Raw genomic sequence first — 142,704 nt, 5'->3', positions numbered from 1 at the left:
TCATAATATGTGTTATTGTTTATGTGTTAAATTTTAAATTTCATTGTGTTACATTTTATTTTCAATTCACAAAAGTGGATCATTAATTCAAATCAGTTAGTTGAAAGTTAAAACAGGACGCTGAATACTTTCAAACTCAGAAAAAAGTTGTAACTGAAACATTGCCCAGGAATACAGTGCAAATACATATACTGGGTGAATCTGACTGTGCAGGGGCTGGGTAATCCACAAGTGTAATGAATTATGATGAAGAGCTGAAAAAGAAAAGTGCTAATTATGGGACTTCCCTGGTGGTGCAGTGGTTAAGAATCCACCTGCCAATGCAGGGTATGCAGGTTTGATCCCTGGTCCGGAAAGATCCCACACGCGCAGAGCAATTAAACCCGTGCGCCGCAACTGCTGAGCCTGCGCTCTAGAGCCACTGAGCCACAACTACTGAGCCCTCGTGCCACAACTACTGAAGCCTGTGCACCTAGAGCTGGTGCTCCACAACAAGAGAAGCCACCACAATGAGAAGCCCATGCACCGAAATGAAGTATAGCCCCCATTTGCCGCAACTAAAGAAAGCCTGTGTGCAGCAACGAAGACCCAACGCAGCCAAAAAAAAAACCATTCTGTAATGACCTATACGGGAAAAGAATCTAAAAAAGAGTAGAGGGACTTCCTTGGTGGTCTAGTGGGTAAGACTCCATGCTCCCAGTGGAGGGGGCCCAGGTTCGATCCCTGGTAGGGGAACTAGATACTGCATGCATGCCACAACTAAGAGTCTGCATGCTGCAACCAAGATCCTGCATGCCACAACTAAGACTCAATGCAGCATAAATAAATAAATAAATATTTTAAAATGTATACATTAAAATTTTAATAAATAATAATAAATTAATAAATATTAATTAATAATATAAATAAATAAATAAGAGTAGATATATGTATAACTGATTCACCTTGCTGTACACCTGAAACTAACACAGCATTGTAAATCAACTATACGTCAACAAAAATTTTTTTTAAATAAATAAATAAACTGGTAGTCTACTTGCCCCTGGTTCCTAGTACACTACATATGTTTCATTATATAGATTATGAAACTTGGTCAAATAGTGTCATAAAGTCAATGAAGTTTTAGTGCCATTTTTTAAAAAGCACAGTGGCCAATCCGATAAATCAAAAATATTTTTTTCTAGAGGAAGAAAAACCCATAAAATAATGCTTCCTAATGTAACTTTGATAAGATTTCTTCCCAAAGATAAGAGAAGGGATCAAAAATATAAAGCTATCGGGCTTCCCTGGTGGCGCAGTGGTTGAGAGTCCACCTGCCGATGCAGGGGACATGGGTTCGCGCCCTTGTCCAGGAAGATCCCACATGCTGTGGAGCGGCTGGGCCCGTGAGCCATGGCCGCTGAGCCTGCGTGTCCGGAGCCTGTGCTCCTCAACGGGAGAGGCCACAATAGTGAGAGGCCCGCATACCACACACACACACACAAATATATATATATATATATATATATATAGCTATCCTTTAAAGTTACACTTTTTGTAGCCAAAACAGTGACAGGTCACATTCCGGCCAAAAAGCTTTTAAAGTCAGTCATAGTGTTAATGATTAATAGCTCAGTAAGAAAGCTAAATAAGATTTTGGAAAAAATCCCTTTATCAAAAGATACTGTTGAAAAAAAAGATACTGTTGGACATTGCATAATATCAGTGGCATATGAAGTAGACAAACACATGGTCTGGAGTTGTCTAGGGCTGCTGGAGAAGTCATCCAACCATGCTAGGTCCTGGAAACCTATCACACAACTTTCCCCTCATTTTCATTGATCTGATGATTAGTTATCTATTTCTGTATAAGAAATTACCCCAAAACATAGCGACTTAAAACAAGAAACATTATCTCACAGTTTTTGTGCGTCAGAAATTTGGAGCTCCCTGGTGGTTAAGGTTCAAGGTCTCTCATAAAGTTATAGTCAAGCTGTGCAGAGGGGCTGCAGTCTCATCTGAAGGCTTAACTGAGGGAGGATCTGCTTCCAAGCTCACTCATGTAGTTGTTGGTAGGTCTTGGTTATTCCTGGGCTGTTGGACTGAAGCCTCAGTTCCTACTTGGCTGTTGCTCACAGGTCTCCCTCAGTTTTATGTGGACCTCTCTTTTGGCAGCTTATAACATGGCAGCTAACTTCTATCAGAGTGAATGATCCAAGAGAGAAAAGAACAGGATCAAGCCTAGGATAACCAACTCATCCTGATTTTCCCATAACTGTCTGGGTTTTTGCACTGAAATTTCTGCATCCCAGAAAATCCCTCAGTTCCAGGTAAATCAGGATGGTTGGTTACCTTATCAAGACAAAAGTTGCAGTCTTTTTTTATAGGCTAATTTCTGAAATGACATATCATCATTTCTTTCATAGTCTATTCATGAGAAATGAGTCTGGTACAGACTCAGAAGGAGGAGATTAAGTTCCACCTTTTGAAGGGAGGAGTATCAAAGAATTTGTAGGCATATTTCTAAAACCACCACATTTGGAGTCCAGTTTCATGGGAAAAGAAAGTATTAAAGAGAGACTCAACTTACTACCTTACTTCCTATCCAACTTATCCACTTCCATAAACATTCCTTTTCCTCATTTCTTCCTCTTATCAGTGAAAGAGGAAGGCCTCTTTCTAAAGCTAATCCCTTGTCTAAAGCTAATCCTTCCACCTGCTCAAAGCTTCTCTCTTCCACCTCCTCAGGACCTTTTCCCCTTAATCATCCTTTCTCTCCCTTAATTTCTTTCCCTCAGTATGCTCTTCTCCCAGCATATTTGATCACATTCAAATTTTCTTTCAAAATGTTTATGCTGAGTGCTTTATTGAGGTACAATTTACATACAATAAAATGCATAAATAATATGCATACAGCTTGATTAATTTCAACAAATATACATATCCATTTAACCATCATTTACATCTTTCTTCAATTCACTGAAAGCTCATTCGTGGCCCCATCCTGCGGCTAAAAGTCATAAAATAACTGATTGAAACCTCGAGGTCCATTAGGTCCCCTTTTCCAACTTGCCTCCTATCTCTCTGGCTTGTCATTCTCAGCCTCCATCATGGACTCTTTCGCTCACTCCTTTTTTTTTGGCTGTACCATGCAGCGTGCGGGATCTTAGTTCCCTGACCAGGGATTGAATCCGTGCCCCCTGCATTGGGAGCGTGGAGTCTTAACCACTGGACCGCCAGGGAAGTCCCATAGCTCGCTCCTTAAATGGTGAAATCCCGCACCATCTTCTCACCCTACACTGCCTCTGAGAGATCTTATCTGTTCTCATGACTTCAACTATCTTCTCTATGCATTCAACTCTCCAATATCTACAGCTCTGATCTCCTCCTGGAGGTCAGGCCATTATATCAACTACCTCTAGACAGCTCCACTTGGATGTCCAGCAGACACCTCAAATTCACTATATCCAAATGTCTCCATCCTCACTATTCTCCATAAAACAGCTATTCTCCATAAAAATCTTTCAGTAGATCTTCCTGACTTGTGGGATAAGGTTCTTCCTTTTATGTTCCAAATCTCCACAGAGGCACCACCCAATCACAGAAACAAGAAATCGGACAGTGGTGGTCCAGTGGCCAAGACTCCGCGCTCCCAATGCAGGGGGCCCGTGTTCGATCCCTGGTCAGGGAACTAGATCTCACATGCCTCACCTAAGAGTTTGCATGCCGCAGCTAAAGATCCCACATGCCACAACTAAAAGATCCCGCATGCCAGTGAAGATCCCTCACCCGGTAACGAAGATCCTGGGTGCCTCAAGTAAGACGTGGCACAGCCAAATAAATAAATATTTTTTAAAAAATAAAAAAGATCACAGTTTTCGTTTAAAAAAAAAAAGAAATTGGATTGTGATTCTTGATTCTTCCCTCTCCCTCAACTCCCAAATCCAATTAGTTACCAACTCTTATTATTCTACTTTCTTAATATCTCTCTTATCCGACCACTTTCTCTATTCCCACTGTCACTAGTTTGGTTCATGCTACTGTCACTTATCCTGATTATTGTATTGAACTCCTAATCGGTCTCCCAGCTGCAGTCTTTCTCCATGTATTGCCTCACTCCAGTCTACTCTCTATACTGCAGCCAGAGTGATTTATCCAAACCATTAATTTGATGATGTTACCTCCTTACATAAAATCTTGCAGTCGATCCTCCTGACCTGTGGGATAAGGTCAAATTCCTTAGCATGCTCCAAAAGGCACTTTGTGATCTGGCCCCTGCCTACCTCTCTGACTGGTCTCATTCCTCTCGCATTTAAGAGCGTGTAGTTCCCTGAACACTGCATACTCTCACTTTTGTGTAAGTTGCTTCCTCTGCCTGAAAAGACCTCCATCTCACCCCAGTGCTTTTTATTCTTCCTTGTCTTTCAAATTCAGCTCATGCGTCACCTTCTCTGGGAAGCCTTCACTGCACTTCTCCTACCTGCATACTTACCATCATTTGTGTATTGTGTATCGTGTGTCTGTTGCTCTCACCAGACTCTGAGTTTCCTGGGGGCAAGAGCCTTATTACTTATCTTTTTACTCCCGAAAACTTACGTGAAACGAATACATAAAAAAAGTTGTCAAATGAATGAAGGGAGGTCTTAAAGCCGAGGAGGCCCAGACATTCCAGAGACAGATGGATCAAGAATAATTCTTCTTTTTTTTAACTGTTAATTTTATATTGGAGTATAGTTGATTAACAGTGTTGTGATAGTTTCAGGTGTACAGCAAAGTGATTCAGTCATACATATACATGTATCTATTCTTTTTCAAATTCTTTTCCCATTTAGGTTGCTACATAATATTGAGCAGAGTTCCCTGTGCTATATGCTAAGTCCTTGTTGGTTGTCCATTTTAAATATAACTGTGTGTACATGTCAATCCCAAACTTCCAGTCTAACCTTCCGCCCACCCCCAGACCCAAGAATGATTCTAAGGATAGGATTATCCTCACTCAGATCCACAGGGAGAGTGGCCCACAGTGTGTGCTCTAGGCTGAAAATGGATTTATCAAAGTAAAAAGCAGAAGATATAGCCGTAGTTCTTGAAGAGCTTTCAGTATCATTTGCAGCAGAAAGAAAAAAAAGGTATCTTTATGAAAGAAAACTAGTTAAGGTATAACTGCTAGTCTATACATGCTGTTGAAACTTAGAGAAGAAAAGAATCTTTCAGGCATGCCTTAGTCAAAGGAGATTCCTGAGGGAAGCTGGGCCACAACTGGGCCATCTTTGCACTGTAATAGAGGAAGCATAAGCACAGATTAGAAATGGGGTTAGGTATGGGGAGATGGCTAACAACCAGGCTTCGTTCCTTGGAGCTTACAGTTTTGAAGAAAAGATAGGCTGAGTAAGAAATAATTGGGCTGAAAAGAATTCGTTAGGAAGGAATAGGACCTGGAGAGAGTCATATAAACTGGGTGGATCTGGAAAGGCTTAAGGAGGTTTCCCTGCAGTGCTGGGGTGGAAATAGTATCTCTTATGAAAACAATTCAGATATTTAGGACAGGTGATCCCACACTAGATAAAGATGTAAAGACTAAGGAATTAACTTTTCCGAATGTGGGACTCTAACATGCTATTTTCTCTGCTCACTGGACTGCCAGTCTTTCCAAACACATAAGTCTTTTGGACCCCATCAATCACAATGGCATGCCTAGTATTTTCCTTTATATCAATATATAGGCCTGCCTGAAGGAAGCATCTTACAGAGTGTGTCAGGCCCAGTTGCCTTTGAATTACAGATCAACCACTCACTAGCTGTGTGATCTTGGGCCAGTCAGTTAATTCTTTTTATCCTCAGTTTTTTGATGTGTAAAATGGGAATAAAAATCATTTTCATCATTTGAAGGTTAAACAAGATAGTACATGTTAGTAAAGCTGTTAGCACAATGGATGACAAATGGTAAGTGGACAATGAATGATAATAATTATGAAAAATAGGAAGTGGGTTCAAACTGATGTCCAAATCCTCAGGCCTGTCATTATATAACTGAGCCCCAGTTAGTCACTTCTATACAAATCAAGGGTGTCTACAGCAGAAGCAAAGTTGATTCTATTTTTGAAAACCCTATTCAAAAAAACTATGATCTCACCAGTTTCTCCTTGACCTTCCCAATGAAGGAAGTGGTGGGTGGAAGGAGAAGGACTCTTTATGACCCTGACAGGAAAGGAAGTGGCCCAGGCATATCAGGGAAGGCCAGTGCACAGACCACACTGGAAGCCTAGCTCTTCCCCGGTGCCACCTCCCAAAAGGATCTATCTGGGTTTGCTGGGAGGACCCATCCACACAGCCTCCCCAAGGTCAGGTCAGGGGCTCAAGAGATGAGACTTTCTGCCCACCAACCCAGTGGCTATGGTCATCAGAGACCATGGTTTTAAAAGTTGCTGTAGTTTGGGACTTCCCTGGTGGCGCAGTGGTTAAGAATCCACCTGCCAATGCAGGGGACACAGGTTCGAGCCCTGGTCCGGGAAGATCCCACGGGCCACGGAGCAACTAAGCCCGTATGCCACAGCTACTGAGCCTGCGTGCCACAACTACTGAAGCCCGTGTGCCTAGAGCCTGTGCTCTGCAACAAGAGAAGCCACTGCAATGAGAAGCCTGCACACTGCAATGAAGAGTAGCCCCCGCTCGCTGTAACTAGAGAAAGCCCACGCGTAGCAACAAAGACCCAATGCAGCCATAAATAAATAAATAAAAGATGCAGTAGCTCTGTCTAACATGGGGCGTCAGGAAGAAATATCATTCCCCGAAATCAAAGGTGCCTTCTGTGCAGAGAGATTACTAGAGTCATTCAAGTTTCCCTGGAAGATTTTTGAAGCGCTCTCTTTAAATTCCTGGACAGCTGCAAGGGCAGCTGGGAGAAAGAAGCGCCGGCTTTCCGGGTTGGTATGTGTGTACAAGGGGCCGGGGGGTGGAGGGCACCAGTTTCCTGTTTGCCCATTCTACTTTGGCTAAAAAGAGAAAGGGGCCTTGCTGTTTGTTTTTTAGTTCTTAGAGAGGAAAGAGCCGTGTTGTGAATGTGGAGGTCCTGTGGGTGAAGGGCCAAGAGTGGGGGCAACTGTAGCCTCTCCCCCTAACTGGGGCTTATACCTCCTCTGTCAATGATGAGTTGCCTTTTGAGCTTTTGCATCTTACAGCTAATGACAGGGGTTGGCTCTTCTTGATAGCTTAGGGATCCTGTGAGAATCTGTTGGGGCAATAATGAATCACCACTCGAAATGTGGTTTGTGTAAATCTGGATTTGAATATAATGTTCTCTTAATGTAACTACATTCAAAGATATGATCACTAGCAATCATTTATACATGCACTGAAATAGTAAAAAACATTAACCTAAAGGCTATTCTGAGCCTGTCTTCAAGGTGCTCGTGCTGAAACTCTGCATGGTTTGGCCACTGCCTCTCTCATCAGTCTGATCTCTGATTCTTTGTCAATGCTTCGCCATACAATCCAGGCATATGCAAACACCTGCAGCCCCAGGATGTGACAGAGGGGTTAATGAAGAGTTCTGGAGCAAACTGCTTTACCCTCTACAAACTGTGTGACTCTAGACAAGTTATTTTACTTCTTTGTACCTCAATTTCTTTATCTGTAAGCAGGGATTGTGGTATCTAAAGCTTTTATGAAGATAAAGTGAGCTAAGAATGTAAACCACTAGAACGGTACCTGATACTTAGTAAATAATGGCTATTAAGTGTCATCTGCTGTGTGAAGCCTGCTCAGACCTCCCCTGGGCAGGATTAACACTGCTTCATTAGTTCCACTCCTGAATTTTATACGTACTTTTATTTGTCCTTTGGTACGTGGAACTTCAATCATGTTCAATTTTCTGAATCAGAAATACAGTATCAAGGCCTGACATAATCTGAAAAGAGAATAATCACTGTAGGAGAAATTCTTGCTTTTATAAAGAAGAGCTAGTTAACCCACTTGAGTCTGTAACTAGTAAAGTTGAACTGAACTGGTGAAGGAATACTTTTGGGGTGGAGTACTTCCTGTGCTGGGCCTGCCTATTCCAGATTTGTCAACATCCTGCCTTCCAGCTCCCACTGTTAAATAGGCTGACCAGAGAAAAATGCATGATACCAGCCTTACCTCTCACCCTGGGGGCCCCAATCGCACCAAGCTTTTTTCAGTTACACAAAAAGCTTCTGGGCCTTCCCTACCTCTGCTCTTTCTGCCTCGAGCATTTTTTAGCCCTCCCTTCTCCCTTTTCTTAGCCACTCTTTAGGCAATCTTCATTCCCTCCTCCACTCCAAAGGCCTTCTCTTATCTCTCCAAGATGGGTCAAATTATTCTCCTAAGTAGCCACTCAGCCCCTCCCTCATATCTCCCCTATCACAACACTTACTACATTTTATTTTACTTATTTGCCTGGATTTTCTGCTAAATTGTAGGTTTCACAAGCCAGGGAATATGCCTGTAAAACTAGCCCTAGGTGCAACTGACCCTTGGTTGGTGTTTAGTAACTGTTGTTAAGAGGAAAAAAATAAACGAACAAGTGAACAGAAGGAATGAACATTTGGTAGCAGGCACCTGCATCACATTCCCTGCCTTTTTAGCTTCCCAAGCGATTCTGTGCACCGTGGATCTAAAAACAAACAAACAAATAAAAAAAGCCATTTCTCAGGGATAGAAAGAAAATCAACTGGGAGTGCTGTACCTGAAACATTTAAAATTTCAAACTGGAAACTCTTAGAATATGAGAGTTTTCATCCACTTCTTCATAATTCAGTCCTACCCAATTCAACATGTTTTGAAAGAAAGAAAGAAAAAAAGAAAGAGGAGAAAAATATTTAGACAAAATAATTCAATTTTCTTTAAGCTTGGGCTGCTTGATACATGGTTCACTGAGCACTTGAAATGGGGCCAGTCTGAACTGAGATGTGTGCTGCAAGTATAAAATACATCCAAGATCTGGAAGATGTTGGATGAAAAAAGAAATGTAAACTATTGGCAATATTGGTTAGAAGTTGTAGTGATAATACTTTTGATATATTGAGTTAAATAAAATACATTAAACTTAATTTCACCTATTTCTTTTTACTCTTTTTAATATGGCTATTAGATAATTTAAAATTGCATTTGTGGGCATGTAGAGGTTAATTTGCAAGCTGGGTCAGGTGGCTACCTCTTTTCTGCTCAGATCTGCTTTTTCAGTCCTTTCCTGGTCTACTAAATACCCATGAACCCTGGCATTTTCTCCCCTGCCTTTGTTGTGACCTCTGGGGCTGGGACTTTGGTGTGGCAACAGGGTCTGCCCCCTGTGTCCTGACCTTAGGCCCTAGTTGCCCAGTTTGCTCACCAAAGCTCTGTTTCTATCCCTGGCCAGAGCCTGTGACCCGACCATAACACTACACAGTTCCCTTTGGACTATGGTTTGGTTTTGGTTTACTCTGTGTTCATTGCACGTGGGAGTTTAGCAAAAAGAAATGAGATCTGTTCTTCAGGCAGATATTTTGAAGTCACCTCTCAGAAAACATTCATAGATGAGAATATACCACAAAAGGTCTCAGGTTGATAATCGTAATAAACAATTTGTCAATATGTGCAAACTGTTTTCACCTCCATTCCCTTGAACTAGGAGATTGATGCTCCAATGAAGCAACCATTTGGGTAGAGGGTTGGGTGAATCAATTGACCACGCAATTGTCCTGAGTCTTCAGCTGTAACTTTTTAGACCATGCCCACAAATCCTCTTACTACAGAAAGGTCACCTCAGTTCTCTGGCTTGAATTTTCTCCTATGTAAAGCAAGGCTTTCTCAATAATGCCAACTTCAACAGTCCATACATTTACATATGTGAGTGGGAAGGAGAGTAATTCTAAATAAACACAAATCATTAGCACACACATCTCTCCCACCTCCTTCTTCCTTCCCTCAGTCCCTCCTCCTGAGTAGTGCCAGCTTTTCTGCTTATCTGTGGTATACGAGTAGACAAGCATTGGTGCTTTAGAGCCATAAGACCTGGGTTCACATCCTGACTCTGCCCCATACTAGCAGTGTGATTTGGGGCAAGTGACTTCACTTTCTAAGCCTCAGTTTCTTCCTCTATAAATTGGTGATAACGTCGTCTTATGGAAAACATCTGGCTCAGAGGAGCTGTTTATTACCATGTTATGCTTGTATCATACCCCTGCTGACTTTGGGGAGCCCTAGTACAATTGCTGCCTTTGCCTTATTAAAAAATAATAATTATTAGGGAATTCCCCCGCGGTCCAGTGGCTAGGACTCCACGCTTCCACTGCAGGGGGCTCAGGTTCAGTCCCTGGTTGGGGAACTAAGATTCCTGCAAGCTGGGCGGCGCAGTGAATAAATAAATAAATAAATACACACATACATAAATAAAATTATTATGTATACAAAGCTTTCCCGACCTTTAGAAAGAAAAATACACCTCACTGACTTAGTTACTTTCTTTGGTTAATGTCTTACTTTGCCCTTTCATTTCACAGTCAGTATTCTTGGAGTGCATGTACTTTACTGCCCTGCCGTTTTTTCTCTCCATTCTTCTCTGCCATGTGTCATCTGCTTTGACACTACAGTGACCCTCCAGACCCTACTTCAGTAATGACCAGTCAGCTGGCAAATCCAGTGGTCCCCTATCCGTCCCCATTCTCCCCAACTTCACCACCGTGACATTTGGCACTCACCACCCCTTCTTTAGATGCTTCCCTCCTCCTGGAGTTCCCAGGACTACCGGAAGTTACCCAACCAGGCAGATTAGTACCCTTACAAATTTACCAGCTCCTGGGAGTCTAGTCTGCTTCCTCTAGTTTCTGACCATCCCATTTTTAAATGGTATGGCACAATTTTTTCTTCTCTCTCCTCAGACCTACCACCAGCCGCCGCTCCTCGCCCCTCCCCCACTGGTGACATTCCTTCTCGCTTGCCTGTGGTTACTTCTGAGCCGGCACCTGCAGCCAGGCAACGCTCAGCGCCACTCCTCCAGCTCGCCAGCGGAAGTGGCTTCCTAGCTAAAGCCGGGCCTTTCACCTTTGCCAGAAAGCCCTCCCCTCCTGACATCTGGGTACCCTTAGCGGGAAGGAACAGATCATCAGTGATGTGTCTTTAGCCTCTCCCACTCTACTACATCCTCCCTGTGAGCATTTAGGATATCTTTTCATCTTAAAAAACAACACAGACAAACAAAAAACCTTCCTTGGCCTCACTTCCCCTTCTAGTCTTCTCTCTCCTCTATTTTAACAAAAGTTCTTGAAATCAAGCCCATGCCCTCTGCTTCCTCCTCTTGCCCTCCACTCTGGTTTCTGCCTTACAACTCTGCTGAGGGCTCCCTGCATGTTGTGAATTCTAAGTGCTTTATACAGATGTAAGATCCCCTTAATCACGAGGGTGGTGATAGTACTGTCTCTGTAAAACACCTGTGGGGTGTAGATGACTTCAGTAAATTAGCCAAGGTCCCAAACCTCTGGCAGGGGTTTGCAATCAGACCGTTGGGCTCAGAGTCTATGCTCTTGGCCACCATGCCATACCATACCCCACGCCTCAAACTGTTCTCAGCACTCAGCCCAGTGCCTTGCATGTAGCAGGTGATGGATAAACATGTCTGAATGAATGAACACATCCTGGCCCCATAGTTCAGGTTCTTATTCTCTCACTCTTAGACTAACAAACCCAAGAGCAAAGAGTTCTTAAAAAGTGCATGGGCTTGGGTTTATGCCTATTTTTCTGACAGAAACATAGTTCTCATGTTTTTCATGGGTGCCTATGTCCCCCCAGAAGTTAATAACTTCTTGATTCATTCATTTTTCTGTCTTCAGTTTCATTTTCCCCAACCTCCTCCGCTTTACATCCTGTACATTGCCATTAGATGACTGGATTGTCAATGTTTTGTTCTAATTCTGTTGCTGGTAAAAACATAAGAACAAATAACTTCCCTCCACCTGAAAAGTCTTGAATGCCTCCCTGGATGACTGCCTCCAAGATAAAAATCAAACACTTTGGCCTAACGGCCAAGACTTTTGGTAATCAAGCCCTAACACATTTTACCACTGCTATCTCCCACTTTTACTTGAATCCTCTGTTCCAAACTGAAGTCTTCTTGTAACTTCAAAATTTCTGTTCTAACCCAACTTTCAGCAATTCATTCAACAATAATGTATTGCGTTCCAGGTCTAAACCAGGCACTGTGCCTGGGCCTGAGGATACAAAGATGAATACAACACAGTCCTTACCCTTGGGAAATTACCAGTCTAATCTGGGAGAGAGATGTGACGACAAAATCCTCAAAATATGGGATGGCAAACAATTCATGGGAATTATTCCTACTTGGAGGTGGGCTGGAGCTGACAGCAAGGAAGACTTTCTAAGTTAAACATGTCTGTACTCTTTACATGTTTCTTTTACAACAAGCATGCATTAATTTTGTAACCAGGAAAAAGGTAATATTCAGTGAAGATTATGGTTAATTTGATTTTGAGCTTCTGAGTTTCAAAGGAGAATAACCATAACTGTAAAAGAATTCGTAAAATTAATGAGGAAAAGACAGTCAAGCAATGGAAAAATGGGCAAAAGCTTTGAAGAGACATTTCCCCAAAGATGAAACATTTGTGGTCAATAAATATATGAATACATGTTCAACCTCATTAATCATCAAGAAGTACAAATTGAGACCACAATGAGATTCTATTCGATATCTATTTGAGAGGTGAAAATTAAGAAATCTGACAAAACCAAGTGTTGAAGAGGATTTGGATCAATAAGATCTTGTATACAATGTTGTTGAAACCATAAATTGGTAAAAACCACTTTGGTAAGCAGTTTGGAATTATCTTGTAAAGCTGAAAGTTCACTTAGTCTTTGACCCAACAAGTCTACTCCTGTATAAATATGCAAGAGAAATTCTTGCACTTGTGCACCAGTGGGTTTTATACGAATATTCTTAATAGCACTTTTGCAATAGCAAAAACCTGCAACAATCCAAATGCTCATTATCAGGAAACTGGTTGTATTAGTTTGAAGTCCTCAAAAGCAGAGACTGGGATGAGGACTTGGGTGCAAGTTGTTCATTTGAGAAGTGACCTCAGGCAGCAGGGGTGAATAAGAGGGTGAGATTGAGGCAAAGTATCAGGAAACACCAACATAAGGAGTGTGATTCCATGGAGACCTCTGAGAAATATACAAAATGCCTCCCAGGGACTTCCCTGGCGGTCCAGTGGCCAAGACTCTGTGCTCCTAATGCAGGGGGCCTGGGTTCGATCCCTGGTCAGGGAACTAGATCCCACATGCCGCAACTAAGAATTCACATGCCACAACTAAAGATCCTGTGTGCCGCAACTGAAGACACTGCGTGTCACAACTAAAAGCCCTCATGCAACAACTAAGAGCCCACATGCTGCAACTAAGATCCCACACACAGCAACAAAGATCCCGCGTGCTGCAACTAAGACCCAGCACAGTCAAATAAATAAATAAATAAATATTTTTAAAAATCCCATATTAAAAAAAAAATGCCTCCCAGAATTGTCCATCTGAAGAAAGGGAGCTTGGGGTATCTATCCCTTGGCTCACACCCCCCATTGGTTGAGGGTTAATGCTCTTTACTTTCAGTCTGTGTTTGGGAGAGGGCTGAGAAGGCTCTTGTGGCTTTTGAGAAGGCCTTAAAGCAGAAATTGGAGAGGCCCACGGCCTAGCACTTGCGGTGGGCATTGTCAGTAAATGGGAGGCCCCACAAAACTGGCTACCACATATTTGACTAAAACCAATTGTGGGCCAAAGGGAAGAATACAGGGCACCAAGAGCCTTTGCTGCCAGCAACAAAGTAATATTAGCATATTTACACATTGAAATAGTCGACAGCAGCAACCGTAAATAAACTCAGCTCCAGGCAACAAACCTGAGATGGATTTTAGCAATAAAACATGAAAAGTGAAAAAGAAGTCCCAGGACACACCACTATGTATAAAATATCAATACATAAAGAACAAGGATTTACTGTATAGCACAAGGAACTATATTCAATATTTGTAATAACCTATAATGGAAAAGATTCTGAAGCTATACACCTGGAACTAACGCAATATTGTAAATCAACTGTAGTTAAATTAAAAAAAAAGTTCCCAGGTTATTATGTAGGGAATGATACTACTTTAATAAACAAAACAACTAAAATTAATAATACATGTTTTGGAAATATGTATGCATGTTCACACACACAAATATATACTTATGTATGTATGTAAATACATAGACATATACAAATTTTTAAAAAATTTATTTATCTTTGGCTGCATTGGATCTTTGTTGCTGTACACGGGCTTTCTCTAGTTGCGGTGAGCAGGGGCTACTCCTTGTTGTGGTGCGCAGGCTTCTCATTGTGGTGGCTTCTCTTGTTGCAGAGCACGGGCTTTAGGCACACGGGCTTCAGCAGTTGCAGCAAGTGGGCTCAGAAGTTGTGGCTCATGGGCTCTAGAGCGCAGGCTCAGTAGTTGTGGCGCATGGCCTTATTTGCTCCGCAGCATGTGGGATCTTCCCTGACCAGGGATTGATCCCACGTCCCCTGTATTGGCAGGTGGATTCTTAACCACTGTCCCACCAGGGAAGTCCCTCCACTCTTTTTTAGATTCTATTCCCATGTAGGTCATTATAGAGTTCCCTGTGCTATACAGTAGGTTCTTATTAGTCATATATTTTATATATAGTGTTGTATATATGTCAATCCCAATCTCCCATTTTATCCCTCCCGCCTCCCCAACTTTACCCCTTGGTAACCATAAGTTTGTTTTCTACATCTATGACTCTATTTCTCTTTTGTAAATAGGTTCATTTGTACCATTTTTTTAGAATCCACACACAAGCAATATCATATGATATTTGTCTTTCTCTGTCTGACTTACGTCACTCAGTATGACAATCTCTAGGTCCATCCACGTAGCTGCTAATGGCATTATTTCATTCTTTTTAATGACTGAGTAATATTCCATTGTTTATATGTACCACATCTTCCTTATCCATTCCTCTGTCGATGGACATTTAGGTTGCTTCCATGTCCTGGCTATTGTAAATAGCACTGCAATGAATATTAGGGTACATGTATATTTTTGAATTATGGTTTTCTCCAGATATATGCCCAGGAGTGGGATTGCTGGATCATACGGTAGCTCTATTTTTAGTTTTTTAAGGAACCTACATACTGTTCTCCATAGTGGCTGTACCAATTTACATTCCCACCAACAGTGTAGGAGGGTTCCCTAAAGAAGCAAGACTTTTTAACTTTAAGTTTTTATAAAGCTAGGACAATTTTTAAAAATATTTTTTTTGGAATTCCCTGGTCGTCCAGTGGTTAAGACTCCGCAGCTATCACTGCTGAGGGCATGGCTCCGATCCCCGGTTGGGGAACTAAGGTTCTGCAAGCCGCATGGTGCAGAAAAAAAAAACCATTATTTTTTTTAATAAAATGTTTTTTGTTTTTTTTATTTTTTAAAATTTTATTTTTTTAAATTTTTGGCTGCGTTGGGTCTTCGTTGCTGTCTGCGGGCTTTCTCTGGTTGTGGCGAGTGGAGGCTACTCTTCGTTGCGGTGCACAGGCTTCTCATTGCGGTGGCTTCTCTTGTTGCAGAGCACAGGCTCTAGGTGCGTGGGCTTCAGTAGTTGTGGCACGCGGGCTCAGTAGTTGTGGGCTTAGTTGCTCTGCGGTACGTGGGATCTTCCTGGACCGGGGCTCGAACCCTTGTCCCCTGCATTGGCAGGCGGACTCTCAACAACTGCGCCACCAGGGAAGCCCTCGGCCATATGTTTAGATGGTTCTCACATTGCTATATGATCACATACCTGCTAGATAATCTGCTTCCAGATCCACTCCTCTCCATCCTTCTCTAGAGGCTGACCTTGAAGGGCAGTGTCATCTGGAGTCACTTGCCCTTAGGCTTCCTCTTGGGTTCAGCCAGTGGGAGGTACCACAGGAAGAGAGAGAGAGAGAGAGAGAGAGAGAGAGAGAGAGAGAGCGAGAGAGAGAGAGAGAGAGAGAGAGAGAGAGAGAGAGAGAGAGAGAGAGAGAGAGAGAGAGAGAGAAGAGCGCTGTATTCCTCAAAGTTCCTACTGGCCCTCCCTCTCCTTCAGCTGTTGCTCTGAGCACTGGTTCCATCTCTTTGCCCCTTCAGGCCTATGGTTGATAATGGCTTCTCAGCATTAGCCCTGGGGTATTTCATTATCCCTTGTTGGTTTCCCTCAACCCTGCCAGCATCTTTATACACTGTCCCTTCATTAACTTTCTTCAGTTACACACATTGAGCAGGCCATCTGTTTTCTGCTGATCTTGGCTGACACAAAAGTAAAAATGGAGAATTTTATCTTTTTAAAAGAAATTGATATGATTCACAAAGTTCACCCTTTTATTTTTTTATATTTTTTTGGCCACACGGGGATCCGACCAGGGATTGAACTCAGGCCCTGGCAGTGAAAGCACAGAGTCCTAACCACCGGACCACCAGGGAATTCCCAAAAGTTCACCCTTTAAAAGTATATAGTTCAGTGGTTCTCAGTATAGTTGAGCAAATTATATCTTTTTTCATTTAATATGTAATCAAATGTTTTCTGTTACATACTCCGTGGTAAGTTATACAATGTTGCATGCCATAAGTTACTTATTCATATGTTTCAAACTTTCACTATCACAAATAAGGTTGTAGTAAATATTAGGCATGTGGCCATTCTCTTTTGGATAGAACTTTCTTTCTTTCTTTCTTTCTTTCTTTTTTCCTTTTTTTTTTTTTTGCAGTACACGGGCCTCTCACTGTTGTGGCCTCTCCCATTGCGGAGCACAGGCTCTGGACGCGCAGGCTCAGCAGCCATGGCTCATGGGCCCAGCCGCTCCGCGGCATGTGGGATCCTCCCAGGCCGGGGCACGAACCCGTGTCCCCTGCATCGGCAGGTGGACTCTCAACCACTGCGCCACCAGGGAAGCCCTCTTTCTTTCTTTCTTTCTTTCTTTCTCTCTTTCTTTCTCTCTTCTTCTTTTTTTTTTTTTGTGAAAACTTTTATATTTAGAATTAGCCAGCTGGACTCAGTTTAGGTGATCCCAATTTTGTTGGCAACATCCAAAGCATCATAGTCAGGAGCCAGGCGAACATATGCCTTCTTTTTTCCATCAGACCTGGTCAAGTTGTCCACCTTGGCCACGTCAATGTCATAGAGCTTCTTCATAGCCTGTTTAATTTGATGCTTATTGGCCTTGCCATCCACAAGGACCACAGGTGTGCTGCCTTCTGTCTTCTTCATGGCTGACTTGGCGGTGAGGGGGAACTTGATGATGGCATAGCGGTCAAGCTTGTTTATCCTAGGGGTGCTCTTTGCAGGATATTTGGGCTGCCTCCTGAGCCTCAGTGCTTTGGGCTGTGGCAAGGTGGGTGACAGGCGATTTTTTTTTTTTTTTTTCTGGCCGTGGACACATTTCAACTCTGCTTTCTTGGTCTTCAAAGCCTTTGCTTTGGCTTCGGCTTTGGGAGGGGCAGGGGCTTCCTTCTTTGCCTTTGGTGTCATCTTTGTGAAAAGGAGGGAGGACTTTTTCTTAAGGAAAAGTTTCTAGGAGTGGTACTGATGAGTCAAAAGAGAGTCACATCTCTGTTAAGGCTCTTTGCAAGTACTGTCAAATTGCTTTTTAAGAGAATTATACCAATTCCCATTGCCACAGCTTTCTCTGAATGGACCAATTGCATCATCTCATTAGCACTGGAAAGTACATAAGGTGTGTATATATATATATATATATATATGTATATGTATATATATGTATAAAATACATATATATGTATATATATATATACATATATACTGTTAATGTAGTAGGTGGTATTGTGGTATTACCATGGGGATTTCTGTGATAGCCATGCCAATCCTAAGATATTTAAAGCCATTTTTTAGCTAAGTGGGAATGGAGGGACAGTGATTTTGAAGGGATGGAGTAGAGAGAAGGTAAAGGGATGTGCTCCTTAACATTCCTCCTTCTCCATCCTGCCTCTTCATCCTGTTTACATACCAGTTTCTTCCTTTTCAGTGAGCTGTGCTTCTTCAGGGCCTAGAATAGTGCCTGGCACTATCCTGAATATCAGTAAACATTTATAAAGTGGATACATAATGGAAGAAGAATGTTAAGATATATGCACCCAGAGTTGGTTATACTAGTATATGAGCATTAACCGGTTTTGTTTTAATGAACTCTCTGGAATCAACACTTTCCATTCCCTCCAAATAAACATATTGACTAATGCCCAAGCCTGCTAAATGCTTTGGATTAGTGAGTCCATCTCTGGAATATCTACATACTTCTTCCTACCAGTTTTGTTAGATGCCTAATAAGAATCTGTTGTGTTTGATCCCAAAATTGCTTATGACAGCTGTTTGCCAGAGTATAATTAATTTAATTAAAATTACATAAACTGATGACACATAAGCATGAAAAAGAAAGAGTTGTTTCTATGAAATGTCAGTTGAATGTTTTGGAAATATTAGATAGAGACCAGTTGAAAATTACTGTCAAACCAGACATGAGTGAGAGAATTAAGAAGGAATTTTTTTTTTTTTTTAAGAGGGAGCCTCTAGTTATATTGCTTTGCAAGAAGCTCTAAGTCCTCAGTCAACTTTATTTTTTTAATTTTTTATTTTTGGCCATGCTGTGGGGCATGTGGGATCTTAGTTCCTGGACCAGGGATCAAACCTGTGGCCCCTGCAGTGGAAGCATGGAGTCTTAACCATTAGACCGCCAGGGAAGTCCCCCTCAGTCAACTTTAAAAAAACGAATTGGAAAGCATAGAAAATATATCATGGATATGAATTATGTAAGAAAGACAACTCAAGAATTCTAATCGCCACTGTTGCTCACATAAAAGTTTTGACCTCACATCAAAAGATTCGCAAGTGGGTATTCCTTATAGGTTTGAAATGAAAATGAAATATTAAGGTTTGTATTTGTCACTTTTTATAATTCACTGCTTTAATATACTTTTCCAATTAACTGACCAACTACTGGGCTAGGTCCAATTTGTTTGGGCAGGGATAAATCCTTATTCCCCATTCTTTTTCCCCCCCCCCCATAGGAAGTCAGGTAGGAGAACTTGTCCTGGTTCTTCCAGGTGACCTACCTAATTGGTGAATTTGGATCTGCTTGCCCTTATAGAGAGGGCAGTCTTCTCTAATCATACATGGTTAAAGTTGCTAGACCTCTACAAGTTGTAGGTTGGAGTTTTGGGGGAGAATATTTTAATTCAAAGAATAGTAAAAAGACTATTGGTCATCAACCAGAACATTCTTCAGCTCAGCTTTATTGGTAATAAAGTTGATATTTTCAGCTTTTCACTGGTTCCAAACTTCTAAGTAAGGATAAAATTTACTGTCCCTGTAGTACTCCAACAGCGTTGGATCAGATGGCTTCTATGTGTTGCCACTATCCAGACATATTATTTCCCTTTTATTTTAGTCCATGATTCTGTTCATTCAAATAAATAGTTGTCTCTGGTAGTCTGCAGGCAGTAGTCTAATCTTGTTTGAAGTTCAGTCTGTATCGCAAGCTAGACAAAGGAGAAAACATTTATGCCTCCTGAGAAATATTGAAATCAGGAAATATTTACTGAGAAGGGAAGAGAAACTCAAACATGGCTCCTGCCAATCCTTCTATTCTCTCCTCCACCACATCCTGAGAGAGTCTTGCCTGTCCTGAGGCTTTCTGGGACATGTAAACATGGCAAACTTAAGGTCACTGCCTGTATGGATATTTAAATGAGAACTGCAAACATAAGGAATAATAGTCTAGCCTTTTTTCAATGTCCTTTAAGGCATTTTGGAGCCCTATAATGGGTCATAAGATCAATGACCAGTATTTAAAAAGAAATAAAAATAATAAAGTTGAAAATATCAGAATGCATTGCATACAATGGTAACATTTCATGAAATGTTTTGTTTCAGAGGTGTGTGTGTCTGTGTGCACATGTGTATATATTCTGGGTTGAGATGTGGAATATATTTCTTATGGAAGTTCAGAGTCAGAAAGAGTGCAAAGAATATTATTCAGCCATAGAAAAGAAGGAAATCATGCCATTTTTGAAAATATGGATGGATCTTGAGGACATTATGCTAAGTGAAATAAATCAGAGAAAGACAAATACTGTGTGATTTCACTTATATATGGAATCTAAGAAAAAGCTGACCTCATAGAAAGTTGTAAAAAAACAAAAAAGTTTTTGCAAGCATTGGTTTAAAATGCACATTTCTTCTTCCTTTCATTTTCACTCTTTGCTAATTTGTTCTCTGAAACTTCTGCCTTGTGAATAAAAATTGTAGTAATGAATAACCAGAGAAGCAAGGGCCAGTTCTCACTCTGTGAAAAGGGAATGCAAAAACTGTTGCCCCTACCGCTTCACTCTGAGTCAATCAGATGCCCAGATATCATTAGGGTAGAAGGGTTAAGATCTAGAATCTCATTAAGGAAGAGGATACAGGAACATTTATTTTAAAATTTATCACCTGCACAGTTCAAGCTCCAGGGTTCTCCCAGCTGTCAAATTACAAAGGGTTCAACTTGGCATTCAGGACTATTGCCCTACTTGTCCAGACTGATTCACCTCAATTTCTTCCACATGAATCTGTGCTCCAACCAAACTGACCTCTTGGTGTTTGCTGAACTTCTCATTCTGTATCATTGTACTGTTCCTTCTGCATAGGGCAGCCTCCTCAACTAGCCCATCTCTGCTTGTCAAAGTCCCATCCATCCTTCAAATATCCATTTCCAATTTCCTTTCCTGACTCCTAATATCTTTCTTCTGAATTCCATAAATATCTTTTAAAAATACCTTTCATAAAAATACACTTTAAAATATCATTTTTCCTGATTTCAAGGTAAATATTAATGTACTACTGTAAAAATAAGAAAATAAGAAGTCACAGAAGAAAATAAAAATACCATTTAAAAATCTATGTGTGATATTATTTTATATTACGTAGCTCAAAAGTACTATTGCCTCCATTTTACCGAAGAGGAAAGGGATGATCAGAGAGATGAGGTGACCGGTCCAGGGCAGCACAGAGAGTTGGTAACAGAGGCTGGACTTGAAGCCAAGTCTCCTGATTCCCTCTGTGATGTTCTTCGATGGACACCATGCAGCCTCTGGGCACGGGAGGGGACTTTGGAAATAGCTAGGTCTGGGACTTCCCTGGTGGCACAGTGGTTAAGAATCCACCTGCCAATGCACAGGACACGGATTCAAGCCCTGGTCTGGGAAGATCCCACATGCCGCGGAGCAACTAAGCCCGTGTGCCACAACTACTGAGCCTGTGCTCTAGAGCCTGTGAACCACAACTACTGAGCCCGCGGGCCACAATTGCTGAAGCCCGCGCGCTCTAGGGCCTGTGCTCCGCAACAAAGAGAAGCCACTGCAAAGAGAAGCCCGTGCACCGCAATGAAGAGTAGCCCCTACTCTACACAACTAGAGAAAGCCTGCGCGCAGCAACAAAGACCCAACGCAGCCAAAAATAAATAAATAAATAAATAATTAAAAAAAAAAAAAAAAGAAATAGCTAGGTCTGCTGTCCAGAGCCCTGCTTTATTTTCCTGTTTATACCTGGTGATCCAGAACACTACTAAAAAAGTATATGCGTTAAAAAAAATTAAATTGCATTTATTTGTTCTTTATTGGTAAAGCACATAGTATAAAATTCAAAGGGCACAAAAGGGCATACGGTGATAAAAGGTCTCCCTCATGCTCCTGTCCCCCAGCCATCTAGTTTCCCTACCCAATCTCATTTGTGTCCATCAGATATGTGCTATGCTTGGATAAGCAAATATATATGTGTGTAAATATTAATTATATATATAATTTTTATAAAAAATGGAAGTATATTCTACCCTGCTCTCCACCTTGCATTTTAAAAAATTTGAAGGGAAGGGGCAATATTGGGGTAGGGGAGTAATAGGTACAAACTATTAGGTATAAAATAAGTGACAAGGATATATTGTACAGTATGGGGAATATAGCCAATATTTTATAATAATTATAAATGGAGTATAACCTTTAAAAATTGTGAATCACTATATTGTACACCTGTAACTTGTATAATATTGTACAGCAACTATATTTCAATTAAAAAAATAAGCAGATTCTGGGATTAAAGTTATTCAATATGGTGTTATCCAATAAACCCAATGCAAATAAATGTTAAAAAAAAGTCTTTGTGTGATACACGTTTATGTATATTTATATATTACAAGCTGGTATCATATCTTTTAAAAAAATATTTATTTATTATTTAGTTAGTTTTGGCTGCGGCATGTGGACTCCTAGTTGTGGCATGCATGTGGGATCTAGTTCCCTGACCAGGGATTGAACCCGTGCCCCCTGCATTGGGAACACAGAGTCTTACCCACTGGACCACCAGGGAAGTCTCGGTATCCCATCATCTTATGATGTGCTTTTTTTTTTTTTTTTTTTGCGGTACGCAGGCGTCTCACTGCTGTGGCCTCTCCCGTTGCGGAGCACAGGCTCTGGACACGCTCAGCAGCCATGGCTCACGGGCCCAGCCGCTCCGCGGCATGTGGGATCCTCCCGGACCGGGGCACGAACCCGTGTCCCCTGCATCGGCAGGCGGATTCTCAACCACTGCGCCACCAGGGAAGCCCCTATGATGTGCTTTTTAATTACAAGTATATACCATGTCATTAATCTTTTTCTTCAACATGATTTTTTAAATTTTTAAATTTTATATCGGAGTATAGTTGATTTACAATGTTGTGTTCAACATGATTTTTAATGGTTACAAATGAACTATAATTTAACAATTATATAACACTGGGCATTTTGCTTGTTTTCACAAGCATGGTACCGTATTTGGGGGGAATATACATGGAGAGTATCCAGGGAATAGTGACAAATTTCCTAAAAGAGCACAATGGAGTATAATTTTGGAAATAAGAAATTGGGGCCAGTGATAATTTGAAGAAATGTTAAGTTCTCCCGTGAATCTTTGGAAATGTTGGCAGGTATGCTGCGTTTCCTACTCTAAGTGGAATAGGGGTTTGAGCCAATTGCACTTAAATTGCAAAGGGCAGTGACCCCCCAGCAGAATTATGGTTGACTTTGGGGGTCATCCAGGCAGCTGACCCATGGAAACATGCAGGGCTGAGTATGCATGCCTCCCCACCTCAAAATATTTCTATCTTTGTGTATCCTTTAAATCTAGCAGGAAGAGGTGTGCCTCTTCTCTGATTTCTTCCTCCCCCTTCCTCAGCCCTATTTCCTTTTTCTTTTCTGAGATCACGCATCATTAATTATCCTATCCCTTATCTTTTATTCTCCCCTCTCAGCTCCTTTGAGAGCTCGTCCTCAAATAGGAAAAAATAAAAATAGGGCCTCCCTGGTGCGGCAGTGGTTGAGAGTCCACCTGCCGATTCAGGGGACATGGGTTCGTGCCCCGGTCCGGGAGGATCCCACATGCCGCGGAGCGGCCGGGCCCGTGAGCCATGGCCGCTGAGTCTGCGCATCCGGAGCCTGTGCTCCGCAACGGGAGAGGCCACAGCAGTGAGAGGCCCGCGTACCGCAATAAATAAATAAATAAATAAATAAATAAAAAAAAATAAAAATCACCTCTCTCTTTTACTACCCCTGGAGCTATAGGCTTACTCTTTTCCCCCTCTTCCTGCCAAACTTCTGGAATCATCACCCTTTACTGCCTTCATTGCTTCACTACCACACACCCCCTACCCAAGTGGTCAACTCAGCTTAGAGCCTGGCCCACAGCAGGCCCTGGCTGAAAATCAGTTGCACCCCTCGAGCAAATTGGCGTCTCTTTCCCGGTTCTTCAGAGGGCATTTCTCCGTGGTTAGCAGTGGGTGCTCACTGCCAGACACCAGGGCCTCATCTCCGTGCTCTCACACCCTCAACCTAGTTGCCACCTTAACACCACCAGTTTCCAGGTACTCTAGGTTCTTGGAAGGTCCTGCCCTGGCCATCTGCCCGTCTCTCCGAGTTCTCACCTCGCACAGTCATAGCTTCCCCTGTAACTCAGAGATGTTGCAGTCTACCCCTGGGAGGCACCCGTTGCCAGGCCTCCAACTCTGTTCGCCGCGGGTCTCACGGTCATCCCAGAGACAACATGCCAGAGCGCCCCGCACCTCCAGGCCTGCTTGCAAGTCCCTAGATCCAGCGATGACCGAACATTTAGGGCGCACCTACTAAGTGCCAGGCCCACGCCACCTCTGCTACCTTTCACTTAACAGCCTACTAGGCCCCACTAGGTGCCAGATCTGAGGGAAGAGGACGCCGTGCCGGCTCCAGAGGCGCTCGCTGTCCGCTGGGGCGACACAGCCGCGTAGGCAGATCGTGGCCCTCTAGTGGAGGACCTCGGCCCTGACCGAAGGCCCCTGCCCTGGAGGCCGGTCAGAGAACGAGAGGCCCAGGTTGCAGGGAGCGGCCGCCGGGCCGGAATCGCGCCGGGCGCTCGGCGGGGCAGACGGGTCAGGCGAGGGCGGGGGCAGGGTCTGGGTCTGCGAGGTCTAGGGTCCAGCTCTGCCCGGCACCGCCCCCGCCCCGCCCCGCCCGTCGCTGTCGCCACCGCCGGGTCGGTGCCGCGCAGCCCGCCTGGGGCGGGAGGCGGTAGACGGTAGGCGAGAGGCGAGAAGCCGGGCCCAGGCCGGGTCAGCCCCTCAGCCGCACCGCCCTGGGCGGGTGCCCAGGTCCGAGCCGCCTTCCGCCTGCCCCCTCCACAACCCCCGCCCGCGGCCCCAGCCAGGTCCCGCCGCCAGGCCGGCTCCCGCCCCCGCTCCGCCCCCGGAGCCGCAGCCCCGCCCGCCACCGCCGTCGCCATGTTGTGGCTCCCGCAGCCGGCGCTGGGGACGCGCGCGGCCGAGCCCGGGGCCTGCAGCCGCCGCCGCCGCCAGGTAAGCGCCCCCCGCGGGCCGGGCCGGGCGGGGCTTGTGGGCCGGGGCCGCCGCCGAGGCCGCTCCAGCCCGAGCTGGGGGCTGAGCGGAGCCAGGGCCGAGGCCGAGCCCGCGCCCGCACCGCGGCCCGGCCCTGCAGCCAGGCGGACCCTGCTCGCCGCCTGAGGCGGCAGCCACTTCCCCTGACCGCCGCCTGGCGGGCCCCGGCCGCCACCCCACCCCGCCCCCGGCGGACGGGCAGCCTGCCCCTTCCGCCACCCCGACCCGCCGCTACCCCGCCGGGCGGGCACGCTGCTGTCCTCCCGGCGCGGGACGGGCGGCCGCCCTCGGCGTCGGCCCGCGGCCCCCCGCCCAGGCACGGATAACGGTGCCACTTTCCCCCGCTGGGGCGCCCTGTCAGCTGGACTGTCCCGGTCGCCCGAAGAGCTGGTGTCGTCACGGGACAGACATTTGGGGGATCGACCTTTTTTGGCGCCCCTCAGTCCTTCCCCCCACCTCCGCCCAAGTTCTGACCCTGGGGGAGGTTTTTTCGGGAGCAGACGGGTATTCCTGCTCCAGAGTTGGGGGCCCAGGGGGTGACCAGGCCTGTTGATCAGGGTGGAGATTGTCTTTCTACAGGGGCTCTTCCTGCCAACCCGGAGGGGAAAGGCTCAATGTGACCCGAGGGAGGACGGGGAGCGTCTGCTGGACAGATGGCCTCCTGGCCTTGGATCAGCGCATGTGAGGGGGAGGGGTCCGTACGACCTTAGGTATGTCTGCTTCTGAGAACCCCAGGATTATTCGAGCTGCTCAGGGATTTTTAACTTTTTTTTTCTTTTTTGAGTAGGCTAGAGGTGGCATTAAAAATCCTAGATTGGAATAAATCCATGGGCCCACCCAGGGCAGCATGTCTGGCACCCAGGACTAGCCTAGAATAGGACTGGCAGTCAGAGAATGGGACTTGGGGTAAGGTGGTATTTGGCTTAGGGTTGGCCCACTTGCCTTCAGCTCTGTGTTCTGGAGGGCCTGTACAGTGCATTTGTTGGTGTGTACAGTGTGGCTGAGGATACAGGATGTGGACAGATAGATGCCTGGCAGGTGCTTGGTGGGATTTCAGGGGTCTGTTTCCTCAAACTCACAGGTACATTATACAGTGAAAGAGAAGAGGAAGCAAGGTGCTAACACATATTTTGACCATTTTCCAATTTTTCCACTGGTCATGGCTTTGATTCATTTAGTAAAATTTTACTGAGCACTTATTATGTGCTAGGTACTGGACTAGGTGTTGGGAGTACAGTGGGAAACCAGATAGACGTGTTTTAGCTTGAGCTCATAGACCAGTGAGAAGGCCCGATAATAAATAATCTTGAAATTTCATTCAACAACAGATATTTGTCAACCAATATGTGCCAGCCATTGTTAGATGTTGTGAAGAAAGCAAGCAAAAATAACTGCCCTTGTGGAGCTTTCATTCTAAGGGGCCAGACAATAAAATATATAATAAAAATATAGTCTGTTAATAAGTGCTAATGAGAAAAAGAAGATAGAGAAGGAGGATATGAGTTACTGGGTAGGGACTGAATTTATATTTGAGTGGTCTGAAAAGGCCTCCTGAGAAGGTGTCTTTTAAATAAAACTTTGAAGGAAGTGGTAAACTAATCATTTCAGACTGTGATGAATACAAGGAAAGAAAGGTGAAGAGAGTGGTAAGAGATATGGGCCTTGATTTGGGTTGGAGGCTCAGGGAAGGCTTCCCTTGAGGAAGTGACATTTAGGCTGAGACCTGAAGGAGGGTGAAGAGTTAACCATGTGTGGAGCAGCAGAGAGCTTGGCAAGTTGGAGGAAGTGAAAGAGGCCTGTATGGCTGGAGGGGGAAAAGGAGAGGGGAGATAAGTTTATAGAGAGGTGTGTCCGATCACTGGGGGCCTTGGGGACTGAATGCCTTCCCTCCTTAGTTTGGATTGTATCCCCGGTGTAATTAGGAACCTTTGAAAGGTTTTAAGTGAGTGAGATGATGATATTTACATTTTGAAAGGACTCTGGTATGGACAGAGATAAACAGGTAAGGCAAGGCTTTCTGTGTTGAGTGGCCACACTACTTGATCTGCTTCGAAAAGCCTCACGCAGTCTGGGGGAGGATCCTTTTCCTCAGAGAGACTATTTTGCCCAGCTTTTATGAAGGGAAAGGAAAATAAATGAACATTTATGGAGTGCCTGTTAGGTGGGAGAATCCATTTTAGAGAGTTTTGAAAACATTATCATATTTAACTTAATCCTCCCTGCACTCTAAGAGAAAGGGGTTGTCCTGCCCTCTTTACATATACAAGCTCGGAGGAGTTAGATGACTTATCCAAAGCCATATTTGTAACATAATCTGTATTAAAACCTAGATCTTCCTGATTCCAGAGCGCACTGGCTCTGGAGCCAGACTACCGAGTTTGTGTCTTGCTTTTGCCACTTACTAACTGAATGATTTTGAGTTATTTAAACCCTCTCGTGCCTCAGTTTCCTGTTTGGAAAAGCCTCAAGCTTTTCTCAGCTTAAATGCCGAAAAATGTATCTACTTCCTAGCGTTGTTGTGCTGATCAAATTAACTTAGTACAAATGTTAGCTGCTATTATTACTTAAAATTTTAAAACGCCCATGCTGCCTCCGTGCCCTATTGTCATTTTGGATGAGATTAAGTATATAGACAATTTAATTCTTGAATATTGTGAGACTCTTTTCCTCTAAATAACTTAATGCCAATGTTCCATGTGATCAGTCCTTCAAGGTTGATCTCTTATTTCAGTCTTGACACTGTGCTAGGGCTTATGGATACAATGTGAGTTCCTTGCCTCAAGAAGCTCAGGGTATCCAGGGGAGGTTAGATAATTAAAAGAATGAGCTACAATGTATTTAACAAATTCTCTAAAGCCTTTGTAGTTAGAGAACTACAGTTGGGGGCAGTAAGAACTAAATGCCTGGGGAAGTAGGGAAGGCTTTAGGGCCAGGTGACTTCTGAACTGGGCTTTAGAGGAAGAACAGAAGTTTTGCAGGCAAGCAAGACTGGGCAAAGGGCAGTCTATGAAGAGAGAGTCATGTGTGAAAGCATGGAGCCATGAGAGACTTGGCTTGTCCAGGGATGAGGCTGGGAAGCTGATTTGAGCTTGTGAAAGGCAGGCCAAGTTTGGATTTAATTCTGTAAGTCACAGGGACATATCAGAGACTGTTGGGTGCATCAAATACATATCACGTGATGGGTGTTGCTGTTAGAGAGTAGAGACAGATGTCATCCTGGGAGGTGACTTTAGTTTGGTGGGATCTCTGTGCTTCAGGATCTTGTGCTCAGTTTCATAAACCTGAAATTCAGTTTGTAGGGCACGCAGAGCTGATTGGATCCAGGGAGGCTGATTAACCAAACTTGGAAGAGACTGATGCATAAACTCAGGGTATTAACTAGCCTTGAGAAATGAAACTGCAGAATGACAGATGTTTCTCTCCTCTGGCCATGGCCCTCCCCACCCCCACTCCCTGACTTCTGGCCAGGGCTGGGACAGACTAACAAACTCTTGCTCCTCAATTCCCATTTGTTTTTCTCAGGCTCCATGAAAACTAACCCTTTTTGTTAACATAATCTTTCCTGAAGCTCTATACAGTATAGTTAACAATGATTATTTAATTGATAGAATGAATGATTCTGTACTGTTTGGGTGGGATCCTGTGTTTGTGAGACTTAAGGAAAAGGAGAAATAACTTTTTTAGAGATAAAGTACTGGAAAAGGGGATTACTGGAGAAGGTATGCAGATACCAAGTGGTGTGGGTAATTTTGTGGCCAAGGAGTGGTTGTGGACAGATGCACTGGAAATTGTTCGGAGAGTAGAGGTCTGTGAACTCTTGGAAGAGATGGGGCAGGGGTGGTTTCTTTTGGTTGCACTTGAAGGAGATATTGGTTTAGGATTTTCATCTTCCCTACACATTGGAGACAGAAAAGAAGGTAATAATTCTTGCCCTCTATTCAGCGTGGTCATGGTGAGCTTTCCTGTTGGATTGCAATCTTCATGAGGTTTGAGCTTCGTCTTAACACTTCCTTCTGCTTCCACAAAACTGAGAAGAGTTGTGGACCCTCTAGAGTTTTGAATCTGTTTTTCTACAGCAAAAAATAAAATCCAAATAGACCAACCTAGATTATGGGTTAATTATTTTTCTTTTAAAACTCTAAAGAGCATTCATGTAGAAAATTTAGGCAATTCAGATAGGTATACAAATGAAATAAAACTGATAAATCTTATACCCTAGAGCTACTGTTTTAATATTTAGTGTTTTTATTAGATGTTTATCTCCAGCGCTGTCTTTATATACGTTTGTTTTAACTTTTTCTTTTCCTACAAAAATAGGAGTATCCTGAATAGGAGAGAGTTCCTAGTGTTGATGCCTGTGAGGTGGAGCAGTTGCATGTACCCACAGTCTGTGTATGTTTCCATTTGTGGGCATCTGGTCCATTGTTCTCCCCCTTCATGCTTTAGGAGTGTAGGATGGGATATCCATTAGCTTATTAATTTGGGGAAATGTTTTTAGGGATAAAAGTGCTACTTCAACCAACCATTCATTTTTATTTGACAGTGGGAAGTGTTTATGTATGTGTTGAAATGGCACATTGGATCCTTTTTATGACTGAAAGAAAAGTTAATGAACGCCTTTTGAGTTTGGTGTCACCACAGAGTCATTCCTCAAATCCATCAGCAGAGAATAGGTGTCCTCTGTTTGCTGTGTGACTTTGGGTAAAGTCACATTTACCCACATACTCCATTTCAGATTCTAAAGGTATTGTATCAAGAGGTAATGGTGTCCCCCTTCCTCTCATTTACATGCTCCAGGAGATAAAAAGTATGATGATGTCTATTTATGTGATTGATTGTAGAAAGACTTATGCTATGTTGAGTGAAAAAAAGGGGTATGTCTGCTGAACAGATGAACTCCTGGCCTCAAGTCAGTATGTGTGTGGGGCAGCGAGTCTTTATGACTTCATTAATGTCCATTTGTGAGCTCCAGAAATATTGGAGACCCCTGAAATTTTTTCGAGTAGTTCAGGGGTGGCATTAAGGGTCTTCTGAAAACTAAATCCACAGACTTTTCCAGAAAAGCAAGAGCAACACCCTAGGTTTAACTCAGAATAGGTTCACTTCTTCTGCAGAGCAGAGTTTATGTCAGATCTTACCTCTGAGTGGTGGGATTAGAGTGGTTTTTACTTTTTTCTTTATATTTTTGCCTGTCACTTGAATTTTCTATAAGCTTATATGTCATCATTACAAAAACAATGGGTAAATCTGTGTTTAATTTTAGAGACAAACATTGAATGTCCTAAAGCAAAAACTCAAACTGCCCAGAAATATGTCCCTCTAGAAGAGGTATGATGTTGGAACTGGCTATCCCTCCTTGGTAGGCAAGGAGGCTTGCCTTTGGTAGATGTGCAGTAAAGACAGCTCTCCCCAGCAGGTGACTTAGGCTAGAAACTCTGATCGGGATAGTTCCTGAATTCAGGGAGCCACAGCTGCACCCATCTGGGAGGAGCTGATGAGCAGAATGAATTGGCTTCTAGCTTCATTTGTTGGGTGTTTTTTGGGGGCATGCTTCTAAAGAAGTCACTTCTTTTGGGCATGGCCCTGGGCTCTCTCCCATGGACCACAGCGCTCTTAGTCTCCTACACATTGACATGGGGGATGGTAAAGAGAGGGGTTCCTATGTATGAACCTCACATACATTCCTGGAATTTCCCTCCTACTGGAGGTTCAGCCCATCCTGGGAGTGAGGCAGGGAGCTACTTCATCCTTATGTCCATCCAGTCATTGGGCATAGGAACGTTTACCCACACTGCCCTTAGCAAGCTGGAGCTGAATGTGAGCCAATGGAGTGGGTTCTGGCTCCGCTTTTATTCCCCTGGTTTGCTGCAGTTCACAGCATTCTACTCCTGTCTGCCAACTCAGTTCTGAAGTTAAAGTTGTTCGTTAGCAAGCCAAGGGCAGAGTGAGACCTGAGAGAGAGGTCTTGAAGGTAGGTGATCTTCAAGGTGACCATTGTAACTGCAAGCCTCTCAAGGCTATTCCAGGGCCCGAAAACACCTCTGAGGCAGAGCTTTGGCATTTTTGGAGGAGAAGGGAGTCCAGGGGTGGGCAGCAAGCAGCTGTTCAGATTCTTCTGGGGCTTGGCCCAGCCGAGGCTCGGGTGTGTGTGGACAAGGGCTGCTCTCTCCCTTTGCCTTGTTAGACAGACTCTCCAGACCTGAACTGAACTGGCTGAGGTTGTAAAAACTGCTTCACTGTCTGAGACTTCATTAAGGCTATAAATCTTCAGGCCCTTAAAAATATTAGGTGTGTGATTAATACTACTGTTGTTCTTAGTTAGAATGCTTATGTGTATTTAAAATCCTTTGGAAAAAAAGTCCTTTGGAGCCTTTTTACAACTGGGCCATCAATGATCAATTATCTACAGTTGTTTATGAAAGGCCCACCCTGGGCCCAACACAGAGCTGGATGCTCTGTGGAGCATAAAAGAATCATGTGAGATGAACTTTGCCCTCAAGGAGTTCCCCCACTGAAAGCAATTGGAGAACAATTTGCTTCCAGACCAGAAGTGTCTTAAGGGGGCTTTTCTTTCTGATGGTGGTAGTTACTTTCACACAAGTCACCCCTCTGAGATGGCTGGGGTTACCTCTGGGGAACATTCTCTGGTACCCAAAATGGATTGAATGGCCATTTGGGAGGAGAGAGGTGGTGGCAATGACGTAATCTCATCTTTCATTACTTCACTTGTCTCCCTTTGACATTGCTTTTCTAAGCACCTGTACCCTTTAGGAGAAGGTAGCCACCTACCCACAAACTAGGCACCCCAGTGCCTATCGTTCCAACATTATAGCTGCATTCCTCTGAGTCTTAAGACGTTTGCATTTCCACTTAGTGTCCCCATTTAAAATATTTACACCTGGAACTTCCTTGGTGGCGCAGTGGTTAAGAATCCGCCTGCCAATGCAGGGGACACGGGTTCGAGCCCTGGCCCGGGAAGATCCCACATCCTGTGGAGCAACTAAGCCTGTGCACCACAACTACTGAGCCTGCGCTCTAGAGCCCACGAGCCACAAATACTGATCCCGAGTGCCACAAATACTGAAGGCCGTGTGCCTAGAGCCTGTGCTCTGCAACAAGAGAAGCCACCGCAATGAGAAGCCTGCGCAGCGCAACGAAGAGCAGGCCCCTGCTTGCCTCAACTAGAGAAAGCCCGCGCGCAGCAACGAAGACCCAGTGCAGCAATCAATCAATCAATTAATCAATAAAATTTATTTTCAAAAACTGTATAAAGAATTTAAAAAACTGTATAAAGAATAAAAAAAATATTTACACCCCTTGAGAGGTCAGTCTTTTAGCAGTTCATCACTAAACTGTAACTTTAATTACCAGGAATTAATTAAGTTAATGGAGAGAAAGAGTGGGACCCAGGCAGGCACTTGGGGCAAGAGTGTCCGAAGGGACAGTGAGGGGAGCAGAAGAAACTTTCATGAAAATTAGTTGCTGTAGGCCGGTACTGCTAACACTGGGGCCACCCCAGTGGTCCTGATGGCCAGGGTCTAGGGTACAGCATGGCCTAGCACTGGTACAGGGGGCTTTGAGTGGAGGTGGAATTTGGGCTCAGTCTTAAAGGATTAGGAAGATTGTTTTTCCTTCATTTAAAAAATATGGTATGGCTACAAGGGGGTAAGGGAGTGGGGGAGGAGGGATAAACTGGGAGACTGAGATTGACATATACACACTATTATATATAAAATAGATAACTAATAAGAACCTACTGTATAGCACAGAGAACTCTACTCAGTACTCTGTAATGGCCTATATGGGAAAAGAATGTAAAAAAGAATGGATATACGTATATGTATAACTCATTCACTTTGCTGTACACCTGAAACTAATGCACCATTGTAAATCAACTATATTCCAATAAAAATTAAAAAAAAATTGGGGCATTCCCTGGCAGTCCAGTGGTTAGGACTCGAAGCTTCCACTGCCGGGGCCCAGGTTCGATCCCTGGTCGGGGACCTAAGATCCCATAAGCTGTGTGCTGCAGCCTTAAAAAAAAAAAAAAAAAGAAAAATATATCTTCAGTTTAGAAAATTTTGGAACATTCAAGAAGAAAATAAGTCCCTCATAATTTTACTACCTGATGATAGACGGCAGAGAGGAGTAATCCTTTCACAGTGAAAGTCAGAGCATGTCGCTCCTTTACCCCAGGTCCTCCTATAGCCTTCAATCTAAGAGTGAAAGTCAGTCCTCACAGTGGCCCTCCATTATTTGCTTCCCACCCCCATCTCCTGTGACTGCCTCTGCTCTGGTTTGGGTTCCTTGAATGCATCAAGCATTTCCCTGCTTCAGGGCTTCTCTACTTGCTCTTCCCTCTGCCTAAAACCTCTTCTCCCCTGTATTCACGTGGCTTGCACTCTCACTTGCTTCAGAATTGAGAATGTAGTCGTTCCATTTTATGATTTCCTACTGAACTCCTATTGAGAAAGGCTATATGACTACCTGACATATCATGAATTTGCTTGTTTGTGTCCATTTGTCTCCTAGTGGAATGTCAGCCCTGCATGGGGAGGGACTTAGTCTGTTTGTTCACTGTGGTATCCATAGTGACTGGGATAAGGCCTGGCACCTAGGAGGTGCTCAACTAATATTATCAGTTGAATGAATGAGCATGCATGTATGTGTGTAGTGTGTGTTTGTGTTGTGGAAGTCGAGTGGGAAAGGACAGTGTGGCTAGAAGCTGTTGTGGGGGGATGGGTATGGATGGTGTGGAGAGTGAGGATGCTTTGGGCAGGAATGGAGGTTGGAGATGTGGTCCAGTCTGTTCCAGGCTCTAGGGTCTCATCTCTTACTGGTGCTGTTGAAGGTGAAGGCAGTGATTTGGTGCTTTGAGGTGGGTGAAGAAGCAGCTCCTGAAATTTAAAGTCTAGGCCTAGAGGACAGGTTCTCAAAAGTCTGGCCCGAGGGTTGGAGCTGATGTGATCGGCTACAGGAAATTATTGTAAGTTTTTGAGCAGAGTGAATGACCCGTGAAAATGGTGATGGGGAAGATTGGTCTTAGACGTGTAGGATGACTGTGGGAAGAGACCAGAGGTGGCGAGGAAAGCGGTAACAAGGACAAGCATGGAGACATGGAGCAGAACAGATGACATCTGTGAGACTTAGTAATGGCAGAATTCTCCCCAGCTGCTGTGTGGCCTTGATAAAAGCTTCTAGTGCTCCCGACTTGGTAGAGCTTAAAGTACTGTCCATGGTTTCAAATGAGTTTTGGAAGCAGGTGGGGAAAGCAGGCACAAGGGAAAGAGGACGGGTCCTCTCCAGGTTCATTAGGTTGATGGATCTGGTGGGAAGCGGGCCGTCATATCCTGCACTGGGCCTGCATCTCACCGACTGTAACCCTGGATGGGAGCCTGTCCTTTCTGGTCCGCTGGAAACTTTCCTGTCTGAGAGTAGCTGTAAGTGCTCTCAGGTTTTCTTCTGAACCTACACATATACCAGGACAGTATGTGAAATCTATTTGTTCGATTACCTTCTTTCAACTCCATTTTCTGCCTCCATAGTTTTATCTGTTCCTCGGAACAAATTGTCTTTGACTGACAAACCCATTTGGATTGGATTAATTGACGGGAAGTACTTATTTCTAAATGGTTTCTGTTTCATTAGGCCTCTAGCCTGTTTTTAAAAAGGCTTCTGCCAAGATGAGATCAGTGGAGAAGTGATTTCGGTATAATCAGCTTCTTTGATCTTTTGGTACAAGTTATGTTTTGAGATTGGTGTTCCTGATGTATTAATTCCTAGAATAAATATTTCAGTGCCTGCTCTGTGCCAGGCACTATAGGCACTGGGACTATAACCGGGAACAAAATAAACAAAAATCTTACTTTCATGGAGCTTGTAATCCAGTGTGTGAGGTCTTATAGATAATAAACAAGTAAAACATAAAGTATGAGAGATGGTGAAAAGTATTACAGAGAAAAACAGCAAAGCTGGGATGGAAGATAGAGAGGTTTGGTGGGGAGGCAGATTTTCTGCTTTAAGTAAGGAAGCCTCACTGATAATGGACGTTTGAACAGAGTTCTGAAGGAGTAAGAGAGGGAGCCATGCATTTATCTGAGGGAAGAGCAGTCAGGGTGGAGAGAAAAACTGGAGTGAGGAGGAGGAAGGTATAGGAGAGGAGGCCAAGGTGGTCCCACTGGGCTTGTAAATCCTAGTGGGGGCCTGAACCGAAGCTCTGAGTGAGATGGGAAGCCCCAGGTGGCTGTGTAGAACCACGATGGACTCCAGCTCTGTTTTTGAAAGGTTTGCCACAGCTGCTGGTGATTGAAGCAGTGGGGCTTCTGCAGGGGCTCTTAGCTTAGAGTGGGCACCAGAGTCTGAATCATCTGGGAACCTTTCCCAGGCCAGCTACTGGGGCCATCCAGGACTCCAGGGTCAGCCGGAGCACAGGTGTGACTTCTGAGACTCACTCAGTGCCACTGCTGTAATTCTCTAACCACTGGGTGACTGTCACAGCTTCAGATTCCTGAGACCCACTTTCTTTCTTCTTTTTTTAAAAATTTATTTATTTTTGCTGCGTTGGGTCTTCATTGCTGCGCATGAGCTTTCTCTAGTTGCGGCGAGTAGGGGCTACTCTTCGTTGCGGCACGTGTGCTTCTCATTGCCATGGCTTCTCGTTGCAGAGCACGGGCTCTAGGCACGCGGGCTTCAGTAGTTGTGGCACGAGGGCTCAGTAGTTGTGGCTTGCGGGCTTAGTTGCTCTGCGGCATGCGGGCTTTTCCCGGACCCAGGGCTCAAATCCGTGTCCCCTGCATTGGCAGGCGGATTCTTAACCACTGCGCCACCAGGGAAGTCCCGAGACCCACTTTATTTCTATTGAGTCAGTCTGCAGGTGGACTTAGAAGTCTGCATCATTAACAAGATTTGGGGGTGATTTTTGAGGCCAGTGGTCCCTGGACTATACTTTGGTCTAAAGACTGTGGTTCCCAGCCCCAGACAACATCAGTCCTCTAGGTTGTTTTCTAAAAAATGCTCAGCCCCACCCCTGAAGATTCTGATTTAATTGGCCTGAGGTGGAGTTAGGTATTAGCACTGCTCCCCATGTGTTTCTAATGTGCTTCCAGGGCTAGAATCACTAGTCTGCGGGTTAATAAGCCTTATACTGGGTGTTTGATGGAGAGATTTGAATGGGTAACTGTGAGTAGGAGACTTCAGGCCCTCTGGGAAGCTAAGGCAGGGCCAGTCATGTTGCCAGGAATAACAGGAATCTTTCACAGTAATAAAAACTCTCCAGTTTATGTACTTTATCTCATTTGATTACCTCACCTCTCTGGGCCTTCATTTCCTTGCTTGTAGAGTTAGCAGCTTAAATTTAATGGTTTCCTAGAATCTCTTGGGCTCTTAATCTTTCTGGTGTTGGAAGAACCTCTAATCCAGAACAGTGTTCTAGTACGTTGTTTCCTAATCTCAGTCTTACAACACCCTAAGGTGTGTCATAATTGTGGCAAGGGCTGTAGTGAATGTCTCAATACCAGTTGAAGGAAAATGTGTGCCATATGCAGTAGCACCTTGGGAAGATGAGGATGTTGGGAAACTGAAATGTGAAGTCAGACCTCCTGGTTCAGAATTCCTGAGTGGAAGGGCAGTCTGGTTGTTGGAGGCAAGCAGGAGCCTCAGTATTAGTCTTGGTTCTGGCGAGTTCCCTGTGAAGTGGCAATAGTGTTATATAAACTGTAAAGTTCCTATAAATCCACATGTGTGTATGTGGCCTGAGAGAAGCAGCCAGCCTGGGCCAGTGGAGCCTGATTCTCAGGTTTGCCAGCCCCTCTCTGCAGCCAAACTGTGTTATTGGGCACCAGAGATGGTCTGAATAACCCTAAAGAATCCAGTGTCTGCAGGAACTGAGGTTACCCTGGAATAAATAATCAGGCACACTCATTGGAGCACCTCAGAACTAACTTATTTTGGTCATCAGATCTAAGACACTCCCTACCCCATCCCCTGGTTTCTGACTTTATCCTCATCTGGACAGCACAGGGTCTGCTTGTTAGTTTATGTTTTGAAATGTGAAGATCCAAATAAGAAAAGGAAAAAAGTTTTCTGTATTTCCCTTCTATAGAATTGGAATAATGAGTTTCCTTCCATTCCCTTGTAAGTTTTTCCATTAATATTGTCTATATCTCTATTTAGAATCCAAATAAATGCTGGTCTGTCAAAGTTAAGACAAATGAAGTCAAGCGAGGGAACGCAGAATTACAGTGAGAGTGAGAGGAATTAGAAAAGAGCCTCTTTATTCTGTCATTTGTGGGTACATGCACCTGATGGACTGTTAACTAGTTTCTCCACACGGGCCTCTAAAATTGGAATCTTGGGAGGTTATGGCCAAGCATTAGTAGTTTCCAAAGTTCCCAAGGTGATTCTGATGTCCAGTTACAATTGAGGACCACTTAGATTAAAAAAAAAAAAAAAAGGGTCTGCCAGCTTTCCCCATGTCTTCTCTTATTCTCATCCCCTGCTTGGTGCTTGTCCCTTCCCTGCCTCTCCCCCACCTGTGACTTTCCCCCAGCCTACCTGCCCCTTGGTCCCCTTGCTCACTCCTTGATCCTCTGCTTCTTCAGCCCTCCTGAGCACTGGAGGATGAGCTGTGAGGAGGGGTAACCGACCTTCACTTGCCCTGTCTCTGTCCCCTGTGCATGCATCCAGTCAGCCTGACGTTTAGGGATTCAGTGGTCTGCAGGGGCACTCTGAAAAATTATGAGGTAAAGCTTGCTGGCCACTGAGGTTGGTGGCAGAATACTTAACAAACATGTGTATTTGCTATGTTTAAGGCAGTGTTGTAAGAGCTTTACAAATACTAACTCATTTAACCCCTATAACCCCCATTTTACTTATGGGGAAACTGAGACACAGAGGTGGAGGAACCTGGCCAAGGTCACATGGCTAGTAAGTAGTAGAACTGGGATTTGAACCCACGTAAAGTCTGGGCTCTGAACCAGCACACTATGCTAGGCGAAAGGGAGAAGATCTGGGACTGGGGATAGTACTATCTTTGACTACATTTGAGGCCCGCTTTGAATTAGGTTTGGAGAGTCTTCTCAGGGTCTGACCTACACTTTATTATTATTAACTTACTTTAATTACATTTGCCTTCAGACCTATTAAAAAACATTTTATTTTTCTTCTTTCCTTAGGTGGTGTTTGGAAACTAGACCATGTGCCTATAGGTAGAAGTTATTCCTTTCTCCACAGCTGTACACTCCCAGCAATATTCACCACACCCTTGTTTTGAGAACCTCACTGAGGTATGATGTCTAGGCTGACCTGAGCTGGCCTTGAAGAGCTGAGAGTTTGGACACAAGTGGTTTTTTTTTTTTTTCAATGTTCCTTGGTAGTTATCATTATTTTTAAAAATTGTGGTAAAACATACATAAGAAAATTGACCATTTTAACCATATTTTAAGGGTATCCAAGGATTTTTTATTAGTGTTTTTGTTATTATTTTTATTGAAGTATAGTTGATTTACACCATTTTAACTATTTTCAAATGTACTGTTCAGTGGCATTAAGGACATTCACATAACCATCACCACCGTCCATCTCTAGAACCTTTTCATCATCCCAAACTGAAACTCTTCACCCATTATATAACAACCCCTTTTCCTTTCTCCCCTTTATCCCCTGGTAACCACTGTTCTACTTTTTGTCTCTATGAAATTGACTGCTCTAGGTACCTCATTATCAGTGGAATCAGACGATATTTGTCCTTTTGTATATGGCTTATTTCATTTAGCATAATGCCTTTAAGGTTCATCTATGTTTTAGCATGTATCAGAACTTCATTCCTTTTTAAAGGCTGAATAATATTCCCTTTTATATTTATGTCACATTTTGTTTATCCATTCATCCATTGATGAATACTTGGGTTGTTTTCACCTTTTGGATATTGTGAATAATGTTGCTATGAACATAGATGTACAAATACCTCTTTGAGACCCCTTTGAATTCTTTTGGGTATATACCTAGAAGTGGAAGTGTTATATCCACTATGTGTAATTTTTCTTAGGAACTGCCATGCTGTTTTCCATAGTGGCTACAGTACATTCCCACCAGCGATTCACAAGGATTCCAGTTTCTCCACCACATTCTCACCAACACTTGCTATTTTCTGTTTTGTTTGATAATAGCCATCCTAATGGGTGTGATCTTGGTGGTTAGCTAGTTGCACCCATAGAGTCCACTATCCAAGAGTCTGGTTCCTAGTGTGCTGAAATGTGCATATGTAGAGAAAAATAACATGATAAACTCCCATGTACTCCTCATGCAGATCCAACAGTTATCATTTCATGGCCAATCTTGTCTCATTTATACATGCCCTCCCTGCTCTCTTCCTCCTGCCCTGTGTTATTTTGAGGCAGATCCCAGATATCACATCATTTTATCTGTGAACATTTCACAGATATCTTAAAAAGATATTCCATTTTTTCTGATGGTGGAAGGGCACATAGGGATGTCCTTTGAACACGTTATTTTCTGTCATTCCCTTGGATCACCAGGGACATATGCAGTGGGCACACATTGCAGATACCTGGATGTTGGGTCCGTTGCCATGCTGGGTTGTTGGTGAAAAGCTGCCGTGGCTGGCGCCCTGCTTTCCTGCAGGAGGCTGGCTGCACTTGGGTCTGAGCAGTCATGGTGAAAGAGCGCACCCAGATCTCTTTTGAGAGGGGAAGGAGAGAAGAGAGAGGAAGAAGGGGATAAAGAAGAACATCTGTGAGGGAGACAAGAGGGGGGAAGAGAGAAAGGGATGGAGGAATGGAGAGGGGCATGGAGGAAGGAGTAGGGGGAGAGAGAGGAACAGGAAGGAGAAGAGTGTGTGTGTGTGTGTGTGTGTGTGTGTGTGTGTGTGTGTGTGTGTGTGTGTGTGTGTGTGTGTGTGTGTGTGTGTGTGTGTGTGGAGGTGTGGAGGTGTGAGAAAAAGAAAAGGGGAGTGAGAGTAGAGTACCTGGGAGAGGCATCCTTTACCAGGCCCTTGACTCAGCAGCTCCTAAACTCCTTAGTGACCTAAGGGAACTGAAGAGACACCCCGATACTAATAGTACATTTGGCCCCCACCCCAACCTTTTAATTTCGGGATATTTGGGACTGTGGTTTGCCTGTGGTAGATGAGATTGGTGGCACACCCAGAGCCACCAAACACAGGGGTACCAGAGCTGGGGAAGGAGTGATCTGCGGAATGCCCACTTTTTCTTTTCTGGGGCCCTTTTATTTGGGGAGTGGAGGCTTGGTTCCCAGCAGGTCTGAGGCTACTGGCTTCCTACCTAAATTTGGGGATCCCTACTACCAAGAGATGATGCTTTTACAAAGTTCAGTGGGGGGAAACTCCTCAAGGATGGTGTGTGAACAAGAGGAGTCCTATCTCTCTTTTTTCTGTCTCTGGGTCTTTTTCCCTTTTAACAAAGTGCAGTGTCCCTTAGTGCTGAGCTCTGTTTCAAGTAATGAAAGGAAAAGGGGGTACTGGTTACAAAGTATCAGTTTTTATCTCAGTTCTTAGCTCTGCTTAAACTTTGTTGCCTATGCCTAGTTTCCACTTGTATCATCCCAGTCAGTTGTACAGTCTTTTATAATCCCAATTCCTTTCAGTTCTATCCTCTTTTCTTCCTTTTTATCTTTTCTAAAAATCTAACAGCTTTATTGAGATGTAATTCACGTGCCATATAGTTTACCCATTTAAAGTGCGTAATTCAATGGGTTTTGGTATATTCACAGAGTTGTATCCTCTTGTCTTAAGACTCAAGACCACCTTGTGTTCTCCTCTTCCCTGCGGTTCTCAGAGCTAGCCTTCCCCCTCCACTGGCGTCACACTGATCCAGTCCTCAAGACAGATGACCTTATTGTGGGGACAATGGCCAGTAGGCACTTAACACCAATAAAATATAATATTTAACTTAGTCCTGCAGGGGCCTAGGGTTCATAGACAAGTGTGACTTCAGATAGACCCTTTCCCACTGGCAAGGCCCCATCACCACTCAAGGTCTCTCTATTTATAAAAAGTTTTCAAAAGCTAAATACAAACACTGTAGCAAATTTGCCAGCTGCTTGACCGGTAATAAACTTGCTTAGGAATCTGTGACTATCCTTGAACAATCTTCGTTCTGGACAGATGAGCCTGTCACATCATTCCCCCTTTCTAATGGTGGATTACCGTCTAGTAAACATAGTGGAGCTTACACACAGAAAATAAATAAATGAGCAGTTATATAATGTGTCAGATGCTATAAGGGCTGTGAAGAAAAACAAAGCAGACTAAAGGGACAGAGATTGATGGTGAGGGTGGGGATTGGTATCTTATGCACAATGGTCATAGAAGGCTCCTGACAAAGTGGTGTTTGAATAAAGACCTGAAGGAAGTGAGGAGTGGGCCCACAGAGATCTGAGGGGAAGAACATTCCAAGCAGAGGGGATAGTAAGTGCAGAGGCTCTGAGCAGGAGTATGCCCTGCTTGGTTGAGGAGCAGTAAGGAGTCTGGAGCAGACTGGCAACAGAGAGGTATAGGAGACAGAGGGTGGTTAGATCGTCCTGGCCATGTAGGCTGGGGTGAAGACTGGATTTTACTCTGCGTGAGGTGGGACGGTGTTGAAGGGTTTTAAGGAGAGGAGGAACATGATCTGGTGGATGATTTAAAAGCAGCACTCTGGCTGCTGTGTTGCAAGTGAGTAGTAGAGGCAAAGAGGAGAGACAAGGAGACCAGTCATCAGGCTTTTGTGGGAATCCAGGAGAGAAAAGAAGATGGTTGGAGGTGGTGAGAAATGGTTGGATTTGGTTACATTTTGGAAGTAGAGTTGACGGGATTTGCTTATGGATTGGATTAAGGGTATGAGGGAAAGAGAGGACTCAAAGATGCCAAGGTTTGGCCCAAGCAACTGGAAGGACTGAGTTGTCATTTACTGAAATGAGAAAGAATGTAGGAGGAAATCCAAGAGTTAGATTTTGGACATATTAGATTTGAGATGCCTATCCAAGTAGAAATCCAAGTCTAGAATCGAGGGATACCAATTAATTAATGATTCAGTGAGTGCCTGTCGAGGGGCTTATGAAATAGCAGAAGAGAGAACATTTTACTGGTAAGCTACATTAAAGGTAGTTTGAAGGTACTACATTAAAGGTAGAAAATTATGAGGAGAAATAAGTAAAACAAAAGGGAGCACAAGGGAGGATGAGATGACTTCTGACAAGGGCAGTCAGAGAAAGTCCCTTTCCCTTCCTTGCTTGTAGGAAGCCTGTGTCCCCTTGATGAGCCTTTTTGGTGGCACTCACAGGTATGTGGTTGAGAGGTGTTTTCAGTGGGTTGTGGAGGGGAGGGCACTCAAAAACAGGGTCTGGGCCTTCCCTTTGTGTCCTCAGTGCCTGGCATAAGTCTTGGCATTTGGTAATTATTTGATGGATGAACTTCCCCTTTCTGAGCCTCAGTTCTTCATGTATAAAATGAAGAGGTTGGACTAGACCAGTGCCCTGGAATCAACTGGGAAGCTTTTTAAAAAAATGCAGGGATCCATCCCAGGCCTACTGAATCAGAATTTCCACAGTGGAGCCTGGGATTCTGTGTTTTAAAGTCACTCCCCATGTTATTCTTTTGCAGTCAGTCCAGCAGCAGTCTGCAGACGGGCATTTGGAAGCCACTGGACCAGGTCATTTCTGAGGTCCACTTCAGCTCTAACATCCTGTGAGTCTTGTTAGAATGCTTGCAATGCAATTCTGTTCTTGGGAAATGGAATTTTTGGTTGGGGTGGAAGGGCTTAGACAGGGAGAAGAGAAGCTGCCTCTGGGTGACAGACATCTTGGGCAGGGCAGGCAGGGACAGGTGTATCAGCCAGGGTTTGGAGAGGCTTCAAGGAAAGGTTCTGGGAGGGGTGGGAGCAGTGACAACCCCCATAACATTGGGAACTAGGTGTGTTAGGCCCTGGGCATAGAGGTAAAGGATATGACCCCGATTTTCGGGAGACTCACAGACTGATGAGAAAACTTAGGATCCCAGCCTACTGTGGGAAGTGCTGCCATAGAGGAAGGGAGGAAGGGAAGGGCAGAGGACTCAGAGAAGGCATCCAGGAGGAGGGGCCCTGGAACAGGAGCTTGGGGATGAGGAGTTCTCGGGCAGATTTATGTTTGGGGCCACTCAGGAGGAACAGCTCAAGCTCTGACACCAGTGACTGAAATGTACCCTGGGAAGTGGCTGGAGAGGTGGACACAGACCAGATGGGAATGGCTTCTGCACGCTGGAAGAAGAGTTTACTTACTGAAGGTGATGGGGATTTTGAACTGGGACGTCTCTGTGATCAGATAAGTGTTTTACAGCAACCATTCTGGCAAAATATGCATTGGCAGGACTAAGACCAGATAGAGGAAAAGACAAGTGAAACGCTTTGTTGTTTTGCCTGGGTCTGTTGGGGCACCTGTTTTCTTGAATACTGCTGAGAATCTCTTTGGGCTGTTCTTTGCTAATGATTAGAATGCCAGGTGCCTCATGAAATGAAGCATTGACCACTGATTGACTCAGAACGTCTGTGACTTGGGATCACTTAGACCTATAAGAAGGCCTCAGATGTGTATTCAGGAGGGCAGTAGTATGTATGTGGCAGAGAGTCTGCTTGTCTACTTTAGGACTTAAGTTTTATGTAGAAATCCAATAGTTCTAGATTAATTTGCCCAGCTGTTGTAGCCTAGCCTGTTCAAGGTCTCAGAGACCCTTCAGGTTAGTTTAACTTTACATATTAAACCAAGGCCTGCCTAAGATCCTTACATAGGTAATTGGTGACAGCATAGGGGTGAAAGCTAGTTCTCCGTGGTTCACAATTTCTTATTCTTTTAGCTCTACTATTCCCAGTCTGGGGCTTCATTCTGGGTCCAGGAACTCTTTTTTTCTGTTCCCTTTGATCCAGCTAAAGTTTCACTGAGCTCCCTTCTCCACCACCCATAGAAGCAGTGTCTCTTTCTGATCAGTGTTCCAGCCAGAGTCCAGATTGAAGTTCCTGCAAGTCATGGGAGTAGCAGCTTGCTCTTGTGCTTGCTTGCTCATTCTCTCTTTCCCCTTGCCCAGTTTCCATTCCTGGTACAGAAGTTCTCCCACCTGGGAACAAACTCAAGTACTTTCTTAGGGTCTGCTAAATAATCTCTCTCTCTCTCTCTCTCTCTCTCTCTCTCTCTGTGTCTCATACAGTTTGAGTTATTTTTTGCTTTATTATCCCCTGGGATGTTTCTTCTGAAATAGAAAGCTGGGGGAAATTTTATTTATCCATTTTTATTTATTTATTTATTTTTATAAATTTATTTTATTTTTGGCTGCATTGGGTCTTTGTTGCTGCATGTGGGCTTTTCTCTGGTTGTGGCGAGTGGGGGCTACTCTTCGTTGTGGTGCACGGGCTTCTCATGGCGGTGGCTTCTCTTGTTGTGGAGCACAGGCCCTACGTGTGTGGGCTTCAGTAATTGTGGTACGCGGGCTCAGTAGTTGTGGCTCGCGGGCTCTAGAGCGCAGGCTCAGTAGTTGTGGTGCGTGGGCTTAGTTGCGCCGCGGCATGTGGGATCTTCCTGGACCAGGGCTCGAACCTGCGTCCCCTGCATTGGCAGGCAGATTCTTAACCACTGCGCCACCAGGGAAGTCCCTATTTATCCATTTTTAAACTCTTAACTGTTATAACAATAATGGAACACAGTTTATGTCAATATCTACGCCATATTCAGTCATGTGGGGCAGTAGGGTAAAGAGTTCACCTACAGGTTGTAAAACATACATACTCATCCTTCCTTCTAGTCCTCATCCAACAAGGTGGCAAATAAAAGGAAACAATTTTGTTGTTTCACAGCCCAGTATTCCCTAAATCATGTGGTCTTTCATTTTCATCGTATAAATCTGTGATGTTATTTGTTTCCGTGTTTCATTAGACAGAATATACTGAATAGAGATCAGACTTTTCTTAAATTTGGAGTGTATCTGCCCCCTTGATGTTCTGTTATTGCTGAACTTAATATTATTAAGAAAAACAGGTGGGGCTTCCCTGGTGGCGCAGTGGTTGAGAGTCCGCCTGCCGATGCAGGGCACATGGGTTCGTGCCCCGGTCCAGGAAGATCCCACGTGCCATGGAGCGGCTGAGCCCGTGAGCCATGGCCACTGAGCCTGCGCATCCGGAGCCTGTGCTCCGCAACGGGAGAGGCCACAACAGTGAGAGGCCCGCGTACCGCAAAAAAAAAAAAAAAAAAAAAAAAAGAAAAAGAAAAACAGGTGACCAAGTTTAACGTTATTTGAAATTCAAAGGCTTCAGTGCTGAGGGAAAGAAAGCTCATGGATTTAGTGACAATTCCTTGTTTTTAGTTTCTCAGAGCCTTTAAAAAAAAATTATAGATTTGAATAAGTGTGGATGTTACTACATTTATATATTTTACCTTTAACAATATCAGTATATTTTCTGACTAATGGATTAAGTTGTTGTTGTTGGTTTTGGTCTATATCTTTTATTTACTTCAAACTTCAAAAATGCTGCCCTCTGCTCTCTAGTGTTTGAGGTTTGATGAACAAACCTATACTTCAATTATGTTCCCCCTTTCCCCTAAATCTTCATCTCTCTAGAATAAAATAGAGTTCTAATTTTTAGGCTCTTATTAGAAAGCTCTTCCATCTACTCAGTCTCATTTCTCAGGACCTTTTCCAACTCTCGTACATCTTTCTCTTTTTTTTTTTTTAAGAAGATGTTGGGGGTAGGAGTTTATTAATTAATTAATTTATTTTTGCTGTGTTGGGTCTTTGTTTCTGTGCGAGGGCTTACTCTAGTTGTGCCAAGCAGGGGCCACTCTTCATCACGGTGTAAGGGCCTCTCACTATTACGGCCTCTCTTGTTGCAGAGCACAGGCTCCAGACGCGCAGGCTCAGTAGTTGTGGCTCACGGGCCTAGTTGCTCCGCGGTATGTGTGATCCCCCCAGACCAGGGCTCGAACCCGTGTCCCCTGCATTAGCAGGCAGATTCTCAACCACTGCGCCACCAGGGAAGCCCTGGTACATCTTTCTTAAAGTGTGGGGAGCCAAAACTGCTCAGCACATCTCTCTGTGGACACTGAGTGATTGTGAATAAGGGCAGGATCACAAGTTTTATTTTGTTTCCAGTGTCCTTTCTGATAATGCCCAGTGTTTTCTGGGCCTTTTGCGATGAAACATGCAACGTGGTGTCTTAAGGGAACAGTCTAAGCTGATGCTTCTTTATTGAACAGTTTAGCTTAGAACCCATTATTCTAACCATAACCATAACCATATATATTCTAGTATAATTGGAATTGCTTTTCCCTAAACGTTCCTTCACATTTGCTTTCACTAATGCTACTTTGCCATAATTTCGCCTATTCATACAGCCTCCTTAGAACTTGTCTTTTAATTTCGCATTTTCATTTCTGGAACAGCTTTTAGGCCATTTGCAGTCTTGAAGGTTTCATTTTATTGCTTCAACAAATATTTATTGACTGCCTAATGGAGAATGAGTGGTGAATGAGACAGATAAGTCTCTTCCCTCATGAATCTTACAACCTAATGTTCTTCTGCTAGATTATTGGTTACCAAAGCATTGAGACCTCCTTTTCAAATTAATTTTTTCATGGACTCTCATTCAGTAATGGTGTTTTTAATGGCTGGTCATTGGGAACATATTTGTGGATATGAAGTTGGGTCCCCAATGGGTTGGGAACTATCATTCTAGGCAATTTATGAAAGCATTGCGCTCCAGTCCAGAACTGGTCAATGGGTTAAAAAACACCGTCGTTCATGGTTTCCCATAAATGACAATCACATAAAGACAAACATACATGCAACATGGAATTCAGTGTGTTGTTTTTTTGGTGGAATTTTGGCATTAGAAATTCTGCCTACTAGTTCTGCCATAACCATATTGTTTTTATCTCCTCAAAGAATTCGAATAGGTTAATTAGGCCTGATGAGGCCGTTTTAAAATTAAGGTGTTCTTCCCTCCCTCTCACCTAGTTGATATGTTTACTTAACTGTTTGGCAAAATTTCCTGGGCAGCTAGTAGACCCTGTAATAAATACTGGGTATTTATATTCACTTTAACATTTTTTTTAGTTTCCAGATCTTCCCTGAATAGAAACTTACCCTGAGAGGATACAGCGTCAGTCTGCCAGTTCACCCCCAAGGGGGTTGTATGTATCGTAGCATGGTTCCACCTTCTCACCTTTGAGTGAAATTTGCTCTTGGCCTAGGGCTCAGAGAACCGGGGAGCCTGCCTTGTCTGTTGACTAGGCCATTCTAGATCACTGGGTGAGCTCACCATGCGTGGCTCTAGCTTGTTCAGATGCTTCAGGGTAAACCCTGCTGAGTGCTCTGCAGGGTGAGCCATGGTTCCTAGGCTGGTATTTGTGGGCATGGGGCAGGGGCCATCACCTCTGGGTCCTGAGGACTGCCCCCAGGCAAGGTAGGCAGGCAGCCGTCTGTGGTTTGCTCTTTCCAACTTCGGCTGCTTGCAACAAGTTGCAGACACTGGTGTATGCTGAAGCTTTTTATTTTGACTACACCTTTAATTTTAATTAAGTTACTTCACCGATTTTTCTAGCTGGCAGTCCCTTGCTGAGTCATGCCAGATGTGCTTAAAGAGTTTTATAGTGATGATTTTTAGAGTCCTCTGTAAGAAGCTCCCCCAATTTTTTTTTAATATAAATTTATTTATTTTATTTTATTTATTTATCTTTGGCTGCGTTGGGTCTTCGTTGCTGCATGCAGGCTTTCTCTAGTTGCGTGGGTGGGGGCTACTCTTCATTGCAGTGCATGGGCTTCTCATTGCAGTGGCTTCTCTTGTTGTGGAGCTCAGGCTCTAGGCACGAGGGCTCTAGAGCACAGGCTGGTAGTTGTGGCGCATGGGGCTTAGGTGCTACGCGGCATGTGGGAATCTTCCCGGACCAGGGCTTGAACCCGTGTCCCCTGCATTGGCAGGTGGGTTCTTAACCACTGCACCATCAGGGAAGCCCCAAGTGCCTCAAATTTTTTTGGCCTGCCTAATTTCTTCTTTTCATAGGTTAAAAATATAATTTAATAAAATTACTTAAGCAATAAAATTTGAAATAAATCGTTTGAATAAATAATTTGAAAATGTAGATAAAAAGGAAAGAAAATAATTTCATTATCTGTTGAGATATTTTTGACATTTTAGAGTATTCCTCTAGGCTTTTTCATAAGAACTATGTATAGTAAAAAAATTTTTTTGTTTTAAATAAAGATTGTACTGTGTGTACACTTCAGTATCTTTTTTCTTCATTTTAGGAGCATTTCTCATAGTCTTAAATATTGATCTATAATGATGCCTAGTATTTAATTGTGTAAATAGACCATAATTTATTGAACCAACTTCCTATTGTTGGGACTTTAGGTTGTGTCTCATTTTTTGTTATAAAATAATTTTGTTATAAATAATTCTGTAATGATTATTTTTGTCACATGCATCTCTATTTCCTTAGGATAAATATCTGGAAGTGGAATTATTGAGCCTTATGTATGTATTGCTAAATTGCTCTTTAGACAGGTTGTATCAATTTCTATTACTTTCAAAATGCTTATTTTGCTACATCTCTGCCAACACTGGGGATTATTAGTTTTTGAAAACTTTGGTCAATTTAATAAGCCAAAAATGTTTCTCATTATTTCAATTTGTGTTTCTCTAATTTTTTGTGAGGTTGCAACTTTTGTTAGGTATGAATTGTCCGTTTGTGGTTGTTCTTTTTTTAAGTGCCTGCTCATCACTTTTGCTTATTTTTCTAATATGTTGATTATCTTTTACTAACTACTTTTTAAGGGCCTTTTACATATTAATAAAGATATTAATGATAGTAATTATTATATGTTGCAAATCTTCCTTTTGGTTGTTTGCTTTTTAACTATGTGTTGGCAGGTTTTTGATGAATAGAACTTTTTATTGGTAGTCTTTTTCTTTGCAGTTTCTCCTTTGCTTTTTTTTTCTACTTTGTTTTTTTTTGGCTGCGTTGGGTTTTCTTTGCTGCGTGCTGGCTTTCTCTAGTTGCAGTGAGCAGGGGCTACTCTTTGGTGCGTGGGCTTCTTATTGCGGTGGCTTCTATTATTGTTGAGCATGGGCTCTAGGTGCACGGGCTTCAGTAGTTGTGGCGCACGGGCTTAGTTGTGCCGCGGCATGTGGGATTTTCCCGGACCAGGGATCGAACCTGTGTCCCCTGCATTGGCAGGCGGATTCCTTTTTTTTTTTTTTTAACCTCTTTATTGGAGTATAATTACTTGACATTGTTGTGTTAGTTTCTGCTGTATAACAAAGTGAATCAGCTATACATATACATATATCCCCGTATCCCCTCCCTCTTGCATCTCCCTCCCACCCTCCCTATCCCACCCCTCTAGGTGGTCACGAAGCACCGAACTGGTCTCACTGTGCTATGTGGTTGCTTCCCGCTAGCTATCTATTTAACATTTGGTAGTGTATATATGTCAATGCCACTCTCTCACTTCGTTGGCAGGCAGATTCTTAATCACTGCACCATCAAGGAAGTCCCTCTCCTTTGCTTTTATAACAGGGTACATTTTGATTAATTTCTACTTTCTACTTATAAACAATGCGATATTTACTTTAGAGCAGAGTTTAAAGAAATACAGACACTTGGGCACACTGTGAGTCTTTTTTTAAAAAATATTTATTTATTTATTTATTTGGCTGCACCAGGTCTTAGTTGCAGCGTGCAGGATCTAGTTCCCTGATCAGGGATCGAACTCGGGCCCCCTGCATTGGGAGCACGGAGTCTTAACCACTGGACCACCAGGAAAGTCCCCCACTGTAAGTCTTTTAACAGTTATCGATTGCTGCTGATTTTGGTTGTCCTTACTAGGGCTAAATAGAAAACAGGATTTGATCTTTGGCTTTTAAAAAGTATCAGCCTTGGTATTTAAAATTCAAAGGTTATAAAAGTTTTTCCTGCTGCTGATGTTGAGCTGCCACACCATTTATTAGCTCTGATTTTCCTAGCAAAAGATACCTTTTGCTCTGACCTCTGACCATTCTTGGCCAATCCCTGAGATTTCTCTGTGTGGAGAACATCATTACTTTCATGTTGTATCTCTCTGCTTCAAGCCTCTGTGACTTGGAGTTAAACAGTAGTAGGCTTCTCGATAATCCTTGCACACACTGCCAACTACTACCCCTCCTCCCCCACAGGCTTTTCCCAGCACCTTAAGAAGACTAATCTATTCCACCCTTCTCCCTCAATCTTTTTTTCCTAGACTGAAGGGGGGTGGGGGGGAGTTGGAGATAAGCTTATAAAGCAAATACCACATAGGTGTTTCCTTATAGTTGGGATCAGCCTGCAAAGTAGTTCACTTGGTATTGGGATGCTGATTGCTTCCAATGATATCCAGTATATTCCCCTCGCTTATGGGCTCCAACAGTTTTATTCCACCAAACAATCATTTGTTGTCCAGAAACTTTACATCTCATTTCAGCGAGATATTCTGCCCACTCATATTTAGTTAACTGGTATTTCACTTTATTAGTATCTACCATAATTAGATATCTTCCCAATGGGACGGTCTGTTTCATTTTCCGTGAGAACTCTCTTAAGAAGGCAGATGTGTTTTGTTGGGGCTTGGTGGGGTGGGACAAGAAACCAAACCTGCAAGCCTGTTGATCCCATGGGATGGCAATAGATATATCTCTGCCAGCTGTTCCCCTGTGGTTCTAATTTTTGTTCTTTTCTTTATTTTCCCTTTTTAAAATTATAAAGGCAGTCTACCAGCACACACACACAAAAGTTGTGAAAAATTAACACACCAGTGATCCCACCACCCTGCATAAATTACTTTTCTCTTTTAATCTTGGCTCAAATGGATACTTAGTTTTACATTGTCATAGTTTGACAACATTTTTGTATGTGTTTTTTATTTTAATCTTAACACTGTAAGTAATTTTTCATGTTGCTACATAGACTTCATAATTGGGATTTTTAATAACTACATAATAGTCTATCAGTTACTTAACCATTCCCTGTCCTTGGACATTTAGATTCTTTGTGTGTATGTGGGTGTCTCCTTTTTGTGTTGTTTTAATAATGCTGTATACTTTTGCATATAGCTTTTGGGAATTTTTGTTCTTAGGATAAATTTCTGGCAGTGGGGTTCCTGGACCCAAGGATTTGCCCCTGACCTGGTTCTGTGCAGCTACTGTACTGCTTTCTAAAAGAGTTGTGTCAATCTGCATCCACAAAGGCTTTCAGTACAAACATGGTGTAGGAAATACTGAAGCAAATAAGGCTCTGGGATGCTGAAGCAGATGCAGGATTTATGGGCTGAACAAGGGAGATAGTGGGTTTTTTCTTCCTCTTTCCAGCAGGTTTGAGCCAGGCAGCTTCATGTCTTATCTAAGTGTGAGTATTTTAGTAACTTCCTAAGGGAAGGCCTCTTTCGTAGGGCCTTGGGTTTCCTCCTTTGCAGTAGTTTTTGTAGCTCTGCTTCTACAGATCATGAAGGAAACAGGTGGATTTTCTTTCCTTTGTGTATTAAGTTAAAATAAAATTTAGGGCTTCTCTAAAACTATTCTCTGGCCAGTTTGATAACTGTGTGTTTCTTTGAGAGTCACCCTGTCCCTCAGGTTTAGTGATCCATTCACCAACCAATAACAGATTTGGGGTGAAAATTAAGGAATCAAGCAGACACTGACTAGAGAAAAAAATACCTAGGGGATGACATAATCTGTTAGAGTTTGTTTAATCCTGGCAGTGGTAAATCATTTTGGATTTGCTTGGATTCATGCAGCAAAAAACCAAGTTATACAAAGTTAATGATTAATTACTAAGTAAATTAGCAGAAGTTATAGCCAAGTCTCATATGAATCAGAAGTTTTCTAAAGAACGGAGGTGCTGAGCCATGCTTTTTTTTTTTAAAAGGGCTGAGTGATTGGTTTTTTGCTAATGCTTATGATCATCGAGTGATGATATTCTCTGAGAAATTGAGGGAGTGTGGTGTGAGTGTACCCTCTTTTTGGCTCTGGAGTGTGGTGTGAGTGTACCCTCTTTTTGGCTCTGCAACCAACCAGGAATTTCAAGGTATTAATGTGTAGAGCCTACCAGGCAGACTTGTCACTACATACTAACTTTTCTTTCCACTCCTCCCCCAATGTCCCCAGCATTTTGGAAACCTGTTGGGGTAAAACTCAGGTGTGTGACTTCCCATAGCGTGGGGATTTGTGCATGTGCGTGCTGGCTGCATGTGTGTTAGCGAGATGGGTTTGTGATGAAGATGATGCTGGACAGAGCCCAGTGGGATCCTGGTGATCACTGATTCTGTTCTCTGTTTCTGTTACAGCCCTTGCCAGCATCCAGCCATGGGGGATATGAAAACTCCAGATTTTGATGACCTTCTGGCTGCCTTTGACATCCCAGACCCCACCAGCCTTGATGCCAAGGAGGCCATCCAGACCCCCAGTGAGGAGAATGAGAGTCCCCTCAAACCTCCAGGCATGTGTATGGATGAGAATGTGTCCTTGTCTCACTCAGGATCAGCCTCAGATGTGCCAGCCGTGAGTGTCATCGTCAAGAACACCAGCCGCCAGGAGTCATTTGAAGCGGAGAAAGACCACGTCGCTCCCAGCCTCCTACACAATGGATTCCGGGGCTCGGACCTGCCTCCGGATCCCCACAACCTAGGCCACAACTGTGGGAAGTTTGATTCCACTTTCATGAATGGAGATAGTACCAGGAGTTTCCCCGGCAAGCTGGAACCTTCCAAGTCAGAGCCCTTACCAACCTTTAACCAGTTCAGTCCAATCTCCAGCCCCGAACCCGAGGATGCCATCAAAGATAATGGGTTTGGGATAAAGCCCAAGCACGCTGACAGTTACTTCCCACCCCCTCCTGGGTGTGAGTCTGTGGGGGGCCCGGTCCTGGAGGCTCTGACTAAGTTTCCAGTCCCAGAGCTGCATATGTTTGATCACTTTTGTAAGAAAGAGCCCAAGCCAGAACCCCTGCCCCTGGGGAGTCAGCAGGAGCACGAGCAAGGTGGGCAGAAGGCAGTGGAACCTCACAAGGAGCTGGATACCAGTCGATTCTTTGGGGAAGCTTTGGAGTTCAACAGCCACCCCGGCCACAGTATCGGAGAGCCTAAGGGGCTTGCCTCGGAGCTAGGTACCTGCTCGTCAGTGCCCCCTAGGCAGCGTCTTAAGCCAGCTCATTCCAAGCTGTCCTCTTGTGTTGCAGCCTTGGTGGCCCTGCAGGCTAAACGAGTGGCCAGTGTCACCAAGGAGGATCAGCCTACCCACACAAAGGATCCCTCAGGGCCCACAAAAGAGGGCTCCAAAGGCAGCCCCAAAATGCCCAAGTCACCAAAGAGTCCCCGGAGCCCTCTGGAGGCCACTAGAAAAAGTATCAAGCCATCAGACAGCCCTCGGAGCATCTGCAGTGACAGCAGCAGCAAAGGCTCCCCTTCTGTGGCTGCCAGCTCCCCACCAGCAATTCCCAAAGTCAGAATCAAAACCATTAAGACATCATCAGGGGAAATCAAACGGACTGTCACAAGGATCCTACCAGACCCTGACGATCCCAGTAAGTCCCCTGCTGGGTCACCTCTAGGAAGCGCCATTGCTGAGGCCCCGAGCGAGGTGCAGGAGGATGAGGTCACTGCCCTGTCTGGGGCGGAGCACTTTCTTGAGGTGGGCACAAATTCAGGGAGCCCTCAGGGTGACAGGAAGGGGGATGAGAGCATGACAAAAGCCAGTGAATCTTCAACTTCCTGCTGCAGCTCTGGGTCCCGGGGCCCAAAGGGGGCTGCCTCGGGCTCACAGATGGGCAAGAAGCAGCAGCAGAGCACAGCACTGCAGGCATCCACCCTGGCCCCTGCCAACCTCCTGCCCAAAGCCGTGCACCTGGCCAACCTGAATCTGGTCCCCCACAGTGTGGCCGCGTCCGTGACGGCCAAGTCCTCAGCACAGAGGCGGAGCCAGCCACAGCTCACGCAGATGTCGGTGCCCCTGGTCCACCAGGTGAAAAAGGCCGCCCCACTGGTTGTGGAGGTCTTCAACAAGGTCCTCCACAGCTCCAACCCCGTGCCCCTCTACGCGCCAAATCTCAGCCCGCCTGCGGACAGCAGGATCCACGTGCCGGCCAGTGGGTACTGCTGCCTGGAGTGTGGGGATGCGTTTGCCTTAGAGAAGAGCCTGAGCCAGCACTACGGCCGGCGGAGCGTCCACATCGAGGTGCTGTGCACACTGTGCTCCCAGACGCTGCTCTTCTTCAACAAGTGCAGCCTGCTCCGGCATGCCCGTGACCACAAGAGCAAGGGTCTCGTCATGCAGTGCTCTCAGCTGCTTGTGAAGCCCATCTCTGCGGACCAAATGTTCGTGTCGGCCCCCGCGAACTCCACGGCACCAGCAACCCCGGCTCCCCCCTCCTCCCCCAAACACGGCCTCACTTCAAGCAGTGCCAGCCCCCCACTCCCAGCTTTGCCACTCTACCCAGACCCTGTGAGGCTCATCCGGCACAGTATCAAGTGTCTCGAATGTCACAAGCAGATGCGAGACTACATGGCTATGGCTGCACATTTCCAGAGGATGACGGAGGAAACCGAGGGGCTGGTAAGCAGACCCTCTCTGTGATAGTTGTCAGGCCCCTGGTTCGCACGGTTCCATGACTGGGCATGGAGAGAGAAGCTCATTGATGTGGGGCAGTGTGGCATCTTAAGAGTCCTAGAAGAGGAATCTGGCTTGCTGGTTAGCGACCCACCTGGATATTTAGTGCTTGGTGTTTATTGGGAAAAGCATCCTGCCCACAACTGAGGGGAGACCCTGAAGATTTAACGAGTGTATTTACGGACACTCCGCTCCCACTCCAGTGGGCTCTCAGGGTCCATTGTTGGGCCGGGGCTAGGGCTCTGCTGGATGGTCCCCTGGTCTCTGGCAGCTGTCAGCACAGTCCTTGCACGTGCCCAAAGAACTTGGGGGCAGAGGTAGGTGCATCACTGCCCTGCGCCTCAGTCTGTACTTCTAAGAACCTTGTCTTTACCAAGTTGTTGTGCCCCACGGTGGACATAGCTGTTTTTGCAGAATCCCTTTGGGGAAGCTGTCATAGGGCCAGTAGCAGGGTTGATGTGGAAGGAGAGTAGACTGACATGTGGGCCCTGAGTCAAAGGCTTTGGGGCCTCTTCCCTTCATCTCTGTTCTCACTACTAAGAAAGCAGCTGCCCTTATCTCTTGTTCCGATTCTTGGTTATGCTTGATGAGAACTTGATGAGTGTGTGAGTGTGTGTGTGTGTGTGTGTGTGTGTGTGAGACTTAAGGCATTCCATGCTGAAAACACCCTTTGGCACCTTGTGTGTCGGTTGTTGTCTGTATTAGCAAGGTACTCTGAAGAAGCAGGCCTCCAGAAGGCTCTTCTCTTCCCTCTTCAGGTGGCTCCCTTAACAACTTAGCCAAGCCCAGCCCCTCACCAAGCCTCCCTAAGCCAGGGCCACAGAGCCCTGGAAGGAAAGCAGACCAGCTCTTTTTACTTCAGTTCACAGTGACCCACGCACCTGTTGGTGTCTTGATGAGCTCTGCCCTTGTTTATTGAGTGTTCCCCGTGTGCACAGAGGCTCTGTGTCAAGAGCAGGGTTGCCCGTAGGAGGAAGTCACACCATTCTTCAGGAGCTCACGATGGCTCAGCAAGGGCAGGGCTCCCCACCCGAACTGCTAGAGTGTGCGGCAGGCTAAGGGCTGAAAACAGGCTTGTAACATAGTTGCATAGAGTTCCTCAGAGGGACTAATTCCTCGTGGTTCCAGGCATAGGGAGGGTGCCACGTGGACATGACATTTGAGCTGGACCTGCAGGGATGAGTTTGGAGGAGGGGGAGGGGCAAGGGGTGTTCCAGGTATAGGGCAAAGGTATGGGAAAGTGCAAAGTGGTTTGAGGAACAGGGAGTTGTTGGGAGGGAGACCAGCCTTGGGAGTGTTGGGCTAGAGACAGGAGGTAGAATTCAGTAGGCAGCCCCTGAAAGGGGCCAGCAAGCTGCTGTAAGTCCCTGTTGCCTCTCATCTTCACCTTCTCTGTTTCAGTTTGCATTTTCTTTCTAATGAGTCAGGTGGAGTGTGGGTCCCCCAGGCCCTTTCCTCTGGGGCTTCAGGTATTCCTGCTGTACCAGCATGATTAACTTGGACAGGATCACTTCTTCTGGGTCATCTGATCAGAACCTTTGCCAGTGAAGGTCTGATACCTGTGCCTGTGGTTTTTCCCCCACACTTTTCTTCACTCGCCTTTTAAAATCTGAGCAGGCTAAGGTCTGGGTGTAGGATCCCAGGCTGGCACCCTTCTCATCCTGCATCTTCTCTGTGTCATTCTCCTTCAGTGGGAGCTGGACAAGAGGGCCCCCCCAGAGGGAAAGGGAGGGGCTGCTGTGAGGCTTCTCTCAGTCCAGCTCTGTTCTCTCACAAAATCTCCTGCCAATAAATGTGGCCTCAGAGTCTCAGGGAAAGGGGAAGGCTTGAGTTCTGGGATCAAAATCTAACCTTGATGGCCGTTGGCTTTGGGTTTCCCAAGATGGTACCCAAGCTTTAGGCCATATGAGGGGCAGGCAGTGGACCAGTGGGTGGGGTTGGGCTCCACTCTGCTGGAGGGACTGTAGGACAGCATGTTTGGGCCTTTGACTTCTTCCTGGGAGTCTGAACCACTTATGCCTCCCTCTGCAGTGGCTGGAGGGGGTCCTTCCCCTTACATTCCAAGCCACCTTGTTGGGCAGATGTAAGCACAAAGAGATTACTTCTTCTTGTTCTTAAGCTTTTGTTTAACTATGTCATTATCACACCTAACAAAATTAATAACAGTTCTTTAACATTGTCTAATACAATTCATATTCAAATTTTCCATTCATGTCAAAATTGTATTTTTACAGTTGAGCTTGTTTTGAATCAGAATCCAGATGTGGACCAAGTGTTGTGTTTGTTTGTTATATCTTTGAAATTTCTCAATCTAGAGCAGTACCTTTTCCTACTCCACCCAACAAGGGCTCCCCGCCCCCCCTTATTTTTCACATCATTGTTTTGTTGAAGAAACTGGTTCGTGTGTCCTGAGAACTTTCCAGGACAATTCTGGGTTTCACTGATTGCTTCCTGAGAATTTTTCAGGATAATTTTGAGTTTGATTGCTTCCTCATACAGTTAATTTGTTCTATACCCCATATTTTATCTGTAGACTAGAAGTTAGCAATGAAGACTTGATTAGATTCATCTTGAGGAATGGGAAATCTGTGTTCTTCGTAATTCATTACTTCAGGGAGGCACAATGTGCTTGATTGTCTCCGTTTTAATGATGCTAAACTTGATCAGTGAGTTTAGGTTGGTGATGTTCAGATCCCTTCCTTATAAAGTTTCCTATCTTTTTACCTAATGATTTTAGCAGCCATTAATAATTGCTGCTTGAGACAGTAATTTTATTAGGAGTTGCAGGAGGTTGTTTTAAATTTTATTATTTCTTTCTCATTTATTAGCTGGAATTCTGTATAAAATCTTTTCCTCTTCCTTGAGGGCTATTAGGTTACGCTGAAATACAGTTTATGTTGGAAAAGTGGATAAATTTGTTTCCCTCAGTTAACAGTTTTCACAGTAGTGAATTGATGCCCCAACAATCTTAAATGGTGTTTTGAGAGTCCCTCCTCTATTATTTTTAAAAATTGTGGTAAAATACACGTAACATAAAGTTTACCATCTTAACCATTTTTTAAGTGTACAGTTTAGTAGCGTTAAGTACATTCACATTGTTGTGAAGTCAGTTTCCAGAACTCTTTTCATCTTGCAGAGCTGAAACTCTAAACCTATTAAATAACAACTCCCTATTCTCCCCTCCCCTTTCCCCCTGGCAACCACCATTTTACTTTCTGTTTCTATGAATTTGACTATTCTAGGTAGCTCACATAAATGGAATCATACAGTGTTTGTCTCTTTTTGACTGGCTCATTTCACTTAGTATAATATCTTCAAGGTTCATACATATTTTAGCATTTGACAGAATTTCCTTTCTTTTTAAGGCTGAATAATATTCTGTTGTTGTATATACCACATTTTGTTTATCCATTCATTCACTGATGGACACTTGAGTTGCCTCCAGTTGTATTATGAATAATGCTGCTATCAACATGGTGTACAGATAACCTTTTCAGGACCTTACTTGCAATTCTTTTTTTGTGTGATCAAGTATTTTATTTTATTTTATTATAGTTGCTGTACAATATTATGTTAGTTAGAGGTGTACAATACAGTGATTCACAATTTTTAAAGGTTATACTCCAAAATTTATAGTTATCGTAAATTACTGGCTATATTCCTTGTGTTGTACAATATCAGTTCTTTTGGGTATATATCCAGAAGTGGAATTGCTGGATCATATGGTAATTCTATTTTTAATTTTTCGGGGAGCCCCCATACTGTTTTGTACAGTGGCTGTACTATTTTACATTCCCACCAGTAGTGCACATGGGTTCCAATTTCTCCACATCCTCACCAGCATTTGTTATTTTCTGTTTTTTTCATAGTAGCCACCCTAATCGGTATGAGGTGACTTCCTCTATTATTTTTAGTGGTAGTGTTATAATGAACTTATTGGTTTCTATATATTCAGTATGTTTATATGTTCAGTCATTCTTTTTTTTTCTTTTCCATTATGGTTTTATTACAGGATATTGAATATAGTTCCATGTGCTACACAGTAGGACCTTGTTGTTTATCCATTTTATATGTGATAGTTTGCATCTGCTAATCCCAAACTCTCAATCCATCCCTCCTTAATCCCCTCAGCCCCTTGGCAACCACAAGTCTGTTCTCTATGTCTGTGAGTCTGTTTCTGTTTCATAATAAGTTCATTTGTGTCTTGTTTTGGATTCCACATATAAGTGATATCATATGGTAGTTGTCTTTCTGACTTAATTCACTTAGTATGATAATCTCCAGACCCATCCATGTTGCTGCAAATGGCATTATTTCATTCTTTTTTGTGGTTGAGTAGTATTCCATTGTGTGTGTGTGTGTGTGTGTGTGTGTGTGTGTGTACACGTGTGTGCATACATACATACCACGTCTTCTTTATCCATTCATCTGTCCAGAGACATTTAGGTTGCTTCCATGTCTTGGCCATTGTAAACAGTGCTGCTCTGAACATAGGGGTGCATGTATCTTTTCGAATTATAGTTTAGTCTGGGTATATGCCCAGGAGTGCGAATTGCTGGATGATATGGCAACTCTATTTTTAGTTTTTTGAAGAACCTCCATACTGTTTTTCATAGTGGCTGCACCAATTTACATTTCCACCAACAGTATAGGAGGGTTCCCTTTTCTTCACACCCTCTCTACCATTTGCTATTTGTAGACTTTTTAATGATGACCATTCTGACTTGTGTGAGGTGGTACCTCTTTGTAGTTTTGATTTGCATTTTTCTAATAATTAGCAATGTTGAGCATCTTTTCATGTGCCTACTGGTCGTCTGTATGTCTTCTTTGGAGAAATGTCTGTTTAGGTCTTCTGCCCGTTTTTTGATTGGGTTGTTTGTTTTTTTGTTATTGAGTTGTATGAGCTATTTGTATATTTTGGAAACTGAGCCCTTGTTGGTTGCATTGTTTGCAAATATTTTCTCCCAGTCTGTAGGTTGTCTTTTCGTCTTGTTTATGGTTTCCTTTGCTCTGCAAAAGCTGATAAGTTTGACTAGGTTCCATTTGTTTATTTTTGCTTTTATTTCTATTGCCTTGGGAGACTGACCTAAGAAAACATGGGTACAATTTATGTCAGAGAATGTTTTGCCTACATTCTCTTCTAGGAGTTTTAAGGTGTCATGACTTATATTTAAGTCTTGAAGCCATTTTGAGTTTATTTGTGTGTATGGTGTGAGGGTATGTTCTAATTTCATTGATTTACATGTGGCTCTCCAGCTTTCACAGCACCACTTGCTTGAAGGGACTGTCTTCGCTCCATTGTATAGTCTTGTCTCCTTTGTCAAAGATTAATTGACTGTAGGTTTGTGGGTTTATTTCTGGGCTCTCTATTCTGTTCCGTTGATTCATGTCTGTTTTTGTGTCAGTACCATGGTGTTTTGATTACCGTAGCTTTGTAATATGGTCTGAAGTCTGTGAGGGTTATGCCTTCTGCTTTGCTCTTTTTCCTCAGGATTGTTTTGGCAATTCTGAGGCCTTAATGGTTCATATAAATTTTAGAATTATTTGCTATTTCTGTGGAAAATGTCCTGGGTAATTTGATAGGGATTGCATTAAATCTGTAGATTGCTTTGGGTAGCGTGGCCATTTTAACAATATTAATTCCTCCAATCCAAGAGCATGGGATATCTTTCCATATCTTTGAAACATCTTCGGTTTCCTTTATCAGTGTTTTATAGTTCTCATCACATAAGTCTTTCACCTCCTTGGTCAGGTTTATTCTTAAGTTGTTTTGTTTTTGTTTTGTTTTTTTAATTAATTAATTAATTTATTTATTTGGCCGAACTGGGTCTTTGTTGCTGCACGTGGGCTTTCTCTAGTTGCAGCAAGTGGGGGCTACTCTTCGTTATGGTGCGTGGGCTTCTTGTGGAGCACGGGCTCTAGGCGTGCAGGCCTCAGTAGTTGTGCCTCGCAGGCTCTAGAGCACAGGCTCAGTAGTTGTGGCGCACGGGCTTAGCTGCTCCGTGGCATGTGGGATCTTCCCGGACCAGGGCTCGAACCCGTGTCCTCTGCATTGGCAGGTGGATTCTTAACCACTGCTCCACCAGGGAAGCCCCCTGTTTGTTTTTTTTTATGTGATTTTTTTTAACATCTTTATTGGAGTATAATTGCTTTACAATGGTGTGTTAGTTTCTGCTTTATAAAAAAGTGAATCAGTTATACATATACATATGTCTCCATATCTCTTCCCTCTTGCGTCTCCCTCCCTCACACCCTCCCTATCCCACGCCTCTAGGTGGTCACAAAGCACCGAGCTGATCTCCCTGTGCTATGCGGCTGCTCCCCACTAGCTATGTATTTTACATTTGGTAGTGTATATATGTCCATGCCACTCTCTCACTTTGTCCCAGCTTACCCTTCCCCCTCCCCGTATCCTCAAGTCCATTCTCTAGTAGGTCTGCATCTGTATTCCCGTCTTGCCCCTAGGTTCTTCTGACCATTTTCTTTTTCTTTTCTTTTTTTTAGATTCCATATATATGTGTTAGCATATGGTATTTGTTTTTCTCTTTCTGACTTACTTCACTCTGTATGACAGTCTCTAGGTCCATCCACCTCACTTAAATCTGTAGATTGCTTTAGCGTGGCCATTTGTGGCCTCACTGCAAATAACTCAGTTTCATTCCGTTTTATGGCTGAGTAATAGTCCATTGTATATATGTGCTACATCTTCTTTATCCATTCATCTGTCGATGGACACTTAGGGTGCTTCCATGTCCTGGCTATTGTAAATAGAGCTGCAATGAACATTGTGGTACATGACTCTTTTTGAAGTATGGTTTTCTCGGGGTATATGCCCAATAGTGGGATGGCTGGGTCGTATGGTAGTTCTATTTTTAGTTTTTTAAGGAACCTCCGTACTGTTCTCCATAGTGGCTGTATAAATTTACATCCCACCAACAGTGCAAGAGGGTTCCCTTTTCTCCACACCCTCTCCAGTATTTATTGTTTGTAGATTTTGATGATGGCCATTCTCACTGGTGAGATGATATCTCATTGTAGTTTTGGTTTGCATTTCTCTAATGATTAATGATGTTGAGCATTCTTTCATGTGTTTGTTGGCAATCTGTATATCTTCTTTGGAGAAATGTCTAATTAGGTCTCTGCCCATTTTTGGATTGGGTTGTTTGTTTTTTTGATATTGAGCTGCATGAGTTGCTTGTATGTTTTGGAGATTAATCCTTTGTCAGTTGCTTCATTTGCAAATATTTTCTCCCATTCTTAGGGTTGTCTTTTCGTCTTGTTTATGGTTTCCTTTGCTGTGCAAAAGCTTTTAAGTTTCATTAGGTCCCATTTGTTTATTTTTGTTTTTATTTCCAGTTCTCTAGGAGGTGGGTCAAAAAGGAACGTTCTGTGATTTATGTCACAGAGTGTTCTGCCTATGTTTTCCTCTAAGAGTTTGATAGTTTCTGGCCTTACATTTAGGTCTTTAATCTATTTTGAGTTTATTTTTGTGTATGGTGTTAGGGAGTGTTCTAATTTCATTCTTTTACATGTGGCTGTCCAGTTTTCCCAGCACCACTTATTGAAGAGGCTGTCTTTTCTCCACTGTATATTCTTGCCTCCTTTATCAGAGATAAGGTGACCATATGTGTGTGGGTTTATCTCTGGGCTTTCTATCCTCTTCCATTGATCTATATTTCTGTTTTTGTGCCAGTACCATACTGTCTTTTTTTTTTTTTTTTTTTTTTTTGCTGTACGCGGGCCTCTCACTGTTGTGGCCTCTCCCGTTGTGGAGCACAGGCTCCGGACGCACAAGCTCAGCGGCCATGGCTCACGGGCCCAGCTGCTCCGTGGCATGTGGGATCTTCCCAGACTGGGGCATGAACCCGTGTCCCCTGCATCGGCAGGTGGACTCTCAACCACCGCACCACCAGGGAAGCCCCATACTGTCTTGATTACTGTTGCTTTGTAGTATAGTCTGAAGTCAGGGAGCCTGATTCCTCCAGCTCCGTTTTTCTTTCTCGATTGCTTTGGCTATTCAGGGTCTTTTGTGTTTCCATACAAATTGTGAAACTGTTTGTTCTAGTTCTGTGAAAAATGCCAGTGGTAGTTTGATAGGGATTGCATTGAATCTGTAGATTGCTTTGGGTAGTAGAGTCATTTTCACAATGTTGATTCTTCCAATCCAAGAACATGGTATATCTCTCCATCTATCTGTATCATCTTTAATTTCTTTCATCAGTGTCTTATAATTTTCTGCATACAGGTCTTTTGTCTCCTTAGGTAGGTTTATTCCTAGATATTTTATTCTTTTTGTTGCAATGGTAAATGGGAGTGTTTTCTTGATTTCATTTTCAGATTTTTTTTCATTAGTGTATAGGAATGCCAGAGATTTCTGTGCATTAATTTTGTATCCTGCTACTTTACCAAATTCATTGATTAGCCTAGTAGTTTTCTGGTAGCATCTTTAGGATTCTCTATGTATAGTATCATGTCATCTGCAAACAGTGACAGCTTTACTTCTTCTTTCCAATTTGCATTCCTTTTATTTCTTTTCTTTATCTGATTGCTGTGGCTAAAACTTCCAAAACTATGTTGAATAATAGTGATGAGAGTGGGCAACCTTGTCTCGTTCCTGATCTTAGTGGAAATGGTTTCAGTTTTTCACCATTGAGGACGATGTTGGCTGTGGGTTTGTTATATATGGCCTTTATTATGTTGAGGAAAGTTCCCACTATGCCTGCTGTCTGGAGGGTTTTTATCATAAATGGATGTTGAATTCTGTCGAAAGCTTTCTCTGCATCTATTGAGATGATCATACGGTTTCCTCCTTCAATTTGTTAATGTGGTGTATCACGTTGATTGATTTGCGTATATTGAAGAATCCTTGCATTCCTGGGATAAACCCCACTTGATCGTAGTGTATGATCCTTTTAATGTGCTGTTGGATTCTGTTTGCGAGTATTTTGTTGAGGATTTTTGCATCTATATTCATCAGTGATACTGGCCTGTAGTTTTCTTTCTTTGTGACATCTTTGTCTGGATTTGGTCTCAGAGTGATGGTGATTTTGGAAGAGTTTGAGAAGGATAAATGTTAGCTCTTCTCTAAATGTTTGATAGAATTCACCTGTGAAGCCATCTGGTCCTGGGCTTTTATTTGTTGGAAGATTTTTAATCATGGTTTCAATTTCAGTGCTTGTGATTGGTCTGTTCATATTTTCTATTTCTTCCTGGTTCAGTCTCCGAAGGTTGTGCATTTCTAAGAATTTGTCCATTTCTTCCAGGTTGTCCATTTTATTGGCATAGAGTTGCTTGTAGTAATCTCTCATGATCCTTTGTATTTCTGCAGTGTCAGTTGTTACTTCTCCTTTTTCATTTCTAATTCTATTGATTTGAGTCTTCTCCCTTTTTTTCTTGGTAAGTCTGGCTGATGGTTTATCAATTTTGTTTATCTTCTCAAAGAACCAGCTTTTAGTTTTATTGATCTTTGCTGTTGTTTCCTTCATTTCTTTTTCATTTATTTCTGATCTGATCTTTGTGATTTCTTTCCTTCTGCTAACTTTGGGGTTTGTTTTTTTGTTCTTCTTTCTCTAATTGCTTTAGGTGTAAGGTTAGGTTGTTTATTTCAGATGTTTCTTCTTTGTTTTGTTTTGTTTTGTTTTGTTTCTTAAGGTAGGATTGTATTGCTGTAAACTTCCCTCTTAGAACTGCTTTTGCTGCATCTTTTTTTTTTTGATGTGATTGTGAAAGGGTTTTGCTTTTTTTTTTTTTTTTTTTTTACTTTCCCTTTCTGATATTTCATTGTTAGTGTAAAGAAGTGGAATAGATTTCTATATGTTAATCTTGTATCCTGCTACCGTGCTGAATTTGTTTATCAGTTCTAGTAGTTTTTTGTTTTTTGTTTTTTGTTTTTTTGCAGTACGCGGGCCTCTCACTGTTGTGGCCTCTCCCGTTGCGGAGCACAGGCTCCAGACGCACAGGCCCAGCGGCCATGGCTCATGGGCCCAGCCGCTCTGCAGCATGTGGGATATTCCCAGACTGGGGCACGAACCCATGTCCCCTGCATCAGCAGGTGGACTCTCAACCACTGCGCCACCAGGGAAGCCCAGCTCTAGTAGTTTTTGTGTGGAGTGTTTAGGGTTTTCTCTATATATTATCATGTCATCTGCATATAATGATAATTTTACCTTTTCTTTTTTTTTTGTGGTACGCGGGCCTCTCACCGCTGTGGCCTCTCCCGCTGCGGAGCACAGGCTCCGGACGCGCAGGCCCAGCGGCCATGGCCCACGGGCCCAGCCGCTCCGCGGCATGTGGGATCCTCCCAGACCAGGGCACGAACCCACGTCCCCTGCACCGGCAGGCGGACTCCCAACCTGTGCGCCACCAGGGAAGCCCAATTTTACCTTTTTTTAAAAAACTAAATTTATTTTATTTATTTATTTATTTTTGGCTGTGTTGGGTCTTTGTTGCTGCGCGTGGGCTTTCCTCTAGTTGGGGTGAGTGGGGGCTATTCTTCATTGCAGTGTGAGTGCTTCTCATTGTAGTGGCTTCTCTTGTTGAGGAGCGTGGGCTCTTGGCGTGCGGACTTCAGTAGTTGTGGCACACAGGCTCAGTAGTTGTGGCTCATGGGCTCTAGAGTGCAGGCTCAGTAGTTGTGTCGCACAGGCTTAGTTGCTCCATGGCATGTGGGATCTTCCCGGACCAGGGAATGTGTCCCCTGCATTGGCCCGTGGATTCCTAACCACTGTGCCACCAGGCAAGTCCCAATTTTACCTTTTTTGAAAACATTTTTATTTATTTTTAGTTTTTGGCTGTGCCCCATGGCTTGTGGGGTCTTAGTTCCCCAACCAGGGATCAAACCCATGGCCCCTGCAGTGGAAGCACGGAGTCTTAACCACTGGACCACTGGGGGAGTCCCTATCTATTTCTTCTTGATTCGGTTTTGGTGAGCTGTATGTTTTTAGAAACTTGTTCATTTCTTCTGTGTTGTCCAGTTTGTTGGCGTATAGTTGTTCATAGTATTCTTTTATGGTTTTTTGTATTTCTGCAGTATCAGTTGTTATTTCTCCTCTTTTACTTTTTACTTTGTTTATTTGGGTCCTCTCTCATTTCTTCTTGGCGACCTGGGCCAGAAATTTGTCAATTTTGTTTACCCTTTCAAAGAAACAGCTCTCGGTTTTATTGGGTTTTTCCTATAATTTTTTAAATCTCTATTTTATTTATTTCCTCTCTGAACTTTATTATTTCTTCTGTCTGCTGACTTCAGGTTTTTTTGTTCTTTTTTTTTTTTTTTTTTTTGCGGTACGCGGGCCTCTCACTGTTGTGGCCTCTCCTGTTGCGGAGCACAGGCTCCGGACGCGCAGGCTCAGCGGCCATGGCTCATGGGCCCAGCTGCTCTGCAGCATGTGGGATCTTCCTGGACCAGGGCACGAACCTGTGTCCGCTGCATTGGCAGGCAGACTCTCAACCACTGTGCCACCAGGGAAGCCCTTCTTCTTTTTTTAATTCTTTTAGGTGGTAGGTTAGGTTGTTTATTTGAGTTTATTCTTGCTTTTTGAGGAAGGCCTGTATCACTATGAACTTCCCTCTAAGAACTGCTTTTGCTGCATCCCATAGATTTTGTATGGTTGTGTTTTCATTGTCATTTGTCTCAGGGTATTTTTTTTTTTTTTTTTTTTTTTGTGGTACGTGGGCCTCTCACTGTTGTGGCCTCTCCCGTTGCGGAGCACAGGCTCCGGGTGCGCAGGCTCAGCGGCCATGGCTCACGGGCCTAGCTGCTCTGCGGCATGTGGGATCCTCCTGGACCGGGGCACGAACCCGCGTCCCCTGCATCGGCAGGTGGACTCTCAACCACTGCGCCACCAAGGAAGCCCTGTCTCAGGGTATTTTAAAATTTTCTCTTTGATTTCATCATTGACCCATTGGTTTTTTAGACCCATTGGTTGTTTAGTCTCCATGTAATCTTTTTTTCTCATTTCTCTTTCTGTGGTTGATTTCTTGTTTCATGCCCTTAAGGTCAGAAAAGACGCTTGAAATAATTTCTATCCTCTAAAATTTGTTGAGGCTTGTTTTGCATCCTAGTATGTGGTCAGTCCTAGAGAATGTTCCATGGGCACTTGAAAAGAATGTGTATTGTGTGTTTTTTGAATGTAATGTTCTGAAAATATCAATTGGTCTACCTGTTCTATTGTATGTCGTTTAGGATCTCTGTTGCTTTATTGTTTTTTTGTCTGGAAGATCTGTCCACTGATGTGAGTGGGATGTTAAAGTCTCCTACTATTATTGTATTCCCATCAGTTTCTCTCTTTATGTCTGTTAGTATTTGTTTTATACATTTGGGTGCTCCTGTATTGGCTGCATATATGTTAACAAGTGTAATATCCTCTTCTTGTATTGATCCTTTTATCATTATATAGTGTCCTTCTTTATCTCTCATTTTGGCCTTTGTTTTAAAGTCTGTTTTGTCTGATATATTACTACCCCTGCTTTCTTATTATTTCCTTTTAAATGAAATATCTTTTTCCATCCCCTTACTTTCAATCTTTGTATGTCCTTCACCCTAAAGTGGGTCTCTTGTAGGCAGCATATTATAGGCTCTTGTTTTTGTTTTGTTTTGTTTTTTAATCAACAGTCTGCCACTTTGTGTCTTTTGATTGGAGCATTTAGTCCATTGATATTTAAGGTAATTACTGACAGATATGTATTTATTTCCATTTTAAACCTGTTTTCCAGTTGATTTTGTATTTCTTCTTTGTTCCTTTCTTTTTCTTTTTCCTCTTGTGGTTTGATGGTTTTCTTTGTGTTATGCTTGTGTCCTCTTCTTTTTGTTTTTTTGTGAATCTGTTGTATGTTTTTGATTTGTGAGTCATTCTTTTTTTAAAAAATATCTTGAGTATTTATTTTATTTTTTTATAAATTTATTTATTTTTGGCTGCATTGTGTATTCATTGCTGCGTGCGGGCTTTCTCCAGTTGTGGCATGTGGGGGCTACTCTTCGTTGTGGTGCCCATGCTTCTTAGTATGGTGGCTTCTCTTGTTGTGGCGCGTGGGCTCTAGGTGCACAGGTTTCAGTAGTTGTAGTGTGTGGGCTCAGTAGTTGTGGCCTGTGGGCTCTAGAGCGCAGGCTTAGTAGTTGTGGCACACGGTCTTAGTTGCTCTGTGGCATGTGGGAACTTCCTGGACCAGGGATCAAACCCGTGTCCCCTGCATTGGCAGTCAGATTCTTCTTTTTTTTTCATTGTTGTACACAACATTTATTGTTTTTGCATTTGCTGCCAGGAATGTTTGCCACGAGTTCACAGCCAAGTTGTAGATAGTGATCTGTGACCCTCAAAGCATGATGGTGTCCACTCTTCCTGAGTCCATACCTGGACTCAGTCTCCACTTGGCTTGTTTGGGTTGGTTTAAGCTGTAAGCTGATTCAAACCTTTCTACACAAGCTGTGTATACATTCCAAACACAGACCATCTATCACCCTGGTCGTGAAGTCTGAGAGGAACAACATAAAGTGGTTTATAGCACTTATTGATTTTAACTTGGCTAATGTCCCAAACTAGTTAGGAGATAAGGCATTCCTCAGCAGGCAGGCAGATTCTTAACCACTGTGTGACGAGAGAAGTCCTGTGAGTCATTCTTTTTGATGCTCAATTGTCCCATCTTTGATCAGTGGGAGCCCCTTCAAGCTGGCTCCTATGTCCTTTTGATATGAACTCATTAAACCTTGAGAAGCTTTCTTACTTTGAGCCCCAACAAGATGTCCTGGGCACATTTCTTGTACTAAACCTAGAGTCAGTTGTTTTTCCAAGAAGCCGGGGTTTTTTTGTGTGCATGTGTGTGAGAAATGATATTTAGAGGCCACATTCTGGGCACCAGAGATGCTTATTCTGCTGGATATATTTGTTCCTAGGCCTTTTCAGTGGTCAGAGCTAAAAAGTATTTTTTGAAAAAGAGGAAAGGAAGATCATGAGTTTATGCAGGTATTAAAATGTAAGATTATCCTTTTTTTTTTTTTTTTTTTTGCGGTACATGGGCCTTTCACTGTTGTGGCCTCTCCCGTTGCCGAGCACAGGCTCCGGACGCGCAGGCCCAGTGGCCATGGCTCACGGGCCCAGCCGCTCCACGGCATGTGGGATCTTCCTGGACTGGGGCACGAACCCGTGTCCCCTGCATCGGCAGACGGACTCTCAACCACTGCGCCACCAGGGAAGCCCAAGATTATCCTTTTTATGTAACTGATTTTATACTGAAAATCTTGGTTCCTAAGATTTTCTTACTACACACATAAACACACACACACCCATACACACCAATTTTTAAATATCAAAATCAATATTGTTTCTAATGTTAGGACAACTGCATAAAGTTGAGGGTGTATTTGCAGTTCTTTTTGTCCTTAGAATATATCATATTAAGAATGTATAAGTCAAAATACTGTGTTTTAAAAGTCACTGGGGATAATTTTTTTCTCTACATGGTTATGTCACCTACTTGATACATAGTTAGGTTGTTTCTGTTTTTCAGTTTTTAGGGAATGCTTTTGTTTATTTAGTTTAATTTTGTATATGTATTTGAAATTATGTAAAACATTTATGTGATTCCAAAATTACATAACAAGGTATATGCAGAAAAGTCTTGCTTCCATTCCTGTCCGTTTCACCCTGTTCCCTCCTTCCCCATAGGTAACCATTTTTTATTGACTTTTGGTTTACTGCTCCATTGCTCCTTTTTTGCAAATATGAACAAATGTGTGTGTGTATGTGTGAGAGTGATTATTTCCTCCATTTTTACACAAAAAATAGCATACTTGTTTACTGTTTTGCACCTAGAGCAATAGTGAAAAAACAACAACAAAACCTTTTATTATGGAATGTCCCAAACATATATAAAAGTGGAAAGAATGGTATAATGAACCTTCTTTTAACAGTTACCAACTCAGTGGCCCATCTTGTTTCATCTATGTTCTTACTCACCTCTCCCCCAGTGGATTGCTTTTAAACAAATTCCAGCATTATAGTATCTATTTCAGTATATATATCTAAAAGATAAAGTTTTATCCTCAAAAAATACCAAAACATAGACATAATATCATCACATCTTAAAATTAATAATAATTCCTTATTATCAAATCTTAATATCAAATGGCAGATGTCTCAGTATTGTCATCATTAAGTTAGGGTTAAAATATCTGATTGTCTCATTTCATTTTACACTTGGCTTGCTTGAATCAGGATCCAAATAAGGGCTATACATTGCAGTTGTATACACTGAAAATGTCTTTTAAGTCTCTTTTAATCTGTAAATTCCTCTTCCCTTAATCTTTTTTTTCCATTGAAATTTTTTTTGTTGAAAACGCTGGATTGTTTGTCCTGTAGAGGCCCTATATTCTGGATATTGCTGCTTAAAGCAGAGATCTTTTCCTGACCTCCCTAACAACTTATCCCTCTAAGCACTCCTCTGACCCCAGGTCAATGGCCCCCTTAGTGAGTAGTACAGTTGTCCCTTTTTTCCTAAGAAGGGCCTCTTCAGATGCAGGCACCAGATTAGTCTCTTGCTTTCCCCCTCTGGGCTGTCTGGGCTGTCCCCATTAGAGAGCTTCAATGAGTCTGCCTGTAGGACTTGTTAGCCTCTGGTTCTCTCCTGGGACTGAGAACAAAGGAGCTGCTACCTATCCTATGCTTTCCTGTGGGTGTATGTGGTCAGTTGTGGCTCAGGGCACCCCTCAGAGTGGGCTGAGGTTATGGAAGCTCAGTTAGTCTGCACTGGGGCTTCTGAGCATTAACCAGGGTAGGCTCAGGTCTACTTTGGAAGTCCCTGAGTCAGCTCACTAAAGCTGTTGAGTAGGAACCTGCTGAGCTAGGGTAGAGGCCCTGGTGAGTCTGGCAGTGTAATGAGGTCTTAGAATTCAAGAAGTGCCTTGGGCCTCTGAAAAGGAAAACGTGGTCCTCTGCTATGCCAGAGGAGAGAAGTACTCACAGTCCTACATGTAGGACTAACCTTTGGGAAAATACGGTCAGGTCTGTTTTTGATTAATAAGGTGAGAGGCAAAGCTAGCTTGGGTGTCAGTGTCAACACTTCATGAGGCCTGTGGATTTCACTAGTGTCCTAGGAGAGCTGGAAGAGAGAATGGTTGGGGGAGGAGGTCATTCTGACCCATGTCCTAGGAAAGCCAGACAGCTCTGATTGGAGAGCTACAGGCCTGTGGCTCCTGCGTGAACTGCTTTCTTGCTGTTCTTTCCTAGACTTGCCAGGTGTGCCAGATGCTGCTGCCCAACCAGTGCAGTTTCTGTGCCCACCAGCGGATCCACGCCCACAAGTCCCCCTACTGTTGTCCGGAGTGTGGAGCCCTCTGTCGCTCTGCCTACTTCCAGACGCATGTAAAGGAGAATTGCCTGCACTATGCCCGCAAGGTGGGCTACAGGTGGGTGCTACCTGACTCACTGTCCTGGGCTTGCCCAGTGGCTGGTTATTTTTCTGGACCAGAACTCATTTAAGACTTGACCTTTGGGAGTTCCCTGGTGGTCTAGTGGTTAGGATTTGGTGCTTTCAGTGCTGTGGCCTGGGTTCAATCCCTGGTTGGGAAATTGAGATCCTGCAAGCCACGAGGCACGGCGGAAAAAAAATGAGTTTTGATCTTAAGAGGCCTGGGCTGCAGCCTAATAAGAGAAGAATGTTGATTGGTATGTGGACAGACATTTTTAATCTTGTAGGGAAACAGAATAGCAAGGGGAAGAAGAATAAGGAGTTAAAAAGTTAAACATTTTAAAAAAAAAAAAAAAAAGCTTTGGGACTTCCCTGGCTGTTCAGTGGTTAAGACTCTGCGTTTCCACTGTAGGGCACGTGGGTTCGATCCCTGGTTGGAGAACTAAGACCCCACATGCCATGCGCAGCACAGCCAAAAGATAAAAAATAAATAAATTAAAAAAAAAAAAGCTTTAAATGGGAAGATTTGGGGAAGATTAGAATATATATAAGCATTCACTTTGTCAGTTTGTTTTTTAAAAGTATATAAATTTGTTCACAAAGTTATCATGTTTGGCATATTAATTTTCAAGTACCATTTCAGTAATAAATTTACAACTGTCAGTACTTTGAAATGTTCTCAATTTTTGTTAACAAATGGCAAGATGCCAAACTCAAAGGACTGTCGTATCTTTGTGTTGATTAGTTTTTGTCACTTTGTGAGAAGCAAAGCCTAAGCGTGGAAAAAATCATCAGCTTCATGGTAAAACTGAGAAAACTCTATTTTAATTAAAATGAATCTTCTCCATTGTGTTGAACAAATATAAGCAAGAAGTCATTTTCAGGAAAAAGATCCAAATGAGGGAGAACACTCCCTCCAAAACTCATTGATCCATCATTTTACATTGACGCAATCAGGTCTCCTTTACTGGTTTACTGGTTGCTCGGGAGTTTCTACATCTTCTCATGCTTTACTTGATTATTTTTACTTCAGAAACATAATTTTGCCCAAATTTATTAAGGTTTTCTTCTCTTTGGTATTAAATTTTTTTTATTGATTTAGTTCATTTAATAAACATTTCTTGAGTACTTACTGTTGTCTTTAGCATTGTGCCAGACACTCAAGATACAAAGGTGATTAAGACCCAGCTCCTGCCCTCAAGGGGCTTCATTCAGTCTGATAGGTTACAGACATGCACACAAGTAATTACAATTCAAAGTGGTAAGTCCCATAGTTGAGGAGTGGTCAGGAAAGCTTCACAGAGGAGATACTAGGAGGTTTTAGGTAGAAGAAAGGCGGAGAGCATATCTGGCAAGAGCATAGGCAAGGGATACCAGCACACATAAAAGGGCTTACAGGAATGATGAGCATTTCAATAGATGTAGGTCAGGATGAACCGGAGGAACGGTGAGAAATGAGACTAGGGAGTTGGTAGAGGCCAGGCCATGCAAGACCTTGTATTCCTTGGCAGACGTTTGGACTTTATCCAGTGGACAGTGATGAGCTACAGAAAGATTTGCAGCAGGGGAGTGATCCAACTGGATCTGTGTTTTAGAAAGATCATTCTGGAAAGCTGACATGTATATTAGAGGGGAGAGATTAGAGACTGGTCGTGTGGCAATCCAGATGAGAGACCGAGGGATTCAGCTTAGGCATGGCTGTGGGGATGGAGAGAAGGTAAATTTGAGAGAGATTAGGAAGTAGAAACATTAGGGCTTGATGATAGTTTGTATACTGGGGTGAGGGATGGGGAGTGGTTAGTGATCTTCCAGGTTTCTCTTTTGGTATAAGCATTTCCAAATGTAGACTGATTTCTTTTACATGTTATGGAGAATGGAGAAGCTAAAGTGTATGGGAAGAAAATAATCCAGAGATGGGGTTATACAAAGCCCTTGCCTCCGTGTTGCAGAAGAGCATTGCTGGGCAGCATCCCAGGCTACATTTTAAAACCAAACACCTGAACCTGTGTTTTTTGCAGCATTCATAAAGTTTGAAAATACCTTTCTAACTTTGACTTAAGTGTATGCTGCTTGTTTCAAGATCAAATCGAATCCAATAGCAATGCAATCAACACTTTAATTTTTGTATTTGAATCTTGAATCCAAGAAATTTTCAATAACACAGATGGATTAATAGCATTTTTTGTCTTTTAATTAAATATTTTACTTTCTTCTGTAAGAGTAGAAAGAAACCTAATGTCTCAAAAGGAATTTAGTTTATCAAGCCTTTGTAAGAAATGTCAGACAAAAAAGTATTATGATTCAGCTAGAGGTATTACTGAAGATATTGACATTAAAATTTTCAATGATCTATGGTTGAACTCAGAAGATATACACACTAATACAGTATTCATTATACTTAAGATCTTCAACTATTAATGTGTTTTTCTGGTAACAGTTTTATTCAGAGGTAATTCACGTACCATCCTATTCACCCATTTAAAGTGTCCTATTTGGTGGTTTTTACTATATTCACAGAGTTGTACAATCAGTCACCACAGTCAATTTTAGAATATTTTCATCACCCAAAAAGAAACCCTATATTTGCAATCCTCCCATCCCCCCAACCCTAAGCAACTACTTTCTGTCTCATAGATGTGTCTCCTTCTGACGTTTCATATAAATGGAATCATATAATATGTGGTCTTAGCCTAATGTTTTCAAGATTCATCCATGTTGTAACATATATTAGTATTTCATTCCTTTTTTGTTTCTACCTGTTGGCTATTATGAATAATGCTGCTAATGAACATTCATGTACAAGTTATTATGTAACACATGTTTTCAGTTCTTTTGGATATATACTTAGCAGTAAAATAAGGAACTACCAGATTGTTTTCCAAAGTGGCTATACCACATTTATATTCCTATCAGCAGTGTATGAGAGTTTTGATTTCTTCACATATTTGTTATTGTCTGACATTTGCATATAGCCGTTGTTGTGGGTATAAAGTTGTATCTCATGATTTTGATTTGTATTTCTCTGATGGATAATTATGTTGAGCATATCTTCATAAATGTATTGGCCATTTGTATATTTTCTTTGGAGAAATATCTATTCAGATCCTTTGCCCATTTAAAAATTGTGTTATTTGTCTTTCTGTTGTTGAGTTGTAAGAGTTCTTTATATATTCTGGTTACAAGTCCCTTGTCAGATGTATGATTTGCTAATATTTTCTCCCATTCTCTGGGTATTAATTTTTTTTTTTTTTTTGGTACACGGGCCTCTCACTGTTGTGGCCTCTCCCGCCGCGGAGCACAGGCTCCAGACGCGCAGGCTCAGTGGCCATGGCTCACGGGCCCAGCCGCTCTGCGGCATGTGGGATCCTCCCGGACTGGGACATGAACCCGCATCCCCTGCATCGGCAGGCGGACTCCCAACCACTGCGCCACCAGGGAAGCCCTGGGTATTAATATTTTTTAGGAAATTCTCAGAAGGTACCTATGTTCCATTTCACTGAGCTCTACTACAGAGTTTTACAATATTATATTTTTAGAATTCTATAAATTATTCTGCTCTTTCTTGAAAATTTGTGACCAGTGTCGTAAGGGAGCAAGTTTAGACTGTTTAATAATGTTTTATTTTCTTATTATTTGTGGTTATTGGCAAAGCTAAATATTTTACTGCTCTTTATCTTTTCTGAAACTGTATATGTTTGACAGCATATGGTTCTATAATTGTCTGTTTTCTCTTTTTCTCTTAAACAGTTGGTAAAGAGCTGTGTCATAGGGTTGGATTTCTCTTCTGCAGATTTTTTCATCAGTTTGTAAACCCTGCTTGATTCAGTCCTTCACTGAGGCTACTTGGCACATGTTCTTTTACCCCTTTATATTCTTACTTTCCATGAGGTTTCTTCCAGGAATGTCTGCTGGGTAAATAGAATGGATTTTCAGTCGCATTTACATTGCTCCTGTAGGAGTTTGGTCAAACTGCACAAATAAAACCACTTAAGAGATTCCTTACACGTCAGGTGTATTTGCCACTTTGGATGAATTTGGAAATATGTGGATTTTTTTTCTCCTCATAATTACTTGTGGTATGGATGTACTTCTGTGTGCTAGGAGTTGGTCACTATTTTGTTTAGCAGGAGAGAAAAGAAAATATAATTTAAGTGTAAGTAGTTTGTATAGTTGCTCTAACACATGTACACATTTAGTAACGAATGCTCACAGACCTCAGTTGCGAACAGGCTTTGAGTTCTGTGCACTTCTCCTCATTGCTAATTAAGTTTGCAAAAGGTGATTCTGTCCCCCACTCCCACTCCCCAACACACACAAAAGGAAGAAAAACAAAAAGGACCAGTCAGGATTCTGTGATGAGTTATGTGCATTGCAAAAATGGGCTAATGTATTGAAATGCAGGCTAATATTGGGAATCAAAGAATTCTCAAGTGAAGGGATGTCCTTTCAGTAAAGCAACAGCCTCTCTACTAGCCTCTATTTAGCCTACTGGGATGTCAAGTTTATAGGAGCAAGCAGTATTGCAACAAACGGAAAATAATAGTTATCTCAAGAGGAATAGCTGGGAGCAGGGAAGGTGTTTTCTCATGTAGGGGAGACCTGTGTGTGTTTATAGGCATGAAGAAAGACTGAACACATGAGAGGGTCTAGGAACCTGAAGAGATGCAGGTTAGCCTGGAGGAAGGTCACATCATTTTCTGATACTGAAGGAAGGAAACACAGTATTTATAGAGAGATATTCTGAAGTTGAAAGAAGAGTACAACAGACCTCAATTTCAGAAAAACGGTTTAAGACAGTTGATACTTTACAAAAATAATATATGCCCTAAACAAAACTCAGAGAATTTGAGTTGGTAGGGAAAAAGAAAAATGTTATCCATAGTCCCACCAAGGAGACACTAGAACACTTATGAGCTGCACGGTCCAAAATGGTATCAGGGGGACTTGCCTGGTGGTGCAGTGGTTAAGAATCCGCCCCCCAATTCAGGGGACACGGGTTTGATCCTTGGTCTGGGAAGATCCCACATGCCACAGAGCAGCTAAGCCCATGTGCCACAACTACTGAGCCCATGCGCCACAACTACTGAGCCCACGCGCCTAGAGCCCGTGCTCTACAACAGGAGAAGCCACTGCAATGAGATGCCCACACACCGTGACGAAGAGTAGCCCCCACTCACCGCAACTAGAGAAAGCCCGTGCACAGCAACGAAGACCCAACGCAGCCAAAAATAAATAAACAAACAAAAAATACATTTATAAAAAAAAAAGAAAACCCAAAATAGTATCAGGCACATGTGACTACTGAGCACTTGAAGTGTAGCCAGTGCAACTGGCCATTTTATTTTATTAATTTAAATTTAAATAGTCACATGGACAGTGCAATATAGAACATGTCCATCATCACAGCAAGTTCCATCAGAGAGTGCTGCTCTAGAGCATTTCTTCTTGGGCTTTGAGGGCTGTTTATTTTAATGTGGTTGTTATGGGGAGTGTAGCATTCCGTAGTTGTACATTTTATTCAGTGAACATCCCTGCCTGTTCGGCTCCAGCTTGCGGAAGACACAGGCTTTCTGCAGTCTCCTTCTGAAATTCCTCTTGGACTCCTTCAGTTGTTATCACACTTAAATGGATACTGTTGATGTCATTTTTGAACCATTCTCTACCCTCTCCACTCCCACCAGATTCTCTTGGCTGTGTTCAAGTTTTTGGTTTGCAGAAGAATATTTTCTGGCCAGTGAGGGGAGGGGAGGCTGTCTTCCCCCTTTTCTACCAGGTTGGGTGTTGGGCTTGGGGCACCCTGGATGACTGCATTGTGCCAGGTGGCAGCAAGCAGGCTCTCGAGGTGTACATGTGGAGGATAGAAGACTGAGTGCATGAGGGAGGAGGAGAGGGAGGGTCCCTGAGATGGCCCTGTTCCTGTCTTCCATTCCTCCTTTTCCAACACTACTTCTCGGTCTGACATGCCTACTCCCCCCGCACCCCCCAACATCTGTTATCCAGGTGCATCCACTGTGGGGTAGTCCACTTGACCTTGGCCTTGCTGAAAAGCCACATCCAGGAGCGACACTGCCAGGTTTTCCACAAATGTGCATTCTGCCCCATGGCCTTCAAGACTGCCAGTAGCACCGCGGACCACAGCGCCACCCAGCATCCCACCCAGCCCCACAGACCCTCCCAGTGAGTGCAGCTCCAGGGCCAGCAGGCCTGTGGAGCAGAGCTGATAGATTGGGTGCTCTGTGGGGAGGTGTTGGGATGGACTGGGAAGCCTGGGCTAGTGGCAGAGATGCCTGGAGTCCTCTAAAGACACCTGAGTCTGCTGAGTATCAACGTTGGCTCAGAGTATTGCTTCCCCAAACCTGACTCTGGTTCAGAGAGATCAGAGATGGGGTGGAGGGGCCTTGTGGTTCTGCCAGCGCAGCCTTGGGTACCTCACACGCTGGGGCTTGTCTCGTCAGGCTCATTTATAAGTGCTCCTGTGAAATGGTCTTCAACAAGAAGAGGCACATTCAGCAGCATTTTTACCAGAATGCCAGTAAGGCGCAGGTGGGCGTCTTCAAGTGCCCTGAGTGCCCGCTCTTGTTCCTGCAGAAGCCAGAGTTGATGCAACATGTCAAGGTGGGACGCCTTGGGGAAGGAGGCTGGGGAGAAGGGCACATGCCTCAGACCGGGGGTCTGACTCTGTGCATCTTTCCCCTTGCCCAGTCAGTAATCGCTCTCCCCATCCCCAGAGCACCCACGGTGTTCCCCGAAACGTGGACGAGCTGTCAAGCCTCCAGTCTTCAGCAGACACATCTTCAAGCCGCCCTGGCTCTCGAGTTCCCACTGAACCCCCAGCCACTAATGTGGCTGCTCGGGGCAGCTCCCTGCCCTCTAGCCGCTGGGGCAGGCCAGAAGCCCATCGCAGGGGTGAGGCCAGGCCCCGGCTGAGGAACACTGGCTGGACCTGCCAGGAGTGCCAGGAGTGGGTTCCTGATCGGGAGAGCTATGTGTCCCACATGAAAAAGAGCCATGGTCGGGTAAGTGTAGCCACACGGGCACAGTGCAGCCCCAGATTCTCTGGACTTCTGTCCTGTGGGGTCATAGCCCCCTTGTATGGATGACTTCCTGGTGCTTTGGGCATGGTGGGTACTACAGATCTTGAGGTCTTGGGGCATCCTCGTTTCTGCCTTCATCATCTGAGAAGAAGGACGCACCCAGAACTGTCTTACGGTTCTGATGCTTTGCATCCTGTCATCTCCCATAGACGTTGAAGCGGTACCCATGTCGGCAGTGTGAACAGTCCTTCCATACCCCCAACAGCCTGCGCAAACACATCCGCAACAACCACGACACAGTAAAGAAAGTCTACACTTGTGGGTGAGTCCCTGGGGGCGGGAGCCAGGAGGCCTGAATTTATCAAGACTGTCCATAGTACCACTGGGGCTTTTCTCTGCTGTGAGATTAGGGCCCAAAGGCAAGAGATAAGCAGGTTTCTAACGGGAATATGCTGTGGCTAGGTCAGAAATGAGGGCATTCCGGAAATAAGCTGCTAGAGCCTGGTGGCTCTGGAGCCCTCCCCCTTCCCAACTCCCTAACCCCAGGCTGGCCTGCCAGTCAGCAGTGGAGGGCCCTGAGGTTTGAGAGGAGTGGTGGCAATGTGAGCATGTGCCCCGTTCGGCTGTGAGGCTGCAGCACCATCTGTCCGAGCTTTAGGACAGGACAGGCCACTCTTTCAGGCTGACCACTAGCCCAGCAGTTGGGTCTCTGGACCCTGATACCAGAGAGTGGAGAGTGCAGTCATAGCTCAGGGCCAGTACAGATACTCTGATATGCTGTTGTTGTCTGCCACCTTGGCTGGCTTGCTGGCTAGATTTCTCTGGGGAGTACCCAGCACCACCCAGCCAGCCTGAGGGCCACTCTGCCTGCTCCAAACTCTCTCCCCGCTGGAGCCAGAAGCAGTTTTGCCTCTGCCTGCCTGCCAGACCTGCCTGGCCCCCCTGGGCCCCGGAGCCTGTCATCTTACATGACCTCTTTCGGCTGTACTTTTGCAGGTATTGCACAGAGGACAGCCCCAGCTTTCCTCGGCCCTCCCTCCTGGAGAGCCACATCAGCCTTATGCATGGTATCAGAAACCCTGATTTGAGCCAGACGTCCAAAGTCAGACCTTCGGGCGGACATTCCCCTCAGGTGAGTGTGGGGCCCCTGCCGACTGGAGCAGCTTGCCCAGTGCGGCTGGAGCTGGAGGGGCACTAGGAAGGCTACAGGGAGCCCATTTGTCCTTGTGGCCATGGAGCAGCCAGCAGTGACAGCGTCCCTCAATGCCAGTCACTCTCTAGTCTTGTGTGACCTGCCTGGGGACTGCACACAAAGAAGGGACAGGAACAAAGACTCACGAGGCAGCCCGTTGACCGTTTTTTCTTTATGTTTCCCTGTCACTGCAACCCCCTTCCTTGGGTGTATGCTGCATTCTGTGGCCATCGGAGTACTTTCACACATACCCTCCTACTTCTGCCCCTCTGCAGTCCTAGGAGGCAGGGGTAGGCAGGACTCACTGTTAGGTGAGGGTGGCCATGCTTGGCTGAGTCACCTCCCCACCCCCACCCCCAGTTACAGAGGAGCCAGACCTAGACTCCTGCTCTCCTGGACCTTTGTCCTCTGGCCTCATCCCTATTTCATGACCTCGTCCATTTCTGGTCAACTTCTGGAGCAGCCTCCTCACAGTAGGGCCTTCCCACTCCACGGCGAGGGGCTGCTCCTCAGAGGGGCAGGCATGTCTGGGAAACTGCCTGGATTTTGAGGAGTTTCTTTAATGGCTATTCAGAGAAGGGCCCTGGTCTGCAAAGGCCCTTTCACACACAGCAGGAAGGGTGTCAGTTGACATTTTGGCAACATCTGTCTATGATTAAAATGCATACCCTCCCTTCTCTGCCAAATGCATACATCCTCTGATCTAGCAGTTCTGCTTCTAAGATTTATCTGTCAGATATCTTTGGCCTTGGGCATAAGGAAATGTGTCAATATATGTTTTTAAGTGAAAAAAGCAGGGTGAAGAGAAGTGTGCGTGTAATGCTATCATTTCATAAGAGGCAGTAGTTTTACTTCTGTGTACGGATAGAATATCTTTTGGAGGAGCCACACAGAACCCAGGTAATACGGTGTTCTCTGGAGAGCAGGGCTGGGGAGCCGGGTAGGAGGGACTTAATCTTTTCTGTACCCTTCCCACATCTTTGGAATGTTGTGCCACATGTATGTGTTACATTAAACAAACAAACATAAGAAACAAACCAAACCTAAACCAGAATTTAGGGCTGCGGTGAGCCTGGCCTGGGTGGTGATTCTGTGAGTCCTTGGGCTGCGTTTATCCTGTTTGGGGGGCTCGTGTCTTGGGCTCACATCGTTTCCCCTTTCAGGTGAACCATCTGAAAAGACCAGTCAGCAGAGCAGGGGATGCTCCAGACACCAGCAATGGCGCGACTGTCTCTTCCACCAAAAGGCACAAGTCCCTTTTCCAGTGTGCGAAATGTAGCTTTGCCACAGACTCAGGGCTCGAGTTTCAGAGCCACATACCTCAGCACCAGAAGGACAGCTCCACAGCCCAGTGTCTCCTCTGTGGCTTGTGCTACACCTCTGCCAGCTCCCTCAGCCGCCACCTCTTCATCGTCCACAAGGTGAGAGACCAGGAGGAGGAAGAGGCAGAGGCGGCAGAGCCAGAGGAGGGCTCTGGGGAGGAGGTGTCCGTGGAGACCAGGGAGAACGGACTGGAAGAGTGTGCCGAGGAGCCTCTGTTGGGTGACTCAGAGGCCAGGAGGTCACTGGGCCTGGCCCCTGATGAGGATGGTGCCCAAGATGCTCAGAGTCAACCACAGGCCTCTCAGGACCGGGACAGCCACACACCGTCCCCACAGGTGTGACTGGAAGCTTTGCAGTGCGCAGTCGGGTGGTGCCGTGGTGTCCTCCGCCTGCCACGCGGACAGTGGGAAAGAGAAGGCTCCACCCCGGTGTGAGTGTGGCTGGCTGGGCCCTGGAGCAGTGTCTGCCCTGAGCTGCTGGGGGCTGGGTGTCCCCCAGCCCCAGGAGATGGCAGGGTCGTCCAGGACCCTCACAGCTCTGAATTTGCTTCTGTTATTTATGGCTTTGTGCTGCTTCCTGGTACCCCAACTTTTGTCTGCGTCCTTCCAGCCCCAGGCTGCTTAAGTGGCCCAACCCCGATGCTGTCACCTCAGCTAGAAACCCCTCAGCAGCTGTGCTCTTCTGGGAGGCTCCCCGCTCGCTGCCTTCAGCCAGGGGCTCCTGACAGCAGCTCTCTTTCTTGCCACTGGAGCCTGAGAAGGGGGATGAGGGTGCTGGTGCAGTCCCTCTCAGAGAGCTCGCCCAGCCTGGCTTGCAGAGGGCCCTTGGTCACCATGCCGTTCCTTTCTGTCTTCTCTGATTCGTTCCCCAAAAAAGAGTCCTGGAGAATTAATTGTCACACTGGCCCATCCTGTCTGTGTGGGGGGAGAAACTTCTGCAGCACACCTCTGTCTGGAACCCGGGAGAGCAGGAAACGCAGCCAAGTCAGGCAGGCACCGAGAGGCAGACCCCCTTCAGAAGGAGCTGTGCGTCCTTGTTCTGCTGCTGTTCTGCCTTTCCTGACGAGCGGGGTTTGGGGCACAGAGACACTGGGATATTTGTACTCTTGCTCCTGTGCCATTAGAGAGGCTGCTGCCCCAGGCAGGCCAGCCCCTCCTCATCTCGGCTGCACCCGTGTTGCTCAGACTATATTTCAAATAAAAAAATCTTCTTACCATGCAGGTAGGCTCTTGTATTCCTCTTCCAGTGAGCCTGGCCCTACCCTACTCCACCTAAGACTTCCCTCATTGTCCCATCTCTGAGGGAGAACAGTGTTTCCTGCTGCCCAAGGACAGTCCTCTCTAGATTTTGGAGCTGTGGTGTGGAAACCAGGAGCTCAGTACTTCTGAAGGGGTGAGGGGAGGGTCTTATGCTGGTCAAGAGTCACCTCCAAGTTCTCCCCTGAGCTAGCAGCCTTGGTTTTTAGGGCTTATTGAAATTTTCCTGGGCACCTCCATCTTTCCTACAAACGGTTTTTCAAACTAAGAGAACCCTTTACTGGTGGGAGGAGGGAGAGGGATAGAAGGGAGGAATTCTGTACTTTTCTTGCACTGTTCAAGAGGCCTTGATATCACCCCTGCCACAGGGAACTCGGGCGTGGCAGAATTGGGATTAGACATGGGAGGCTGGGCTGTCTTTTCTCTGATGGCAGAGTTAGGACCTGACCTAGCACAAGGAGCCGGCTGTGCGGAGGTGTCCTCTGACCTCTGCTCCGAGTAGCTGCTGCAGCCCTGCATGGGTGGGATGTGGGGCTGGGCCCAGCAGGATCTAGTGCAGCAAAGGGAAGTGGGTGCTGACTGCATTCTTAGAGGCGATCCTTCAAGGAAGACATTGAATATCAATGATAAATTATTAAGTCAGGTAAATATGCCTGACCTTTTCACAATTGAAAAAAAAATTTCTTCCTCTATCAAATGCCAGATTTTTAGTGGAAATGCTAATGGCATTGGGAAAGGTTAGCGCTTGTTTCAGTTTCAGAGAAACAGTGCTTCTTAATGATTGCCATACCTGGCAAGGCCACCATGTCCCTGCTTCCCAAGCAGGCAGCGAGGGCAAACCGGGCCTGATTCCGGCTGCATGCAGAGCCAGAGCTGGCCCCAACTCAGCTGTCATCCCTTCCTAATTCCAGTTGCAGGGTGCCTACCCTGCACCCGGGGCCATTCACAGGAACAGATTATAGAGGAGGCTGATAGAAGCGTTTGAAATGGATGGCCGAACCACTTTCAGAGACAGTATAGCTGGAGCTGGGGGAGAGGAGGTGGTGAAATCACAGGTTTGACCTGTCCTGACCTCAGATCTATCTCCTTCCTGGGAATGGTATGGAGTGGAAAGAATGTCGAGCCACTCACCAAGAAACCTGGGTCACAGCCTGGGTTCTGCCCTCAACCAGCTCTTAACAAACCCTCTTAACTTCACCAGCCCCTCCCCTTCAAGATAGACCTAGTATTTCCCATCCAACTCGATTCACAGGCTTTTGTGAGGTGATAAGTATGGAAGCATTTTCTAGTTTATGAAACACTATCAATGTCAGGGATTATTGACTATGAAACACATTGACTATGAAACAGTGTCAGGGTGGAGTGTACCTTGCCGGCTATTCAGACTTGATGCTGATGGTCAGTTATGATCGGTCTGGGACATCTCTCCACTGTTTAGTAAGAGTGATGATTAACAGCACTTTAAGTCCTGCTTGTGGGCCCAGCATCTTTCTAAAAACACTTCGCAGTGATTCTCACTTTGTCCTCACAGTGATCTCACAGTTAGCCTCCACTGTACAGAGAAGAAAACCGAGGCTCAGAGAGGTTAAATAAGTTGCTGGGTGACCTTATAAGTCAAGCCCATCTGGTTCTAAAGTCCATGATGTCAGCTGCTGTGTTGCCTTAGTGACCCGGCTACTTTGGCTGGCTGCCAGCTTATCAACAGTTTGCAGCCATCCAGACAACTGCTTTCCTACCTCCCCTGCAGTTGGGGTGCCCCACTGAGCACCAGGTTCTCTTTGGAGTCAGTCTGTGCCTTTTCACCCCAAGGAGGGCCCTGTGCATCACATTTGCTTGTGGCGTTCCAAAGCACATGCAGTGTCTCTGTGACCTTTCATTCTCATTGGGATTTATCTTGCCATTTGAAGATCATTATTTTGGTGAGGCTATTACAGGAAAAGTGGCCCAACCCTCACAGGGAACATGGTTCCCTCAGGGTCCAATATCTTCTGATCTTTTTTTTTAAAGATGTTTTAAAATAGTTGTGCTATCATTTGTTATCAGAAAATGCTTGCTGTAACAAGCACTTATCTGCTGGAGTGAATGCTCTACTGATCAAGTTAAACAGATAAGATCCCCACCCTTGTAGAAACTACAATTTAATACACTCTAAGGCTTGACAAATGACTAGTATTTATTTTCCAACTCCTTTATCTCTGTAAAATGATATGCCGAATTACTATAAGCTAATTGGTGTAGAAAGAGCTCTTCCCTTAACTTATGTAAACAGTCTGGCTTTTGAAAACAGCTGTGGTTCAGCAAGTTCAACACACTTTGCCTTCCCCGAGACTGCAGAAAAACCCCTCTGCCTGCCCTGGTCATCACTGTGTATTCAGCTCTGGGCACACTTTCTTTTACTTGTTTTTAATTTTTTTTTCATTTTTGGAAAAAATTAATACACATACATGGTAAGACGTCCAAACAATGCAAAAAGAGAATACAATGAAAAGTAAGCTTCCCAATGGAGGTCAGCCTTCAGTTCCACATCCCCCTCTCCAGAATTAATCACTGTTTCTATATCTTATGTATCCTTCCTGAGCAATTCTATGCATTTACAAGTTTTTAAATATGTATATTTATATATCTATTTTTAATACAAATGGTAGCATTCTATACACAGTGTTCTGAAGCTTGCTTTTTTTTTTCACTTATATAATGGAGATTGTTCTAAATTCATCCAGTGGGTCAGTCTAATTCATTAAAAGCTCGTAGTACAGTTCCTTGTATACACTAGTGGTTCAAAGAATGTTTGAATGACTGAATTAATGCATGTATGCGTCTGAAAGAATCTGATTCAACCGGTAGCTACAAAGTTCTCTCAGGGTCTGATCTGAGACAGAATCTTCTGGATTCTGGAACATTTCTCCCTGTCTTTTCCAGGGGATTCAGGCTGTTGTCCAAAGCCTGACCTTTTCCACCAACAGTTGCCACAGCAGTCTTAGAAACTGGGAGCCTTCAGTCCTTCTGGAGGAAAGAGCAGACTAAGACTCAAGTCCCAGTATGGGTTTGTTTTTTTGTTTTAGGTCTCTATTTAAAATGCTTTTTTCTTGGGGAATTCCCTGGTCGTCCAGTGGTTAGGGCTCCATGCTTCCACTACAGGGGTCTGGGTTTGATCCCTGGTTGGGGAACTAAGATCCTGCAAGCCGCGCGGTACGGCTGAAAAAAAAAAAAAAAAAACACCGTTTTCTTATTGGAAAATGATATAGCATTATTAGAGAAATAAAAAACATGCATATTTATAATCCCATCTTTGCAGTTGTTTTCATTTTTGCATATCATTTTCCAGTCCTTGTTCTGTTCACAGCTGAGTTTATGGTATAATTATGATAATAACAGTGGTTAACATCAAACATTTCTATATGACAGACATTATTCTCACATTCCTTCTCCTGGTTAGTCTCATAACAATCCTATGAGATAAATATCAATACTACTATTATTCTTTTGGAGGTTCAGAGTGGTTGACCCTAAGGTCATGGAACTAGTAAGGGGCAGATCTGAGATTACTCAGGTGTGACTAGCACTGCACTGCCTCTGATTTTGTATCCTACTTTTTTCTACTTAACATTATGTCTGGACATTTTCCCTGTTTCTACATAGCCTTGAGAATAAACTCACTGGCAGTGTAATAGAATGAAGAAATCCAGGGACTAGAAATCAAGAGCCCTAGGTTCCAGTGTGGATTCTGTAACTAAGTCATTTGATCTCTCTTGGCCTCAGTTCTTGCATCTGTCAAATTGGGGGGGGGGGGGGGGCGGGAGTTTTAAATTCCTGGGGATCTAGAATTGAGCCTGGTTAGATTTTATCTTCTTGATCCTGTATATATTTATGTAAAAATAGAGGGGACTTTCCTAAAGGCAAGATCTCTTATTGAATTTCTTCCTTTGTTTAATTGTTTTATTTATGTATTGACTTTTGGCCTAGATATATACAAAAATGGAAGACCCCCCCCCACTGGCCCCCTCCCCCAAGGCAATATCACTTTTATTTGCGTTTATTTATATTTAAATTTGCATCAGATTTCTGCTTTTTCAATTAGAATTCTAATTCTTTTATGAGTAACTATTTCTTTTGGCTTTTGTCAAGCCTTTCCAAGTTTGAACTGTTTATTTTGTAATTCCAAAGCATCTTCAGATTCTTCTATTTCCCAGGTATCTATTCATTAGAGACCTAGGTCCAGATGAATTCTTGAACTAGTTCATTGTGTCATGTATTGGCCTTTTAACATGCTCTTATTTTTTATAATATTTACTATTATTTGCAAATTGAAATTGAGTTTTTAGTGCATGAATACTGAAAACTCAACAAATGTGTAAGTGATTGTATGGAAAATGTGTCAAAAGGATACGATAAAGCCATTTAAGTCAATTCTAAAATTGGAAAAGCCTCCACCGTAGTGAGTGCTCATGTGACAGTGGGTCAGTAGCACCATCTCATTTCATGGATGGGCATGGTATTATTTATAGATAGATAGATATAAATAGACTAAAGTCTACTAGATATTACTTGTAAAACTTAATCCCATAGTCTTTGCCTCTATTTTCTGTGAAAACGGAGAAAGTTGATTGTATCTTTGATGCTTGAAGTGAGTAATTTAGCTGCTCTTTGATATTTTAAACTAGGATCTCCACTGTTTCCAGGCCTCCCTTTTCAGTTATAGCCCAGGACACACTGTATACAATTCCTATCTTCCTCCGGGGGTTTTCTAGTCCTTAGACCAAGTTGCTTGTAATTTTGCCCTAAGACCCATTGTGCATATAGACAAGGTTGCATATTTTTGGTATCTGAGGAGGAAGGTGAGTTCTGCTTTCTAAGAAGCTCTTCGCCTGAGAAGGAGGTGTCGCATTTCTACCCTCGGCTGGATCTGAGGAGGGTTTTGAATATGATTTTTAAATGGGGAAAAGGAGAACATGAGGTGAGGGGAGTGGGGAGGTGATGGTAAGGAAAGGCACAGAAAGTTGTGAAGGAGCAGGCAGGAGAGTTAGAACAGGCAGAGAGTTTAGAACCTGGAAATAACACTTGCCTTTTAGGATGGGTGATGATGGTGGTGGTGGGGTTAGAAAGTAGGAGTAGCTGATTAGAAGGAAGTGTGGCAGGTGCTAGCAAAAATGGAGGCAGTGGCTTGGTTTGTTGTCAATGGCATCCCTTGGGTTGAGCAGTAATTGCAGCAACTATTGCCAGGAGGTATTGGCATGTTTTAAAGAATGAGAAGATATAGCTGTTGTGGAAAAGGAGGGCTGGCTGAGATACAGAAGGACCCTTAAAAAAAGACTTGAAAGGAAGGAAAAGGACCAGTTCACTCTGCAAGAAGACCCGGAGAGGACTGGGCTGGGATGGTGTCTTTCTAAGAATGTGGAGTTTGTGTCCTGGGCCTGACCACCTAACTGCTGCCCCCTGACCACAGAGTCACCCTCTCATGTAATGGTAACTTTATTCTGGAAGGGACCTACAATTTGAGGCAGAAATTCCTGGCCCCTCTAATCGGATGTTGAATCAGAATAGGTGGACTGGGGAGGGCACCTGGCTGGGGCAGCTCTACACTTGAGTCCCAAATTCCCTGTCCAATCAAACCAGAATCAAGAGTGGCTTCTTGTTGCCGGTAATCCTTTAATTGGTGTCCACTTACCCCAGCATGGCTGTGGCCACATCTCCAATCCCTGGAGTGCCGGAGTGGCCAGCTCATCCCAGAGCAGCAGGACCTAGAGTCTCCACCCTCCAGCATTAGGGACTCAGCTGCCTTGAGCTGGGAGCTGTGGGAGCTCTTGGAGGGAGGTCAGACAAGCAGTCTAGAGCACTGCAGATTGGCTGGCAGGAAGGGCAGCTTGCAGCAGAAGGGCAGAAGTTTCCTACGGGAGGGCAGGGCCAGCAGAAATCTAGGGCTTTGTTGAGCTCAGGGCTGAGACCTTTAAAACGAGTGGAATCAAGAGAAGGAAAAATAGAGCAAAGTGGGGGGATGGACCTGTGTTTGATTAACTTACTATGCTACTAATGACTTGCACTGAGATGGGCCATAGGTCTGGGGAGCTTTGATAACTGGTGTGGAAGCTGATGATGCTTCATAAGGAAGGTGTCACTGACCTCTGACCTCAATTCCTGTGCCAAAGCTTGTGGAAAAGGGTACTTCAGCCTGAGTCCACACAGGTGCCAGAAAAGCAAAATAAGATCTTGAAAGTCTACTGACCAGAGTGAGGTTGATGATAGTTGTACTTTCCCTTGAAGAGCTCACCTGTGAAGTGTGACATTCATGGCACAGTAGCTTAAGGTGGACATTGGCAAAGTGGACATGTTCAGAGGGGACCATCCAGCTTGGTGCGGGACCCTCAGTGCCATTTCACTCAAGGCGCTCTTGAAGGAACTTGAGGTTTCATCAAGAAAAGAGATGTTTCATGATCACTTTTTTTATACCTTTGCAGGGCTATTATATCAAAAAGGAGTCTAGATTTCCTCTGTGTGGCCTCAGAAGGCAGAACAGAATTAGACTCCATAAAAGGAAGATCCTCCTAAAAGTGAAATGGGCCACCTGGAGGAGTAGCATATTTCTAATCCCTGGAGATGTCCATACACAGGCTGGGGGGACCCCGAACAGAAGTGTCCTAGAGAGTGCTGAGGCTTCACAGTGGCAGGACAAGGCTAGAGGTAGAGGCCAAGTTCTCTTCCTGCCAACCCTGAGTGGTCCCTGCCCCCATTTCCTCCCCTCCTCACAGCTGGGGCCACATGTGCTTCCACTCAGACTTCTTCCTACCCCCGGCCAGGGACCTCTTCTGACCCCTAGGAGCTCCATGGTGACACTCAGGCACTGGCATCTGGCCACTCTTGTTGGGCAGGCCTGGCTCTGACGTCTGTTTCAGCTCTGGTCGTGGGGACGCTTCTGCTTTGTTCAGGAGGCCAAAGTTTGCACTTTATCACCCAATTCTGGTAACCCATTACTGCTTGAAAACGTGACTGGTTTCCTTTGATCTCTTTTGAGAAGTAAAGGTAGTAAAGGGAAGTGAAAGATAAGGTAAATATTTCAGGGAAAACAAACGTGATCATCCTCACAGGTTGTGAGGAAGGAGGCTGGGCAGGGGAGGACGGGAAGAGCTGATAGAGCAGAAGTTGGAGCACCTTGGAAGGAACAGTATACATTTTGAAGCAGAGGTTAGTGCAACTCAGGAATGATACAGCTGACCTGTCCTCCTTCAAAGTGGAAGTTCTCACCAATGGTCTCACTTGTCCCTCTATTTTGAAGGAATAGTTGACCACTGCAAGCGAGGAAGGCGAGGGGAGGTTGGAATCTTGTTTGGAACAGTTGCTATAGGGAAAGGAAAAGGTCAGACTGGGGAAACGTCAAAGGATTGCCAAGCTGCCTGAGCTCGGACTCTGGTTGGAAACCAGAAATGTTGGCCAGCCTCAGAGCAAGAAGCCCACAGCCAGACTCCAGGTTAAGAACCAGCAAGGCAAACTTAGTAGAAGGTCAAGGGGCAAGTGAAATGAGATCCCTGAGGAAAGTATAGTTGTAGTTGAAGTTACTGTCCACTCTGCACTGTGTCTGTGTGTAGATGGGGATGGGATGGGCATCATAAAGAAGTCAGGAGGGAACTCATGAGCGGAGAAGTTATGGGGGAGTTGGAGACTGGAGTTGCCCTAAAGCCGAAGGCAGGCTTGGTACATGGAAGGATAACAGGATGGCATTTGAGAGGTGGAGAAATTCCTCTGACGAGGTTCAAGTGGTGAACATTTGATTGGGTTGCTAAAGGGAGGGGGGTGAAGGCCTCTGAGAGGATGAAGTCCATGGACCTGCTGCCAGGTTGTTGGCTGAGTTATTAGAGAGGCAGGGGACCAGAGCCTGCAGCATGGTGGCACTCAGTGTGAGGTGGCCTGAATTCAATAAGTTCAGGTAGAAGATGATGAGAAATGTGGAATGGTGTCCTGATAGCTAATAAATATGAGGTAACGTATGCCCTTGGCCAGTGCTTCAAAGGAAGGTGGATTGTTCCCTTGGAATTTTGTTAGAAGAGAGAGAGCTGAGTAGGAAGGGCAGGGATGGGACTAATTCAAAATAAAAGTCATGTTCAAACTCATCCAGACCTTGTTGAGAGGAGCTAATGTAGTTGAGTCGGAATGTCCCGGGAGACCCTGTCGTAGTCTGAGAGTAGCTTCCCTTGTTACACTGAGCTAAGGATGTTAATTAACAGTAGCCCAAGATTTTCTTACCACGGGCACCCAGTTTACTCTGGGGCCCCAGGAAGTTCAAAACAATCGGGAGAGGGGATCCTGGCACCAGTAGCAAGTTCCTACAACGCTTCATCAGTACTCCTATTTAATAGCAAACACTGCCTGCCTTGTATTATGGTTATTTCCAAACACAGAACCACAGCACGCGCTCCTCTGTGCTCTCATGTGCAAACCTCTATTAGAGGATTGATGGCGATTCTGTTTTTATTTTCTGTCTTTCTTTCAGGCTTGAGAGGTTCTCAAGGGTAGAGACTGTAACATTCATTTCTGCACCCTCAGTACTGCCATAATGCCTGGCGTGTAGTAGTCAGCAGTGAGACTTAATAAATACTTGCTGAATCAACAGCTATGACCTTCAGGATCATAAAGGATCATGACCTCACTCCTGTTAACAAAGGAGAAAGATAAAGCTCAGGGATGGTGAGCCACTTGCCCAAGGTCACACAGCCACTCAGTGGAAGAGCAGGATTACAACCTGAGTCTCTGGATTTCTAGCCTAGTGCTTGTTAAAACAACACTTTACATATCCTCTCTCTCCTGCTAGGCAGTAAATCCAGGAAAGAGACTGTGCCTTTTCCATCTCTCCATCCTTGAATGCCTTGACACTCCTTACTCAGCTGTGCCCGTATCATCATGAAAGTCTGCTTGTTAAATTGGCATATAGCAAGAAGCTGGGAAGGACAGATTACACAATGGATGACAGGAGCAGAATTCAAAAAGAGTCAGATAAGAAGGAAAGGGAATGTGTGATGAAGAACATGAGATTTAACTTTAAAAAAAGGTGAAAGTTTGCACTTATGATAAAAAAAAAGACTATAAGCAGGAGTGGGAAAGACTTAGAGGAACAGTGGTTCATGTTGAAACTTTACAGGCTCGGGATCAGTGAAATAATTTGGCTGCCAAAAAAGTTGTTGCTGGGACTTCCCTGGTGGTGCAGTGGATTAGAATCCACCTGCCAATGCAGGGGACACGGGATAGATCCCTGGTCCGGGAAGATCCCACATGCTGCGGAGCAACTAAGCCTGTGCACCACAACTACTGAGCCTGAGCCCTAGAGCCCGTGAGCTGCAACTACTGAGCCTGCAAGCCGCAACTACTGAGCCCACGTGCCACAACTACTGAAGCTCGCGCACCTAGAGCCTGTGCTCCACAACAAGAGAAGCCACCGTAATGAGAAGGCGGTGCACTGCAACGAAGAGTAGCCCCCGCTCGCCGCAACTAGAGAAAGCCCGCAGGAAGCAAGGAAGACCCAAGGCAGCCAAAGGAGAAAAAGAAAAGTTGTTGCTAATTGTGTGGAGCCCAGACCCAGAGAGGTGCTAATTCAATCGTGGGCTGCTCTGGTTTAACCTCTGTGGGGGTATGTGTGTAACATTTTCAAAAGGAAATTGATAAATTGGAGAGTCATTGGCGTAACTAGCAGCACCATATCCACTGTCGTGAGAAATGGCCTGAAAGGGAATTCTAGGTTCTTCGTTGTACTAGGCAAGGCCTTCAGGATCTGGCCTCTGCCTAATCCACTTCTCTCTCTGTTTGCTCAAATCCTTTACACTTGAGTGACATGAATGCCAAGCTGCTTCACACCTCCATATCTTTGTGCATACTAGTTAGTCCCTCATCTGGAAAATTCTGTCCACCTGCCCCCACCCACAAGAGTCTATTTGTGAGTCTATTTGTGATAATTGCCTACGCAATTATCAAAACCCTTCTTCAGCTTTAGTTTCTTCCTTGTAAACTGTCCTAACCAAATCCCCAGACAGAACTAACCACTCTTTCTTCTATACTTTATGCTCCCCTATGCATGGCTTTATAATTGTACATTTCACCTTGCATTGTATTTTGCTTATACTCCTGTCTCCCCTATGAGACCATAAGATTCTTGAAGGCACAGATCCTGTGACCCTTGCCTCTAGCACATGTGCTCTAGCCCGATACATGGGTAATCACGTAAACAAATGAACCAAAACTCCAAGCAGGCTTTCAGATATGTGCAGGACTGTCCTGTAGACAACAGAAGAGATTTTAATATGCCCACCTCCAGAGAGCCAAGAACAAGGATGAATGGGGTCATGTGGTCAAATTTGGCAAATTCGGGCTCATTAGAAGACGAGGCTTTAGTATTGGTTAGGACTCTTAGATTCCACTAATAGAAGCCTAACTTGAATCAGCTTGAGCAAAGGGAGAACTTTAGGGGTATGGATTCCAGGAAATGGTTGAACTGCCAAACTGCAGGAAGGCCATGGACAAAGGTGGATCACAGGAACACTTGCAACAAGGCACCTGAAAGCCATCAGGACGCTGTACCCCTTGCCTTTGCTTCTCTCTGTGTCAGCTTCCTTCTTCCTCACTGCAGACTGGCCTCCTCCACATAGCAAGAAACATGGCTGCTAAAAGCTGGGACCTTGCAGCTCACAGCTTTCCACCACAGAGGGACAGGTTTTCTTTCCCAATTCCAGGTGAAAACATATTGGTGAAGAACCTTGATTGACACAGCTTGGGTCTGATGCCTGCTTCTGTAGTCAGGGAGATGGGTACCATGAATAGACTGGCTTGAGTCAGAAGGGAGGGTGTGGGGAGTGGGGGGAAGGGAACATGTAGGATCAAGGCAGTTGCCATTGGAACCACACAGTGAAAGTGAAGGAAGAGCCATGTCCAAAAGGAGTGGGGATGTGAATGTAGCTTCTAGAACAGAGGGGTTGTACTCCTTTGCTCCAACTTTCTTTCTTTCTTTCTGGCTGCATTGGGTCTTTGTTGCTGCGTGCGGGCTTTCTAGCTGCAGCGAGCAGGGGCTACTCTTTGTTGTAGTACACAGGCTTCTCATTGCGGTGGCTTCTCTTGTTGTGGAGCACGGGCTCTAGGTGTGTGAGCTTCAGTAGTTGTGGCACTCGGGATCAGTATTTGTGGCTCATAGGCTCTAGGGCGCAGGCTCTGTAGTTGTGGCGCATGGGCTTAATTGCTCTGCGGCATGTGGGATCTTCCCAGACCAGGGCTCGAACCCGTGTCCCCTGCATTGGCAGGCAGATTCTCAACCACTACGCCAACAGGGAAGCCCTCCAACTTTCTAATAATTATAACCATCCAGCTCCAGGTACTTTCTGGATGCTCTCAAGGATGTAGGAAACGAAAGAATGGGTAAACAGACTGTGGTCATTCCCAATATTTACAACCAGGTTTACACAGTGATTAGAATTTTGCTCTCAGAAATTGTTGAATGATTGTTTTTCTGGGCATTAGGACTCAGCCCATTTCCCCCTCGGGTGCTGGGAAATCGAGACTGAACAGGGTGGAGAAGGAGGTTCAATTATTCTAGAGGTGTTTACTGAACCCCTAATCTACTAGATAATGGAGAGGAACATTCTGAGGAGTACTGGCCTCCTCCTCCGGAACTGAGGTCACTTATGCAGGTATGTGGGTTTGGGTTTGTCTAAGTGCTGCATCAACAGCCACTGGCAAGGCCAGGGTCAGTCAGGGCTGCTACCAGCAAGAGGGGCGGGTCCCTGGCTCCCTGGTCTCCCACTGGATCCAGCACCCCAGGTTCCGAGCAGCTTTTCCGCCCCCTCGCGCCCCCCGCCCCCCGCTTCTTTGGCCTTCCAGGGCTTTGGGTCGCACACCCCACGCAGCTCCTTGGGTACTTCTGCACCTTCCCCTTGGCAAAGGCCGAAGAGCCCGAGCTTCCACACCTGCGAAACGGGGGCGCGAGCAGGAAAGGAAAGTTGGCAGGAAGCCTGGGTCCTAGGGACCTGGTGAAGGGCATATGCTTGGTCTCCTTTCAAGAACCGCACCCCCCTTTCCCCTCTAGCTCCGGGAGGCCTCCCCGGGCGGCTGGCCCCGACGCCAGGGCGGCTGCTGGTGCGGAGGGGGCGCTCCACACACGTCGGGCGGTGGGCTGAGGGAAGGAATCGACGGACCCTCGCGCACGGCCTGGCGGGGCTGGCGAGGCCCCTGCGGCCCGGCGCCCCCCGGCGCCTCGGAGGCCGCGCTGGCCGGGCCGGGGGAGGGACAGCAGCAGGTGACGACGGCCTGGCCCGCGGCTATAAATAGGGGCGCGCGTCTGCCGCGGGCGGGAGCGGCGGCCGGCGGCGCGGTCCTGGCGGGCGGGGGCCTGGAGAAAGGGCAGGGGCCGGCGGCGGGCGCGGGCCGGCAGCAGCATGGGGTCACGGAGGGCCCCCGGCCGCGGCTGGGGCTCGGGCGGACGGTCCGGGGCGGGGGGCGACGGCGAGGACGACGGGCCCATGTGGATCCCCAGCCCCGCCAGCCGCAGCTACCTGCTCAGCGTGCGGCCCGAGACGAGGTGAGTCGCGCCCTGGGGGCCTGGCCGGGCCGGGGCGGCGTGTGGGGAGGGCGGAGGCCTTCGGATGGGCCCTTGGAGCGCCCGCCCGAGGCCTGGGGACATGGTCAGGCCGGACCGGCCCTCACGGCCCCTCACGGGTCCCCTGACCTCTCATGGCCCGTGGGCCTCTAGCCTCCGGCAATGCGAGGCTCTGGGGACGAGGAAGGCCCTACTTTGGGGTGATTTCACAGGGGCCTGAACGCTCTCTTTATCTCCCCTACCTCACTCTTGCCCCTCGCTCAGCTACTCCCGGGCCTCGGATTCCACAGCTCGCGATAAGGAAAGCCAGAGAGGCTGACATTCTTGCCGGCTGGAAGGGAGGGGGAGAACATTCTCGGGGGTGGGCAGGGGAGAGGGAGACGTGGGGGGCGCTAGGGGCACTGCCCTGAAGGGGGCTGCTTCGCTCCGGATTCAGCGGAAAAAATAAACTCTTTAGAGAAGGGTCTTCCCCTGGGCCCAGGACTTTGGTCTTCCCCGGGATCTCGGTGGGAGCTGGTGAGGTGAAGGGATTGCTCGAGGTGCTGGTCAGCCCGGCCTGAAGATTCAGAGCTTGTGGCTCTGAGGAAGCCAGTTTCCCTGCCCAGTCTGGGGGACTGGGATGCCAAGGGAAGGGGCCGAAATGATGAGCCCTTTACTTCTCTTCCAAGAATTAAAGAGGTGTGGATGCTTTGTTTTGGGAGCTAGGCTACCCACCCGTGTAAAGACTTGCAGACAATAGAGGGGCATTTTGGCACTCAAAGGCACCCAGACACACAGGAACACGTTCATTACCATGGAGACGGACACTTCCTGTCCCCTCTGGACAGCTTCGTTTCCCTCCAACTCTGGAGTCTATTCCAAAGGGAATTGTGATGGTTGGCTATTGGGTTAGTGGTTGTGTCACAGCCCCAGAACTTGTCTTACCGTAGGTCACACAGAAAACAGCCAGTCCTCTGAGAAGCTGTCTGGAGACTTCTTGTCCTCCGTTCTTAAAACAGCACAAAAACAGGCATCAAGGACATTCAGGAAAAGTCCCAGGCACTTCCTCGTGGATTGGCTGAGTTCTGTTGACCTTGGAGTTGGAAAAGTTCAAATGTAACCGGAACCGGTTTCTGCATAAAACTCGTCAAATGGTGTCACATGTCTGGGACAGGGCTGAGGGCTGGTGTTAGTGATTGAGTCAGACTCGACAAGGTCCCTGGCTGCCAGAAAGAATGCCCCTTCCTCCTAGCCACTGGCTCTATGGAAAAACTGGAATGACATTTGTATATTTACTCCAGTCCATGGTGAAGCTGACTGCCTTCCAGGAGCCTCACACTTGTCTCATACTTGTCACAGTGATTTGTCTGGGCTTTGCCTCCTGTGTCTGGCCTTTGTCAATACCAGTGGAACAAGGAGAAGCGGGATGCAGGGCCCTTCTCAGAGACAGCATTGGGGTGGCTTGAAAACCAGGCAGAACTGGGAGGGCAGGGGATCTGGGCTGTTAGGAAAAAGGCTGGAGAGTGGACACATGTCCACTCTCCAGCTGCCGCCTGAGAAGTTGTATGGTAGATACAATTGCACATGTGATGAGTGCAAAGCAGCGTGTCAGCCTGAGAACTGCAAGTGGATTAGAAATGTCTGGCTTCAGTCCCTTTGGACCTAAGTGAGAATGTTCTTAAATGGAGACTCTTTTCATCAAGTGTTTGGAGGGGCAGGGCTGGGGCAGTGGGAGAGAGGGTTTTCTAGCCCAGGACTGTGGGCTGTGGTTTTGCCTCTGCCACCTGGCCACAGACCCCCGCCCCGTCCCCGGTCCTGAGAGACAAAGAAGGCTAGGTTTCTCTTACCTCTGGAAAAACCTCTGGCCAAAGAGGGGAGACTGTGAAAGTGAATGGGGCTGTGTTGGGTACTTGGGGCGGAGGCAGTTCACAGCTGTCTATCAAGGCCTGATTCCTGTGTTAGAGCAGGCAACCATATAGTCTTCTGTCTCTCAGAGCAACCTGACTGCCTGTGGGTGTGGGAAGAGGGCCCAAGAGATGGAGGAGAAAGAGGGTCCCTTGAGGACTTTGCCAGTTAGCCCTGGCTCCAGCCTAGATGAGCCCTGACTATCCAAGAATTCTGACCAAGAGGCAGGTTCCGTCCCACTCACTCTTGACTTCGGTGTTTTTGGGTCTACCTTGATACACAGCTATCACAGAGCTTGTGAGTCATCATTCTCATGGGACCTTGGGAGGGTAGGCTGCCCCTGGGAGCCGATGGACAGCTGGGCTGTGAGCCAGGCCACCAGAAGCCTTGGCCCAGGTCTAGAACCTGTCTTCCCGTGCATACCTTTCCTTCCTCCAACCCTGGAGGGATTTCCAGTCCGTAGTCAGCTCAAGGATATTTCCAGTATCCCTGGGGTCAGAGGTTCAACATGCAAGTAATCCCCCCAAACTGTAGGCCCTCCCTCCTAGGGCATCCAGCCTCTAGGACCTCACCCCTATAGGAAGGTGGGGCATGGGTAAGCTAGAGTAGGTTAAGGAACCACAGTCGGGTGGTTGCAGTTATCACTAACTTGCTTCCGAGGGACACTTAGAAGTTCCAGAAATCTCTGACCACTCATTTCTTGGACACTCTGGTCCAAGTGGGCTCGGAGGAGCAGCAGAGACCATGATATTTGCTATAGCTTTGTGACACCTCTTCTGTTCTGCTTGGGTCAGGCAGGTTGTCTAGGGCTTTCAGGGAAACTGAGGCAACAGGCCAGGACTTTCTGAGGGCCTTTTATGTCCCAGAATATATGAAAGCCAGGAAGAATGGGAGGCCCCAGCTTCCAGGGCCAGTCCTGGTCCCCCACGCTGCCGCCCCCTCTCCCCCCAGGCCTACTTTTCTCCTTTATGAAGAGACCTTTCCTTCCTGGGCCCTGAATGTCCATTCTATAAAATGAAGGTATCATTAAGAACTCTTTTAGCCTTTCTACCCCAACATTTGATGGCTCTAATTCTGACCCACTCACAGTCAGTAAATGGGGAGTTCCCTTCCTCCCCATTTGGGTGAGAGCCCTGAACCTACCTCTGGCCCAGTCAGCAGCGCACAGGCACCTTCTGAAGACAAGGTGCCTCCACAGCCCAGGACTCCTCCTGACATGGCTAATTATGTAAGGGTGAGGCCTAGAGAAAGCAGGATGATGGAGCCAGGGAGCAGAGCGTCACAACCAGCCCTAGAGAGAGCCAGGGAGGGGTCACTATCACAGTTCAGACCCTTGCCCACTTGCAGGTGGAACCTATCGTTTTCTGTCTGAATTAGAGAGCTGATTCTCTCCCTCTCCCTCCTAGGGAAGAAATCCAGACCCAACAAGGGAGAAATCTCTCCACTCTGAGGAGAAAGGCAAAGGAAGTTCATGGTCAGGAAAGGATGGAGTTGGCTAGTGCCTTGAAACCACGGGAGGTGTGCCCTCTTGGCCTCCAGAGGGTTTTTGAAGCTGTGAGCAAAGGCAGCTGCATTCTGGAGCAGCAGCTCCCTCTGGGGGGCAGGACCCTTCCAGACTGAAAGAAATACTTCCCTTCTCTCCCTCCCTCCTCCTCCCTCTTTCTCCCTCTTTCTTCCATAAAACAGAGGTTGAAGACCCACTGTATGCCTAGCACTGTGCCAAGAGCTACAGAAGCTACAAGAGCTAGGTTGAAGGCTGGGTAGGCAGGATTTAGATGAGCAGAAGGAAAGAGGGAGGGCTTTCTGAGCAGAGAGGACAAAAGTGAAGTCTCAGAGGCCAGGAATGGACCTGTCCATGCCAGTTAGGCGACAGGTCTGGTTACAGTGGAACCTGAGTATTGCGAAGTAGAGAACCGTGTGTGATGGGGTGCGAGTAGGTGAGGGAGGGCCTTAAGTGCCCAGTCAAGGAGTTGAGACTCAATATAATACACAGTGGGGGGACTGTAGCTTTTTTTTTTTCCAGAGAGGTGGTGTGATGAGGGGTGAAGGAGAAGGGGATTGTGTGCTCATCCAATATGGAGGCACGAGGGTCTAGATCAGAACACAGCAGCAGGAATAGAAAAGGAGAAAGAAGGGCCTAGAATTATGGACTAACTGGACTTGGGAGGGAGAAGGAGGAGTCCAAGATGGCGGATTTACAGCTTCAGGAGAGTGCTGGTAGTATCCACAAACCCAGGAGCCCTGGAGTGGAAGCCATGTTTTGGGGTAGAGGATGAGTTTGGTTTTTTTTGTTTATAAAGATACAGGCTGTCAGTGGTCAGAGATGCAGACAGAGTTCCATCGAGCAGACTGGACTGCTGATAACGAAGGGAGAGCTATTCTCATGGTGGGGACAGACTGAAGGGAGTGAGTGTGGTTGGGTGGCCCCTGAGATCTCCCAGAGAGCAGTGGGAGATCGTGGCCCTAGACTCCACTGGAGATATTTGTGTTAGGAAAACCGGAGGCAGAGGCAAAAGTGACTCATGTCAAGTGGGCTGGATCTCCACTAAGGGGCAGCTCTGTGTGAGTCCTCACCCCCCAGTGGCCTACACAGCCTCTAGCTGGTGTCCGCTTTCAGCTGCCCCCGGGGCAGGAGGGATGATCAGGGCCTCTAAGTGTAAAGGGCCTTGGGCTGGTCTGACCGAACTGGGTGCCTCCTGGCTCCTGTTGAATTAACTGCTTTGTTCTTCTCCTGTTCTTCACACTCCCAGCTGGTTTGCCTTGCGTGGTCTGTTTAACCGTACTTTAACATGTTAATGGGTGTTCTCCAAGCCACCTGTCTCCTTCCCAGCCTGTGAGGGGATTTCCAGGAACGGGGGCTCTTCTCCCCATAAAGGCCGAGGGTTGAAGCAGGAGCTGCCCCCAAGCTGGCGTGCTGTGGAGTGGGGAACCGTGCCAGGAAGCTACAAGTGATTCAAGGACCTGGGACACACCTTTCTCAAAGCTCAGCCCCTGGGAGCCTCCTTCCTGCCTAACCATTTCCCCGGACTCTGTTGCATTTAACGAGCTCTTGGTTTCAGATACATTGTGTCGGGTGGTGAGGCCACTTGCTAACTGGAGCTGGCCAACTAAGACAGCTGGTCCCTTTTAATAGAAAAGCCCCTGGGCCCCAGATGGTGGCCGATTAATACTTTGCCGACTGTTGTTGATTTCTCCTCCTCCTCTCCTTGCTTTTTTGGCCTAATGATTCCATTTGCTGTTTTTGCTTAGCTTATCAAGCAACTGGTTGTCTCACCCCAGCTCTGGAAGGTAAACGCACCATTGCATTACATTTCTCTGACTGCTTTTTTTCTTGGGTGTGGGCATTGAGGGGCCTCTGGGTGACTGCTTTTGCACTAACCAGGCTGCATGGGGTGAGGGGAAGGTGGAGGGTGGTTGGGGAGGGTGTGAGAGGGCACTCACGTGAGCATGGGTCTCACAGGGGCCAGAGTTGATGCCTGCATGCACCATCCGAAAGGGGTGCTGGGACCCAGAAATAGGCCAGGGTCCCTGAGATGCCTGCAGCTGTATCTCTGTGCCCCTGGGAGAGGCACCATGGGACCAGAACAGAGAACCACCAGTCATGTGCCCCATTTCTCCCCCATCCTAGGCTTTCATGGTTTTTGTAACCACATATCTAGGTTTGACACCTTATTGTTTATCTTCTAACCATGGATACTTCCTTGAAAAAAATTTTTTTTCTCAGTCCCATAAGTTCTCCTTCTGTCATCTCTTTCTCCCAATTTCCCTCTCCTTTGGCTCCTCTCCAGCTCTGCAGGCTGTGAACCCTGTAAGGTCAGGGAATACCATGTTAGTGTATTCCTGCATTAACTTGTTCTCTGAATCTGCTTCAGAGACAGATCGGGGCCTGAGCAGGCCCACGGGCCGGGTTTGCCCGTTGAATGACTGTCCTCTTGCCTCCTTAGCTGGGGACAGCTCTCCACCCCTGGCAGAACTGACAATTATGATCAAAATGGGAACGTTTCCTGGCTACTTCCAACCACTTAGGCCTCATCCCCGACTCTGGCAGATTTGGGGAGAGTTGGCTACAGTTTCTTTACACAGAGAAAGATTTCTGCGTAGCTAACTGGTTTCTGAATAGCTAATAATTAGTGCCTACCATGTACGTTTCCTGTGATAGGCAAGAATACTGAGAGACCTTTGTTCTGGGTGGCTCACTGTCTGAAGGGGTAGAAGAGAGGGTATCACAACGAATTCAAAGCAGAGTGTGGTAAGTGCTAAAAGAGAGAGGGTCTTGGAAGTCTACTTAAAGCAAGGTAAATAACCAAACCTAAGGGCAGGGTTAGGTTCCTTTGAACATGTTGAAAACCAGTGGTGATTCTGGTGTTCTATAGAGACACATGATTAGGCTGTGATATCCTTATGAAGTCACAGAATTGGAAGGACCTGGAGGTATCAGGGTGGGACCAGACCATTTTCAGATGCATGGACTTCCTGGCTTTCCAGGGGGCAGGAAGCAGCAGACTCAGAGTCCATCCCATGTCTGAGTGGTTTGGAAAATGGGAACAGAAAGTGGGTGACATTCAGTAGAATATGATAGTATATGCAGTGACTCTCCCTGTCCCCCCAAATGTACCCCAGATCCACTCTCCTAGAGGGCATTCTTCTAGCTATACTTTTCAGCAGTTAATATAGTTAACAATATAGTTAGGACCTAGTCTGGAAAGTTTGAGAAGATAAGCATTCTTTCTTATTCAAAAAAAGTAATGAAATAACATAACTACCTGTTGTTGAATATCTAGTGTGAGCACTGCAAATTTTCTTAAAGCATAACTTTCCTGTTTTCTCACTTACCCAGTAGCTTATTTTCTTAGATTTTCCCCAAGCAGCTTCATCCCTAAGAGCCTAAGCTGAATATGAGATCCAGGCTCATGTTCATGAGTAGGGTAGGATTCAGATTATGTAGGGAGGACATAATTAGGTATGTTTTGAATTAGTTGCAAAATCGTAGAAGTCTGATTACTTTTGGCATGGCACTTTTCCTTTAGAAACTGTTGGTTGGGATCTGGTATTCCTCAAAGTCAGAAACTGCTGCTAGCATGAGAGCAGCAAGAAACGTTTTCAGATGAAATTCCCGAGTGTCAGGGAGTTGATAGTCTAGATCCTGAAGGACCCTCTATTTTGAATGGATTAAAAGGGAAAGGAAAGGACAGTAAGTTGTAAGAAGACAGTTCTTACAACCATCTAATAAGTTACTTAGGTTCCAGGTGAGAGCGTGGCAGGGAGTGTTATGGTAGCCTTAACTGCAGTCCCAACTAAAGCGTTCAGGCATGTGAGAAGTTGGGATCCCCTTTCTGGGTAGTCTTTGTGGGGGAGGACTCCTGTCAACTGCTCAAAGGCCCAGGCATCTGCATTCCTGTACAGAAACCATGGCTGGACCCCCTCAGTCCAGAAGTCTTACTTGATCCCAGATACTCTTCCTGGGATGTGACCTTTCTCCTCAAACTCAAGTCCAGAATGATAACCACAGAAGTGATAAATTGAATGTGGAGCCCTCCCCACAAAGTAGGGTTTAGCTTCTATTTGCTTGTGTTCCCACAGACTCTTACCTGCCCCTGGTGGAGAGATTACAGGCAGACACACACTGCCCGCGGGCGACTACCCGTTCCTCTGAGGCTCAGAGAAAGGCAGCTCTGAGTGATTTGTCTTCCCCCACAGCAGTTTCTCCTGCTCCCCTTCACATCACCCCTTGCAGTCCTCCCTGCTGCTCACAAGAGGGCGTGTGAGTTGGGAGGGGGAGGAGGGCTGGGCACGGCTTGTGCCCCACACAACCTGGCTATGTGGTTACACGTCACGCCTAGGGATGCATTGTGTCTCTGCTGGCCCATGGAAGGGTTTGGCATGGTGGTTTGCTCGTGTGTGCAGGCAGGAGAGGACTGTAAGTGCTGAGCAGTGCTGGTGAGTCTGTGCTGGACTGAGTGAGCGCACAAATGCCCCTGAGCTCTGGTAGATGGGCTATCACGAGGGAACTGAAAGCCCTGGCTTTTGCAGTGGTGGATCTGTTTGTGATTTGGCGGTCTTGCTGGTTGGTCCTGGAGCTGCCAGCCGTGTATTCACTTGAGCATGTGGATCTAAGGGGGGAGCAAGGGAGCCATGACTGGCTTTCCACTGGAAGTCCATAGCCCTCTTTAGGGTGAGAATTCATTTGAGTCTTTCTTTTCTGATACTCCTAGGAGCTAGAGGCCTGAATAGACCCCTGGCATTGACCAGCTTATTCTTTGTCTACTATGGGTCTATGCTCACAAATGCAGGGGCTTTTCTTCTGAGCCTAAGCTTTAGGAGAGGCCCCTGAGCTCCTAGGACCTATGTATACATGGGGTTGGCTGGCTTTTCCCTCTGTGGCATGAATGGAGGCTCTGCTGTGCTGGGGTCTCCATCTCTGAGGCTGGGCCTATCCGTGTGTGTGTATCCCCCATGCACGAGCTTCCCTGAAAGGTGGAGTGTGAAGCAAGACTCCACAATAAGGATGGAATGGGGATGCCAGGACTGGTGGTCTGGCATGCTCAGGAGTCTGGTCCATGGTCAGATGCTGCCTACTGTAATGGGTCTGGGTCAGGATCCCATTCAGCCCCTTGGTAACTTCCCTGCTCCCAGCCTGGCCAAGAGGCCTAGGCTTTCTGGAGGAAAGACTTGCCCAGGTGCTGGAGCCATGGCCACGAGATGACGGATGGACATGGTAAGATTTAAGCTACCTTGGGCACCAGGGTGTGGCGTAATGCGGTGGAGGTGGGAGAAAGGCTGCTCTGAATAGTTCTTTGCCTTTCCTAGGAGCACCTTCTGCTCCGTCATTGCTCAGCTAACAGAGGAGACCCAGCCGCTATTTGAGACCACGCTCAAGTCCCGGGCTGTGTCCGAGGACAGCGACGTTAGATTCACCTGCATCGTCACAGGTAATGAGGCCGTCTGTATGATCCATGCCAGGGTGCTGCACAGGTCGGGGTCTAAGGGGGCTGTGGGGACAGGCACGGAGAGGGGTTGGCTGTGTGCACGAAACTGTGCAAGTTGACATTTGTCTTCTTAGCTTTCTCTCCAGTTTCATCTCCCTGTGTGGGCTGGGGTCCCTTTCTCCTCCCATTCTGGAGCCACATATACACCCTGCTCTTCTTCAAAACCTGTCTTCTGTAAAGGTTCCTCACCCTCAGGCATACATACACGACTGATGAATCTTATTCCAAGGAAAGAAGCTCTCCAGTCGAAAGAGGTTTTCAAGGCTACTCCTCAAATATCCCCATTTTACAGTTGAGTAGTTTGAAACTTGGGAGTCTCAAGCCTGAGAGACAATAATGTAGAGTGATTCTGACCGCAGACCCTGGAGACAGACTGCCTGGCTTGGAATGCTGGCTTGTCCCCTTTCCAATTATGTGATGCCGAACACCTCACCTGCAAAGTGGGGACGATAATAGTATGAATACATGCAAAGCATTTGGAATAATACCTGGCATACAGTAAGTACCGTGTAAGTGTTAGAAGTGAAGACTGTCATGTGTGCATTTCACTGAACTCCGTGGTGGAATTTGAAGCAACAGTTTGGCAGAATAGGAAGCAGAGACATACTCCTTGGAAGGGGGGAATAAAGGGGTGAGGGTACTGGGAAGCTGGCCCTGGGCATTGTATCCCTCCCCCAAACCTCCCAGCAGTGGCTCCATTGCACTAACCCGACCTGCTTCAGGGCCTGCAGGACTCACCAATGGGTGCCTATCTCTCCCAGCTCTGCAGCCACCAGGTCAAGATTCCCTCCAAGAGCCCATTTTTTTCAGTAAATCAAGGGCGTTGGTGGTTTCCAGCTACGACATGTCCTGATTCTGGGGAACCTGTCTGCCCCAACCAGCTAAACATCTTCTCTGAGACTGGGTTCCCCTGGGCAGTTTTCACCTTGCCCAGAACCCTCTGTGCTCAAAGCTGAGAACACTTCCGAGGGATGCAGAGATGCGCCTGCATCCCTTAACTTTGTATAGCATAACACCTTTTGCAACGTGTATCTGTTTCCATTGTTGTCAAATTCTTACAAAACCCTGTGAAGTCAGTGCTATTATTAGTCAGATTTTACAAAGGAGGAAACTAGAATAGGTTAGGTGACTTGCCAAAGCCCACAAACCTGGTGAAGAGGAGAAGCTGCTTTTGCTCTCTGAAGCATCTGATGCTGCTTGCTTATGCCTGCATCTGCTATGTTACTGTGCTTCTCTGCTTCCCCTCACTTATCTCCTTTATTTATTTATTTATTGGGTCTTCATTGCTGCACACGGGCTTTTTCTAGTTGTGGTGAGCCGGGGATACTCTTGGTTGTGGTGTGCGGGCTTCTCATTGCGGTGGCTTCTCTTGTTGTGGAGCATGGGCTCTGGGCACGCGGGCTTCAGTAGTTGTGGCACGCGGGCTCAGTAGTTGTGGCTCGTGGCCTGTAGAGCACAGGCTCAGTAGTTGCGGCGCATGGGTTTAGTTGCTCCGTGGCATGTGGGATCTTCCCAGACCAGGGCTCGAACCTGTGTCCCCTGCATTGGCAGGTGGATTCTTAACCACTGCGACACCAGGCAAGTCCCTCTAATAGCCTTTTAAAACAACTTTCCTCAAGATCAATGCCATCGGTACCCTGTCAGTTACTTTCCTTAGAGACATCCCTATTCTATGTGAACTGGTGGCCTTTTAGGCCTACTACACAGCTGTTAACCTGGGTCTTTCCTTTGCCTTTCTTCTGGGTTTGATTCAGTTTCCTGGATCTCATGTCTTCCTTTTTCTTGGCTTACTCTCTGGCTTTATTGAGCTGCATCCTCCAGTGGCTTCATCAGGTCCCAAAGATGGTACAAGAGCAGGAGGCATTATGATGACAAGCTCTCAACCTATCTCTCCTTTGAGTCATGCTGCTCCAGTATGACTTAGTTGTTCTCTGCGTCTGGTACACAGTCGTCATCCTAGGATCTCCCTTCATCATCATCCTGTGGATTTCCTTTACCCCTCCTGTAATGGATTTCTTGTTTATTTGTATTCCACATTTGTCTCTTTCTTGATTTACATCCTTGTTTTGGTAGCTTCCTAGGAGGAGTACATGGTAAGTAAATGTTAGACAACTTTTGTCTGAAAATGTCTTTTTTTCCTGCTTTACTCTTGATGGAGAGTTTGGCTAGGTATAGAATTCTAAGTTGAAAATAATTTTCCTTCAGAGTTTTGAAAACATTACTACACTGCCTGCTTCCAGTGTTTCTGTTCAGAGCAGGAAGACAGTTTGATTCCTGATTCTGTGCATGAGACCAGTTTTCTCTCTGGAAGCTTTTAAGGGTGTTTTGATATTTCATAATGATGTATCTTGTTACGGGTGTCTTCATCCAGGGGCATGCTTGGATGCTTTCAGTCTGGAAACTGATGGCCTTTAGTTCTGAGAAATCTGAGATGATTTTGATGTTGATTTCTTCCCCCTGTTTTATCTGTTCTTTCTTTCTGGAACTCCTGTTATGTGCATATCTGCTCCCCTGGACTCATTCTCTTATTTTCTTATCTTTTCTTCCCTTTCATCTTTTTGTCTTTTTGTTCTTTCTGAGATTTCCTCAGTGTTATATTTCAACTTTTCTATCGGGTTTTTTATTTATAAGAGCTATTTTTTAATCCTTTTCTAGAACATCCTGTTCTTTTCATGAATGTAGTATTTTCTTTTAACTCTCTGAGACTGGTAATGATAGTTTTCTAAACGTTTCCTGCATGGTTTGTGTTTCTTCCAGTTTGCTTTTTTTCTCTTTAATTGTTTTGGTCCTGAATCTCTTGCTTATAGGCTTTCCTCAGATATCTAGGAATCTTTGGTTGTCAGATAATGAGTAAGAGCAGGAGACTAAAAAGCGAATTGGAAGTTCTGAGCAAGTAGGAGGGGCCTGAAACCTTGGGTCTTCACTCTAGGGTGACCTGGCCACCACTAGAGTTGGGAACTGACAAAGTGCGTTTCTTTAGTTCCTTCCTCTTGGACTAGCCAGATTCCCTAGTGAGTATTCTTCTAGTGTCTTGCCTGAGTTTTCTGGAAGCTATGCAGATGAGAGGATTGGGTGGGCTCTCAGCATAAAGCATTTATTTATTTACTTTTTTAAAATAAATTTATTATTTATTTTTGGCTGCATTGGGTCTTTGTTGCTGTGCGCGGCTTTCTCTAGTTGCGTCGAGCGGGGGCTACTCTTCGTTGCGGAGCTCGGGCTCTAGGCGCGTGGGCTTCAGTACTTGTGGCTGTGTGCTCTAGAGTGCAGGCTCAGTAGTTGTGGCACACGGGGTTAGTTGCTCCCTGGCATGTGGGATCTTCCCGGACCAGGGCTCAAACCCACGTACCCTGCATTGGCAGGCGGATTCTTAACCACTGCACCACCAGGGAAGCCCAAACATTTATTTTATAGATTCGTTTTTCCATAGAATATTTATGCCCTCCACCGAGCTGGCTTACCCTCAGGGCAAAGTTTTACCTTTCCAGTTACTAAACTGCATCTTTGGACATAGGGGGAAGGAGCAGTTAGTTACACAGTGGTATGGAGTGGGTGAGGGGATCCAGAGATCTGACTGTTTTCCACACCTCTTTTTACCTTTCCTTCTTTCCCTTTACCCCCAGTTCCAGAGATATCTGGTTGCCAGTTCCTATGCCCTTTGAGGATTTTCTGGTGTTCAAAGGGTAGTTCTCAGTTTCTCATTGGGTTAAGCTGTCTTGGGTCTGCTAAGTCAGTTTCTACTTGTCCATCTGCTTTCCAGCTTTCAAAATGTTGTTGTTCCTGTTGCTCTCCTTCCCCTTATTCTCCCCTTTTTTAGTGGCTATACATATACTACATATACACACACAAACACACACACACACACATTTTTTTTTTTTAAATAAAAATATCTCATTAGTGTAGCTTAGTGGTTTTGGGTGAGAGAGTGAAAATAGATGGTATGCTCATGCTGCCTTTTTACCTAGAAGCCTGGCAAGTTCCTTATCATCTTTCAAGGCCCAGCTCAAACAGCTCATCCTCCAGGAGGTCATCTCCAGCATTTCCACAGAGAGCTCTTACTCTGTCTTTCACAGTACAGCTTCTTGGTCCATCTCTCTCCCCAGTGAGCCCGTGAGATCTGGGGGATAGAGCACACACCTGACACTTCGTGCCTCTGGAGCAGGCACGAAGAAGGCGCTCAGTACATATTTGCCAGTATGACCACAGTGACCCTGACTGTGTGGACAACAAAATCAGTGTCTTTTCCACTTTCCACATTGCCTGTTCATTGCAGCTGCAGCTTCAGTGCCTTGACAACAGCAGCTGCTGTGGGGGCCTCCCTCCTTTCCTTCTTCCATTCTGTCCTTTGTAGCCATGGACTCTGAGAGCAACATGCTGAAGCCGACATGAGTCTGACTTACAGAGTCTTGGAGTATTTTACTGGATGCCCCCAAGGTCATCATGGGAGTAAGCTTTTCCCTGTCTCAAGCCCAACTCAAAGGAACAAACTTTTATCCCCTCAATTGCCATAATACCCATGTCTCATGATGACCAGCCAGGCCCATGGTCTTCTGCTCAGGAGCACCTGCCATGATGAGATCTACGACTCTGCTGAGTAAGGCTGTAAGATTTCTAGGGCTCTAGCTATCTCTAACATCCACACCTTAGTCCACTGTCATACCTAGTTCCCTCCTGCTCCCTCCTCATCCCCATGTATATAAAAAAATCTCAGGTTACCTGAGTCTTTTGTAGCAGATTAAGGAAGAATTCTCTGTGATCACCATAGTACACTTGGTAAGTAAGCCTTTCCCAATTAACAAGGAGAAAAGGTAGACTGTAAGAGAGGGGCCAGGGGGAGGGGAAAGCATTATGCAGAAAGATCAGAGAACAAAGGAAACAGGGCTAGAAACTGGGTCTCCCCTCCGCCCCCATCTGGAATGGAGGATCGTGGATGGGTGTATGGCTCAGACTGGCCTTTGTATGAGACTGGTGTGGTGATCCTGGCTCGTCCCATGGAGATGGAGTGACCTCACTTCCTCCCACCCTGCTGGTAGCACTCCTTGAATGAGGTTGTGATGAGTCAGTCTAAGCAGGGCCCTGCCAGGAGTAGGTGATGCTTTCGTGGTGGGTCAGGATCTAGTCCAGGTGAGGAAGAGGAGTCTGTGCCAGTGCCCCTGCTGGCTGAGCTCTGAGGGAAGCCCTTCGGGACTTGGAGAAGTGGTATATGACCCTGGGGTTCTCCCCTCTCAGAGTGGGCATATGGGGGATAGCAGGCCTTGATTGGACCTTCTGGCTCCTGTCTCCCCCAGGGGCCCCTCTGGCCAGAGTGCAACTGTCCTCCTTGAGGCTGCCCATCTCTGTCCAGCATGGTGACCCCTTTCCCCCACTCTCCTCAACTCTGTTGTAGATTCTGTGTTAGCCTGTGTATGTGTGTGTGTGTGTGTGTGTGTGTGTGTGTGTGTGTGTGTGTGTCAGGACAACTGGGCAGAGGGACTTAGCCTTTAGACAGAACCAAGTTCTTGAAGAAACTCCTTTTAGAGAAATAAGTCTAAGATAATGACTGCTGGGGGCAGAAACTTACATATTAGTCCCAGAGTCCCCAGGGGAAAGAGCAGTGGAATAAGGAAAAGGACACCAAGGGCTTTGTCATGTGCCAGCTGTGTGACCCTGAGTAAGTTACTTGATTTCTCTGAGTCTCATCTTCCTTTTGTGTAAAAGGAAGGGATTGTGTAAAAGGGATTCAAACACCTGCCTTACCTGTTTTATAGAAGAGAGGGATTTGAATTTTGGCTCTTCTGTGTACCAGCTGGATGACTTTGGGCAGGAGCTTAATTTCCTCTTCCTTAAATTGAGGATTAATAACAGTACATTCCTCATAGGATTTATGAGAGGATTAGATGAGATAATACATGAAAAATGTACAGGTCAGTATCTGGCATATAGTAAGTCTTCAGTAAATGTTCACAATTGTTTTCACAGGTTTGTTATGAAGACCAAATGAAATTTTATATTTGAAAGCTCTTTGAAACCTCTAAATTTACATTCATCATTAGTCTTCTCCTGAATCTGAGCTTCTCCAAAATGGGAATGGTTAGGATGAGGCTGTAAGTCTCCGAGCTGAGTTCTGGACTCAGGCATGCTGGCTGTGGAGCAGAGGTGTCAGTGTAGGAAGGGGAAGAGGGAAGGCCTCAGGCTTCAGTACTGCTGTGGGCTCTCCTGGTCAGGGCCAAGTGTGTGTGTGTGTGTGCATGCGTGCATGCCAGCCTGTGGGCACACATACGGGCAGACGTGTGTGTGCAGCTGGGAGTGAAGGACCTCCCCTGCTTTTGTGTGTTTCAGAATACAGTTCTATTACCCAGGGGACAAAGAAATGTTTTCTCCCCAAATAAAGTTGTTTCCAGAATCCATTGTTGCCGTGGAGCCCTAAGCTGTCAGGTTGGCCCCCACCTAGCAAAGAGGCACCAAAAGGTGGCATGGGGGCTGAAGCCCCAGCCTTGTGGCTGTGGGCTCCATTCAGCGTTCTCTTCTTGCCCCATCCCTGCCCTCTCGCTACAGCCTGACTGGACTCGGATGCCCTGGAGGCTGAGGCCTGACTGGGCAGATCATGGGGCAGGGAGGCTCTGAGCCTGGCCCTTGTAGGAATGAGATCACCCCATGGGATGGTGAGGACATGCACGGTGATGTAACCAGGGGCTTTAGCTCACTGTGGAAACATGGGGCTCGCTTTACAGTCAGGGCTGCCCAGAGTTTGTTCCTAGCTGACCCAGCTGCAGCCTCACCTCCCTTGCTCCCTACTCCTGTGCACAGTTCCCCAGTGTGTCCTCTGCTTTCCACCCCACACTCTGCTGTTGTGGTTCCTTTGTCAGGCATGCCCTTCCCACTCACCTCTTGTTTGCTCACTTATTCCCTTCCTCATTTACTCACTCATCCAGCAGATTTTTATTTTTATTAAGTAACTACTCTGTGCCAGGTGCCATCTTAGGTGGTAGGGATACAGAAGTGAAGGAGAGATGATGCTGACTCACATGGGACATAAGTCTAGGAGGGGAGACAGACAAGGGGATAGTCAGTTACAGTATTGTGATTAGTGCCATGAAGGGGGGAAGTACAGGCACTGAACCCACGTTTTCTGAAATTCTACCCACCCTCACAGCCATTTCAAATGCTGCTCATGCCATAAAGCCTTTCCTGATTCCCCAGCCAGAGGTGCTCGTTCCCTTCTCTGTACCCTGAGCCATTAGTGCATTGCTTCATTCATTCACCTATAAATATTTAACGAGTGTTGATTCCATACCAGGCACTATTCTAGGAACTGGGGACATAGCACGAATAACACGGGTGAGTCATGGAGCTGTTCTTTCCCCAGGGAGTTGGAGAAGATGGATGTAAACCAACAACCTCATCAGGGTATAATATGTCAGGCAGCAATGCATTCTATGAAGAAAAAGAAACATAGTAAGAGGGCTAAGAGTTTCCAGGGAGACAGAGTCGCTGTTTCACAGGGGCTGGTAGGGAAGGCCTCTCCAAGGAGGGAATGTGTGAACAGAGGCGGGAGGAATCCAGATGTGATTCTCACCTGCTTTTAGAGGCCAGCCAGCAGGGCCGTGTGGCAGGGGTACCGCAGGCAAGGCAGAGAACGGGAGGAGCTGAGGCCGGTGCGCTAGTGCGGCCCACGTCATGAGGGCCTTAATGACATGGGAGCTACTAGGGTGTTTTGAGCAGAGGAGTGCTATCACTTGACTTTATTTACTTCATTTTAAAAGGTTCACTCTGGCTGTGCTGAGAATGGGCTGAAGAGAGGCCAGGATGGAAGTAGTGAGATCAGCAAGGAGGTTGTTGCAGAAACTGAGGTGTCAGATGATGGTGATGGACCAGGTTGGCGGCGGGGAATGGCAAGAAGTGATCAGATCCTGGATACAGTCTGGAGGAAGGGCCCATAGAATCGTCTGATGGAGTGGACGTGAGGAAAAGAATAAGGGATTGCCTCCAGGTTTCTGGCCTGAGCCAAATTAGAAGGATGAATTTGCCCTTTACTGATATATGTGGGACTTGGCTTGGAGAGGGGAATAAGGAGCTTGGTTTGGGACCTGTTAAGTTTGATCCCTATTAGACCTCCAAGTGGAGATGTCAGGTACGCAGTCAGAAATAAGAACCAGGAGTTCAGGGGAGGTCTGGGCTAGAGATACAAATTGGGGAGTCAGGAAGGTATAGCTATTTAAAGGCTGAAGGACAGGAGTAGATCCCCTAGGTTTTATGGCTAGAGAATGGAAAATGGTTCTGAGGCCTGAGCCCTGGCCTACCTAACACTTATAGTCTTAGGTGGTGATGGTGGGGGAGTGGTGGAAGAAAGAGATTAGGAAAAGTGGCCAGTGGAGTAGGAAAGGCACTCAGAAGGAGTGGCATCCAGGAGCAAGCGAGGAAAAGGTTTCAAGAAGGGACGGTCAATGCTGATAGATCGGGTAGACGAAGCTTAAGAAACGCTAGTGGATTTGGCGATGTGTGACTCATGGGTGACCTTGCCAAGAGCAATTCTGGTGCAGCGGTGGGTACAAAAGCCTGATTGGAGGAGACGGAGTGAAGACAGTGAATACAGACAACTCTTCCAAAGAATTTCTCTATAAAGGAGAGAATAGAGAGATGGGGGCAGGAGCTAATGGGGGATGTGGGGTCAAAGAAAGTTCTTTTAAAAGAAGGGAGACAGTTACAGAGGCTTGTATGCTGATGGGAATGATGTAAGAGAGGAAAAGCTTGATGATGCAGGAGAGGAGGAATGATTGTTGGAGAGATGTCCTTGATGAGGCAAGAGGAGATGAGATGCAGTGAGGGTGTCTTTAGATAGGCATGGGGGTAGTTTATCCATAGACAGTAGGGAAGACAGAGAATGTGTACCCAGATACAGGTGCATCCCTCCCTTGTGCGGAGACCTGTCTTATCTTCTCTATAGTACAGTCGGTTCCCTGAGAGCAGAGAGCTGTCTGTCAAGCTCCTATATCTTCATAACCCTTGCTTGGCAGTCAGCACACACCTAAGGGAATATATATTAGGAGTCTTTAATTTCTAATAAACATTGCAAATTAATTGGAGTCAGCTTAAGAAATGAAGCAGAATTTTTTGGTAAGGCTTAGATGGGCTTCTTATGGAATTGACAAGTAGGAATGTAGCTGTGCCCAGGCAAGGAATGGAGCCAGTATTTGGAAGGATATTGGGACTCTCTCTGTCTTCTTTTTTTAATTTTGGCTGCACTGGGTCTTCGTTGCGGCGTGCAGGCTTCTCTCTAGTTGTGGTGTGCAGGCTCAGTTGCCCCGCGGCATGTGGGATCTTAGTTCCCTGAACAGGGATCGAACCCACATCCCCTGCATTGGAAGGTGGATTCCTAACCACTGGACCACCAGAGAAGTCTCTGTCTCCTTTTTCTTATTCTATCCTGAACACCAACTTCATTTTCCATCTCACCGTCGACCAGCTTTGTCTGCTTCTCAGTCCATGTGGCAGAACATGGCTGTACCCCTTCCAAGTTATTTCCAGACACTAGGGTAGACCGTCTCTAGGTTCCAATTCCCAAATACTAGGTCAAAGAATTGGATTAGATTAACTGATTATGTGTCCATTACTGGACAAATCAGCCAAGTGTCCAGGGAGGAAGGGACATGTGACTTTTACAGTAGGAAGTTCTTTGTGAGTAGGGCTGGAAATCCAGAGAGGAGGGGCTGGGAAAATACCTCAGTCAGTTTCACAGTAGTGAATGGATGGGAAAGTAGGTGTGGATGGGTGGATGGACGGATGGATGGATGGATGTTTTAGCTGTGTCATCAAATAATACTAACAGCTCAGGAAGCTGGAATGAAAGAAGGAGGGCTCTTGGCAGTGGTGTTGATATTGGGTATTGGTGAGAGACCTCCGAGGATAGAGCTGTTACTACTGTTGAGGATGTAGAACAGGCCACTGAAGAAAGGAAGCTTATTACTACCAGCCAAAGCTTTCTGGAAACTCCTTGCTTCCCTTCTTACCAGAAGCTAGGCAGTTTCTCCTCTATATTTGCCTTCCAGCTGCTGAAGGGGAACAGTTTTAGGCTTTGACAGGGCCTAGCTTCTAAAAATAAGCTGAGCCATATGATAGCCCTCTTCTTGCTACAAGCCCCGGGGGCAGGTGGGCCAGTCCAGTCTCTTCAGGTGGTCTGGGGAAGCCATGGCATCCTGTTCTCTCCTCCCACTATGTTGGAACTGGTCTCCCTGCAACCCAATCTCCTGCTTCCCTCTTAGGATACCCAGAGCCAGAGGTGACCTGGTACAAGGATGACACAGAGCTGGACCGCTACTGTGGCTTGCCAAAATACGAGATCACTCATCAGGGCAACCGCCACACACTGCAGCTCTACAGGTGAGGGAGAGGGGCCTGTTCTGCTCTCTCTGCCCTCCTGAAGGTCCTATGGCCCACGTCTGCCCTTAGAAATGGAGTCAGCTGGATGAAGACGCCCAGACAGGATCTGGGGGTGGAGGCGGGGTTCTGCGGCTAAGCTGAGCCACCTGCTGAAGCGTGTCTGCCTGCCAGTGTCTGGGATCTCCTAAGGCCAGGGCGGGAGTATCTCTGACAGCCAGAGAGCTGAGTGCAACCAGAGGGGGTCCTGACCCATAGCAACATTTTCCATGAGGTCAGCTTCCCAAAAAAGCTCCTGTGTCATCCTTACTTCACAAGGGGCTGTGTGGGTCACCTGCTTCTGAAGGGAGCTCTCCTGGGCCGCAAGTCTAATCTGTCCTGGAACAGCATGACCTTGGCCAGCTCCCACCCTCTTGCCAGCCTCAGTTTCCTCAGCTGTAGTGGGGAATTTTGGAGGTGGTGCTGTCGGAGGTGGGGCGTGGCACTCGGGGCAGGGCTGGCAGGGGGTGGGGCGGGGCGCTCAACTCTGCGAGGCTCTGGCTGCGAGGATTGTGGGCTCTCACCTCCCATCTCATGCTCCTGCCTCTAGGTGTCGAGAAGAAGATGCCGCCATCTACCAGGCCTCTGCCCAGAATGCCAAAGGAATTGTGTCCTGCTCGGGGGTCTTGGAGGTGGGCACCATGACCGAATACAAGATCCACCAGCGCTGGTTCGCCAAGCTGAAGCGCAAGGCTGCGGCAAAGATGCGTGAGATCGAGAAGAGCTGGAAGCACGGGAAGGAGGCCGTGGAAGAGGCCGACACCCTGCGCAAGCTCAGCCCCGACCGCTTCCAGCGGAAGCGGCGGCTGAGTGGGGCCGAGGTGCCAGTCCCCTCGTCCCCCACCCGGGAGGTCGAGAACGGGACACCGGTGGCTTGGCAGGAGGGAGAGACGGAGCCTGGTCAGCACCCAGGTTTGGGCCTGATCAACAGTTTTGCTTCCGGAGAGGTGACCACCAACGGCGAGGCTGCCCCTGAGAACGGGGAAGCTGGGGAGCATGGCCTGTTGACATACATCTGTAAAGCCATGGAGCTGGGGCCTCAAAGAGCCCCCAAAAAGGAGTCTGGGGCCAAGAAGAAAAAGAAAGATGAGGAACCTAAGCAAGGTGTGCAGAAGCCAGAGGTAGAGAGGGCAGCTCGAAGCCACCGTTCCTCTGAAAACTGTGTCCCCAGTTCAGACAAGCCTGACTCCTGTGGGACACAGGGGCCCATGGACATGGAGCAGGTTCAGACCCAGCCGAGGGGCAGGGCCGCACAGGGGCCTGGATCCTCCGGAGCAGATGGCACCAGGAAGCCAGCCTCTGCTGTGGGTACTCAAGACCAGGCCCAGAATGCCCCTGTCCCAGGCCCAGACCAGGAAGTGTATTTCTCCCTGAAGGACATGTATCTGGAGAGTACCCAGGCAGACAAGCCTCAGGGGGAGGAGGGGGCCCAGACCCCCCGGGGCAGTACACCTGGAGAGCTGCCCTCAGGGAAGGTATCCAGCAAAGCCAGAGGTGAGAGGGAACCTGCTGTCCCTGGCCAGCCCACGCCCTCAGCCCCCCAGCAGACTAGGCCCTTCAACAGGAAGAGATTTGCTCCTCCGAAGTCCAAAGGGGAGCCCACCACCAGCTGCAAGCCTGATTCTTCCCCAAGTCAAGATCCAGAACCTGGGGCTCAGAGCTCAGGGAAGGCCCCGCCTCAGGCCTCTGCCCAAGTGCCCACACCCCCCGCCCGGCGGAGACAGAGCACCCAGGACAGCCCCTTGCAGGGGCAAGCAGGCCACAGGACTCCAGGAAAGGTAAGTGTGGGTGTTGGGTGCCCGGAGGCCGCTCGGGAAAGATGACCTCATGGAAACTGTTGCTGCAGCAGCTGGGCAGCCAGTGAGCAGTGGGATATTTATAGAAGGGGGTGGGGTGAGGTGGAGTGCTGGCCAGGAGCAGGGGACCACAGGCCTGGGCCTCGCCCCAGGCAGTCCCCAGATGCCAGGCGTGTGGGCGGCACAGCCTGACTGTGACCATCTCCTCTGACAACATGGAAGTTCACTGCCGAGGGGACTATGTCGCAGAGGGGGGCGGAGGAAGAGGATGTTCTTTGGGGAGGAAAGAGAATGGGGAGACTGAGGAGTGGTCTGTAGTGTGCAGTGGGTCTTGACCTGGGTACTTAGTAGAAGATTGAAAAAATATCCACTGTCCAGAAAATTCTGACTTGGTCTGGGGTTTTATCTAAGATTTCGGAGTCAGGTATACCTATGTGCAAATCTGACTATCCTTAACATTGTGCGATCTTGGGCAAGTCATAAAACCTTAATAGAAACAGTGCCTACTTCAAAGGGCTGCTGTGAGAATCAGGGTGCTTGGCTCAGGGCTTGGTGCATGCTAAGAACGAAATAAATGGCAGTAGGTCTGAGACATTACTGTGGTGGGAGGTAGAGGCAAACTGTTTTCCCTGAGTACAGGAGTGCTGGCATTCTTCTGGGGATCAGGTAGCCAACAGAGGACAGAGGTTTTGTGTGGAGACAGGGGAGGGGAGGGCATCCAGGTGGCAGCATTGAGGAGTTTGATGGGGGTAGGGGGCAGGGGAAGAGGGAAGAGGGGAGCGGAATTGAGAGGATTAACAGAAGGAAAACAGTTTATCCCGTTTGGTCAGTGTTTCATGTTTCAGGGGCAGAGGGCAGGCAGTATTTCACAGGAGTGTAGAGAGAAGGAGTGTTTTATGGTGGGGCAGAAGGAAAAAGTGTATCAAGACTGGGGGTGGGTTGGATAAAATAGATGGGATATACTTATACTAAGAAATGATTGGTTTTCTGTCTGAAATTCAGATTTAACTGGGTGTCCTGTATTTCTCTTTGCTAAATCTGGCAACCCCAAGTGGAGACAGCATTTTGGCGGGAACTAAGATGAAATTGTTTCTTGGGGCAGAGGAAGCAGGAGCATGGGTCCCAGGAGACAGGAGGAGCAGCTGAAAGCAGTGTTTCACAGGGGTCAAGGCAGAAGACAGACGGCTTCTTGGAACAGTGAAGGGAAACATGAGGGACAAGCTGCTGCAGTACCTCCTGGAGGGCAGCGGGAAAAGGATGCTTCCTGGAGGGGCTGCCTTTCCCACACAGAGAGCTTTCATGGGGGCAGGAGGGAGAGACCAGTTTCAAGGGTGGCCAGGGGAGATGGTTTTCTTTCAGTGTGTGCTGAGGGTACTGAGGTTAGTCTGTGGGGACGGTAGTTCAGAGGTCTTTGGAGTGGGGTGAACCTCAAACCAGACTCTCTGAATCTGTTCATGACTCTCAGCCTCTCATGCCTGGTCTCAGGAGGTTTCAGCAGCTGCAGTGGTGAGTTCCTAGGAGCCCAGATGGGGCCGCTCCACATGCGGACAGCAGAGCATATGGTAGGGATGGCCCTCATGGGCCCCTAGGGAGCACATTTGGGAAGAGATCAGGCTGGCGGCCAAGTCTGTGAGTGAATCTGGCTTCTCTGCCCACAGCGGTGGGGAATACCACAGCCAGAATGGCTGCATCCTCCTGACAAGGCCCTCCTTGCCTCTTGCAGGTGGGACGAATGGGCTGGGGCACTGCAGGCACAGGAGAGGCTGTCTGTAGAGGTTCTGCTGTTCCTGCAAAGAGCTTTTGTGGCTTTTTTTTTTTTTTTAGTACTGAAAAAAATTGTGAAATGTATCATACATGTGAAAAATGCATTTAACAGCTATATGTATTTTTGAAGCTGTTGCTTTTTAGTAGCTGAATTTGATTGGTTTTTCATATTCTCATTCTACCAAATCTTTTTTAAAAAATCTTTTTTGATTATGAAAGAAATGCATGACCATAGTAAAAAATATGGGGGAAAATTCTAAAAGCTGAAAGGAAAAGGTAAAAATTCACCTATAATTCTACCATCCAAAGACATCTTGATATATCTACCAATCTTTCTGTATATGTATTTTGTTATTTAAAAATTTGATTTACATTGTTATTCTGATTCAGTTTTATATTCTCCTTTTGTTACTTCTCGTTATTTCATGAGCAGTTTTTCATGGTTCCTGAAAATTATCTGAAAAACTTCATTTTTAGTGGTTATGTAAGATGCCCCAATATGCATATTTTAACCATTTCTTCAATAGTGTTTATGCTTTTCTTCCTTATTCCAAGATTAGTTAAATATATATCTGTATTTTTATAATTTTTTTTTGAATTTCTTCATTTGACTTTTAAATTAATCTGGAATTGATTTGTGTGTATAGCATGGTATCAGTCTCTAGCTCAATTTTTGGTTAATAAGTATTCCCCCAAATTCAACCTTTTCCTATTAGTTTGTGATTCTTTCTTTATACACTAATTTTATACCCACTAAAGCCTATTTTAGTTCCCATATATACATCGATCATAATCCATTAATCTGTTTGTTGACTCTTACAACAGGATGATCTCATTTTAATTGTTGTAGCTTTCATTTCTGGCAGAGCAACCCTCTTATGCTTCTTTTAAACATGTTTCAGCTATTCTCTCTTGTTTATTCCTGTAGGAAAACTTTAGAATCATTGTTTGAATTTTTCCAAACTCCCAGATAACATTGTTTTTTATACCTTGTATCCTTATATTCACCATTTTAAAAAACTACATTTTCAAAAAGGGATGAATTATTTTTAACAAGATCAAAAGCATATTACATCCTTTCATGGAAGACTAGTCAGATTTGAATTTTGAATGGTCTTTTAGTAAAATTTGTTAGGTTTCTATTTTTAAACAGCTTGATCGAGGTATAATTTATACACCAATAATAGTCACCTATTTAAAATGTACAGACCAGTGTACACAATTCACAGTTGTACAGCCATCACCACAATCCGGTTTTAAAACATTTCCATCGGGCTTCCCTGGTGGCACAGTGGTTGAGAGTCCGCCTGCCGATGCAGGGGATGCGGGTTCGTGCCCCGGTCCAGGAAGATCCCACATGCCGCGGAGCGGCTGGGCCCGTGAACTATGGCCTATGAGCCTGCGCATCCGGAGCCTGTGCTCCGCAGTGGGAGGGGCCACAGCAGTGAGAGGCCCGCGTACCGCAAAAAAAAAAAAAAAAAAAAAAAAAAAAATTTCCATCACCCTGAAAAGATCCTTGTTCCTTTTTTGCAGTTAATCCTTGTTCCCACCCCCACGACCAGGCAACCACTAATCTGCTTTCTGTCTCTATACCATTGGTATTTTGATTGAGACTGCATTAAGTATAAGACTGCATAAGAATTAATTTGGAAATATCAATACCTTAATATTTAGCTTTCTTATCCAGGAGCATGGTATTTTTTTCTATCATTCAAGCCTTCTTTCTTTTTTTATTTTTAAATTAAAAAAAAAGTTTTGGCCCGAGCCGCGCAGCTCGCGGGATCTTAGCTCCCTGACCAGGGATTGAACCCAGGCCCTCGGCAATGAAAGCGCAGAGTCCTAACCACTGGACGTTCCCTCATTTCTTTTTAAGCTCTGTTATTTTCTCCATATGGGTCCAGCATGCCTCTTGTTAGCGTTAGATATTTTAAAGGCCTCTGCTTCTGGAATCTGCTGCTGCTTCCCTATACTGTCTTGATTTCCTGTCCTGGAAATAAGGGGCATCTCTGACAGCTCAGGTTAGGCTTTCGTCTTGGATATATGGATGAAGAGCAGGTGCTAAAACTGAGGCCTCTTGGGTTGTTAAGAATGTCCAGGGACCCTCTCCTTGAGCCCAGCCATGCTATTCAGGGAGCTCTTTCCCTGGGCAGAAGCAATCTTGCTTAAGGTACTTGGTGAATGGCCTTCAGTTTCCTCAAAGGCTGCTTTTTAGTGCCCTAACCTGAGATCTTCTCTGAGACTGGCTCAGATCTCTGGAGCTGAGGTACAGGAGCCTGGGGATATGGTGGAATGCCCCATCTGCCCAAATCCTCAGAGTGGGTGGTATAGACATGAAAGGGCTCTGCTGAACGCCTTGAGACCTCACAGTACTTTACATCCTGTATGTCCTGAGGATGATCGTCTCAATATGCGGAAACTCTCCTTGCATAATTAGGGTGCTTTGGTTTTCAGAGACTACGTGAATATAAGTATTTTCTGAGAGCTGTTGAAGGGAGGGGGGCTTGAGGAGAGACATGATCGTTGCCTTAAGAAATTATCTAATGAATCCAGGGTATTAGACTTGTACCAAACCATAAGCGCAAAGAGGCTGTGGTGAATGTTATTGCGGTAGGTTTCTAGGGACGGAGAGTGGGGTGGTCTGCAGTCACGAGAGAAGGCATCTGGGAAGAGGCCGGTTGGCAGCATGTATAGGGTTTATTACTGGAAATACCATAGTAGAAAAACATCGAATATAATTTTTTTAATATAAAAGAATGCCCAGGGCTTCCCTGGTGGTGCAGTGGTTGAGAGTCCGCCTGCCGATGCGGGGGACGCGGGTTCGTGCCCCGGTCCGGGAAGATCCCACATGCCGCGGAGCGGCTGGGCCCGTGAGCCATGGCCGCTGCGCCTGCGCGTCCGGAGCCTGTGCTCCGCAACGGGAGAGGCCACAACAGTGAGAGGCCCGCGTACCGCAAAAAAAAAAAAAAAAAAAAAGAATGCCCATAATATCCCCAGATAAAAAGAAATTAGATAGGTTAAAGAGAGGAAGGAAGACATTCTGGGAAGGACAAATAGCATGAAGCAAGGTAAGTGGTAGGTAGGAATGCACACCTGCCTGTCCTAATCTTTTTTAAATTAAAAAAAAAATTTCTTTAAAATTTTTTTTTTTTTTTTTTTTTTTTTTTACCATACCACACAGCACATGGGATCTTACTTCCCTGGCCAGGGATCACACCCATGCCCCCTGCATTGGAAGCACAGAGTCTCAACCACTGGACTGCCAAGGAAGTCCCCTGCCTATCCTCGCTCCCAGTCTTGGGAGTGAGACAGAAAGGGGAGAGAACTAACATTTTTTGAATATCAGCTTCCAGTAATGCTGGGTTAGATAATTCCAACCAACTTTCCTACTGAGGGCAACTAATAAAGCTGAGCAAAATATTAAAATGTCTGCTTGAAGACACTGGAGAGCTAACAAAGTGAAGAATCACTTGCCCAGGATCTGGGAAGAGATGGAAATCCAGAATGGTGAGCTCAGCCTTTGGCATAGCTTTTGTCCTGGGGTTGTTTGCCACTCCAGAAGGGGAGAATGAGAGACTCAGCAGTGTTGTAGACAGCCTCAAGGGACTTGGGAGACCAGAATTGGAGCCCATGGTCTCAAGGGTGGTAGCCCTGATAAACCCCCTTGTCTTTGGGTTGGGAACCCTGAAGGTTTGTACCATAGGATTAAGGGAACCAGAAGCAGATTACCCTCATGGGGGTTGAGGCTTAACTCTGAGTTACCTGGGTGACCAAGAAATATCTCAATCCTTGAAATCAGATTAAGGTGGTTCAAGATACCTTGCTCCCAAGCATCTGGAGGATGATAACATCATCTAAAGCCACAAATTATTTTTGAAAAATGTTTCAAATATAATATTCAGCACCTAAATGAAGATAACTAGGCACACAAAGAGAGGAAAACGTGAAAAGGGGGACTTGCCCAGCAGCCCAGTGGTTAGGACTCAGCACTTTCACAGCTGTGGCCCTGGGTCAATCCCTGGTTGGAGAACTAAGATCCTGCAAGCTGCGTATTATGGCAAAAAAAAAAAAAAAAAAAAAAAAAAAGAAACATGAAAAAGAGCTAGCAAAAACAGCAGACAATATATTCCAAGTTTTGGAATTATCACACATGAACTATTAAAACTAGAACTATACATTCTATATTCAAGAAGATAAAAAGGCAAGAGTGAAGATTTCGGCAGAGAACTAGAAACTATAAAAAGTGGCAAAGACTTTAAAATGAACCAACTAGAAATCCAGAACTAGAGAATACAGTAACGAATGTTAAATTAGTTATCGTGGTTATGGTAGTTCCAGTTCTGGATAAGATGGAGTAAATACCATCCACCCTGTATCTCCCACTGAATGCAACTAAAAACTTGGGCTAAATGCATGGTGCAGCTACTTGATGACTTTTTTAAAAAAATATATTTATTTTATGTATTTATTTTTGGCTGCGTTGGGTCTTTGTTTCCGTGCGGGTCTCCTTGTGGTGAGCGGGGGCTACTCTTCGTTGCAGTGTGTGGGCTTCTCATTGTGGTGGCTTCTCTTGTTGCAGAGCACGGGCTCTAGGTGCGTGGGCTTCGGTAGTTGCGGCTTGCTGGCTCCAGAGCGCAGCCTCGGTAGTTGTGGCACACGGGCTCTAGAGCACAGGTTCAGTAGTTGTGGCCCAGGGGCTTAGTTCCTCCACGGCATGTGGACTCTTCCAGGGCTTGAACCCATGTCCCCTGAATTGGCAGGCGGATTCTTAACCACTGCACCACCAGGGAAACCCTACTTGATGACTTTGATAAGCAAATAGTAGCAGACAGACTGAGGAATAAGACCAGAAATAAGTACCACTGATTCAGCAGTATTTACCCTTAAAAAAATCTAGTATTACCTGGCCTGGTCTTAATGCAATCAGAAACTCAGAAATAAGCATCAGGATGAACAGAGAGAGCTTTAGAAGCCCTTTTGAACAGGCTTGAGGAATAGGAGAGGAATCTCCTGGTAGTGACAGTAGCAGAGGCCACAGGGGTCTAAAACTTTGAGGGAGGACTGGAAAAGGGAATCCTAGGGACCCAGAAAGTAAAGGGTAGATCATACACAGGAAGAAGTTTGGGAAAGTGACTTCATAAGCTGTTTATAAATTCCTGGGCTTATTCTCACGCTGTTCATGCATGGATCTGGTTCTGAACATTGTATCAAAAAAGAACTAAGAGGCCATCATCCAAGTCCCAGACTGGCCACTGGGTGGCACACATACAGGACAGATCTGAATAGCACTGCAAAGACTTTGAAAATGGAACTGACACTGAAACTACAACCTCAGAATGTTGAATGGAACTTGCAGCCTGAACACAACCAAGTAGAGTGTCTGCTAAGACAAAAATATTAACGTTCTCCATAGGATTTATATAAGAAACCAGAATCTCATAATATTCAAAATGTGCCAGATATAGTAAGTATTATTTGGCATATGAGAAAATCAGGAAAATCTCAACTTGCATGGGAAAAGGCAGTTAAAGAATGCCAATGTCAAGATGGCAGATATGTTGGAATTATCTGACTCTAAAGCAGTGACAGAAAGTAAGGTTGAACACTCTGGAAATAAGTGGAAAGATAGAAAGTCTTGGCAAAGAAATACAAGATATAAAGAACAAATTGTTCATTTTAGAACTGAAAAATAAAATAACTGAAATAAAAAAGACTTGCTTGTTGGGCACAACAGCAGAATGAGGACAATAGGGAAAAAGTCAGTGCACTTTGAAGATAGGTCAATCAAAAGTATTCAATCTGAATAACAGAGAGAAAAAGACATGAACAGAGCTTCAAGGATCTGTGGTGCAATATCAAAATGTCTAACATTCATGTCATTGGATACCCAGAAGGAGAGAAGAGAGTATGGTGCAGAGAAAATATATGAAGAAATAATGGCTGAAAACTTCCCAAATTTGGCAAAAAAAACCCCACAAACTTACAGATCAAGAAGTTCAGCAAACCCCAAATAAGAAACACCCACAGAATTCCATGCCAGGGAACAGCATAGTCAAATTGCTGAGAACTGAAGACAACAACAGCAATAAAATCTTGAAAGTAGTCAGAGAAAAAATGACGCACTATTTATAGGGGAACAATAACTTGAATGACTGCAGATTTCTCATCAGAAACAATGGAGGTTAAAAAGGAAGTGAAATAATATTTTTTAACTGCTGAAAGAAAATGCTTTTCAATCTATAATTCTACATTCAGCAAACATATCTTTTAGTATTGAAGGTGAAATAAAGACATTCCAAGATAAAGGGAAACTAAGAGAATACAGTACTAACAGACCTGTTCTAAAAGAATTGCTAAAGTAAATTTTTCAGACAAAGAGAAATGATACAAGGAATCTTGTAAATACCTGGGTAAACATAATAGATTATTCTTCTCTTCTTGAATTCTTTTTTAAAAATTATTTATTTATTTATTTGGCTGCGTTGGGTCTTCGTTGCTGTGTGCAGGCTTTCTCTAGTTGCGGCGAGCAGGGGCTACTCTTCGTTGTGGTGTGCGGTCTTCTTGAATTCTTTAAAAAGTGTTTGAAGGTAAAAAGTACAGATTATAACGTTGTCTGCTAAAGTTTTTAATGTATGTAAATGTAACATATAAAGAGGGAGAGGGTAAAGGGACCTATGTGGTGGTAAGATTACTACATTTCACTTGCAGTGGTAAGATGTTGACTCTAAGTAGACTGTGGGAAGTTAAGTGTATGTATTGCAGGCCCTAGAACAATAATTAAAATACAAAGAAATATAGTAAACATCACAATATGTAAATTAAAGTGGAATACTAAAAATTTTCAAATAATCTACAAGAAAACTGGAAAGGGGAAACAGGAAGAAATAACAGAGGGAACAAATAGAAAACAAATAATAAAATAATTGATGTAAATTCAAACGTATAAATAATTATATTAAATATAAGTAGTCTAAACACATGAAGTAAAAGACAGAGATTGTGAGACTGGATCAAAAAAAAAAATTCCCAACTCTATACTTTTTAAAAGAAATTGACTTCAATTCCAATGATATAGGTAGGTTAAAAGTAAAATTATAGAAAATATATACAATGCAAACACTAAGCAACTGAAAACTGGACTGGCCATATTAATATCAGACAAACCAGACTTCAGAGCAAAGAAAATTACCAGGGAAAAATAGTGAAGTACATAATGATAAAAGAATCAATTCAAGAAAATGAAAATGAGTTTGCCCCTAACAACAGAGCTTCAAAATACATGAAGAAAAACTGGCAGAACTGAAAGGAGAAATAAACAAATCAACAATTATAGTTGGAGACTTTAACACGCCTCTCAATAACTCAATAATTGAACTAGTAAACAGAAAATCAGTAAGAATAGAAAAGAACTGAATAGCTTTATCAACTAACTGGATCTAATAGACACATAGCATACTCCACATAACAACAACAGAATACTCATTCATTTCAAGTGCATATAAAACATTCACTAGAATAGATCATATCCTGGGTCATAAACAAACCTTAACAAATATAAAATATTTGAAATAATACAAAGTATGTTCTCTGACAAAAATGAAATTAAACTAGAAATCAGTGACAGAGGATAATAGGAAAGTCTCCAAACACTTTTAAATTAAATATCGCACTTTTATGCGTCAGAGAGGAAGATCTTAAGGTCAATTGGGAAATATTTTGAACTGAATGAAAGTGAAAGTACAACATATCAAAATTTTAGATGCTGTTAAATCAGTGTCTTGAGGAAAATTTATAGCATTAAATATTTATATTAGAAAAGAAGGTCTGAAATCAATACTCTAAGCTCTCATATTGATAAACTAGAAAAGGAAGAACAAAACTAACCCAAAGCAAGCAGAAGGAAGGGGAAAATAAGAAAAGAGTAAAAAATGAAATTGAAAACAGAAAAACTATGGAAAAAAATTAAACCAAAATCTTGTTATTTGAAAAGATCAATAATATTGATAAACCTCTAGCAAGACTCACAAAGAAAAAAAAAAAAAAGAGAAGACACAAATTACCTGTATTCAGAACGAAAGAGGAGCTTGATTGTGGTGATCATTTCACAGTATATAGATATATCAAAACACAAGTTGTACACTTTAAATGTATACTGTTTTGTCAATTATACCTCAATAAAGCTCTTTAAAAAAAAAGAATGAAAGGAGATATCACTAGTGAACCTGCAAGCATTAAAAGGATAATAAAGGACTATTATGGGAAAAAATGCACTCACAAATTCAACAACTTAGATGAAATAGAACAATTCTTAAAAAAAAAAAACTACCAAAACTCATGTAAAAATGAAACAAGATAATTTGAATAACACTATGACTGTTAAGGAAATTGAGTTTGTAATTTTAAATCTCCTCCCCAAAATCTTTAGGGCCACATGGTTTCACTGGAAAATTGTACCAAATATTTAAAGATGATGAAGCCTCAGTATGAGCCCTGGGTCTGGGTTTCATCAAGGAAGTAGATTCCAGGTCCTTGACAATGCCCTGCTCCATCCCTGTTAAGCCCCTGGCTTTGTATCCTGCTTCTCCAAACCAGCACTCTCTCCTCTTAGAGGATTACAAGCCATAGTACTTGCCATTCAGTGGCTCATTCCTGTGAACCTCCTATGTGCCTCGGTCTGTGAAGGATGCAAAGGTGATTCAGACTGGTTCCTTAATCTCAAAAATTTTACAGAGAAGACAGAAAGACAGGATGGAAAATTAAAACTGCTAATGTTCTTTGTAATGAAAAAGCCCACAGAGAACCAGATAGGTTCACCCCAGCTCACACAGTTTTTTATTTTTAAGAAATACATGACATTCCTCCTCACTTCTCCATACAGTTCCAGATGCAGACACACACACCCACCCCACATAGTGTTTAGATAGGTCAGTCTTTATAGTTATTGCACACCAAGTCTAACCCTGGGCCTGTGCTGGGCCCTCTTTGAAAGGGAAGAGTTCACAGATTAGCAGGTGACACGTGCATAACTGCCACAGAGAATGAGGGTATAATAATAGAATTAGGTACATTTGCCATGGGTACATAGGATAAGAAGCCACGTACGTTTTGGGGGGTGGAGAAGGGAACTCAGAAGTCTTCTAAAACGAGAAGAAACTTGAGTGAGGTCTTCAGGGAAAAGAAGGAGGAGTTCTTCAGGTGAGCAATGAGAAGGCTGAGAATGTCCAGCAGAGAAAAACAAAGTGGTTATAAAATAGCACAGTAATCAGCATGGTACGTTAGTGTTGTTGGATGGAGGGACCCAAGAGATGAGGCTGGAGAGACAGACCTGGGTTCTCTGCTGAAGGACAGCCCTCACTGATCACACAAGGGCCTATTTACTTATGCATTTTCATTCTTAATTGGATTTTGTTAAATATGTGTCATAGGCACATGGTATAAAATCCAAAAAGTATAAAAAGTATTTAGAGAATATTAAATCTTCACCCTTTCCCTACCGCCACCACCCCATCCCTCTTCCTGAAATAAGTTGCCATAACTGGTATCTTGGGCATCCTTCCAGAGCTGTCTTCTGTGCATTTACAAATATGTGTCTCTGTATTTTCCACATAAAGGTGGCATATGATACTTTCTGTCCTATACCTTGCTTTTTTATTTGGGTATTTATTTTATTTATTTGGGGTGTGGATATACCATAATTCATTGGATCGATCCTGTATTGATGTAATTTAGATATTTTCTAGCCTTTTGCTATTATAAACTATGAGGCAACGAGTATCCTTGTATATATGTCAATTTGCACATGAAAGTATATCTTTAGGGTAAATTCCTAGGAGTGGAACTGTTGGGTCAAAGAGTATAAGTATTTTTAGTTTTACTAGATAATGCCAAATTACTATCCATAGAGGCTGTGCTGATGCCTCTATGATGCCTCTATAACAGCATCCCTCTAGATGCTGATGCTGATGGGGTTTCCCCATACCCTGCCGGGCAGGGAGTATTCTTAAACTTTTTGCTCTTTTAGGCTAGGGCTTTTAGGCTTTAACCTGTAAGTGATGATAAGCTGCTGAGAGGCTTTTAAGGAGGGGAGTGTCACAATCAGATTTATTTTTTATTTTTGTATTATTATTTTTAATTTATTTATTTTTGGCTGTGTTGGGTCTTTGTTGCTGCACGCAGACTTTCTCTAGTTGCAGCGAGCGGGCATTACTCTTTGTTGCGGTGCATGGGCTTCTCATTGCGGTGGCTTCTCTTGTGGAGCTGGGGCTCTAGGCACGCAGGCTTCAGTAGTTGTGGCACGCAGGCTCAGTAGTTGTGGTGCACGGGCTTAGTTGCTCCGTGGCATGTGGGATCTTCCCGGACCAGGGCTCGAACCCATGTCCCCCGCATTGGCAGGCAGATTCTTAACCACTGTGCCACCAGGGAAGTGCCCAGATTTATATTTTAGAAAGATCACTTGGGCTGCATATTTGGCAGAGGCAAAGACTAGAGTCACGGATACCAATTAGGAGGCTTTACTATAGTCCAGGCAAGATAGAATTGTTGGCAGCTTAGATTAGGGTGTTGGCAGTGGAGACAGAGAGAAGGGAATGGATATTGAGATACTGAAGAGGCAGGTTCAGTAGGACTCAGGGACTGATCAGTCTGCGGGTGAGGGGGAGTGAAGACAGCTTTAATCAAAAGTTCTGTTCACATGAGCCTTGTGTGTAAAGTCAGCATTTTCTTTGTAAATGTATAGATCTCATGTCCATATTAATACTTTCTAATCCTGGGACTTCCTTGGTGGTACAGTGGTTAAGATTCTGCGCTCCCAATGCAGGGGGCCCAGGTTCAATCCCTGGTCAGGGAACTAGATCCCGCATGCCGCAACGAAGATCCCGCATGCTGCAACTAAGACCCAGTGCAGCCAAATAAATAAATAAATATTAAAAATATATTTCTTAGTCCTAGAATATCAGAAGTTAAAAAAAGGTTCTAATATATGCTGTTTGTTGGCTCCAAGGTTTTTTTTTTTTTAATTATTTTTAAAATTTTATTTTTGGCTGCATTGGGTTTTTGTTGCTGTGCGCGGGCTTTTCTGTAATTGCGGTGAGCACGGGCTTCTCATTGTGGTGACCTCTCTTGTTGCAGAGCAGGGGCTCTAGGCACACGGGCTTCAGTAGTTGTGGCACACGGGCTCAGTAGTTGTGGCTCGCAGGTTCTAGAGTGCAGGCTCAGTAGTTGTGGTGCATGGGCTTAGTTGCTCCGTGGCATGTGGGATCTTCCTGGACCAGGGCTTGAACCCATGTCCCGTGCATTGGCAGGTGGATTCTTAACCACTGCACCACCAGGGAAGCCCAGCTCCAAGGTGTTTTTGTACGTGTCTTACTGGTTCTCAGAGAAGTTGGAGGAGCGTTTTTACTAACATTCTTCGGTCAGTCAGACTTACATTTGATGGCTCCTGTTATTCACCAGACTCTTCTATTTCTTTCGTATTCATACCATTCATTCAGAATTCCATACGCAGTAAAGTAACTTTAAATTTTATATTTAATTTAAATATAATTTAATTAACTACATATTAAGGTCTCATACGTTCCGTTTGCTTTGGTTTTGTGTGTGGTTCTTCTGATACTTAGAAATATTTGTACGTAGTACTTTATAATTTAAATTTTATGTAATATCATCCATAATTTTATCTGTTTAGTCAGTGTGTTTTACTTTTTTATGATGAGCAGTGATCGTGCTTCCACTTCCTCCCTACCTTTTTTCCCTTTCATTTTCTATCTCCTATTTTCCCAAAGTTTTATTTCTAAGTGACTATCTTTGTATAATTGAATATGCTGTATTTCTGTTACCTGGGTTTTCAGCTTTGAGTCATGCCTTTGATTCCTGGCTTGTATAACTGATACAATTAAGGCATTTAACTCCACTTGTCATCTTCTTCCCCCTTCCCCTTCTGTGCTAGTTGTATCGTTTCTGCATTGTCAGGGCATAAACACTGACATTCTGATCTGCCACTCTAAACTTTTTTGGTTTTAGTCTTGGTTCTATGGTTAAATATATGTTCAGCGTTCACCATCAATTCTTCTGCTGTGGTTTCCCCAGTCATCTTTTGGTTGACCAAAGTTTGTTCTCCAGTAGTTTCCTCCAGGGCCACGGAGCACTATTCCTTAAGTTCTCGTATGTTCAAAATCTATTTTCTTAGCAATTTTCCTGTATTTTTGCTCATGTTTTTTGAGAACTGCCTGCGGTAGGCTGCTCCACTGTTCTTTTCCTGACTGTTGGACGTCTCCCTTGTATGTCTTCTGCTTGATTTCCACCCAGTCCTCCATGATCCTACAGCTCTTGCAACCTCCCAGAGTTTCATCTATCTGCTTTTGGCAATCCTTCCCATTTTTTTTTTTTTTTTGAGACTGTAGGTTTTATTAGCCTCCATTTCCACGAACAATGGAATTTGCTTTGATTTTTCTTGTTTACTTAGTTGGTTTTGATTATATCCAACATGAAAAGAGGCAGTTTACTGTTTTATGCCAGGATGTTTAGATAGAAGGTCCTTTAATTATATTTATATGTGTGACCATATAGTGTAACAATGAAGAACATGAGATTTGAAGCTAGACACACCTGGCTTCTAAACTAAACTCTACCGCTTACTCTCTGATAATGGACAAACCATATTCCTTCTTTGACCATCAGTGTTCTTATCTCTAAAATAGAGATGATTCTTGCAAACTATTTGGTATTGTTGTGAGGAGCGAGGTAATACATACGTGATAAGTAGGGGCCTAGCATGGTGTTTTGCAAATAGCGGGTGTTCAGAAGGGTAACGTTATAATGTTTCACGGATCTCCTGGCACAGGTGTCATTTGTAATGACTTTAACCCTCTCTGGACGGCATTTTGTAATTGCCGCTCACTCAGCATTAATGATGATGCTGTCCCTGATGCTATCAAGGAGACCCCCTGGCACTCTCCCACTTCACCCATAATTCTATCCAGGACAGTTAGTGCTGCAAGAGAGGGACAGATTGACTGCTCGGAGGCCCTGGGGAGAGGACACTCTCCTCCGAAGGGCAGCGTTGAGGGGTGGGGTAGCACGTGATCAGGGGCTGTCAGGAGAGGCAAAATTTCTTCGGGGAGAGGTGGGGAGGGCCAGAGCTAGACCTGGATTCTGGATATTCCCTGGTGTAGACTCTGGGATCAGGGATTGGGTGGGTGGGCTTGGGACTCTGTCACCCCCAGCAGGCCTGAGAAACCAGGTGGCAGGATTCTCATCATGGCAGTTCTGGATGAGGTCAGAGGAGGCTGGGATGTTGGATTGGAAAGAGATCCTAAGGCACGTGTAGTTAAGTTCTTGCTTCTGTCCATGTGTTCTCAGGTCCAGGAGTCCCAGGCAACCATGGCTTCTACCACATTGGCCAGCAGCAGCTCTGATATGGTCTCTGCTGGTTGCAGCACCTCCAGAAGTCAGGACATCATTGAGCCCATGGACACAGAAACCCAGGAGGACAGGAGAGCATCTGCTGATCAGAACACTGGAGGCAAGAAGAATACAGAGATGGATAGGAAGATGCAGGTGGATGGGAGGACGCAGGGAGATGGAACACAAACCACCCAGAGGACACAGGCAGATAGGAAGACACAGGTGGATGTTGTGACACAAGAAAGTGAGAGGTCAGAGTCAGGCAGGAATTCCCAGGAGGACGTGATGGCACAAGGAAAGGTGGGGACCCAGGCAGATAAGAGGACACAGGCAGACAGAAGGGTGCAGGAAGACAAGGGGACATGGTCAGAGGGGAGCATTCCCACAGCTGTGAAATGTTGGTCAGAGAAGGCGTCCATGACCGGTATCAGCCCACAGTCCAGGGCCCCCAAACGCCCACCTTCAGAGGATCCTAGCTCCCCTCAGATTATTGAATGCTTTGAACAGACCCCAGAAGAGTTCTCCGTCCCAGACAAACCTGAGTTTATGCTCAGATCTGACGAGGCAGCAGGAATGGCCTCCGGGAGCCGTGAGGAAACTGTGCCAGGTCCCCTGGCGGGGGGCCTCACACGCGGGGCACAGCTGCCTCCTGAGGGCAGTTTGGAGCAGGTGGGAGGAGAGAGATATCGAGGGCCGGAGCAGTCGGGTCCAGTTAAGGACAAGGCCGACGAGGGCCTGTCCCAGGGCCCCAAGCAGGAACAGCCGGGAGAAGTGCTGCCTGTGGATCGGGGTGGCTGTCCTTCAGCGGGCCTGAGCCCCCAGGTGCCCACTCTGCCCTCTCTTCCTGGGGCTGGCCTGACGGATAACTCACAGCAGCGGCTGCCCAGCACCCCGGCTTCTCAGCACATGAGCACAGCTGCCTTCCTACCCTCTGGGGACAAGGCCTCGCTGAGTTCTGCCCCCGCACTGCACCTGGGGCTGGGCGCCCCCAGCCAGAGTCACCCGCCAGGAACCAGGGCAGCAGACGCTGAGGGGGCCTGCGCCAAGGTGCCCGGTATGGAAGGGAGGACTTCAGGCCCCCAGACCTGTGACCCTGGCCTCATAGACTCCCTGAAGAGCTACTTGCTCCTGCTGCTGAAGCTATCCGGCTCAGAGACGAGTGGCAGGGGCCCAGGGGCCCAGGAGGAAGCTGCCACTGGGGATCAGGCACCCTCACCCTCTCTGGCCCCCACCGTGGAAGTGGCCGGTCTGAGTCCCCGGACGTCACGGCGCATCCTGGAGCGTGTGGAGAACAACCGTCTGGTGCAGAGCGCGCAGACTCTGCTGCTGAGCCCCTGTACCTCCCGCCGCCTCACTGGCCTCCTGGACCGCGAGGTGCAGGTTGGCTGTCAGGCCCTGGCTGCTGCCCGGTGCCCTGGCCCCAGCCCCCTCTCTGTCCCTGCCATCGTGGTAGGTGAGGAGGAAGGCCCCGGGGTGGCCTCAGGAGGATCCAGTGAAGGTGAGGGAGAGGTTTCCCTTGAGGGGCCTGGCCTCCTGCCGACCTCCCAGGAGAGCGGCATGGGTGGGCCGCTGGGGGGTGTGGGTGGACAGGCAGCCCCTGGGCAGGGACTGCTGTCAGCAGAGAGCAGAGCCCAGGAACGCTTCCGAGAGGAGGAGATCCCAGGGGAAGCTCTGACAGATCTCCCCGCAGCTACACCCGAGGAACTGGCTCTGGGGGCCCGGAGGAAGAGGTTTCTCCCTAAGGTCAGAGCAGCAGGAGATGAGGAGCCAACCAAGCCCGAAGAAAGGGAGAGCCCCTCGGGTTCCCCCCGGGGGCCCCGGAAGGGCCTTGCACCGGGGCCCCTTGGGAGTCCAGGGCGGCAGAAACGCTCCCCTACTCAGGGCAGAAAGGCAGACCTGCTGGAGGTGCCGCGGGCAGAGGAGGAGCCGGCAGCAGGGGCCCTGGGCTCCAGCCCCAGAGCCAGCAACCTGGAAGCAGAGCTGGCCCTGGAGGAAGGCAAGCAGGGCACTCCGGCCAAGCCAAGGAGAGCCAAAGACCTGCTAAAAGGTGAGCAACAGGTACGGCTTCCCAGGAGCAGGGCCCTGCTGGGGTAACCCTGCCTGCTAGAGGTTTAGCGTACCTCTGTAAAGGGTATTCTTACGTAATAATCCTGCAGGCTTTGGAATCGGAAAGGCCGCTTGGAGTTGGAAATAGTACCAACTTTGTAACATTGTGAGGGTTACATGGGATAGAATAAATCAAGTACTCAGCACAGGGCCTGGCTTCAATAGTATCCTAGCTCTATCATCATCATCACCACCGTAATCGCCTTTTTGCAGACTTGTCCCGCGAGTACAGAGTGGTACGGACAGGATTCAAACGCAGGGTCTTAGGTTTAGGAGCCTAGGCTGCAAACTGAAGTTCCTCTCTTGACTGCTGTCTGCGGCCTCAGCTGTGAGGCTCTCCCTGGCCTGGAGTGGAGGTGTCATACTGTGTTCTTTCTAGCTAAGAGGTGTGCTTTGAAGTCAGGGCAAAAGCCTCAGAGATACAGGTGGGACTCAAGTGGGGGCTGTGTGGAGGCTTGAATCCTGTTTTCTCTCAGCCTGTGCCACCACGGACACCCAGGGAAGCAGGGGTAGGGCCAGAGAGGGCACACGATGGAGGGGAAGTGGCTTGTTCCTCTCAACTGTGCCCCTGCTTCCAGCCCCACAGGTGATCCGGAAGATTCGGGTGGAGCAGTTTCCTGATGCCTCGGGCAGCCTGAAGCTCTGGTGCCAGTTTTTCAACATTCTTAGTGACTCAGTCTTGACATGGGCCAAGGATCAGCGCCCAGTGGGCGAGGTGGGCAGGAGGTAAGCCAGCTGGGTACCACCTCCACCTGTCCTGGCTCCCTAATAAATTGTAGCAACACTACTGGGGGGGAGATTGTCCCAGCACTTTGGATCTACCTCCTCATTTAATCCTCACAAGAACCCTATGAGGGAGATTCTAGTATTCCCATAGTGAAGGGGAGAACATTGAGGCTCAGAGGTATTAAGTCACTTGCCCAAAGTCACACAGCTAGTGCAGTCCTGACCTGTGTGATGCAGGCCCAGCTCTTCCCAGAGCTCTCGGAGACAGGGCTCACAGCATTCTCTGAGAGCGGGATCTGCGAAGCCTCAGGACCACAGGGTGGCCCTGGGCTGTGCCATGGTGATGGCCTCACGGAGAGGGTCTCCTCTCTGCAGTGCAGGGGATGAGGGGCCAGCGGCCCTGGCCATCGTGCAGGCGTCCCCCGTAGACTGTGGCGTGTATCGATGCACCATCCGCAATGAGCACGGCTCGGCCTCCACTGACTTCTGCCTCAGCCCCGAGGGTGAGTGTGAGCTCTGCCCCCCCTCCCCGGGGTCTCTGCCTGGCCCCCACTGGGGGTGGGGCGGGGAACAGTCGTCTTTGCAGAGGTGGAGCTGTCTCTGGGCAGACCTGCCTGAGGATAGCGGCTTTCTCTTCTCTTTCTCCACACAGTGCTGTCAGGATTCATCTCCAGAGAAGAAAGTCAAGGTAGGTGCCCCTCAGGGGGAGGAATGGGTGGGCCTGTGTCCCTACCCTGCTATCTAGAGGGGCTTCTTTAAAGACTTGGAATCTGTTCTAAATGCCATGTTTATCTCCACATACAGCCACCCTTTGCCTCCTAGTTTAGGATATGGTTTGTGGAGGAGGATGGGGGAGGACAGCTGTTTCAGAAGATGAGGGGGGAGGAGGTGGCTAAGGGGACGTCCTACAAGGAGTTCATTCAGCCTGTGCCCTTTGCCCATGTCAGAGCCCTTGATCAAGAGCAGGACTGTCCACTTGTCACCCTGCCAGCTCCCTCCCCGGAGTTTCTCACGGTGGTCTGTGGACTCCTGCATTAGAGTCACACAGGGAGCTTGCTGAAAATGCAGTTACTTGAGCCCTACCGCAGATACTCTTAATCACAATCTCTGGGGTAGGGCCTGACACAATTGCGTGTCAGTAGATGCCCTGGTGACTGTGATACACCCCAAAGTTTGATAAGCATTTTAAAGGCTCAAACATTAGGGGAAGAGATGTATTGCTCCTGCAAAAGACACACTGAGGATTAGGACCGTGAAGGCGGCTGGTGATGGAAAGGTTTCTAGAGCTTCATTTGCCAACTAATACCTTAATTCTTTCCTTCATTCACTTATTTACTCATTCATTCAACTAGTGCCTTTTGTTCAGTTATCAAATCAGATTTAATCAAATATAACCTCACCTAAAAACTAAAAAAGCCTAAAAACTTAGTAGTAATACTTAATTATCATCAAATATCCAATCAGATTTTCCCAACTTTCTCATAAGTGTTGGTTTATTTCAATTAGGAACCACTCAGTGCTTTTGGCTAACATAATCTCTTAAATCTATCAAATGTATAATAGTTCCTCCTCCCTCATTTGTTTTCCCTCCTTGCCATTTATTTGTTGAAGAATTTCTTACATTTTGGATTTTTATTGATTATATCACCATTTAACATGTCGCTTCATTGATGTGCTTCCTCTAAACTGGTAATTAGCTTGAGATGCTTGCTCCAATTCAGGTGCAAATTTTGGGGGTGTGTGTGTGAACATTTCACAGGTGTGCTGTGTATTTCCTTTGCATCCTATCTGGAGGCATGTGATGTCTGACTGTTTTAGTAATGTTAAGAATGATCACTGGGTTCATTCAGGTGTTTTCTGCCTGATCTATCCCTTTTAAACTTTAAAAAACTGTATCTGATATAACCCCTGTCATCATCTAGGGATTTTAGCAGTCACTGATTATCACCTAAGTCCTTTATTTCATTAAGGTTTGCAACATGGAGTATTTTAATTCTGTCATTTCTTCTTTATTCATTGGCTGAAATTGTTTGGAAAAGAAGAAATGGTTTTTGGTAATCCTGATACATATAGGTCCAACAGAAAATGAAGGAAAAAATACTTTCTTTTCCTCCTTGCTCTTATTAGATTTCAGAATAATGAGTTGGTGCCCTAACATCCTCCAAAGGTCACGAATGAGGGGTTTTTTTTCCAGAGGGAAGGGTTTTTTTTACTTATAATTATGAAAGTATGACTTTTTAACACATTTGAACGTTCAATACTTTGCAATTATTTTGCTCTTGTTGTTGGTAAGATTGTCTCATTTTTTGCCAGTAGAAGCCTCTTCAGGTTGGCTCTTGTGTCCTTTTGACAAGTTGCCAATTGTTTATGATACCTTACTTGCTTTCTGGTCCAGAGATGTTTCAGGTCAGTCTAGGACACTTCCTGCCCTAGACCCGGAATCACCCATTTCTTTAGGGAGTTCTGGTTCCTTTTAGTGGAAAATGGTATTTAGTGATCCCAATTTGAGTACTAGGAGTGCTCACTGCTACTGGATTTGTCTCACAAACTTTTTGTTTCAGTCAAACATGTTGGTTGTCACGGAGTCATTTATTCATTTGATCAAAACACTGAATTCTAAAACAAAGGAATTCTGATATTCTGTATTGATTGCTGCTTCCTCAGAAAACCCCTGCCTTCCACAGACACTGGCTGAGCCCTTACTCTGCACACGTGAGCACTGTTGAATGACGGCGGTTTTACCAGATACAGTGTCTGCCCTCAGGAGGTCATAGTTCATAGGGCGCCCCCCACAAGTGCACACCCAAAGAGAAGTCATGGACAGAGTGGTGGGGTGCTACGGGTCCCACAGCAGTCGAGGGGGAGCTTCTAGTTTTCCACATTTCTCCTGTTCCCCTTCAGTTGGAGAAGAGATTGAGATGACCCCCATGGTGTTTGCTAAGGGTCTGGCTGACACTGGCTGCTGGGGGGACAAGCTCTTTGGGCGCCTGGTGAGTGAGGAGCTACAAGGTGGTGGACACGGGTGTGGCCTTCGGAAGGCCTCCCAGGCCAAGGTCATCTACGGGCTGGAACCCATCTTCGAGTCAGGCCTCACGTGCATCATCAAGGTGTCCAGCCTGCTTGTGTTTGGGCCCAGCAGTGAGACTTCTCTCCTGGGCAGAAACTATGACGTCACCATCCAGGTACTGTCCCATCCCCCTGCCCCATCCTTCCACTCTCTCATCCCTCCCCTTCCCAGCCTGGGTCCTACTGGGAAGCCCAGTATGGAGGAGGAAGCCACCTTAGTCTCAACTTTACCTCAACGAGAGCCTGAGATGTAGTCCAGGCTACATCTTTGGGGCCATAGTTTTCAAACTGTATTTTTCAGCAGAAAACTTTCTTCACTGCCCTCAAAGATATCTTTCGCAGAAGCCTTATTTGGGAGTTAAAAGGGGAGTGACTGTGGGCGGAGTCGGTACCTTGCTCTCCTGCAGTGGGGCCCCTGGGGCATTGCCATCTATCACTAGGGCTCCAGGAAGCACACTTTGGAAACCACTTTGAAAACAAGTCCAGAGCCTCTTGTTTTACAAATGAGAAAAATGAGGTGCAGAGTAGGGAGGAGGGTAGGAATGAACCCCACCTCCCCCAGGGCTGGAATCCTCCCTGCAGCCTCTAGCAGATGGCCTTCCCACTAAGAGCCAGGCAGATAGAGAACCGGGATGCTTCCTTGCTGATCAGAGTTGCTTCTCTTCGATCCACAGGGGTGCAAGATCCAGAACATGAGTCGAGAGTACTGCAAAATCTTTGCGGCTGAAGCCCGGGCTGCACCTGGCTTTGGGGACGTGCCTGAGTAAGTGCACAGGGAGGGGGCCGTGCAGTGTGCAGACCGGTTGACTTGAGCTTCTGCAGAGAACCATGATTTCACAGCCTCCTGGGGGCCTCCTGAGTCATAGTCACGTGTAAATGGGCCCCCAGCTAACCCCATGCTCAGCTCAGTGGTTCCACAAAATCTAGAAATAAAGACCTCAAGATTCACTGCCCACTTTAGAAAAGCTTCTGCTCTGGTCTTCAGTCTCCTCCCACCCACCCTAATTCCCCACTCCTTTGCCCAGTTTTTGCTGATCGCAGGGTTTGGACACAGCAGGTTCTGGGCCTCTCTGAAGGTGATGGGGTGGGCTAAAGCTTCCAGGCAAACTGGTCAGGATTCTAATGTGGTAGGTGGGCAGGGTCCGTGTGGATTTTTGTAGGAGTCAGCTACACATGGAAACTGTTTTCATTTTGAGACTTGGAACTTCAACTCTTGAGTATTAGGGTCTAGCTGGCATTGAGCACAGTCTGGTTGGATCCTCTCAGAGGTATTCCTTTCTGTTTGGCACTTACAGGTCTTAGTCCCTCACTCAAGCACAGAGGCCTCCTGGGGCTATAGCAGGGTTCAGTTCTAATCCCACTGACCTCAGAGAATGGAGGAGGCCACCATTTCCTTTCCTGAACTCAGGGTGGAACCCCCCCTTCCTTGCTGTCCTCCAGGCTCAGAGCTGAGAGTTCTGTTCTTGGAAGGGCCTTCCTTTTGGATCCAAGAGTGTAGAATTGAGGTGGAGGGAGGAGCTCTCTGGGGCCATACTTCCTGCTCACTGCAGGGTGACACTATGTTTAGGATCATCCCACTGTATCTGATCTACCGGCCTGCAAACAATATCCCATATGCTACCCTGGAGGAGGACCTGGGCAAGCCCATGGAGTCTTACTGTTCCCGGGAATGGGGCTTTGCTGCGGCTCCAGCAGCATCTAGCAGCTCTGAGGCCGTGCAGAAATGCCAGACCTTCCAGCACTGGCTGTATCTGTGGACAAATGGCAGCTTCCTTGTCACAGATTTGGCAGGTATGAGGGTGTGGGGTGTGCATGTACATGTGCAGGAGAGCATGCGGAGGGGCAGGGTCACAGTTCTCGTTTACTAGTGTGCAGCGCACTTTTGCACATATTCTCCTTTGCTTTCACAGTAACCTTGTAAAGTGCGCTGGACAGGAACCACTTTGTATGCAGCGCTAATACGTATCAGGGCCTCATGGTGCCTAGTCTATAACTGCAGCTGTATCTAAAGGAGTACACTCCAGGCTTCACTTAAAATTAAAAAGGAATTTACTTCAAAGACCGTTCCATGGGATCTAATTCAAACCCGCAACCGCGTTTTCAAAATCTCCCTTTCCTTCTTCCCTGCAGCTCTGCTGTGAACTTTCTTACTCTCTAACTTCCTAACCTCTCTCTTCCATCCCTGCACACATAGCTTTGCAATCTCCTCCTTCCCTGCTCCCCCCTCTGTCTTTGGTAGCTTTTTATTATGTAAACAAACTTAGTCTCTCTTGCTTCTTTTTAGTTTATTTCTATTTCTCCCATTACTCAGATTCTCCCCAACAAAGGAAGGCCAGCAAGCATGAATTCTCCTTCCTTCTTTGACCACTCCTCTCCAGGCCTACTCTCTGTAACCAGACAGGGCAGGGGAGAGGAAAAGATAAAATCCTCTCTACAGTGAGAGGACTGGAATGCTGCGAATATCACACACTATTACATTTTATCCCTGATGTAAATAAGTGACAAAACCAAGGGCCAGAGATAGAAAACTGGCTTAAATGTGCTTTGCATTGGGGTTAAAGAATAAATATTAATACAATAAATATTGTATATACAACTCTATATATTGAAGGGAGGGGGGCTAGTAACACATTAAACCATTATCATTCACTCTATTTGTTAACTCATAAATTTTTCTTTCCTTCCTTCTTTCCTTCCTTCCTTCCTTCCTTCCTTCCTTCCTTCCTTCCAACATTACTAAATATTGGGAAGATAAAAAGGTGAATTAGGAATAGCCATTGTCCTCAAGAAGCTATGATAAGTATACCAATTTCTACAATGAGATGATAACATAATATAGTAGAAAGACTTGAGAGTCAAAGAAATTCAAGCCTAGGTCTCATCATTTTCTAGCTGGGTGTCTGTTTTACAGAGAAGAAAACAAGCTCAGACAGGTTAGGTCATTTAACCTCTCCGAGCTTCTGTTTCCTTTCCCTCTCTAGGAATAACCATATCTTCCCTGCCTATCTCTCAGACTTGTTAAGAATATTAAATGAGACTGTATTTATGAAAGCCCTCTGCAAACCAAAATTCTGTGCAAGTGTAAGGGATCATCATTATTATAATGCAAGATGGAATGTGATAAATGCTGAAAGAGAAATAACAAAGAAGTTAATATTTATTGCATAACTACTGTGTTTCAGACACTAAGTTATAGTCGTACACATACTGTGATCTTCTCAATTCCCCTGCAAGATGGGCAGCATTATCCCTACTTTTACTGTTGAGGATTAGAGATAGTAAGTGACTGGCCAAGCACACACAGCTCCAAAGTGACAGAGCTGAAATGCAAATGCAGGTGTGCCTGGTTCTCAAGCCCACGTTTGCGCCACTCTATCATCCACGGGTACTCAGGCCTGTTAGTGAGAGGTAGGTTCCTGGAGGAAGGCAACCGGACAGCGTACAAACAGGGAAGGAGAGTCACAGACCTGACGCATGAATGCTAAGATGCTGGGGTGGCCTGGACGGGGTGGGAAATGCCTCCTTTGTCACCACCTGCCTGGATCTGCTCTTCAAGGCTAGGAGCCCATCTGGGCTTCTTGGAGTGCGTGCTTGCTGCACTTTATGAGTAGGTGGAAGCCAGTCTTATCCAGTGTTAACGTTTCTGCTGGCCCAGCCCCGAAATACCTTCACATTTCCACCTTTCTCCCTCTTGCCCAGATGGGCTAATCTGTTATGAGGAAGGAGAAGGTTTTAGCTCAAAGCCAGAGGCCAGCTCAGTTTGTGACCTAATCTCATCCAGTAGAGGCAGGATTGCACAGCTGGAAGACTTTTGGATCTAGGAGTAAGAAAGACTGAACTTTGATTCACGGTGGTCATTGCACACAGACAGCGTTCAGTTATTAAATGAATGAATAAATGTGACTTTGCTGCAGTCACTTAACTTTGAGCCTATCTCCTCACCTGTGAAAATGGGAATATTATTACTACTAATAATACAGAGATACCCACACCACTCATGAGACAGGCCAGGGTGATGATGCCCAATGAGAAGGTACCTGAAGATGTGCCCTGCAATCTGGCAAGTTCCCATCTAAAGTGATATCCATCTTGGAGACATGGGGGCCCTAGAACCAGCCCAGGATGCCCTCAACTCCCCACTCTCTCTCTTTTCAGGGGTTAACTGGAAAATGACTGATGTGCAGATTGCTACCAAACTGCGAGGGTGAGTGCTCCTTGGGGACAGAATGCCCTCTGAGAGTCTGCTCAGGGTGGAAAATGTCAAAGTTCTTCTGGTTCTCCATTCCTGAGGTGCTAGACCTGTGACCAGAGAGTCCCACTTGCACCCATGGCCATGTAGTAATGTCTCAGGGGCCACTGATCCCCACCTGCTGTGCCCCTGACCCCAGACCTGGACCAGTAGCTCTTGACGCCCATGCACAGGACCACCTACATCCTGGGCTCTCAGTGTACCTGCTCCCCTTCCTTCTCACTTGTGAAAGCTCATCAGGGTGCAGATAAGCAGGGCCCCGTGAGTAGAGTGGTGAGCTGGAGTCTGCTCTTATTTATGTTAATAAGGCAGATGGTCCTCACACCGAGTGACGTCCCACCCGATGAATTCCATGGGCCAGGGTGTAATGAGACCTCAGTTTAGAGTTGAGGTTTCAGATGCTGCCGTCTGAGGTGGCCCCAGGTGGACTCCCCAGCACCCCGAGGTAAGGTAGGATGGACCTTGGGCACCACACCCTGGTTGTGGCCACCCCACAGTCTGCCCCCCAAGGACTCTCTCTCTGGGTGGGGCTCCTACTCAGCTCTCACTGTTTGGCTGCAGATACCAAGGCCTCAAGGAGAGCTGTTTCCCTGCCCTGCTGGACCAGTTTGCCTCTTCCCACCAGTGCAACACCTTCTGTGAGATGCTGGGGCTAAAACCTCTCAAGGGCCCTGAGGCTGCCCACCCCCAAGCCAAGGCCAAAGGCTCCAAGAGTCCATCTGCCGGCAGGAGGGGCCCCCAGCTGAGTCCTCAGCCCCAGAGGAAAGGCCCTCCCAGTCCCCAGAAGAGTGCCCCAAGCTCCAAGGCCACCCCTCAGGCCTCAGAGGCAGTCGCCACCCAGTTACTCGGACAGCCTCCCGTCCGAGATGGAGGCTCCAAGTCCCAGGGCATGCGGTAGCCCCCACAGGAGGCTGGGGGCCTCCACCCAGCAGTAGACCGACAAGGAAGCAGCTCGAACCGATGGAGACGTTCCCAGTACGGGACTGACCGGAGCAGGTGCAGAGGGGGCACCCCTCGGGGCCTCTGCCCGCAGCCTCTCCTCATCAGATGCTTGGTGCCTGACACCCAGCCCGGTGGCCTCTCCTGGTGCCATCGTCCCCGCGGCTCCCAGGCCCTACCTCCCGGGGCCTGCAGCCTAGCCCTCCTTGAAGTTTACACTGGCCACTGCTGGAGGCTCCCTGAGTCCTCTGCATGAGTTCTGCAACCAACCCCTCGCCCCAGGCCCTGCCGTGAATGTTGCACTCTGGGGGCACGCAGGCCAGCACCTACCCTTTTCCCTTCACTTGGCCCTGATCCCTCCCTATCCTCAGGGCTCCAGACTTCCTCTGCGGTGTCTGGCCTGGTGACTCTCAGGGTGTCTTTTCCTTCCAGTCATTTTGCCTCATTCATCCCAGCTTATCTTGCAACTAACCTGTCCCTGAGCCCGAATGGTGCTCAGGGCCCTTCCAGAGACTGTCATATCCTTGTGCAGTGGTCTTTGGTGATGTGTGTTCATGCTCTTCCTTCCCCCATCACTCAGGCACTCAATCACCTGCCTACCATGCTCCCTTGCACCCCATCCCCCATCCCTGGCTTTGAGCCCAATTGCAGCCTGCTGCCTGCCTTTCACTGAGTTCTGTTTGTTCCTCTACCCGAGGGCTTCCCTAGCCTGACCCCCACCCTACCCACCATACCTAGGTGAAGAGCAGACCCTCTGGCCTTTCAGCCCACCCCAGGACACTCCTCCCCTACTTCTCCCAGGCCCTCTGCCCGTGAGGTGAGAGCTGGCATGAGGGTTGCATCAGCAGCTGTGGCCAGACGGAAGGTGTTGACTTTGTGGGACCTTGTGCTTCATACTGAAATGAGGTGGGGTCACAGTGAATTTCACATCCCCTCTTGACCAGGGATAGAGGGCTGGGACTCTTCTCCAGAGGGCGTGCACCTGGGAGCTGTAGGAAGAATGCAGTCCACCCATGTGCAGGGTGGAGGAGTGTCTCTGTGCCTGGGAATTAGG

At 45.7% G+C, this 142,704-nt stretch overlaps 2 protein-coding genes and 1 pseudogene across 3 annotated transcripts; 2 read left to right on the top strand and 1 right to left on the bottom strand.

The window, feature by feature from the left end:
• Nucleotides 1–16,978: 16,978 nt before the first annotated feature.
• Nucleotides 16,979–17,580, bottom strand: LOC132419731 (large ribosomal subunit protein uL23 pseudogene; annotated as a pseudogene).
• A 7,301-nt stretch (nucleotides 17,581–24,881) lies between these two features.
• On the top strand, nucleotides 24,882–84,442 carry ZNF592 (zinc finger protein 592). Of its 2 annotated transcripts, XM_060005364.1 has the most exons (11): nucleotides 24,917–25,647; nucleotides 42,191–42,234; nucleotides 42,555–42,638; nucleotides 52,269–54,531; nucleotides 70,803–70,981; nucleotides 76,984–77,160; nucleotides 77,439–77,598; nucleotides 77,712–77,999; nucleotides 78,227–78,339; nucleotides 79,014–79,149; nucleotides 80,373–84,442. In XM_060005364.1, exons 2-11 carry the CDS (start codon nucleotides 42,209–42,211, stop codon nucleotides 80,871–80,873), a joined length of 3,927 nt encoding a protein of 1,308 aa, XP_059861347.1. In that variant the 5' UTR covers nucleotides 24,917–25,647; nucleotides 42,191–42,208; the 3' UTR covers nucleotides 80,874–84,442. The 2 variants fall into 2 exon arrangements, with proteins under 2 accessions (XP_059861349.1, XP_059861347.1); XM_060005366.2 differs by lacking the exons at nucleotides 24,917–25,647; nucleotides 42,191–42,234 and adding an exon at nucleotides 24,882–24,898.
• A 9,744-nt stretch (nucleotides 84,443–94,186) lies between these two features.
• ALPK3 (alpha kinase 3) lies at nucleotides 94,187–141,609 on the top strand. The gene is made up of 14 exons (XM_060003616.2): nucleotides 94,187–94,329; nucleotides 99,481–99,519; nucleotides 103,039–103,160; nucleotides 113,453–113,570; nucleotides 114,157–115,384; nucleotides 130,520–132,611; nucleotides 133,249–133,396; nucleotides 133,772–133,899; nucleotides 134,049–134,084; nucleotides 136,298–136,578; nucleotides 137,137–137,225; nucleotides 138,030–138,253; nucleotides 140,618–140,666; nucleotides 141,273–141,609. Exons 1-14 carry the CDS (start codon nucleotides 94,187–94,189, stop codon nucleotides 141,607–141,609), a joined length of 5,034 nt encoding a protein of 1,677 aa, XP_059859599.1.
• The last annotated feature ends 1,095 nt before the right edge of the window (nucleotides 141,610–142,704 follow it).

The sequence above is a fragment of the Delphinus delphis genome, chromosome 2 (genome assembly GCF_949987515.2).
Source record: "Delphinus delphis chromosome 2, mDelDel1.2, whole genome shotgun sequence".
NCBI classification, from domain to species: domain Eukaryota; kingdom Metazoa; phylum Chordata; class Mammalia; order Artiodactyla; family Delphinidae; genus Delphinus; species Delphinus delphis.
Note: the sequence above shows the minus strand (reverse complement) of the source record. Positions and strands in the feature narration are given on the sequence as shown.

What these genes read in the sequence shown, in the direction of transcription:
- ZNF592 (XM_060005364.1), top strand. Translation starts at nt 42,209, where the DNA reads ATGAGCCTTTTTGGTGGCACTCACAG. An exon ending in GCCCGCAAGGTGGGCTACAG is followed by an intron (nt 70,982 to 76,983) that starts GTGGGTGCTACC and finishes TCTGTTATCCAG; the next exon opens with GTGCATCCACTGTGGGGTAG. An exon ending in AGTTGATGCAACATGTCAAG is followed by an intron (nt 77,599 to 77,711) that starts GTGGGACGCCTT and finishes CCCCATCCCCAG; the next exon opens with AGCACCCACGGTGTTCCCCG.
- ALPK3 (XM_060003616.2), top strand. Translation starts at nt 94,187, where the DNA reads ATGGGGTCACGGAGGGCCCCCGGCCGCGGCTGGGGCTCGGGCGGACGG. An exon ending in CTTCTGCCTCAGCCCCGAGG is followed by an intron (nt 133,900 to 134,048) that starts GTGAGTGTGAGC and finishes TTCTCCACACAG; the next exon opens with TGCTGTCAGGATTCATCTCC. An exon ending in GGCTTTGGGGACGTGCCTGA is followed by an intron (nt 137,226 to 138,029) that starts GTAAGTGCACAG and finishes CACTATGTTTAG; the next exon opens with GATCATCCCACTGTATCTGA.